General features: G+C 37.0%; 9 protein-coding genes, 1 long non-coding RNA gene and 7 other non-coding genes across 22 annotated transcripts; 7 read left to right on the top strand and 10 right to left on the bottom strand.

Moving 5' to 3' along the window:
* Positions 1–1,113: 1,113 nt before the first annotated feature.
* LOC105200262 lies at positions 1,114–10,711 on the bottom strand. The gene is made up of 8 exons (XM_026136744.2): positions 10,691–10,711; positions 8,259–10,452; positions 5,089–5,814; positions 4,782–5,015; positions 4,332–4,708; positions 3,773–4,024; positions 3,516–3,693; positions 1,114–3,200 (listed from the first exon to the last, which is right to left on the bottom strand). The coding sequence occupies exons 2-8, from the start codon at positions 10,440–10,442 to the stop codon at positions 3,177–3,179; spliced, it is 3,975 nt and encodes a 1,324-aa protein (XP_025992529.2). The 5' UTR covers positions 10,443–10,452; positions 10,691–10,711; the 3' UTR covers positions 1,114–3,176.
* Positions 10,712–12,824: 2,113 nt separating this feature from the next.
* LOC105200263 (histone-lysine N-methyltransferase, H3 lysine-79 specific) lies at positions 12,825–21,123 on the top strand. Its single transcript, XM_026136725.2, has 2 exons — positions 12,825–13,606; positions 16,047–21,123. The coding sequence occupies exon 2, from the start codon at positions 16,115–16,117 to the stop codon at positions 16,631–16,633; it is 519 nt and encodes a 172-aa protein (XP_025992510.2). The 5' UTR covers positions 12,825–13,606; positions 16,047–16,114; the 3' UTR covers positions 16,634–21,123.
* A 9,822-nt stretch (positions 21,124–30,945) lies between these two features.
* Positions 30,946–34,431, bottom strand: LOC105200264 (cytoplasmic dynein 2 intermediate chain 2). Its single transcript, XM_011167740.3, has 9 exons — positions 34,065–34,431; positions 33,880–33,964; positions 33,427–33,642; positions 33,120–33,354; positions 32,832–33,033; positions 32,541–32,740; positions 32,323–32,465; positions 31,533–31,735; positions 30,946–31,145 (listed from the first exon to the last, which is right to left on the bottom strand). The coding sequence occupies exons 1-9, from the start codon at positions 34,121–34,123 to the stop codon at positions 31,076–31,078; spliced, it is 1,413 nt and encodes a 470-aa protein (XP_011166042.1). The 5' UTR covers positions 34,124–34,431; the 3' UTR covers positions 30,946–31,075.
* A 363-nt stretch (positions 34,432–34,794) lies between these two features.
* On the bottom strand, positions 34,795–37,628 carry LOC105200265 (astakine). 2 transcript variants are annotated; one of them, XM_039455062.1, is made up of 3 exons: positions 37,472–37,628; positions 36,246–36,403; positions 34,795–36,052 (listed from the first exon to the last, which is right to left on the bottom strand). In XM_039455062.1, the coding sequence occupies exons 2-3, from the start codon at positions 36,376–36,378 to the stop codon at positions 35,853–35,855; spliced, it is 333 nt and encodes a 110-aa protein (XP_039310996.1). In that variant the 5' UTR covers positions 36,379–36,403; positions 37,472–37,628; the 3' UTR covers positions 34,795–35,852. The 2 variants fall into 2 exon arrangements, with proteins under 2 accessions (XP_039310996.1, XP_039310997.1); XM_039455063.1 differs by having other exon boundaries at positions 36,246–36,410; positions 37,472–37,573.
* A 2,510-nt stretch (positions 37,629–40,138) lies between these two features.
* Positions 40,139–42,978, top strand: LOC105200266 (transmembrane protein 161B). The gene is made up of 11 exons (XM_011167742.3): positions 40,139–40,216; positions 40,379–40,482; positions 40,568–40,823; positions 40,967–41,046; positions 41,156–41,371; positions 41,515–41,631; positions 41,706–41,846; positions 41,924–42,098; positions 42,198–42,294; positions 42,381–42,544; positions 42,641–42,978. Exons 1-11 carry the CDS (start codon positions 40,214–40,216, stop codon positions 42,758–42,760), a joined length of 1,473 nt encoding a protein of 490 aa, XP_011166044.1. The 5' UTR covers positions 40,139–40,213; the 3' UTR covers positions 42,761–42,978.
* Positions 42,979–43,205: 227 nt separating this feature from the next.
* LOC105200267 lies at positions 43,206–45,487 on the top strand. Its single transcript, XM_011167743.3, has 4 exons — positions 43,206–43,686; positions 44,208–44,475; positions 44,558–44,820; positions 45,182–45,487. The coding sequence occupies exons 1-4, from the start codon at positions 43,681–43,683 to the stop codon at positions 45,320–45,322; spliced, it is 678 nt and encodes a 225-aa protein (XP_011166045.3). The 5' UTR covers positions 43,206–43,680; the 3' UTR covers positions 45,323–45,487.
* Positions 45,488–45,687: 200 nt separating this feature from the next.
* On the bottom strand, positions 45,688–45,761 carry Trnat-agu. The gene has a single exon. It is a non-coding gene; the product is annotated as a tRNA-Thr (tRNA).
* A 541-nt stretch (positions 45,762–46,302) lies between these two features.
* Positions 46,303–46,374, bottom strand: Trnad-guc. The gene has a single exon. It is a non-coding gene; the product is annotated as a tRNA-Asp (tRNA).
* Positions 46,375–46,685: 311 nt separating this feature from the next.
* On the bottom strand, positions 46,686–46,767 carry Trnas-aga. The gene has a single exon. It is a non-coding gene; the product is annotated as a tRNA-Ser (tRNA).
* An 805-nt stretch (positions 46,768–47,572) lies between these two features.
* Positions 47,573–47,644, bottom strand: Trnaw-cca. Its single transcript has one exon. It is a non-coding gene; the product is annotated as a tRNA-Trp (tRNA).
* A 5,825-nt stretch (positions 47,645–53,469) lies between these two features.
* On the bottom strand, positions 53,470–53,551 carry Trnal-aag. The gene has a single exon. It is a non-coding gene; the product is annotated as a tRNA-Leu (tRNA).
* Positions 53,552–54,309: 758 nt separating this feature from the next.
* LOC105200270 (muscle-specific protein 20) lies at positions 54,310–85,821 on the top strand. Its single transcript, XM_026136740.2, has 5 exons — positions 54,310–54,469; positions 67,319–67,400; positions 79,852–79,981; positions 84,895–85,015; positions 85,277–85,821. Exons 1-5 carry the CDS (start codon positions 54,446–54,448, stop codon positions 85,466–85,468), a joined length of 549 nt encoding a protein of 182 aa, XP_025992525.1. The 5' UTR covers positions 54,310–54,445; the 3' UTR covers positions 85,469–85,821.
* On the bottom strand, positions 57,814–63,119 carry LOC105200269 (muscle-specific protein 20). The gene is made up of 4 exons (XM_011167744.3): positions 62,968–63,119; positions 59,457–59,656; positions 59,250–59,370; positions 57,814–58,900 (listed from the first exon to the last, which is right to left on the bottom strand). Exons 1-4 carry the CDS (start codon positions 62,971–62,973, stop codon positions 58,721–58,723), a joined length of 507 nt encoding a protein of 168 aa, XP_011166046.1. The 5' UTR covers positions 62,974–63,119; the 3' UTR covers positions 57,814–58,720.
* On the top strand, positions 66,556–66,696 carry LOC113004180. The gene has a single exon (XR_003268902.1). It is a non-coding gene; the product is annotated as a U4 spliceosomal RNA (small nuclear RNA).
* On the top strand, positions 68,027–68,161 carry LOC113004181. Its single transcript, XR_003268903.1, has one exon. It is a non-coding gene; the product is annotated as a U4 spliceosomal RNA (small nuclear RNA).
* Positions 85,822–90,619: 4,798 nt separating the features above from the next.
* LOC105200271 lies at positions 90,620–96,666 on the bottom strand. 2 transcript variants are annotated; one of them, XR_005575909.1, is made up of 4 exons: positions 95,269–96,666; positions 94,569–94,693; positions 93,348–93,534; positions 90,620–93,206 (listed from the first exon to the last, which is right to left on the bottom strand). It is a non-coding gene; the product is annotated as an uncharacterized LOC105200271 (long non-coding RNA). The 2 variants fall into 2 exon arrangements; XR_850955.3 differs by having other exon boundaries at positions 90,620–93,534.
* Positions 96,667–97,188: 522 nt separating this feature from the next.
* Positions 97,189–109,263, top strand: LOC105200278 (mitogen-activated protein kinase kinase kinase 15). 4 transcript variants are annotated; one of them, XM_011167754.3, is made up of 24 exons: positions 97,189–97,640; positions 97,726–97,860; positions 97,966–98,186; positions 98,660–98,854; positions 100,082–100,254; positions 100,377–100,545; positions 100,660–100,959; positions 101,039–101,292; positions 101,409–101,568; positions 101,806–102,159; positions 102,256–102,517; positions 102,592–102,729; positions 102,850–103,016; positions 103,136–103,231; positions 103,315–103,454; positions 103,558–103,713; positions 104,168–104,263; positions 105,233–105,345; positions 105,557–105,726; positions 105,803–106,067; positions 106,514–106,841; positions 106,959–107,100; positions 107,215–107,291; positions 107,366–109,263. In XM_011167754.3, exons 2-24 carry the CDS (start codon positions 97,824–97,826, stop codon positions 107,427–107,429), a joined length of 4,077 nt encoding a protein of 1,358 aa, XP_011166056.2. In that variant the 5' UTR covers positions 97,189–97,640; positions 97,726–97,823; the 3' UTR covers positions 107,430–109,263. The 4 variants fall into 4 exon arrangements, with proteins under 4 accessions (XP_011166056.2, XP_039311100.1, XP_039311101.1 ...); XM_039455166.1 differs by having other exon boundaries at positions 97,951–98,186; XM_039455167.1 differs by lacking the exon at positions 104,168–104,263 and having other exon boundaries at positions 97,951–98,186.
* Positions 109,264–116,662: the final 7,399 nt, after the last annotated feature.

The following is a 116,662-nucleotide window of genomic DNA, read 5'->3' as shown; positions in this document are numbered from 1 at the left end:
TACACACACACATACGCACGCACGCGAGAGCGGCGCATTCGGAAAGACGAACGGTTATACATTTGTAAAGTTTAAATCAACATAAATGCGTTAAAATTTTATAATGCAACTTGTATATTAATCTACCTTTCCATTTATATTTTAAAATACGCACATGATTCTCATCCCTTTTCTTTTTTCGAATCCTAAACTCGACACAAATCCGTATTCTTCTAATATGCGAGCATCTCAGCGCTAGCGTACCGGTCCCGAAAATAAAACTTCAGTGCCTGGAAGATGTGCTGAGTGCTGCCTCCAAAAAGAGGTTTGGAAAAAAAAGAACGGAATACTTCGCATACTTTTTATAATAGATTGCTTGGATCACGCCCTGTCTGAACGTCCTCGAACGAAACGAGATATTCGATAAACAGCCACGCAATAAACGAGATGTTCGATAAACGACCACGCAATAAACAAGCGCATTCTTCGGCGAGCCACAATGAAAGTTTGGAAAATAATTGATACTTTCAAATTCGACGGCTTAGAACGTTCAATTATATCGCGTACGCAATATAAAAACCGGCTTTTCGTGTACCGATAAACGATAAATACGAAGGTCGTTTCTTTCCTTTTTCTTCTTCTTTTAAAGATTTTCGTATTTCAAGATTATTCAGGTTTCTCTCCTCTTCCTCCTTCTCTTTCTCTTGTTTTTCTTCTCCTCTTCTTTAAAGGTATATTTTATATTGCTATATTTATTATATCCACGTGTGCATGTAACATATTATAATGTATGCAAAAACAAAATGTCAAATTGCGTTTTAATATTTTTCTCGTCAATAAAACGTCTCTGAATTATTATTTGACGTCATCTTGTTTGCTGAGGTCAGTCTAGTTTGGAAGTGCGTTGCACTCTTACGTATCAGAATTTCATTACAATGATATGTGAAGAATTGTCATACATGAACAATATTAAAATATCTAAAAATTCTACTAGATGTAAATACAATTATGTTGGACCAAAAATATCTCAATCTAAATAATTATATTGGACATTCAAGTCTGTTGCTAGAATGTCAAAACTTTTTTGCGGTATGACAATGTTACTCACTTAGTTATTCTGATGATACAACATAATTATTTTCAGATCTGGCTTTATTTTTATACACTTTAGGCAAAAGCATTTTCTCTATGTATCATTGATTTAGTAACAATAATAGTACGCAAATATATCCGCACTAATTTCGTATCCATTCTAATAGATGATTTTTTTATTACAGCAAAGTATCGTCGTTCTCTTTTCAAATAAATTTACACAGAAGTAACAACCTCAACAGTCCGTAATAAAATACTTTTTTCTTTCAGTTTGGTTTTGCCTCCGGATGCGGTCCACCTAGCGCTGCGCACATTTCAAATCGGGAGACAAAGAAAAGCTGTAACGCTAAGCATTCGTAGCACAAAAAAAAAAAAAGACTATAATTTCTCATAACACAATAATCACAAAACTTCACTCGAAATTTCTTATAACTGATACGGAATCATGGGAACTCGCAAGACCTCGAGAGTTCGTTATCCGCCCTTGCTCTTTCATCGTTTACGCTTCGAGTCAAGCAACGATACAAAGACGCCGTTATATCGCCAAATTGCATTTTTGCGTCTACTTCCAGTTTTTATCTCGTTTTTATCACTGAGTTGCAAGAAATGACCTTGACACAAGATACGAAGTTTATTTGCTTTTACTTCATTTTCTGATTCTCACTTTTCCAGGAATTAAATATTTATAGGCACAATAACGCGTAACTGTGCAAAAGTTTTTCTCGCATGTCAAACATCGGCTTAAACGTCAAAAGCTGCTGCAGAGATTACTTATTGCTAGTAGCAGAAATTTTAACGAAACTTGTCGAAAATCATTTGCATTGACATTATGGTTCATTATTATTTTTTTAAATTAATTTTTAATTAATGTTTCTTTTGTGATTTGATTTTATTCTAAAATCTACGTCATTCGGTATTATCAGTGTATAACAGACCAAATTTGCATAAAACTTGAGATAAGTAATAATCTAATCGTAAAATACTCGGAATCATTAAATTTTGCATTTAACATCTAAAGGAACTTCTACAGCAACATCTGTATATAAAATGTTACTTTCTTGCTAATTTGCTAATATTTGTTATTAATTTAATCAATAAAATAAAAAGATAAAATCTTTCATAAAAAATAATTTTACATGAAAAGTGATAATACTTCTTGCTATTAAATTCTGATTCTTGTAAATAGATCTTTATATAATATTCATCAAAAATATATTCTATTAAAAAATTAAGGAATTTGTGCATATAAAACATACAAACGCGTGTATATTTATATCATCATATACATATGCATCACAAACATGTAACATTTTATTATTCAACCAGTCTTCAATCGTTACTATGCACTTTTACGCTTTCTGCACATAAATTTGCGTTTTGAACAAAGAGAACGATAAAAAAACTTAGAAAGTATAAAAAACTAAAAACAGTAGCATTCCATAACAATTAATAATACTTTAATAATCTGTCAATATGAATTAAAAATGGAATTATAGCATTAGCTATTTCTACAAAATAGGTACAATATATCTTTCATAAGTGAACTCGTAAAAAGTATGTCGCAGGCTTATTAAAAAACATTAAATTATCCAAGTTAAAGTGTATCAACTGTTTACTGTTTGCAACGTTGTATAGCTATAAAATAAATTGAGGAATTGAAGGCGCAAGTATAAGTTGCTTTTTTCATATGCCACACTTGAATATTATGAAGACCCAAAAATTTAATGTTTATACACTCTTTTACTTCAATTTATTCCAATGGTTTTTCGCAATCAAATCTACACTTAAAAAAAAAAAAAAAAAGAGAGAGAGAGAGAACTCGTATTTTCATTCAATTCCTCAATTTATGAATCATATATCTGTTTCTAACCTTTGTACTTTTTCATTCTTATAATCATATATGACTGAACATACTTGAACAAGACTAGCAACTGTTGACTCATAAAATATTGTCTTAACTTGTTACTAGTATCAAGAATAGATTTATATAGATGTATATATAAAAAAAATATTTTAATAATAAACGGTCTTGAAATACTAAATTAAGTTTTAGAACAAATTATTTGAAAAATGTTTTTTTAACAATTAATAATAACGCAATGTTGTCATGGCCTCGCAATCCTGGGTATCTGAAAATAGTTCTCAAATTTTAGTGTACAATTAAATAAAGAAAGTATCTTTAAAATATGAAATTTTAATATAAAATATGATGTATTAAAATATCTTGTTAAGACGGTTTAGAACATAAATATCTTATGTATTATATACTTATAACCAGTTTCAAATACATTTTTTAGATTGTAGTGTAATAAATTTAGAAATAAATTGTGTTATTTACATCCGTTAATTTACTAAATAATATTTACAATTTTTTACACATTTAAAATTACATTTTTTACACATATATTTGTTTTTAACCATTAACATACAAATTGCATACGTACCACTGCATTAACAATATCTTCGTGAGGGCCTCTGCTCTTAGGCGGTAACTTTGGTAACAGTGCGTCAACATTTATATCAATTTCCGGATCTTTCTTCTTTATCTGCTGCACAGTTTCCTGACAAACTTTGATTACGGACTCCGCATTCATACGACGATCATCACTCCATAATGGACAGCTATGTAAAAACAAAACAATGTAAGAGAGAATATTTGACTCAATCGTATAATATTAAATTGCATATTATCTAAACTTACAGATTTGAACGCTCCGCCCCTTGTCCTTGAAAATGCGTATAATCGGTTACTGGTTTGTCACAAATGTAGCACATTTGGGCGCCGCAAATACATGTCATTTTATTACAGCCTTCTTCCTTGAAAAATATTCGACTACAACGGTAGCATTTCCGTACCAAAGCTTGGGTCATCTTCTCTTCCAAGTACAAACGTGCGGACTCAGATTTCTTTTCGTTGCATTTCAGTGGTATGTGATTCAGTTCCTTGCAAAATCTAATATCAAAACAATTTATTATATTGTGTAACTACATGCGTTTATCATTGAATATTTTTTTCCGAAGATAATTGCTAAACTATCAGTGCTTCAAAATGTAATATGTAATATTACATGAAAATCTGAACGTTTCTTTGCATAAATTTATATTAAATAAAAAAAATTTTTTTTTGTGAAATAAGATATTTTGTTCTAAAACTTACAATTTTTGTTAGTATTTTAAAAAATTTAATCATAGAATTTCATGACAATAAAATTCAAAGACAAAGACATCAACTTTGTAATAATAATCAAAATTACACTTACCTGCAAGATTCTTTCATACATTCTGGATTGAGGCATTTGAAAATTTTATCTTCAGGCGGTGGTATAGACGCAAAATGACAAAATGGACAGGATACTAAACCTTCGACTCCAGCAGCTATTACCTCAGCCTCTTGCCTTTTGCAAAGTAAAATACTAAATTTAGTTGGCGGTAGCACTCGCTGAAGTACAGACATAGGGAATTCACAGCCACAATGTAACAAGCAATCGACGCGCGTTTTGCCATCTCCTAATATCACATCTGTACTCCGTATAATACACGAATTGCAAAATACATGACCATCCTCGCACGTGGAACATTTTGATGGCATACATTCGTCGTCATAACAACACTGACATTCAAACAGTTCATTTTTTGCCTGAAAGAAATTAACAAAAAATAATGATTTATCTAAAAAGCAATTTCGGTTTCTATTTTAAAGCATTTCGTACCTTAAGCTCATTAAATTCTCGCTCTTCTTTTGCTTTTATTTCATCCAAATATTTTCTAATTTCTGTTTTGTGTAATACAAAGGCACACTCTTGAAGAAATGGTATATCTTCCGTTAAAATCATTTTATTACCATAGCGTTTAGTTTTCATATCAGGATTTAACACTTCCAGAGCTTTCGCAGTTAAAGTTAAGTTGTGATTATACTGAACATATGCCTTCATCAAAGTGTTTACCTGTAAAATATATAATTATATTAAACACATCATTATCGTTATATATTTAATGTCGATTAAATTAAATAGTTACCCTCAATTTACTGAAATAATATTTGAGGAAATCGACTGCATGCGGATTAAATTGGGATTTCCTCTTTTCATCTTCGAAGTGAGAAAATGGATCCGGAAAAATTTCCAAAAAATTTTCCACTTTAAAATCCGTGGTGTACTGTTTTTGCTGTTCTGTAATTTTCTTTTTAGCCAGATATTGCTCTCTCGTTGGAAAATCTGGATTTTCCAATTTTGATTGAACAAATTTATCAAATAATTCAGGATTATTATATATTTGTTCAACAATTGTTCTCAGATATACGGGATCTGCTTCAGGAAATATCATCAATAAATCTGCATATTTTTCATTCATATCATAAGCTGGATTCATATCATAAGCCGGTTCTTTCTTCGTTGGCTCAATTTTCTTTAAATTCTGTTGATCACAGTTAAGCAACATCTCAACTAAAGCTTCAAATAAAGCAGCGTCGCTTTGATTTTGTTCATCTTTAACATATAGATGGCACAATCTTTTAATGTAATAAGTTTTGACGCTCGGAAACATAGGTATTAGTTTAATATAGATACTAGCAGCTCTCTCACTTAATATTATTTCTTTCTGGTCACCATCTTTTACTATAAGTTTCGGCTTCTCTTTGCTCGTATTTATGTTTACGTTTTTATCGGTATCTTTTGTTGTATCTTGTTTCGATTGTATGTTATTTGCAACGGTTTCCACATTGGTTACTAATGGAAATTGTTTGTGCTGAAAATAAAATAATTGATTACTATCTATGTATACATGTTAATAATAAAACTGAGCTATATATTTGTTCACTTGAACTACAATCGTAAGAATCACAAAGTTATTATTGTTTATTACAAAATTCACAAGACTCTATAAATGTGAATTCGTGAAAGAAATTTACAAAAGCAAAAATAAATTGGAAATTCAAACCTGTGCAGCCTTACGAGCCTGAGAACGAGTTATCATTATGATACGATATGAATTATCATTATGATATATAATACGTGATTTTACAACTTTTCGAATGTAGAATTCAAACTGTGTAAGAGTATTGATCGAGACTAATGTATGTGCACGTAGAAAACACTTTCACGAAAATTCGGTTAAAATTTTAAGCACGACCTATTCACGATAAATACAATACATAAAGCTGTCGACAAGAATGCACGAAGAGAACTGCAGAAAAAAAAGGGGAATGTCCCGTTTGACCATGTTGCAATTGACCATTCACAGTGTCTGGTGCCTAGAATCTTTCCACTGTGCAAACACTGTGAGTGACTGGTCAATCGCAAAGTGATCAAAAGATTCCTACCCGCTGCAGAAAAGACGTGATACAAGATGGTACATATTATCCTCGCAAAAACCTTCGAGTATTTCAGCGGTTTATTCGAAAATGTAATACTAGATGTCCTTGGATGTCGATTCTGTATCACATAAGTTAAGTGAAAATTACAAAAGTGAGCAAATTCACTAGCTTTTGACCAATGAAATTACAAATATTCTAGTAAATTTACTCACTTTTGTAATTTTCACCAAGGTGAATAATATAGAATTGACCCTCTGCAGCTAAAGTAATCCAAAAAAAAAAAACTCCCAATATTCTCTTGTTTCTTGAAAATTGAGTGAAAATTAAACGCATGCACTATTCGGCCGGTGTTCTTAAATAAATTTAATTAATCTACGAAATATAGATATTTTTAACATATTTTTAACTCTATTTTTTTCTTTTAACCTCAGGTGTATCCATATCGTTTTATTTAACATTTTAAATGTAGGAACTGCGAGGGAGTACTAATCAAGACTAAAGCTGAATGCACAACGAAAAGCACAAGCAATAAGAACAAGGAATAACAACGGGCAATAGATTTTAACCAATCAAAAGCCGCGGAAAATATATTCGAATTAATCAGAAGTTGCAAAATCTATTGCCTGTTATTATTCACTGTGCTTTTCATTAGTTTTGCATTTAGCTTAATATATGCATACATAGAAAAACTTTCACAAAATCGGTTGAAATTGAAAACGTAATTCAATGATAAATACAATATGGTAGTACAGTCATCGATAAGAGTATATAAAGATTATGGAAGAGACATCCTAATACAAGAATGTAAATATTATCTTCTCTAGCATCTTCAGTTGAACAGCAAGATAAGTGTTCCAATAACAAGACATGTAACGATAAGATTGTCTATTTAAACGATATCTTAATATGACTGAAAAGTGCATAAACATATTTTAAAATAGCTATACCGGTCGAAAGCAGATCTTGGGGTTCAACAATAATTTCCTAAGTCAATTGACAAACATTTACGAGATCTCTCGTCTCTACGCGCCTCTATTTGCTGAATTTAAAATGCAACTTTTAAGTAGAATCCAAAAATGTAATTTCACAAAATTAAATTGCTAATCAATTTAATAATTTTGATGCTTACAAGCAACTTTATGCTTTCCCCTCCCCCTCCCCCCTCCCCTTGTCCTGAAAACTGTAGAGAAATTGTAAAAAATGTGTAAGATTATCAAATTTTTGTATGGATTTATGATATAAAATGATCTAATTGTATAATTAACTGAAATATGCAATATAAAATGTTTATTTTATTTTTATTAAATTATTAACATATAAAATTTTATAAAAAAATTTTTATTGTTCTGAAAATAATAAAAACATGTAAATGGGACATCCAACAATCAAAGATACTTGTCTTTAATATTCCAAATGCTTGTCCTTATAGCTGTAAATTTTTTGTTTCTAATGTTGTAATTGTTTACAAAATAAATACAAAAAAATATCTTGATAAATACATGTTTCTCAAAAAATTTCAAGATCATCACAATATAAACTTTAACATAGTTGTGACAAATTCATTTTTAGCATTAATTTTTTGTAATATTTAAAATAACCTACCTTACAAATATAAAGTATATTTAAAAATTATATAATTAAATTTTAAATACTTTAATAATCATTTAAAATATTACAATTAAAATAATAAGTTTCCATATAAGTGTCCGAGTATATTGTCATTGGGACATTTATCTTATGTCCGAAACAATAGATGCAGCCTACTATAACTGCAGCTAAAGTAATCCAAAAGATCCCTCAATATCTCTTGAAAATCAAATGAAAGTGAAAGGCAGATATAATTTGATTAACCTATACAAAATACAAATATTTTTACCTGTGTCGCATCTCCTCCATCACAAACCTGAGAGATACTCATTTTGCCTTCCTCCTGCTTAATTATATAATTTGATTTGCTGCAGCTCGCTTTCTGATGATCCGAAGTGCTCGGACTGGAACTCGCTTTCTGATGATTCGAGGTGCTCGGACTGGAACTCGCTTTTTGATAATTCGAGGTGCTCGGACTGGCATCCGTTGAAGATGATTGATCGCGATTTACATTTTTTACCGTATAGACATTAATTAATTTAGCGTCTTCGGTAGAAATATCATTCGATAAATCTGATAATTTTTGTGAAATAGCCTGTCCAAGAGCTTGCCAATCCGCTCTCGAGAGTTCCGAGCTCGACTGAGGCTTGTCGCAAATGTTAGATGCTTCTTTGTCATTTAATGGCGTGCTTGGTAACCTTGCTGCAGCCGAATTTGCACGTGATAGATCGGGCGCGCTGGGTCGACTCGGTCGTTCCAGTCGATCTAGTACCACGACCTGGCCACTCTGCTTCATTCGAGGTTCCTCTTCCGGAATATTCGGCATGTTAGGCATATTGGACATATTAGGCATATTATGCATAGATATGTTGGACATATTAGGAGATAAAGTAGCTATAGGCAGAGCAGACATTGCGGGTATGCCGGGTATACCTCTAGGTGCAGTTATTCTAGGAGGTATTCCTATTGGATCTTTTCCAACTTCTCTTGTCACTACTCGTAGTTTTGGTGGTGCTAAGATAGGAGCTGCTGGTCTGTAAAATAACTTTCCAACTTTCCCCCCCAAGGATGACGCAAAACCCTGGGATGCGACAGTTAATTTTGCCGGTTGCAACAATCTCGAGGGTATTAATCTCGGAGCTCTGTTATCAGGAACAGATTCATGCTTTCTTTCAACTTCCGAGTTGTTGACTGATGGCAATTCCTTGGCCCTTGAATCCACTTCAAATGGTACATTCCTTAGAATCTGCATTTCCATAATGTCGCCGATTTCTTGTCGTATATGAGCTTGTTGTAAATGATGAAGTTCATCGGACGTACGATCAAATTTTATTTTTTTTATTGGTATCGCGCTCTGTTGATTAACGTCGTTATTCGAAACTGTTGCTGATACATTCCTTTCCGTTCCATCAACTTCACCTGACACAAATAATTTATTTTCTGGTTTTTTGCTATTGGCAACTATTACCTCGGTTTTCACATTTGTCTGTTCCTTCTCTTCTAAGGGTGCATTAGCGCCTGCCTGATCTTTATGTACAAAAGTATTAACATTTTTTTTATGCTCTACGACATTAATCTCATTTGAACCTTTGCGCTTGTGTGAAATTTGAGGCAATGGTCTGTCTACTGGCAACAAGTCCCACAATGTAAGCTCAATACGATTTCTCGCAAACTGATTGTTACACAATGTTTTATAGATCAAACGTTGATTGAATCTAGGCAAAAGAGCATGTATCAATTTCGCATCTTTCAATAATTCATCCCATATGGAGGAACCGTAGAAACCTTCCAGTTTTGGAGATGAATTGTCAGAATCACGACTACATCCTGGTTTAGGCGACGGTCTCTTCTCTAAGACATTCTTCATATATAAGAAATTATTGTTATTTTCTTCAGCGACTGTTGCTTCGGATCCATCTTGGATCTTATTATTTACAACTGTAGCTTTTTTATCACCACTAATGGCTGCAGCTAGATTCGGCAATAATTTGTTATTGGTTGAATGTGAAGAGCACGATGGAGTAGGATCGTTAGCTACAACCTCAACAGTATCGATAATTGAAATGTCATTGAAATCAGAATCACAATAATAATAATCCCTGTCGTCATCAGAATCTGATGGAACATCAATTATCTCGGCGCTTTTGGAATCCATAGCAGAATCCGGTGTTTCAGGCTCTTTAAAAACCTTATCGTCGCTCTGACACATCTCCGTGCCTTGAACTTCCTTGATGAATGATTCTGGGTTGTCCAAGGAATTTTGAGTATTATCGCTCCATTCATCCATAATCTCATCCGGAATCGCATCCAGAATTGCATCCATATCACAATCTATATCCGTTACAGAATTGGAACTGGCACCCTCCGTCTCATTTATCGCACTTTCAAGGGTACCCTGTATTCTCATCAAATGGTTGTGTATCTCTTGGAAAAGAGACTTGGCCAAAACATCTTTGTGCATAAATCTCACCATCCACGATTTGCTGTAAAATTGATGGACAAAAATTATGAAATTGGAGCAATATTTTCAGATTAAGGTTAGGTTCCAAAACGTTCTTTCCGAGGAAAATTTTACTCGAAATATATAGTACATATAACGTATACTATATCAAGTCAAATTTTCCTCGTAGAGGTTGTTTTGGAAAGTAGCCTAGAGATCTTATAGAGAATAAACATGCAATACATGGTAATACGGATGAAAAAGTAGCGTGAGAAGCATACTTTTCGTAAACACGTGGGAAATAAAGCTTTCAACGAGATACAAAGTTTATGTAGAAAAATGCAAAAAAACGTGACGTGCAGAACGTTACCTAACGGTTTGTTGACGTGCGCATTGACGTTTATGTTAATGCCTGCGACAGAATTTGTTTAGAAATTTATTTCGATTACAAGCCAAGTTCAGGGTGTACGACGAACGGAACAACGCTAACGGCTGACCATGCTTTTGGCCTTCCTGACGCTTCTTTCTCAACAAGACAATAAACACCTATTATGGTACAGGCAGATACAGGGATTATTCATGTTTCCGATCTTTTGTCAGCAAATCAGGGAGTGAAAAAATTATTCCGGGAGGCATGTGATGAACAAAGCATTCCGATTGGCTGCGCCATGTTGAAATTATTTTTTTGAATGAAACGCGGCAAGATATCCGCCAGAGGTCTGTTCCTTTTAGCTTAATTTCATACACAGTTTATCTTTCCTCTTTATTCCTACAACGGAAAAAAATCGTGTAAGAAATTCAATTAAAAAGTACAGATTTAAATTAAGGTCTGTATTCATAGGTCAGTATTCATAATTCGTTCTTATATTTAAGATCATCTTAAGTATCATCTTAAGACGCCAGTAACCAATCAAAAAGCCGTATCAGTATCTTAAGACATTACTTAAGATAATCTTAAAATAAGAATCGACTATGAATACCGGCCATAGTCGATTTTTTGTATCAATATATTGTCTTAAGTAATGTCTTAAGATGCTAATACAGCTTTCTGACTGATTGATATCATTTTAAGATGATCCTTAAGACGGTTTTAAATATAAGAATTGGCTATAAATACCGGTCTAAAACTGCACTCTGCGAAACTCTAGGAGCCACATCATCAATTGGTTAATTTATTATAATATAAAATTTTCTAATTGGTGGATCCAATGGAAAAATTCCAAGCACCGATTACTGTAAATGACTGTGATCACCGAAAAGAATATTTATGTTAAATATTTATGAATATTACTATTTATTTTTTTATATATTATATAAATATTTTATATATATAAAGAAATTGTAAAATTTTTATTCAAGATGTTATTAAAATATAGAGTACATATTTTATATAACATTTGTAGTAAGTAAAAAAATTAGTAATTGTAATAAAATATCTTACAAATATTTTTATATGATATTTATAATAAATCTTTATAATCTATTCAATCTAAAATCACAAAAACGTTTATGAAATATTTTAGTAAATATTCAATATTTCAAATATTTTATTAAATTATTCAAATAATTATTATAAATATTTTATAAATATTGTGTGCTGATACAAAAAAATAAAATAAAATGATGTTTGTGTCAACTTTTGTATCATTAAATAGAGTGTACACGTAATTTCCATAAAATAAAAAAATTGTTTCCTCTTGTAAAATATTAAATATTAAAATTTAATTATAATTAAGAGCTAATCTCACACTCTCCAATAAGCTTGATTGGTCGATTAAATTTAACATGACTAAAACTTGAAATTAATCGTATTGTTTTCCAAATTGTGATTAGTCATTACTTTTATTTAATGCAGACACGTTAAATTTATTCTTTTTAGCTAAATGTCTTGCACGATTCATCTCTTTTCTTTTTCTCTCCAATATAAAAAAAAGAAAAAAGAAAAACTATGCAAAAGCTATTTCTACAGCTAAAAGGAACAGATCTGTAGCTTTGTTTCGTCTGATCTTCGCATTGGTGCAGCCAGGTGCAGCCATCTCCTCCTTAGTACTGCGCATGCGCATTAGAAATTCATGATATCGAAAAAAAGTGATGTTTCGTAACTGCGGCTTGATGTTATACTTTACGAAGGATGCTTTCTATTAATACTGCACGTCGACACAAGCATTATTCTATTCTTCTTTGATATTCACTGAGTAACCAAAATAAAACGACTCTTGTATAATTAAATGGAAAACAACCGAAATTGCGCTGGGGGAAGGGAAGTGACGCGCACGCGGATTGGTGGACGAACAACGGCGTAGCGCAGGAAGGGGTGATGGGAATAGCGATTCTCCCCGAGACCCGAGATAGGCTCTGCGCAAGTGAGGGGATAGCAACGAACCTATAAGAGTTTAAACGGAATTTCCCCATCAGTGTTTGAGGAGTGTCGCAGACATGCAGGAGGGAACGCGGACCTGAGTTCCGACTGCGGAGTGACTGTTATTTGTGCGGTTGGACTGAAGAAAGAGGAATTGGGTCAGCAGAAAACGAGGAAAAAGATCACGGAGCACGGCGTGTTCGACGACCGAGGTAGCGAGAGAGCGGCAACTGCGGCAAGAGCGAAGGAAGTCGCGAGAGCATACGGACGAGGAAGACACGTAACGGTGCGCGTTCGTTTCACGGACGGACCTCGCCCACGACGAGAGGGATCGATTTCCCCTCTCTCGAGAGTTTCGGCGTGGAGGCGTGCGGGAAACGCGACGGCGAGGCCAACCCAGGTCAGGGCGAACCGATTATCAATCTGGTAGCCCCCGTGTGGATTGAGGCAAACAAACACAACGACCCGTCCGCCATTTTGGATAGGAGTCGTTATTGTCGCGTCCGAGCGAGCGAGACGCCGCGCCGCTTTTCCGTATCGGCGGAGTAGAAGGCAGGAGGAAGGATACGAGCTAAGGGTGGCTAACGGTCACCGGATGTGGTCGAATTTGCGGGGAACGCGCACTGGGAGGACCGCGAGAGAAGAGGAGCTTGAGGCGAGGTAGCATCGCGCTAACAGGTCCCTGGAATACCCCACCGCACTTATCCCACCGCGTCGTCACCGTCGCCGTCCCCACCATCGCTCTGCCCTGGATACCGTGATTATTGCGCAGTTGGAAAAATTGTTCAACGGGGACGCGGGACGTCGTTCACGAGAGGCGATCCGCCAATATTTACCGGTAAGCGAGCTTTTTCTTCTCTTCTTTTGAATTTTCCCCCTTCGAGATCGTCCGAGAACGTGCGTCTGTCTCTGTTTCCCCCCTACGAAAAAGCGCGTCTTCCGTATCTAACAGGACGCCGAGGGGATAACAAAGGAACCAGAACGGGAAGTCGGTTAGAAAAGATGAAAAGAGCAAGGAATATTGCTTGTGAAATCTCATAAATGCGCAAATACATTTTTCTTGCTTTACTTTGGACGCTATCCGACGCTATTGAGGTTTGAAAATTTCGAAAAAAGTTGGTGCATATCCTTTGTTCTGTTGTAAGAATGTCAAAAACTTTCAACCGTCCTTTTTTAATTATTATTATTATTAAAGTAATGGCCCTCACATCTTTGATGCGACGAGCGATGAATCCAATGACGAGGTTTCTGTATTTTCGTATAATTCGTCAAATTGGAAAACGCAGAACTTTCAATGGATGTCGTTCGTCGCGTTCAGTGTGCAAGAGCCATAAAGCCTCGCGTCAGTGATGCTAGAAATCAGCTCGAGCTCTCGTACAGAAGAGAGACTTGACCAGTCGAGTTAATCGGTTGATTGAATTATTCAAATAAAAGAAAGACACTGTTCTCAATTACTGAGAAAGGAAAATAAAGTTGCGTTACGTACATTATTTTTTTTTTTTTTAGAAGATTGGGAACTTAAGAAAAATCTAGAAGAGAAATCTAGAAGAGAAATCTAGAAAAGTCTGAATAGCTTTTTTCTTCTTAGACTTTGGTCTTTATATTTCTAATTATAATATAATTCTATTTTCTGTTATTTTTTTTGTAATCGTGGACACAATGCTTAACATTTTATAAAATAATAAAATTATACAGAATTAAACATTATATATAAACACATCAAAATTTCAAAAAAGAATCTAGATGGCTTCTGTCCTAGACTTTTATGTATTTATACCTCCAACTTAATGCAATTTTTTTTTTTTTTTTTGTAGTGTTAAGCACTGTGTCCACGATTGTAAAATAACAGAAAACAGAATTGCACTAAACAAGAAGTATAAATACACCAAAGTCTTGGAAGAAAGAACCATCCATTCTTCTACATGTCTCTTCCCTTTTCTTAACCTTTCTTTTCAAAAATAATGTACACAACGTCGCTTTATTTCTTTTCTCAATGGGCTGAGATCTAAATGGTATTTTTTTTCTATTATCTGACACACAAAGAATTGTCTTTGAGGAAAGATACTTATGGTGAAAGTGTATGCTAGTAAATGAACTCTTATTGAATGTCTAGTTATTGTGTGAAGCAAATTTATATTATAGTTAAAAGTTTTAAATTTTGTGAATGCATGCTTTTAAACTTCACTACAATTCTATTGTTATGCAATGTGATAAATTAGGGTTGCATTAATCACTGAACAAATAAAAACAATATAACTACATTTTCAAGTAAAAGATGATATTTCAAGCTTTGTATGAAAATTAGAATTCAAAAACATCAATTAATTTATAATTTATTGTTTTATGGGCTTATTTCAATGTTTTTTTTTTAACAATCATTTACTGGAGATTCAATATAAAGATGGAATTTTAGCATAAATTTTATCTTACGTTTGAGAGAAGGCATTCAGGTATAAAGCCAAAGTACAGGCTCTTCCATGACGCATAAGAGAACAGGTCAGAGTCCTTCACTTTTTTTTCTTTCCAGCATAGAAATGAAGGACTCTGATTGGTTCATTTTCTAAAACGTTATGCAAAAATCTGTGTTCCCGTCTTTATTTCCTCTCGCGACAAGATGAACAAAAGCTCATAGACTATCGAGAAATTTCGTATCTCTAGTTTGTTATGTAAATACGTATATCGCATATATAAGTTCAAATAGTTCTTTTGCACTATAATTGCTGCTGTGGAACTCGTTGCAATATAAGAATAAACGAAGTCGTAATATAACAAAAATATTTTTTTTATGCGATGCAGTATAAAATAATTGAATCGGTACGTTAGAAAGATTTTATTTTTTAATTATAATTTTTATTCATATCGATTTAATTTTTGGATTTTTTTTTAAATCTATGAGATATTGTAAATATAAATATACATGCGTGGCATTATGTTTAAATTGCAATGCTTATATGATTGTTATACAAGACGTATTTTAAAATCGAGTGATAATCTTATAATAATAATCTGTTTAAAGATTTTTTTATGAGGGTATCGAAGCGTTAATTTCAAGCGGAGTTTATTTCAAGAGAATTTTTTTGTTTTGTTTTTTAGGAATTCTAGTATATCTATTCTTTTATTCTTTTTCTCTTTATCGAGGCGACGGATACGGTTTTAGCTCGCGAGCGAAGTTTTGTTTTCTACTATAGATGCAAATTAATTTCAGAAATACGTTGATAGAAAAAGGGAGATAAATGTTGGGAATATTCAAATTCGAAGTCCTGTACTTTACATTGCAGGCCGACAAATTGGCTGACGAGGAGATATTGCAAACTGAAAGAGAAAAAAACAGACAAACATCCGAGCCATGACGAACTCCGCGCCCAAGTTAGACAACGCCAAGGTGGATCGGCAGGCCTCGCCGAAGGTCGGGTATCAGCCCCAGCACAACTTCTATCAGAATCGTTCCAACAGTAAATCATCGCCGTTTCTGTACAAAAACGGCCGCCACGCGGTCAGAAACGCTAAAGACGGACGGCAGAGCTGCAGCCCGTACAGCTCGTCGTCCAAGAGCGCAAGGAACTCGCCGCAACAGCAGCAGCAGCAGCAGCAGCAGCAGCAGCAATCACCACAACTGCAGCAATCGCCACAACAGCAGCAATCACCGCAACAGCAGCAGCAACGTTGCGAGCAGCGCAGTCCGAGCAGCAGCCCGACCAACAACTTCTACGCGGGCGCCAAGTTCTCGGAAACGCCGTCGCCCGCGAGCGTGCCTAAGCCGCCAAGTCGTTGGACGAGCAGCAGACTGATGAGCAGCTGCCGCCAGTCAGACAAAGCATGCGAGTACACGAGGCAACTGCGCATAGTGCTGAACGTCCAGGCCTGATGCCCGAAGACCAATGCATACACCAGCGACGCGCGAGGGGAGAGATGGCGACCGTCAGCAGCTCCTAGAGAATCAGGTATGATAGGGAGTCATCGTCGGTAAAAAAAAAATCATCGGCCAAGAAGATTACGAGAGTGAGAAGAGACGATGATACGGACGACGATGATGTGAATGAATGTGAAGATTATTATTATGACGATGGCGATGATGGTGATACCGTGTGCGGTCCACATACACACGGGTTTTCGATTTTATCGCGCGAGTGGATAACCCGTAATCCGTTCTTTACGCTATAAGATATACATCCAGCATACAAACTTTAAACCTTAACACAGAAAGACTATGCACCGCGGGGGATTTACGACGCGGTGCATCGGTGCATCGGTGCGTCCCGATGCCGCGATCGATGTGTGCACGCGAGAGATACATTATATATGTATATATATGCGTTCTGGAACTCCCATCACGCGCCATCATTGTGACAAAATGTAAGTAATACTGTATTTTAGATTATCGTATACCGCTAAACTTACAAAAGGAACACAAGGAGAGCCCCACGTACATATACATATATTATCTAATAACATCCGAACACACACAGAAAGAGAGAAAAGTACAGAGTACATTCTCAGTCTGACGAGACGACAAGCGCGGACGAGCGAAGCTGCGCTTCGCGATTTTTGTCAAACGATGGACTTCAATATCGTCGCGTTGAAGGAAAAAAAAAGAGGGACGAAAAAAGAAATTGAGCATCCGACGATTTTTCGCGGCCGCTCTTTCCAAAGCGACTTTCGGAGGCTAGCGCCGAGACAGCCGGGGTTTGAGTAACGCACGTTTTTATTATCCCCTCGTGCTCTCTAACCGTTGACATCAGAGATGAACGGCGACGCCGTACGGAGATGCTGGACAAACCGTTTGTTTAATAGCCACCCGACTAATCGTCAGTATGCTTCTTTATTAACAGTTTCTTTCGCGAGCTCTTTATCACTCTGGTGGTAGTTTGGATTGTGAAGAGACATGGACAGGAGATTTGTTTCACGCAACTCTTTTTTTTATTTCTGTTTACCTTTTTTTGTTGGAGATATTTTTATTTTCTTACTATTCTGCTACTCTCTGCTATTCATTAATTCTTTACGTGAGATAAGTATAAGAGATGTAAGTTTTGAGTTTTGTAGTGCGTGTTACACGAGTGGGTTAATTGAACGTGACCGACATGAGGGGAAGGAAGGAAGGAGATCGGGAGAAGAAAATCTGAATGAGAGGCGAGGATCGAATGAATGCTTTTGTTCGTGTGGATGCTTCGCGGATACGTTGTGATACTTTCATAACGTTTGCGGGAAACTCACATTTCGATCACACTTCTCATGCTCTCGGTTTTCGGCGGATATTTCAACAAAATCATTAAATGAATTGCATGTGACGTAAATTTAAGATTCATTTTTACGATATAGCAGGAAAAAGTAGAGACAGGTGGAGATTTGGCGGGTTTGTCCATTGCAAACGGAATGATCAAACGTCTTTCTCATTTATAAATACATCATAAATATCTCCCTCTCATTTCTAATCTCGATTCATAACAGTTGCAAGCATTGCTCATTGATTGTCGCGACGATTGTTATTGTACATTTGAAAAGTTCAATTATTAACGTACTCTGATGCTTTACTTAGACGCGAATATCAAGGAGAAAATTTTTAAGAGGGAAGAGAATATTAGCGTCGCGCAATTGGTCTGATTATCCTGATTAGCTAACGCGAGACTAGCGATTGTCTGTCCCTTCTTAGAACGCAGTCGTAACAGAGAGAAAGACAGGATAAGGACATTTGAAAGGGCAATACGCGGTTGCGTCCCTAATGGGGAGACCAACAAGTAGATTTAAAAGCAGGAATAATAGTTAACGGTAATGGATGTTAACTCGACCCGTCCTTAAAGAGTTGTCCTTCGTGCGAGTTTCTGGGTCTTTTTTTTATGCTGACAGGTATAGGAAGATGGGCGTTCGAAACTTTTTCGTTGTGTTACAATGCTTTACGGGCGCAATTGTCATATCAAACTCGCACTTCTATCTATATACTGGACACATAAATGGAATTACTCTATAGTATAATAACGATAATAATATTTAAGGGTAAATATATAAATAACAATGGTAGTAGTAAGCTAAGGCCTTAACAATATAATAGCGTGGAGAATACGATCGATTTGACGTTGCACAATCAAATCGATAGTGTGGTTTAGATTTTCAAAAAATTTGTGTGTTATCTTTGTGTTTTTTTTCTTTTTTTTTCTTCTAAGACAAAATTATTTCAAGCCATAGACTGAACAAAATTCTTTGACTTAGTGTTTTAATTAATGTTTAGTTTCTTTGTTTTTTTTTCTTTTTAAGTTTCTTGATACCTTGCAAATGATCCATTGCAATATCTATGTCCATTTTTCTCTTTTTACGTCAATTGCTTTCTTCGGTAGGTGATTAATCTTAGGTGAGAACAAGTTTTGCGAGTGTGATTGTGGGACGCGCGAATGAGTTAGAAAAGAACGCAAAATCGATAGAGAGTCTGATATCAAAACGCGCAATTTCGATTTTTTCGATTGCTCGCTCGGTATTTATAGTTTTGTAAGGTGAAATTCTCGAATCTATTGCAACATGCAACAGCCAATCTCGGCTGATTTGATCTACCACGTTTGAAAATTATCGAAGGAAAATTATTCTAATGGAGACAGTGTGGGTGTTTATCGTTAACTCAACGTGCGCGAGACATTTCTTTTTTTCCATCTATCGGCGTCGTGCGCGGCCAGGCTTAAAGAGAGAGAAAGAGGAAATCGATAATCCCGGGATAAATACGCGCGAAGGAGAGAGTTTGGTAACTCGTTTTCCGTTCGCCCTCGCAGTTCAACTTACGTGCGTAAGGATTACGAATGATTATCACAGCCCAGCGATTTTTGTTTGTTTTTTTTTATACGCTCGATGTTATACGCATTTTCACGTTTGAAACTTAATTTGCTCGCCGTTCGCGGTGATAACGAATGCGTATACGTGTCCTGACACGAGAATCGGTAAAGTATAACGGAACGATTGCGCCAGAGTCTCATTTTACGTGACGGTACAAGGAGCTGAAACGAATTAAATTGCAGAGTAGAGTGCAAATTGTTTTGCATCGTATATATTGCCTTTTCTTTTTTTTTTCTTTTTTTTATTTTTTTTTTTTATTTTTTGATCATTCTTCCGCGGGCTGGGCAACAACATACGGAACGATACCGACTAATATCTTGGGGGTCCAAGACATTATTCCAGTATTGCTCCACGTGTTGTTGACAAACTTGTGTTTGTATCTTGAGACCGCCTTTTGAGTAACGTGTGTCGTATTTGAACGTGGATCTTTAATAGAGGCGGTTTCAAAGAGACTGGTGTGTACTACGTTGCACCATCTCGCTCTGAATTGAATAAAAATTTGACGAGCCAATTTTTATCGAAGCTCTCTCAGCTAGGAACTTATTAATACGTAAGTTTTCAATCAGATTGGATCGATTCTAATACGTATTCACTTGCTTGCATAGAGCCTCCGGATTTGATTTGATTTGCGACAGACAAATCAGCTCCTTGTTACACAGAACCGTCAATATCGCATTTTATTTATAAATGCTTCTCGAATATTTTACATTGCTTTTCAATGAAGCATTCGTATTGCAATATTATTTTAAGCGCCATATATCGATGAATTCGTGCCCCCCTCCCTTTTTTTTAAGCATTTATTTTTTTTTATACGCTGATCGTTATTTTTCATAGGCGCATCTTCATTGCCGCTTTCCATACACGCGAATGGTAGCAGTTTTAACGGAGCCGGCGAGTCGGTTTAGCCCGATCGTTTCTGTGAACGACTTCGAAATGACGCAGCGACGTCTCGAGGCATCGCGAACCGTTCAATCGCAAGAGAGTCTTCGAAGCCAGTCACGATAGCTAGGTCCGAAAGCTTTCTGTCTCGACGGTGCACGGGTTCAGAGTCGGATAAATCCTGTCTCAGAACCTCGCGGTAGATCCCTGGGGCGAGAAGGAAACGAATTAAACACTGCCGTCCGGTGAGAGGGGGGAAGAGGGAGATGTGGAGCAAATTGAAAAACGTCGGGCGCATCAGTTGTCGCGAAGACGCGCGCGCCGATCAGCCACGCGATCCCGGAATTACGATGTTGTAAATATCAGCTGCGTGAACGAAACCTGTAGCTTCGATCGTAAAGGGGGAGGGAAAGGCAGTGTCCTTCTATCCCACGTTCGCGAATCGAACAGGGCACAAACGCAGGACTCGTCTCGTCCTTGCTCCCCCAGAGATTCCAGGAGCGCGTCGCTGGCGTGAACACGAACATTTCTTGTGTGAGAGAGAGAGAGAGTCATGTGTAAAAATCGCGATTTTTTTCGGAGGACGGTGATGGGCGCCAGGCTCGAAATTTTCCTCGTCGATCTTTTTTACGGCGCGAACGTACATACAACCGACAGAAAAAAAAATTTTTCGGAAGACCGGAACGAAAAAAATAAACGAGCGGGAGAGGGAGGGAGGGGGGATAAGACCATGAACGACGGAGAAGCAATCGTTTAACGAAAAGATGAGTCTATGCGAGAAATTAGCTGTGATGATGATAGTTAACTTTTAATTGATAATATTAATCGACATAAAGTACATATATCTATATACACATATATGTATGCCCACACGCGCGTGTACGCGCGCATGTATTATATATATTATATATAAGATTTTAAAAAAATCATAGAGAAAAACAACAAAGTAGTTTAGGTTAACGATAAGTACGAAGGTAACGACTTTATTAGTTGGGTAAAGAAATTGTCGCGATGTAGGTAGGTAGTGAAGAGGGTGGGAGAGGGGGAGAAACGCGTTTTCGCATCTTCTCTCTTTCTCTCGCTCTCCCACGAGAGAAAATGGGCAGGCGGAAGATACAGCATCCGTATTCTTCACGCTTTAATATTAAACGTAAATTTTTGATGGCGATGCAAATCAGTATAGGGACGCGCTCGGAGATTCAAGGATGAATGGTAGGCGCGAGAGGAAATGTTGACAAAAGAAAATTGTTGACTCGACTCAATTTTTCCATTTGATTAAATTTCTTCAAGTAGTCTTAGGTATTTGAGTTTATGGCTTTAAAATTCAAGGATTTATGTATTTAAGTTCACGGCTTTAAAATAAGTAAACGGACACGTATGCCATGTAATATCCGAACGCTCGCGCAAAAATCAAGATTTAATTGTAATCTTGAATATTTAAAGATTACAATTTTAATATCGTAACGAAAATATTTGAGATTAATATAATAATAAGAAATTGTGTGCAAGCGTCCGGATGTAGATACGTGTCCGGTCGATCTAGGGATTTCTACCTTACGATCCGTCGTATAGTGAAGTAAATACGTACATACACACATACAAATATAGCTGATAATAATCGTAACGTGCCGACGCGCGATTGGGTCGTCCCGAAAGGACGCGAATCGATTTCTGATCGATCTCGTGATCTCCGAAAAGAGCCCCCGGGGGGTTCGGGCGAAGCCGTAATTTTCTTTCGTACATGGAAAGATCGACGGAGACACGGGACGACCCGTTTATCGATCAACAATCAATTGTGATATTGTGACGTACAAAATCGCGATAGGCTCGGGCTTAATTAAGGGGAAGACGAGACCTTCCGACGATATCGCGAGGGCAAGCGATTTAGGTCGTTCTCATGACCGAGTTTGGCGCTACGCCTTTAGGCGACGCGAAGAAAATCGACGGGGTCCGGGTGATGTTTCGTCGACGGATCTTTGATAAGTGACTACGAGACATTTCTCTGACGATTGAAGTTCACCACGTTGTTATCACGAACCTTATGAGCAAAATCAGAGGCGCAAAGTCGAAGAGAGATCTACGCTTGGTCGCTTCGCAATTTTCCGATGAGCTCGCAATATTTTTTTCGTGGCAATACACGACGGTGAACTAAATAAGAAATCTTACGAGGATCAGATTCGGATTTCAAACGATTCGATGTATTTTATTTTAGCTAGTCATTTTTTTCTCAATATTTTATTTCGACAAAGAAATTATTGTCAATAACGGACTTATGAACTTTCCGAGAGTGGTGAATTTTCCATTCTGCTTCACGATGAATCCAAATCGCAGCACAATTTGTCGTTCAAGCATCACACGTAATAAGAAATAAATAGCTGTGCTTGTATGTGAGTATGCGTGTATGTGTGTGTGTATGCGTGCGCGTGCGTGTGTGTGCGTGCGTGCGTGCGTGCGTGCGTGCGTGCGTGTGCGTGCGTGCGTACGTGCGTGTGCGTGCGTGCGTGCGTGCGTGCGCGTGCGTGCGTGCGTGCGTGCGTGCGTGCGTGCGTGCGTGCGTGCGTGCGTGCGTGCGTGTGTGTGTGTGTGTGTGTGTGTGTGTGTGTGTACTGGTATAATATTTCGTTTATGCTTTCTACAAAGAATTACAGGTGGAAAAGATGATAGTAACGATAGGAAACGCTGTTGAAATTTCACGATGCTTAACAGACTTTCTGCAAAACTCTTTTTGTACAAGTACTTCTCACTACAAAAGGTCGCTATGCGGTTTTAAGATAAAGAGAGTCGCTTTGGAAACTTTTGCGGAGTAGTAGTACCCGTCGATACGAAGCTGATCGTTTTAATTTTAAATTAGGCCACTTCGTGGACCTCCCAAGAAGAACTTGTTTGGGATGAACGGGCTGTAAGCTCTCGATGACTGCGAATGGATTTAGGACGCATATTTATAGCTTTTTAGCAAATGATAACGTTTTTCACAAAGGAAAGAGTAAAACGTTTTTTTTTACGCATCTTTTATCTGTATTTAACGAAGATGGTGTAAAACACTTTTTAAGAAAAGAAAAATAACTTTTCACATACAAGGACGCACAGTTAGTACCGTGTAATTTTTTTTTCCAATTCATTTCGTGGTGTCAGCGGAAGAATTTTTTTTAATTACAAAAAGAATAAACAGATCGTTTGTCACAATGATATCGATTGATATCTATTCTCGTTTATCATCGAAAGCTTTCTGCACTCAGAAACCAAGGATCGACGGTAACTTGAAAAAAGAAAGAAAAACTTCGCGAATCTCCACCGTCGAAAGGAGCGATGCGGACTAGCTTCGAGCGAAGAGATATTGAAGCTCGTCGTGAACGAAACCAGCGTGTTCCGTGAAAGAGTTGCCGCCGCGGGGTCTCGCGCTCACCATTCTCGTGGATCTTCCGTCTCTCGTTCAACCAGAGGAGGGAGATCGTAATCGAGTAGCGATCCGCGAGAGACCGGGCGGTCAACTCTTCCGTCACTGTACAAGACTCGCGTACACGCTCACGTCTTATCATACCGAGCACAGGGACACAAACACACAAACCACACGAAGAACACTGTGTCGATTAATTAAATAAGCCTTAAATTTAGGATTAAGTTGAGAGATTCGACAGGAAAGCGAAACGAAGGAGAAGAGGAAAGATAAAGAGAGAGAGGGAAAAGAGAGCGAGAGAAAGAATTGTTTATACATACCGAAGCGCTAATGGTTCAGCGTTACGAACGAGCCTGCGAAAAACGGCGCGAAATTCCCGTTTTTCCTTCACTCCGCGATTTTTACTCGATCGATTGTCAATTCACCTCCTTGGCGATGACACAGCAGATTTTGGCACAGCACTTTATACATACGCTCCTCCGACCTTTTCTTTTTCTTCTCTCCACAAATTGTTGCCGATCTCGCGTTCGCGACGCGACGCGCCAAATTATGCCCGTGCCTCTTTTTTTCGCATCGCTCACCGTCTTGCCCGGCATTAAAATCTCCTTTCCTTCGTTTTTCATTAGTTTCTAAGGCTTCGTTGTTACGGAGAAAAAGACAATTCGAGATATGTACTAATTTCGATCTCAATCATGTTCGCGAGCCTTTCGCGGACGCGATTCTTCAGGGTCGCGTAAAGCGAACGTGGACGCGGCGCATCATCCACGTGGCATCCACCATCCGAGGTCGGCTCCGGAAAGGAGCCGTACGTCGCCGAGACGTACGCGGGGGAGGAGAGCGAGCCTAAAAAAGAAGAACGTCAAAAACGGGACGTCGAGTTGCGAATGAATGTTTTTTCTCCTCCGCGTCCTCGCGCCACGTGGAGGCGCCGTTTCCGGTCCGGTTTACGCGCGCCCAGTGCGTCAAGCCGGTGAATTAGAAATCGCTCGATTAATTAAGACATCTCAAGGGGCTAGGGTAGGTAGGTTCGTTTACGAGTGGCCGGTGGCACGCGTCCGTGACGGGAGGGAGGAGTTGTTCGCCGGAGCGTATTTTGCGCGCGCGCGCGCGTCCCCCGCGGACCCGGGGGATCGACGGGGATGATGTGACCCGTCGACGTGACAATATACATATATATATTATACATATTCTTTTTAGCCTTTCTCCCGCCACCGTGTGCGAACGGCGGTGTACAGAACGTGGCTGCGCGCGACGCGACGATGCGAGGGACACGCCGGAGGGGAGAATCAATTTAAATGCGATACGCGCATCTCTTCGAAAACGTGGAAAAGATACTCCCCCGTCGCTCGCACCGTGGCGAGCGCGCGCGCGCCGTCGCCGGAAGCGAGAAGAAGAATTGTCCGCCAGCGCGCGGCAAGAGAACGCACTTGACTATTTGAGCGAATCGAGACCATGTACCTTGATATATACCTACATATATATCTATATACATACACTTATAAATAATTTAGTATATTTCCGGGAGATGAATGTGCGTGAGTGCGACAGAATGCGTGTGTGCCAAAATAAGCGGGAGTGATCGAGAGCGAAATAAAAAACATTTCTATATATATATTTATACATATATAGAAATGTGTATAGATGCATACACGGGGAGAGAAAGTGTGTCGAGTGTGTACGAGCAAAAGAGCTTCCTCTTCCAGGGACACGTTTTTCCTCGCTGATCCGTCGGCATTTTTAATATTGATATTGATTATTCAAAAAACGGAGGCCAACGCGTGCGTTGTCAAATGTAATTCTTCGCGCGTCACCATCCGCGTTCAGGGTCGTGTCGGCCTTTGTTATGTCTCTCGACAGAGAGGAGACGAAGTTTCCGGCTTTACGGAAGTTCGTCACGGGTACGTGAACGCAGTTGGATGGTGGCGTGACGTTTGTACGAAAACTGCGCCAATCGGAGGATCGGACCGTCGGAAAAACGTGTTGCTTTGGAGTCAGAATTGCTTTCGCACGCGCGCTCGCAAATCCATGATTCAGAACGTCGTTTCGGTCGTTGTCGCGAAGTAGCGCGAAGAGCAAAACGGCGCGCGTGTGAAAGCAACTTTCCCTATTTGGTAAATAAGCGAGTAAGATTCCCCTTTACCTCTTGTAACTTCTCGATGCAGGGGGGGAAGATGTCTGCGTGCGGGATCAGAATTTTGATAAAGGAAGATTCTGCTGCGCGATTGATCGCGTATCGACGTTGTCTCGATTGTACAAGAAAAGGAAAAGAAAAAAGAGAAACGTCCACGATTAACCTGGATGTGTTCACGCTTAAAAAAAAAAAACAAATTATATACACGAAACACGTCGATTATAACACCGAGACTTGAACAGTATACATATATATATACATACGTAACTTTCAAGTCAGATTTAAAGACTCTCAAAAAATTTAGCTTTAAAAAGAAACTTTGTAAAGAGGTTGACAAATTCGAATCAAATTCCTACAATTCACGGCAAGTCCTTTAATCTTTTGACGACGTAATATTACAATCGGCTGAAGATTTTCCTTTGTCATTATGTTACGTCTGCAAGACAATGCGCCGGTAAATCGTTTCTTGTCACTTGCTGAGGATTGGCTGATCGTTTATTGCGATTATTCTTAAAAAGATGTACCTTCAAACGTGTGAGAGAAAAATGTTGGATTACGAGAATAACTTTTATGAAAAATTTATATTTATTTATGAAGATTTATATTTATTTACACAATATATTTTATATATTATCTATAAAACGACGTTAAACGTTCGTATCGTACGTATTTATCGTACATAAATTTTCAAAAAAAATATATAAATTATTTTTAAAAGTTTTTTTTTATTTTTTTTTTATGCAAACACATGGCGTATTTCTTTTGACTGTTTGAACGCCGAATTCGCGCATTTTGTTTCCAAATTAAACTGTCAATGCCGCATTACGACGAGGTGGAATTTTACAACGAGACGGAAAAGATTATCTAACTTTTCTGCGCGCGTGTTTTGTGCCCCCCCCATTCGAGCATATAAACCCCCCTCCAAGTTTTTTCGCGTTTAACTTTTCTTATACGTTTGTCCGTAAATTTACACTTTGTACTGAGCATTGTTTCTCGAAACTCTGGTCTGCTTTAATGGAACAATGATGTAGATACGTTATCGCGAGAAAGAAAGAGAGAATCGGAGAAAAAGATAACGCGTGCGCAAGTATCAACGCGAGTCGTTTTTTTTTTGAGAACACGAGTGCAAGCTATATTGATAAGCTATATATGAATACACAAATGAGACGCGGGAACAAATCGAGACATGCCATGTATTTTACCTCTAAGAGCTCTCGATCGCTCTCGGGACAAACGACTCGTGTGTGTGCGACCGCGTTCACTTTGTATTCGCGAAAATATGAAAGGGCAAAAGTGCAACGACAATCCAGGCGTGCGATCTCGCGGAACAGTGTCGTACGATTGTTGCAGTACGGCGTATCGGCATGAGTATCGCGAGAGAAACTTTCGCGAAAAGAGATTCCTTCTATTTTCGTCGATACAATGTGTACCGCGCGTAGATTGCAAGGGATGGACAACGGTGGTATTGATTCCGTGTCGAGAATGCGTGTGTGTATGTATGTGTGTGTGAAAGAGAGAGAAGGAAGAGGGAATGAGTGAGAGGAAGAGAGAAAGCGAGAGAATTGAAGAACTGTGAATCTAATAGGGGAAGCTAATAATAGTTATAAGAATATCGAGTCGCGATCTCTGTGATGATGACAACAACGTTGAGAATGACAATGACGACGATTTTTCCTCCCTCCGTGTCCCTCTGACAGCTACTGTCACGGGCACGACGAGATGCAATTAACCGTCGAGTTTCTAGAGTACATAAGACATAGCTGATAATGACCGTAATCTATTATGTAGCATCGTAAAAGAAAAACAAAAAGCTTAATACTTAAGGTTCTGACTGGAGCGTTACTAGGCATTATATATTATATATATATGTCACGATTAAGAATTTAACTGTTTACAAGGAGGGAGCGCGTCGGTCGACGATGATGAAGATAGTAATATAAGCGAGGAGATACATTTAAATAATTGTAAATAAGCAAATAAAACGCGTAGGGGGGCGAGGGCAGATGCCCCCTTGAAAACTGGCAGAAAGGGAGAGAGAGTTATTTTGCTACGCGAGAAGGAGGGGAAGACTTCCGAGAGCTCTGTGTGCGGTTCACATTGGCGACCCGTTCGAGCGATTCGTCGTCGTAATTTACACGTCAATAAGCGGCCGATTCTGCAAACGTGAGAATTGGAGGCAGACGAGGAAGAAGAAGAAGAAGAAGAAGGACGAAAGAACGTTGAACGTGCAAAGAAGAAAGGAAGACTCGTCGTTACGCGCAGAAACGAGATCTATCGATCGTCTTAATCATCCAATGATGATCCAGTGTCAGATGTTCGCATCCCCGATGAGTTTTTGCGGGGAGTTCACTTTGGAGGAGAAGGGCAATACACCGAGAGCTGCAAGAATCGTCTTCAAGCAAGAACGAGGAAGTACCGTCGAGAGGAGGAGTATCTCAGGCAGTTATCTGCAAGATAAGCAACTCGGTCGAGAAAGAAAGCCGAGTAGCCTTTTATCTGTTATTGAAACGGAACGATTCGAGGAAAGGAAGAAGGAAGAGGATGCGAGTATGCTGACGTCGCGGCGAGAGACGAGGAAGAGGAAGGAGTGACACGTGGATGATCAGCGAACGACCACCTTTCGACGCGCATCCCGTTGTTTTCGCCGCGAAACAATCGTCTCGTGCTTGCGCGTCCGACGAGAAGATATTCCGGAGAAAAGTAGTCGGCGAGAGGAGGAGAGCGGGTTAGATCGTAGAACTGATGGCTAACGCCATCATCGCAGCGCTTTTTCTTCGTCTCTCTCTATAGCCGCAGAAGAAAAAAAGAGGATCGATCGGGAGATGGAGACGTCGAATAATCAAGAACGAAGACCACGACGCTCGGGGGAAGACAATGTAATGAACAAGGTGAAGTTGGAGGCTTCCCGGCAACTATTCGCTTAAATACCCTTGGCATTTTTGTCGAGAGGAAGAGAAAGAAAGAGAGAAGAATCATACCTAATGGTGTTAGAACGTAACTGTTTGTATCGTACTTTGCTTTGCACATTTATAACGCCGATGAGTTTCTCGAAGAACGACCTGTGAAGCAAAACGGAAGAGGTTTAAAGAAGAGAAAGAGAGAGACGAGACGCAGTGGTACGGAAAAAAGGAAGTGAGAGAGGAGAAAGACTAGGAAAACGCAAGTTTCTTGGGTGCGAGTGATCGGAGCAAGATACGGAGCGAAGAGCGGAGCAGCAAGTATATATGAAAAAAGCTCTCCGCTCGTTAGCAGAGCGATATCTTGAATCTGAATGACTGAAGCGGACCTCAGGATTTCTAAGAAGAAAAAGAAATGGACCAGAAAATGTCTTTTTGAATACAAAAGGCGCCAAAAAAAAAAAAATTATGAGTGTGCAGATGAAACCAGTGAGAGAAAGGAAGCGTACGTGTACGTATGAAAGAGGTGAAAGAAAAGAGAGTGTAGAGAAGAAACATGCGAGGGAGAAAGAAAGAGAGAGAGAGAGAACTTGACAGATGGAAGAGAAGGAGTTGAAAGATTTGGCGTGCAATAATGTGCCCGATCGATTTCGGGGGAAATAGAAAACCAGGAGAACATAAAGCAGGTGGAGTTTCGGTCCCTCGATCAAGTCGCGGAGAAACCCAAGCGGAGTTTTTACGCAAGAGCTGGGAAGCTTTACCGGAACTTGCCATCCTCGTGACTTCCAGAGTATATTTCAGCGCAACGCAATTATACAGCCACTTACACACGGGGATGGAGTTCATATTATTTCAAAATGTCTATGTGAGTCACTTATTACGAGAGACGCACATATTCATATCATTGTTGACCGAAGAAAGGAAGGGGGGAAGAGAGACAGGTAGAGGTGAAGAAGACGAAATACAAGAGAGAAAAAGGAATTCTTCATTTCCGATAACGGAGCTAAGATAAAAGCAGAAGAAGATGAAGCTGCGGGACTCGCCTGACGAGTTTCGAGTAAAAAGGTGCTGCCGCTTTGAGAAGAAGAAGAAGATACTGAAGAATCCTTTGGAGTCCGTATGTGTTCGAGAGGAGGACGGAATCAACATCTTACCGTTCACATTTCAGAGTGTGATGGAGGAAATCAGAATGGAGCAGAACTTTTCAATTATCCTATACCCTATTTTGTTCCCTTCCTTAAAAAAAAAAAATTCTTTGAATCGACTTACAAATCCCAACACGCGGTCTTTGGCCGTCTTCAAAATTTGCAAGATATTCTACGAGAGAATCACTTTTAGTTTTGTTTACTCCATTTTATATATACATCCCGTCATGTCCTATTTAAATCAGATTCTCCCGCATAATCCCCATTATTAAGGGTCCCTTTCGGGACCCGCAAATGCATCACGATGTTGGTTCATCTCAGTTAAAGCAATATACGCGTACGCGCAAGCGTGCGATGCAGACTGTCCTTACTAGGACGAAGATTCAAAACTGCCCTTTTAAGGGCAAGGAACATCACTGAACGAGCGCCAAGGCGTGCAAACTGTCCTTTTCAGGACAAATCTTCAACGTACCTCAAATATATAATAAATATATAAATATGATCCCTATTGTATCCCCTTTTCAGAATACGCTGTGATTGATGGCAGAAACAAAGGTAATGTAAAATTACTGCTTTTATTTATGATATTATGATATTTACGGACTATACAATAGTCTGTTTTAAAATAATAAAATCTGTCAATTTTTTTACTAGATTAAATATATATGATAAAGCTATTGTTTAAAAGTAAATATGTTTAGATTAATTTTTTAATTGTGTGACGTGCAAAAATGTTAAATATTTTTTAATTTTATATGCAACGTACGTAAAATATGTTAAGCTTTTGTTGATTTTTCAGAAATATTCTTTGAATTTGTTTTCAAAATCTTAAAATAACTTAGTTTAAATATCTTATCAAAAATTGCATCCTTATCTTTATTTGCAATGACAAAGGAAAATTGTGATATGACTCAAAAAAGGTTCAATGTTCCAAATAATTTATTTCAGTAAAAAAACAGTATATATGTATGTGCAATACGTGTCGAAAGCATACGTAGCGATGTGTCCATTCAGCAAATGGCGCAAGCAATTGCGTCAATCAGAACTACGTTCAAAACAAGTGACGTGGAAATTTCCATATTTCAACATTCGCACGAACATCTCCAATAGCCAGCATGTCTCTGCAACAAGTAAAATAAATATTGATCCTTTGTACGTAACTGTATAATTCTTTTCATTTAATTTTTATTAGTTCTATTATATCAGAACTATGAATCATATTTATACTTTTTAGCAGTAGCTTGTATGGAAAAGATGGTTCCAACGCAATATCACTTAAAAGACTGCTCAACCTTTAACAGTATTTGTGATGCAATTTTATTATCGCAAATTACAGTTTATTTACACAAAGCATGTAGATATAATTTGCTATTGATAAAAAATTGTTTCTTTTTATAGGAGAGAAAACGTATGTCGAGAAAACGAGCTCTGATGTAATTACGGTGCAAAAAAGAGAAAGGAAGTTTTGAGTGGGATGAATCACCCGTATTTAATTATCTTGCCCGTACCTCTTGGAATTTATGCGTAAGCTGCTGATACTTTCTTTGCCAGTCATTTCGACTTTCGCATACGTTACAGGTTTACCGTCCGTCACGTTGTAGAACTTGACACACGACCCTGCTCCGTAAGCTGCGAATACATCTTGATTGCCAATCATCCATGTCAATCCCACAACTGTATCATCCACGGAAATGGTTTGCTGATTGACATGCTACGTCCATGTAACACGATTACGTAGTTGCAGTTACGTAAAGAATGAAATTTAATATGCAATAAATAAATTGTAAAATTTTAGCTATATCAGTTTATATTTCTTTTTCCTTTGTTTGTTATCGGGATGTTTTATAAAACATTTTAAAACTCTGATCGTTTGAACAAGTGACCATTATTATCAGAAGAGCAAACAAGTCACGTTTTGCCAAGAATGACACGTTCTTGTATGATTGTTTTACTGATGTTATTTATTCAGATACAAAGAAAATGGAAATTTAATTATTATACCTACCTAAGCTTTACTCAAATTAATATTTATATATTTAAAGATAATATCCATAGCAAATAATTATAAAACATTTTAAGTAAAATTCTGCAACTTTAATTTTTTTAATTTTGTATTCCACGTGGATGCTATTTACATGCTAGAATCATTTTTAATATAAATATTACGTGACTGTGTTATTCGTTTTTAAGTTCAATGTTGCGACAGTTTATAAAAAAATTTAATGAAAATGATATCAAATAACGTTTTCATAGGGTCAAAGTCGCGATTATTAGAAAGACTGAAACATGGAGATTTACCTCGTCAAGATCGTATATTCGGATTTCCTTATCCGTGGCACTACTGACAAATAAATTGTGTAATAGCGAGCACTTTATGCAAGTAACGCTACCTCCGTGTCTCTCATATTCGTCGATCACCGGATCTACAAGCGTGTCGTCTCCTGAAATTAACGGAAAGTCTCTCGTTTACGATGTGAAAAGTATTGTTCTATTTTCTTATTATAATAGATGAAAACCTTCGACGGGAGTTACGCTGTCCAAGCTACATTTATAGATTCCACCGCACAGCGTTCCAACGACAAATATACTCGGGTGCCTCGGTGAAAAGTCGAAACTCGTGATGCACAGGCCCGCCTCCGCGGCGCGCTCGCGCGTGCTTCCAGCGCTGCGTGGTCTGGCACTTTCCACCGGATTACGTTCCTTGACTATCTTGAATCTGTAACACGATTGAGTCGTGCAAACGCGTTAACGCAGAATCGTACGTAATTGAAATAATCGAGCAAGCAAAGGAGCTAGTAGTCACGCACCGTTTGTGCGGTTGAACGGTCGTAAAGTTGGCCGTCAATTTGTGGATCAGTATGTACCCGTCTTTGCTGGAGCTCACCAAGAGGGTCACGTCGTTCACGGACCTTGGCCGCCAGCACACCTGGGACACGCAATCGCCGTGCGTGCACACGTGCATGGGCACGACGGAGTCGTCGCTCCTGAGATTCCAGATCATCACGTCCCCTTAAAAAAAAAAAATCACATTTGTCAAGTACAGAGATGTAAATTGCGCAAATATTGCTATTGATTGCAATTGAAAGAGTTCGCACAGTTAGACAACCCGGCCGCGAGAATGGAGGGTTCCGTTGGGTGATAACACAGCGTTGTGACGCATCCATTCGTCTCCAATGTTCTGGTAGGCGTATCCGCGACATTATCCTCCGTCGTGAGATTGTACAACTGAATTGTGGAAAGGTGGTCGCACCACGCTTCGTGGTAAGTGTGGCTGAGACCTACCGCTAACGTTCCGCCGACGGTACTCCATGACAAGTCGCTTATCTTAAGCTGTAAAACATTTGATAGCCATGTAATCTCGTGCGACGGTTATTGTTTTTATTGAAAGGGATGTTTGCTTACCTGTGCGTCTACACCTTTCGACGTGCTGACTTTCTTTATTAATTCTACAGTGGCGGACGAGGTCTCGGTGACATTTGGATTGTAGTCGTTGAAAGCGTTGGTGGCGTAAGCTTCATCCAGGGCCTCCAAAATTCCTGGTGTGACTTTTTTCAGAAAGCCTGCCAGCCTGTCATAATCCACTTCTGCGTCCGTTTTCTGTTCGTTCACTGTCTGGATCTGAAGTTATAAAAATTATCTCTATATCGAAAAAAAAAGAAGATTGAAATTTATAGTAGGCTGTGTTAATTTTAAACGCTCATAAGAATTGAATGCAAAATTATGGGGAAATTGTTACGGTATTTGTTGTGCGTTTTGCATGTTTTCAAGAAGACACTTTGCTTCGCTGGGCTCACAAATAAAATCTTCCAGAAACTCCGAAATCCAAAGAAAACATAGAAACCTTAACCAACGCACCCCAATACTTCTCGTCTCTGCGGTCTGCGTGTCATCAGCGGCGTAGACTATCTCCGTTGTTTGCACGTTCGCGGACGTTTCCAATCTGGAGGAGAACGATGCGATTTCATTATCAATTGGAATAAAGGACTACTTGCATGTATACGTACATTTCGCAACGATAATTCGAATTAATGACGGCTCACCTGGCAGCGGACAGCTCCGAGTTGAAACTCACAACGTCGAAGGACTTGGTGTTAAACATTTTCCTTGATAAAATAAATTTCTCCGCGATTTTGATTTATGCGCTTTGATTTATATACAGTTAATATGTAATTAAATGAAAACGTTTTACATTACGACGCTTGTGGACACCTTAGTTGTCACTGACGCTACCAAGTGCGGTATATTTATGCTCTTGATTGCTCATATAAAATGCATCAGCTGGCAGACTGCTCTTGCCATCTAGATTGTATTACAGTGACTTTGTAAAACTGTACAAGATGAGGCTGTTTCAGCAGGTAACACAGATTAAGTGCTAGCAGATATTTGCGCGTCATTATTTGCAAGAATATATTTTAAAAATCAAGTATAAAAATTTGTGCATCATTGAATAATTTTTTTATTGATCCGCCATATGTTTCAAGTGAATTACGAAGGTATCTGTATTTTGTTATTTATTTTATAAATGTATTCATTATAAAAAATATGTGTAAATATTCTTGAATTATTAAATTATTGAAATTATTGAATTATTGAATTAAATTAACTTTTAAATTAATAAATTACATTGATACCCCAAATTGACTTGAGATGTTTAAAAAGCGTATCATAATTAGCCTAAATCAGGAAAGGCAGATTGAAGGCAGATGAATGTTTTTTATTCGAAAATAACATTGATATACAGTCTGCCAAATTAACTACACATATCTATTGCTGTTTTAAACATTTTGTTTTTAATTATTCATTCAGTACCGTGATTTCCAGATTAAAATACATATAATAATGTTTACATATAGTAAGCTAAAAGAGTACAAATCGATTTAAAGTCAGTACTATTCTAAACTTTAATATAAGTGGCACAAAGTTCATTAAAAATTTTTTTCAAGTTAAAATATATAAATATTGGACCAGTGCAAAAGTTTTGGCATTATTACATTGTTACTTTTTCAATATATATAATTTATATATAATTTACTGTAATATCTGCTAATGTCACACAACACTAGTAAATATTACGACGATAAAATTAAGTATTGAAAAGATGATATCAAGAGCAGTCAAAAAGTTAATGCCATTTGAATTATTTACAATGCTACTTTGTGTCAGTAAAAACAAGTCTAAAACGAGATTGCTGGTATTATAATATACAAGTATTATATGGTATTATAATATGATTGGTACTATAATAAACATATAAGTTACGGAAAGGAACATATAAGTTTTGTTTCAAATTATTCTACCATTGTAATTCTCTTAAAAATGATTGCCATAAACATATTTTTTTAAAATATTGCGTACAATTAAACAGTTTTTATAAATAAATATTAATTGTGCATTTTGAATCTGTTCTTAATTTATTTCAATTAATTATTTACTAGATTTATACAAAAAGAATCATTTTATTGCAATATCTAAAAGTTTAGCTAAATACAAATCTGAAAATAATTTGATGTTGAACTATTAATTAAAATATAATTACGTATGAGAACACGATGATTGATCTAAAAAAATTTTGACATACTAAAAATCATTTTAAATGTCCAATATAATTATTTAATAGTCCAGCATAATTTTACATCTGTATTTCGGCACAATCGTTCTCTTCGTGTAATTAACATTTCTGGTAATAAAAATAAGAAAATAATAACGCGCTAAAATAATATAACAGAATAATGATAATTAACAATACTTTAATTTTTCGTGAACATATTCCGACTAGGTTCCACATAATCCTGATGTTTCCCGATTGCTTCAATTGACAAATAATTCTTCTAAGCATCTTCTTCGCAGATGCCGAAATCGCAGGATAATCCGTCGGCGCAGGGACACAAAATCAAGTGAATATCTTTAACTTCTATTTGCGAATTGTCCGGATAAGACAGGTTGGTCGTGATAGTGTCAGCGTTCATTCGGCATTGCTCACCTTTTTGTTGGTACGGCATGCAAGACGGTAACGCGTACCTTGAAGGCCCTGAAAAGGACATCATGCAGTAATGCTCAACGCACTTGTCAGTAGCTCGCGACCGAAGCGGTTCCTCAATCGAAACCATCTTGTGTATAAATCGATTGTACAATTAATGTTAAAATCTGTTTCTTGATACTATAAAACACTCTCTTAAGGTGTTTAAATTTTTAACGCAAAAAATGAAAAAAAAGAGACAAACCTAGCAAGCAACAGGAACTTGATTTGCAGTCCTCATTAGTATTACATTTTTGATAGGACGGAACAACGGAACTGATACTCGATGTAGCCATAATGGAAATGACGAGTATCAGTATACCAGATATCGGCGTCATAATTGCTGTTTGGGTTTGATAATCTCTGGAAAATGAAAAATTCGATAGAGAGGAAAATATCGAATTGATTTTCAATTTAATTTCGTGACGTTACAGTTGTTCAATTTAAGAGCTGTGTTTGAAAGTAAGTAAGTAACAATTCATACATACAATTTCTAATTTTCTCAGTTCGAAAAAATTAGAAATTGAAAGGAAATTCACACAAGAAACGTTATTATTTCAGCGCATTAGCTATGACCGTTTAGACTTGTCAATTATTAGTGAAAAATTGGAGATTGTGTATGGCAAAATTAGCTTTGCAAAATCAACCTCCCGTATAGCGCAAAATATTCCAGCAATGCTGGAGCAATATTTTCAATGTTTTTGCAATATTGCTGAAGTGTTTTGTGCTAAACAGTGAGAGAAAAAATTCCCAAATTTCAATAAATATTTATTCGAAGGGTACTAATACAATATTTACTTAGACTATATAAATATTTGTAAGAAAATATCTATAAGAAAAAATTAATTATACTTAAATTAAATTAATGGTTTTTGTACTAAATAAATATACATAGATTTATATTTAAAAAATATTTCATTAATTACTATTCGAATAAGTATTTATTAAAATTTAGTAATTTTTTCCTCAGTATATGGACAAGAAGCTCGTTATTCATTGCTCGTTAATTATATCATGATTTCCGATAATTATTTCTTATAAAACAAAGATAAGAAATTAATTATATAAAATGTATGAGAAATAAAAAATTGTTTTGTGTACAAATAATAGAACGGAACGGTATTCTTTGTTTAAAGACCTTGGTCGAACTGCCGGCTCATTCGTGCGGCGAGTAAAACGTACTGTTGGAGAGTGTTATTGAATAAATAATGTTATGAGAGAGAGAGAGAGAGAGAGAGAAAGAATTACACTGGACCCGGCGTTAGACGAAATATTATTGTACTTCTCTCGCGGGACTTTCCCATGGAATTTTCACGATAGATCCGGCCGTGAGTTCCCGGTCGCGTCATCGCGCGTAAAAAGACACGTCGCGTCGCCGCCTACGAGTCTCTTCGCATGAGAAAACAACGGACACCAACGTGTGTTACGAACCTGTCGTTACGAATCCGCGGTCCACTGTTTGCCGCACACTGCTCGGCGTATGATCGCGCCAACTGATGAACGCATCGTTTTATACCGCCGCCGGTTCTCTCCGGCGCGTCCGGAGTGTCCGGACGGCGTAAAAGGTTCGCGTTTCCGCGTATGAGGTTGCCCGATTAGGAACAATCGCCGAATAAAACGGCGATTTTTTTTTTTTAGAGCGATCGCTGTTGTGGAAAAACTTGGTTGAAAAGTTGTCGCTGCTTTTGAAAATTTCATTTTCGATAATAGACACTTTTTAATTCGTCAATCAATCAAGCGCATTCGCAAAAGCTACATTTGCGCATAATGCGATTAATCAATCGATGAATTTAAAAAAAAAACTCGTCTATCTGTGAGAGATTTTTTTCTGAATGCAAAGAGACGCAAACGTGATGATAATTTTTTTATGACTGTATCAATAATATGCTGATAACATGTTGATAATGCAATAACTTCCCAGTTTGCTGAAAGGAAAGAAAGCAAATTACGAGAAATGATAAAACGAAGAAGGAAGTAATTATAACAAAATGATAATTATTTCCTTCTTCGCTTTATCATTTGATAATTCTTGTAAAACAAATATTCGTTATTTGAGCAATCGTTTCTTCTGGCTTTTCTATGATGTTCGAAATTGTTTGAAACTTCTCTCGGTTTTTCAACAAATTAGTGAAAATGTATTACGAAATATTGTTATTTAATGCTTTCATTTTTTTTGTTTTATACGGGCGTGAAACATTTTTCTAATGTGCAGCTTTCCCGCATTTGCCCGCATATGTATTTTATATTTAAATGAGGTTTGCATTCCACAACGGAAAGCTGCTTAGTAGGCTATCGAAAATGAGTTAAGTAATGTGCTTTTTCCTATGTTTTTCTCGCGATAACTTTGTAATTTTTAGAAACTGTCGGAAATTATATGTACGTCGTGCGATAGCTGTATCTTCTTATTAATAAATAAGAGAGATAAAATATTATATCTCTTTATTTTTTTACAGAATGGAATATTACATTATACCAAACAACACTCCATGATCGCGTGATTAAAATGCAGAAAATGATAATTTTATTTTCAATAATGTTACTGGTAATATATCTTTCTCCTTTTTTACTTCGCCTCTTTTTAAACCTTTTAAAATCATGTCACGGTTATTAATAATGATCATTTATAGGATGTGAGCTCCGATTATTTGATCATCGATTAAGACAGTAAATAATTTTCTCAACAGCTTCTATGCATGCTTCTATATATTTATATGCATGCGTGTAGGTGTGGGTGAGTCACTCTTAACGTATATGTATTCGACAATGAACAATATATTAGACTAATTGAAAGACATTGGAGCATCACGTGCTGATGATCACGATTTTGTTATGTAATTGAGGATTCGGAGTTCCCAGGAAACATGTAAATTCGCCATTGCGAGAAAAACGATTTCTGGGAAATTTCAAATAAACAATCTATGTATTTTTCTTCGAGACGGATTATCTCATATCTGAATTACATTACGACCTTCTAAAATCGATTTCTTAATCATGTAATACTTATACATCGTTAATATTTACTTTAACGTGCATGTATTTCTACATTCCTAAATTGTGCTGTCGTTTTATGATTTGCTATAACGAAAATTTATTTATCAAATTACAATTAAGTTGAGCACATTTCTAAAAGAGAGCCAACGGATGTTTCTTCGTTTTCTATTTCTTTATAGTCTACACTCTGAGCATTATCGAGAGACCAATTATGTGCAACGACGCAATCATTTGCTACTATTGTCTATACCTGTAGGCAATAATAATTACAGAGAAAGACTATAGCCTCAGGGCACATGTGCATATTTGACATTGCAACACGTTTACACGAGCTTCAGTTTATCACAGCCTGCGTAATCACGACATGCAGAATTGTTGTAGCTACGCGCATATTTATTGTATGTACATACCCCACGGTGTTAAACCTCACACTTATACAATACAATGTGTAAGAACGTGATGAAATTTAATTATACACATCATATGTCGTATTATACGTAATAAATTAATAATTATTGATATATATTAAATATAACATATATTTATTATAAATGTTATATAATATTAATAATCTATTATATCTATAAAATATTATTTAAATAATATTTAATTCTCAGATTCCTATGAATTATTACATTAAATTGGAACTTTGAATTTAATTATAAAAATTATATAATTTTGTTAATTAAGTATAATAGTAACGTAATTTATTATGAATTTATTATTATATGTATATTATTAAATAGAATAATATTATTAACGTAGAAAATCTATAATCTTTGAATAATCGTGTCAAGCAGGTAATCGACGCACGGTTACACCGCGTTTTATCGCGATACTAGCTAGCTTGATGCTAGATGTAGACACACGGTTGTCGTCGCGGCGGCGGCGTCGTTCCTCGCTGCAGCGATGACGATAACTGGAAATAACCTCGTGCTATCCCATGCGAGGCGGCTCCGTGTGCTCGGTATATTATGCGGTCGCCAGGTTATAACTATTTATAAAACCAGCTCGCGACCGGCGTGCGTTCTTTACGATGGTAGAGCAAACATTACTCGCGGCAAATCGGACGTGTCTCGCCGTTGCGTCTTTCAGGATTAATTGAAATTGGAGAACCCCGTTGCCTCCGATGGAGCGATCCCGCTTGTGAGACTTCCAGCCGTCGATACTCCACGTCAAAGCATGGTAAATTTAACGACGACGAGAACAATGTTTCTTCTGCGGATATCACGTGTTTCAAAGTTGTAGTAATCGTTATAAACTTGGCTTACTTCTTTAAATGTATTTTTTTTTATCTTCTCCCTATGTTTGTCTTGTATTTAATCCCTTTAACGACATTCTTTCCAGGCTCTTCTAGGAGCGCAATTGGTCATTACCCTTGTAATGGTCAGTGTCATACAAAAGCTGAGTCCACATTTCTCCTTTGCGAGATGGATCCTATGTTCCACTGGGTATGTATTTTTATGTACAGTTATAGAAACGATGACTAGCAATAGAATGATAAGATCTGTCATCTCTGTTTTTCTGTCCGCACAGATTGACACGATATCTGTATCCAACAGATCAGCAGCTCAGAGCGTTAGCTGGCGTGCCAAAGGAAAAACCAAAGAGGGGAAAATACAGTGAGAATGGCAAAGTAGGAGATGTGTTTCACGTCCCTAGAAATCTGGATATCACGCTTGAAAGTGCAAAAATAACTACTCTCGATGTAGTGCACTTGAAATATTACACTGAATATCAGTGGCTATTGGACTTCTCCGTATATGCTATCATTGTTTATGTACTGACAGAGGTTGGTGCTTTTTTAGTTGTTGCTCTTTAATCAATACAAGTTTCTACTTGTCTCTACGAATGAAAATTTTACATTGCAGTATTTTAACTAGTATTAATATTCCATGTACTATCTAAAATCTTTTTTTCTTTGTCATTTAACAGGCGTACAATTATTTATATCCAATCAAAGATGAGATTAATCTCAGTATACTATGGTGTGTGGTGGTTTTGGGCTTTGCATTGTATCCTTTGGATTAGAAGTTTCGTCAAAATCTTGTAGAACATATTGTTTTCTGAGAGACGATTGAAAATAATGTTACAGCAGCTTTACTTTCCTTATATAATTTACAGCAAAGTACTGCTTTCTCTCTGGGTACAATATTTCAAGGGTGAAGAAAGTGTTGGTGAAAGGTCTACATGTATCGTTACTGGATTTGCATATCTTCTTATTGCTATGATGGTACTCATAGTTGATGAAAATAAATTGGAAATTGGGTTGGAAAAGGCGTATACAAGTTTCAATCATAGCGCTTCTCGTTTTTTAGATACTCAAGGACTTTCTTCGACGTAAGACGATTATATTTTTCTTTTATTTTTACATTTAATTGAATAATCATCTTAAAGCTGTTGCACGATTTGATATTAAAGATTAAAGATAATAATTATTTGTGAGGCTACAATAATATTACTGATAAATGTATTGAATACAGGGGACCAGCTTCAAAAATTGTTTTGAAGTTTTTCCTTGCTATATGGTGTGGTCTATTGGGATCTTTGTTTACTTTCCCAGGATTGAGAGTGTCAAAAATGCATTGGGATACGTTAAAGTATAATAAATGTGATTTATAAATTTAGCTTAATTTAGTTGAATGCTGATTAGTAAATACAGAAATAATTGCAGGTATTACAAAGATCATAAGTTATTATTGCTAATAGCAAATATTAGCTATGCCTCGCCACTTTTGTTGGTGAGCCTTTGGATTACACCTATAAGTAGGGATTATTTAACAGTACGGATATTCAGTGGCATGACTGCTCCATTGTAAGTTCATATTTTAGAATATGACAAATTAGTATTGAGAAAAATATTGGACAAAAATTGAAAAATTTCTCTTACAGAATGACAGTAGCAAGGTTTGAGAGTTTGAGGTTGATCATTATTGTTGTTGCCGGATTATTAAAAATTGTACTCATGCCAATATATCTGCAATCTTATTTAAATCTCGCCATTCAAAGATTAGAAATTCAAAAGAAAGAAGCTGGTAGAATAACTAATGTTGATTTACAGAAAAAGGTTTGTATATACGTGAAATTATACACTTGATTATAGCTTAACTAAAAGTTGTGCTCTTTGCAAGTATTTAATGAGAGACATTTGATTTATATGTTGCAGATTGCAGCTGTATATTATTACCTATGTGTAGTGGCGCTACAATTTGTTGTTCCCATAATTATATGTTTATTTTTTACATTTTTGTACAAAACATTGGGTACGAAGAAATATCTTATTCTGAAATATATATAGTATACTTATACAATGAAATATAATATGCATACACATACATTTCTTGTGTAGGTGGTTTTACTTGGGAAGGCATTATAAAGGGAACACTGGAGGAAGAATGTCCAGCGGATGAGTTACCGAAGTCACTATCATCTACAATTAGTACTGATAATATCGACAAGACTGTTATACAAACTGCTGAAGAAGTTCAACTTGCGCTAGGTTCATTGAAACAGGTAACATCTTAATGTTCATAAAACAGATACTTCATTGATTTCTTTTATCATAGAAATCTTTCGGACAGTAGTATAAGAAAAACATGTTTGTTATAGATATTTACCACGGATGTGTACAGAGGTGTCTTAGGACTGGCGACGTGGTGGAGTTGCTTCGCGTTATTTGCGACTAGCGCCATGGGCATGTTTTATCAGTCATATTTCTCGAACACATAAAATGATAAAAGAAAAAATTCAGGCGTTGCATAAAATTTTCATTATTCACAAATCAGTCATTATTATTACAATCAACGTTTTCCATTGAGAGACATATTTTCAGATTATCTATTTTAACGCCTATCGCCAAATAATTAGGATAACGGATAATGTAAGATTTTGTAATGCAGTATCACAATTGTATTGTAAATAAAGACATTCTGGGACTTAAATCAAAATAACGACCGAGTTAAAAATGTAATTACGATATGCGTATTTTAACGTGCTATTGACCTAATGCATAAATAAAATTATTATTTGCAATTGTTTGCTTTCCTTTTCATCAAATATCTAGTTGAAGATTATAATCGCGAAAGTATAATATATTATTAAAGAAGCTTTGTGTATCTATAAATATTCGTTGCAATAGAAACAAAATCGCTACCGATCAAATACTTAAAATTCCATAATCGTCAACCACATCGCAATTAATAATCACTGTACGACACTATTGTCGCATTAAGTATTTCGAAAGTGACTTTCTCCGTTATCAGCGATCAGCGATTTGATCCCGGAAAGAAATAGTTTTACTCGTGGTCACAATTCTAAAAGCTCTCGTTTTCCTTTATCGTTAAAAATGAGAGTCACTCGGATTACATGAATATCGTCACTCCACGGCTTTCGTCCGTCATATTTTGGGGAAACTATTACGCGTCGTCCAATTGCGATTCACGGATTGTTCGACATTTTATATCCCGGAGAAAGTGTCTTGCTGAAACAATTCCGATCGGATGCGACTCACGTTTCGCGCCAACTGTTTCCGTAGTATATAGCTCCCCACGGGGTTTTATCGCGCTGTAATACCGTCGTGATTTTCGCCAGCGATAAACCGTACTTTTTTTATTGTACGTTACAAGATAGACCGCACGATTTTTTTCATCATGTTGGTGAGTGAATAGTGGATAGTCTTTACAAAAAATATTTTGTGCCTCATTTTTCAAATACTTATAAGAAGGTTTCTGAAAAATCCAAGCTTGAGAACGTGCTCTACTGAGAATAAAAGAAATTACATGGACATATGAGGGTAAAATAATATGTCCGGAAAAGTTTTTAAGATACAAGCTTCTCAATATATCGCTAACGAATTTCTGAGAATTTATCTTTCTTTAAAAAATAATCGTAAATCGTAGATTTAATGTAAGCTACTAAATCTTTCAGAAACATCTAAAATATTGATTTTGTAAATATCTTTGTTTGTTAACATACTTTCATGATCAATTTAATATTTAGCTTATTAAGCATTATAGTTTTTGATGATTAATAATAATTACTTTCAATGATTGTTATAATTATTAAATATTATTATCAGATGTAATTATTAAATAATAAAATAATAATTCAATTATTAATTTACTGCTAATCAAATGTCACGTTTGTTTCGACTGATCTCGGAAATTGCGACTTGCAGAAGCACGCAATTATCTTAGGTGCGATGTGTTGCCTCGTCACAGCTGAGGCACCGATTCAAACCGGTGTGAAGCCGACCAACGTGATAGGTAGTTCGGAACAGCACACCTCCTTCAGCTTTATCCGACCAGGACTAACGCAAACATCGTTCGCATTCGCCGGACCGAGCTCCCATCAATCATTCGCCGCCAGCATTGGCAATCCTCAGCTAGTACAAAAGGTCCAGCCGAGTATCGCGCAAGCCCTCGCTCAGAGAAACCCTGGCCTAGGTTCGTACTCAAACGAGCACAGCTTTGATTTTTTCCTGAAGCCCAACAAAAGTGACAATGCGATCTTTTAATCGTTGCGTAGGATATTATACGTTCAGTCCTGCTGCGAATGGAGTCTTTCCAAATTATGCGACCGGACCATTGGCGTATCAGACTCAGACCGTGGATCCCGCAGTTGCGCTAACGTATGCGCAGCAACTGCAGCAGCCGCAGCAAGCATACCTGCAGCCGTACGCGTATCAGCCGGGCGCTGAAGCTTATCAATCGCAATTGGCGCAATTGCTCGCCCTTCGGCAGGCACAGTTGGCGCAACAAGGACAGGTGCACACGTTTCCATCAGAACAGGTAGGTTTCATCGAGCGGAAATAAAAGTAAAAATGCATACAATGCATTATTCACGATATGCTCGCCACCTTCACGTAATCATATTTGATCGGTAACGATTGTTGGGTAAGTTATACTTTTTAAATTAAATTATGTTAAAATTAATGGCATATGAAATTAATTTTAAAAAATTAATGAATTAAAGTTCACGTGTTTCAAAAATAACTAGTTAAAAATTAACTAAGTTAAGTTGAAAGTTATTAACTTTTTAACTTTATTATTTGACTTTTAATTTTTTAACTATTACCCAATCGTGGAAATAATCCTCTATGTGATCGCGTAACTATTAAATTTGATTTTTTTTAATAGTAACTGTGCGCAGGTGTCTGAGGCTCAGGCTCAGTTGCAGCATGGACAGCAAGCTGCACAACAATCGCAGAACTTGCTGGGTGTCGCTTATTCGTCCGCCCCGACGGTCGCACGCGTAAAGGTCTCTGGAAATGGATACAAGTTCAACTTCTGAATATTATGGCACTTACTATAACGAAAATAATGCCTTGTTCGTAATTACGAAGATATATTTTATGTAAAACACGTGCACACTCATATTTATTTATTACAAAAAGATATCGTAGATAAGTTGGCTTCTACATCTAATCAAATGTTGTATATTAATCAAACATATTATTTAATATTGTATAGTTAAGTCGTAATAAAGTTATTTTGTAGATATAAATAAAATTTAATCAGTTCGTGTAAAATTTATGTAGATATCTCATCCAACAAAATTTTAGTAAACCTAAGATATACATTTTAAAGCACACAGTAACTTATTTGAACGTATACGCGCGTTGTTGTTAGCTTGAGACGAAAAAAATTTATCTCACAAGGCCCCGGGGGGATTCGAACCCCCGATCTCCTGTTTACTAGACAGGCGCTTTAACCAACTAAGCCACGGCGCCTACGGGTTCTCTTTTGACATATTAATTCCATAAGTAGTCTATCATTTAAACTTTATAACTGTCATTAGCTTGACTCAAATTACAAATTGCCTATTGCAATATTATTTATGTAATGTAAATAATTTATGTTTAACAAATATAATACATATTGACTGTTAACTAAGAGATATCAACAAGGAAAATTAAAAAGAATTAAAAAGAATTGCAATTATAAATGAAGTCTTACAATTAGATTAAAAATTTTACACAACAATAAGCGTACGTAATCTGGACTTAAAGTTTCAAAATAATATTTATTTTCTTCTATATTTTCTTCCATATGTTTTTAATCATGTTTAAATTATTATTTACATTATTCTTACATTAGATACATTAGCACGAGATATTTCTTTCTCTGCAACACTTTCTCATAAAAAAGATAAAGTATATAAATATGAAACAAGCTCAATTTTGAGACACATATGAACGCAAATCTAATTATTTAAACCGAGAAAGGTTTTTAAACGCACATTATTAAAAATAACAAAAAATAAAAAAAGATCTCCCCGACGGGGAATCGAACCCCGGTCTCCCGCGTGACAGGCGGGGATACTGACCACTATACTATCGAGGAATTTTTAACTTGACTTTCAAAATAGATAACATATATTAAATTATAATTAAGAACTATATAATGATAACAAGTATGCATTTCAAATTCTACACCATTGCACAAAACGTTAAAAAAATAATTTTTAATTTTTATTCAATTATGTTATCATAATTTAATTTATGTACTAATTACGATGTTATAGATAGTAATAATTTAATTATGTAATTTTGAATTAATAATTGTCAGGTAACGTAAAAAAAAATCAAATATAAACTCCGTCTTCTGCGTTGAAAAAAAAAATTCAGTATCAAAATTAAAAAATCCACAATTCACGCAGTCGGTAGGACTCGAACCTACGCTCCCAGAGGGAATCTGATTTCTAGTCAGACGCCTTAACCACTCGGCCACGACTGCTACGGGAAAGTACCTGCTAGAAATAGAATACATTGTAATAAAAGTTTTTGTATGCATGTATTAAGTATATTTCTATTATTATTGTTATTATTATATATTACTATTAGAATTAGATAAGTTAATATTTTTTTTAACTAAATTAATTTAAATTAATGGTTCATAAAATTAATTTAGTTACATTAAAGTTACGTTAAGATTAAATTAGATTAAAAGTTAATTTTAAAAGCATTATATAAAATTAAAAATTTGTAAGTTTTTACAATTAAATCACTCAAAACAATTATAATATAAATTTAATATTTTATTTGTAAAGTAAATTAAGTTTATATGACAAAGAAATATTGTTTTCTGTAGGAATGTATTTTGTTTTATAAATTTTTTTTTACATAGATAAATTTTTAATTTAGAAAAAACGTTATAAAGTTAATAAAGTTTGTGTTTCAAAAATAACTAGTTAGAAATTTAAAATTAAAATCATTTAACATTAACTAAGTTAAGTTGTAAGTTATTAACTTTTTAATTTTATTATTTAACTTTATAACTATAGTTACTATCCAACCCTGATTACTATTATTATTATTGTTTATATTATATATGCGTGATAAAATATATTACGGTAAATGATTCAACATATAAATTTTATTTTAAGATTGAAAATATTTAACATTATTCAATCATCCGTTATTTGTGATATGAGCGTAGGGATGTGCTGCTTTGCCTCATTGAACGGCGTCATTATAAGAAAGGCAATAAAAATGGCTGTCCTATAAAAAAATCTAGAAGATGTTGACAAAAAAACAAGAGTTGACCCCGACGTGATTTGAACACGCAACCTTCTGATCTGGAGTCAGACGCGCTACCGTTGCGCCACGGAGTCTTTGCGCTAACTCGCTCTCGAGTAAGAAATACATTCGTATCTTGACAGATCAAGCGTTACGAATGATCTCATTTCACTTACGCGCCAGATACTTTAGTCTTATCTATATTTAGTTTTATTATCGAGCGACAATAAACGCTCCTGTTTAATTCTGGTATTAAAATTTTTAAATAAAAAACACATGGTCAAGTATTGCTCTCGCATTCGAGGTCCGATCTATCGAATTCCGATATTATGGACTCCGTTAGGAGATGACCTCCCTTCATTCCGAAAAATTTTTTATTGTCCTATTTAAATTATTTATTTTATTTTCTTTTGATATATATACCATGTAGGAGAAAATAAAAAAATAATACATTTGGCGGCATATTTCTTAAACTTTTTTGTTTGTAGCGACACACGCAAGATCGTATTTTATAGAGTCTAAAACATTTGTGTTTCACAAATTTGAGATTGCAACTCGATATCCTTGCCGGACATAATTCGGAACGAGTTTGGGACCGCGGCACCGCTGGCCTGACACGAGTACTTAACGGATTGTATGATCGATACGTCGACGTGCGCTGCGTCGAAGAGCTTCCTCCCCCCTCCCCCCCGCCGCGAGAAATGCTCGCGTGTGTGCGCACCGCGGATTACGAGAAGCCGAGCGCGCTGCGCGACGAGGAGGCGGCGGCGAGGCGACGAGGCGCGACGAGGCGAGACGAGACGAGGGCGAGGCGATTGCGAGGAATCGGCGCGGCTGATCGCCCCGATCGTCGTTACCCCAGCGCGCCGGCCCAGCCCGGTGACGAGCACGTGGTGCGTGCTCACATCCCGCATGCGAGCACCGCGTTACCCGGGTGGCCGCAACGGCAGGAGCTTGTACGGCGCGCACGTTCTCCCTACGTTGAACAGAGTTTCGCGCGGGTTGTCTCGCCGAGCCCCTCCTGCTGCCAGGGAAGCACGTGGCGCGAGGAGGCGATTCCGCGCTCTCTCTCTCTCTCTCTCTCTTGCGCGCGCGCGCGTGCCGGGCCGGTCGGCTGGTCGGCGTACTACGGCGATGTTCCGTCATACCTTGACTTTCGCCCGTGAGGAATTTTTTCAACAGGAACGCATGCAGCCGTCCGTAATCTCGCGACGCCGCCGATAGAAGCGCTGGTGTCAACAACACGCCGGCCTACGTACGTGCATACGTATGTACGTGTGCACGCATGAGATTATGTACTGGGTGTATCGCGGAGTCGCGGGCGAGGACGATTGATTCCCCGGAGAACGTTAGAGGAGCGGGTGAAATCGGCACAGCTGATTTCATGGTAACGCGGTGTGCGAATATAGAATTGCACGTGTGTGTGTGTGTGTGTATCCATTCCGTACGCGGTAGAAATTCTATTAAACGTATTTATACATATATTTTACGTGTGATCTATGTAAACAATAATCCATGGATCATAAAAGATTTACATTTGATCAGAAATAATGAAAATTATATTGTTTTCTTTTTGTCAATACTAAAGTCAGATAAACATTGTCAAAAATGTCACGAAATTTAATGTACTTTTTAAGTTAAATTTAAAGTACATTAAACATTAATAACTTTTATAATTGAAAAGTATTTGCATGAAATTTAATACACTTTCGACAACATTAAATAATTTTAATGTACTTGATTCCGTTACATTATATTAAATGCTGCTGCCTATTTTTTAACAATGTATTAATAACTTGATTCTTTTCTTTCCATTCAATTTATAATAATGTACACTGCTGTCAACATGAAAAAATGTCGTGCAAACAACGCAAACAATACGTAAATAATTCATATAGACGTAATCTTGAAACGTACGATATATTCCTGGTATATTAAGTATAACGTAAGGATTAATATGCATTCAATTTATCTTGCGATTCGTAGATGAACTTGAATTTTCTATCGCGTCGTCGTCACTCGCGCGAACGTGTCAGCGAGATGTCATCGACTACTCCAATGTGTCGCGTGAGCCACCCTGTATATATACGTACACACCGCCCCGTTGCTGGTAATAGTCCCCACTCCTGCGCGTAGCGACTTTAATTTTAGGGGAAAACGTAATAACGTTCGATCCGTTTGGGAGCCGCTCTTGTGGCGCGGAGGTAACGTGATGCGCGTATCGCACAGTTCGACGTAGACACCCGAGATTCAAGCAACACCCGCGTGGAAACCCGCGGTCAAAGTCGGCATCCGCGTACGTCGTTCTAGTCGGCAACAGTGGCGACGACGACGGCGACGGTGGCGGCGGCGGTGGCGGCGGCGGCGGCAGCGGCGGCGGGGAATCGCGCGTTATTAATGCCGATTTTGGGGAAAAACGGTGTCACTGTCCCCGCGGACGACGGGCCGCCGACTCCCGCGAGGCGTGCTCTGGACGACCGCGCGTCGGTTGCAGCCGCGCGTCGCCGCTGTGCGAGAATCTCCGGCGCGGGCGGGCGCGGCCCGGCGTGATTCGCGCCGTACCGGCGCGGCGGCTCGGCCGGGCCCGGTAGCCCTGCCGAAATTATTCGTCCACGCCGGAGTCAATGAACCAATAAGCGGTGGAAAGAGATCGCCGTGGACCAATAGGGTATGGCTGCGCCGTGACGATGCTAGAGGCCCGCGCGCTCTTCCTCAAAATTGTGTCTTTCCGATCCACGGCGAACAGAAGCGGCCAGGAGGCGCGAGCGTGGCGCGGCCGCCGCGCCGACCGCGGCCACGCTCCTACTCGACTCTCCTGTGTTCCTGCTCGCCGCTCGTTAAATTGTTGATTATGTCCATTCTGCCCGTTGACTGCAGATTACCCTCGCGGGCCGCGTGTAAATTAGCGCGTGGAGACCGGGCGGGGGCAACCGAGGCGGCAGGCCGGCCGGCCGCGTGTATCGGCCACTCGATCGAATGCTGCAGCCGGCTGCTTCGTCATGCTTTCGAGGGGAGTGGCTTGTCGGTTTGACATTACGACCTTGCAACGCGTTGCGTAAGGATGGACAACGATGACACGACCGGATATAAAGTACCGGTGCAGCGAGTTTAAAGAACCGTCATCTATGTCGTCCGAAAAGAATCTTATTTGATCTATCAATCATAATTAAATACATTAATATAATCAAGTTGACGATACTCTGATGTTTATGCATTTACTGCATCTTATACATTCTGTTAATGGTCATAATTACTTTTCTTTACATAATTTCAAGACTTGATCGCTAAAACTCTGTATGACCTTAAAATAAAACTCTGAGAATTTATCTTGCGATAAAAAAAAAGCACAGGCTGATATTGATACTACGACGAACGAAATTGGGAGTTGTCATAATAATAATTATATGGAATATCGAATACATCGACTGATAGCCAGTCGCTCGGCACGCACCGTTCCGCAGCCGGTGACTGGTGAGTGGCGGAAATCATTTCGAACGAAAGTAGGTGCCATAGGTAATATACAAGAACGCGCGCACCCCGACGGCGACTTCCTCGCTCCGCGTGCTGCTCTGGTACGAGGAGGGGCCAAATGAGACAACCCGCGCGAATGACGCTCAACTGTACGAGAGAGGAGAAAGGCTGATCGTTCATGCTGCCCTGATAATGCCCGGCCTACGTGCGGGATGTGAGCACGCACCGCGCTTCATTGCGGTCAAAAAAAACACGTAGGCGCGTATAGATGCAGCGTACGTACGCGACGCCAGGATCGTCACCCGAGACAATGCGTTTCTCCTCGGCCACACCGTGTGTGTGTCTACGCGCGAACGTCGTCGGTTTGAACGATGAATCTCTCGCTGCGCCCGCGAGCGTCTTGACGCGGCCTTTCTCTCATCCATGGCGAAATTAAAGCCTTGGCTGCAGTTGCCACAAAGCCCCAGGCAAAAAATACATTTTACAATTAATAATATTTCGTAATTTTATGTGTACCGATGTTTAATAAATAAATACATTATTGATAAATAATCGTTAATAATGTAACATTAAGAATAATGTGTATGTTCTAACAATATAACAATAATAAGACGGAAAACATACATGCCGAATATATTCTGTTAAGTGCAATCTGCATTAATGTTAAGATATTTGTAATCCCATGCATATACATTGTTTTATTTTATTTTTTTCTTAATTTACTTGTTAGCAATATTTTATATTATTATCCACATGGTTACACGCATGTGGATAACAATACTTATATTCATTGATTACAATTTGTACTGCAATAAAAATAAAAATAATAAAGTTATGAAAAGCATTGTTTAACGTTCACTTATTACGTATCGACGATCTCTCTCTCTGCAAAGAACGTGTTAATTGGGCGTGGTCCGTAGTAGCATCTTTTGAATGAAACCTGTATCAGGATACCACGTGGCCTCGGAGCCACACTTCCGTTCTCCTTTTTTTCCGCGATACGCCATTATTATTATTGTGTTACTGTATCAGCTGCGCGTACCGTTCTCCCCTTCGCCGTTTCATAAGCGTTCAATAACGATCCCTTTTAACCGAAACGGCCAGGAATGGCGAGCCCCCGACGACAACAACATCAACAGGATCCCATCTGCTTGCAAGAGCATGGGAACTCCGCGAACGAGCTTCCGTAAGGAACATACGTTCCTTTGCTGCGTACGTATCTTGTGCTTTGGAGTTCCGTCTTGTTCTCCTCTCAAAGGCGATTGTCTGATCGCCTTTGAGAGGTATAGCATTCCTGTACCGCGTTACACGGAAAAACGAGCGTATTCCAACAAAAAGGAGGAACAAAACGGAGTTATAAAAGCCTTAATCGAGATTTGCATACTTTATATAAATCCGCTTGCATTAGCTCGGCAATGAAAACATCTTGTTTCATCAACGGGTGCACGTGTTCTTTGCTTGGTACATAATTTCCTATCGCAAATTCTGCACTCTTCAGTAGAGATGTGCGATCTAAAATTATGCATCGTGACATACTCGATTACAAGTACGATTTTGAAGTACCATTTTAAATCGCATGCGATTTTAGGTAAAAAATTCAATTGTGTATGTAATTGTATGCGTTACAATTCAAGAAAAAAAATCATTAGCGATAAATCGCAAAATGACGAGATGCACGTCCAAGAAATTTATAAGTTTGTAACTTATTGTTTACAAAAGGGAATAAACAAATATAATTTATACTACGTTTAATTTCAAGGTTGCGTAAAAACAAAATATAAATAATCTACATTACATGCGTACAATGTAAACTATGTTTCATTTGTAAATAATAATCAGATCATAGAAAATTGAGATTTCAGCAGAAATAGTGAAAATTATGTTCCACTTAAAAAAAAAGAAAAAACGTTTAATATTATGTTTTTATTTTTTCAACAGTAAAGTCAAATTGTATTAACAATTTAACAACTAAATTATTTTTCCTATATTGTACTATTTAATTTAAAATAATTTACATCGCTCGTATTGTCTACCTGAAAGAGATTCCTGTAAACGTAACGTAAACAATACGTAAACATAATCCATGCAGACGCACTTTAGGCATGATTGTTTAATTATTTTATCAGACATTTGTACAAAAAGATCAACCGTTCCCTAGCGAACAGTTTCCTGCTCGTTCGACGAGTGAAGCTCGTTAAAGTGGCCCGTTCCCTTCGCAGATGTCGCCCGCACGAGGCGGTCGGAGACGTAAACCTCCTCGTCGCGCATGTACGCCTGATAGGTGTGAACCACGGCGCCGCGTGCCGACGCAACCCATTGGACCTTCGAAGGAGACGCTACCATTGCGTCTCGTTAATCGCACGCTGCGCGGTCGCCGCGCGCGAGGCCGCGGCCACGGCGCGACGCGGCGCGGCGCCGTCCGCGGTCGCGCGGGCGAGAGGAAAAAAAATGGCAGCGGTGGGATTCGAACCCACGCCTCCGAAGAGACTGGTGCCTTAAACCAGCGCCTTAGACCGCTCGGCCACGCTACCGTCGACGAGATCGATCTGTTTTTCGGCTGTTCCAGCACGAGAGAAGCGTTCTCGGCGGGGAGGAAGGGAAAAGAGGGAGAGGATGAATCGGAACGCGTCCTTGATCTCGTTCGATGCGATTGCCGTAAGACGGGAAGTGGAGGGGAGCGCGATAGAACACGGAAATTTTGTACTTCTCGAGAAATAATATCCGGTGTGCGCACAGGCCGTTGTTTCGGCGTGCTACGTTGCAGGAAAAGCGATCCCTCCTTTTAACGTTTTTGAAATGGTAAGACGTTACTCGCGTGTGTAACCGCGACCTTCGCGGATCTCGTCGGATTCTTCGGTCGGCAACAAGAATGACAAGGGGAGGGAAGTGGACAAAGAGTGGAGGAATGAATAAGAAGGTAAACAATGTTCGCGTTGACGAATACGCGAGATATGCGTCGCGAAATGCGAAAGGGTGCCAACCGAGGCGAGACCAAGAGTCTTTCGTTCGTCGCGGCATTGAAATCTGAACCCAATAAGATCGTAATTTCGTAGTATCTATTACAAGTGCTCGCACAAACCTCTGGCAACGAGAGATTCAAATCCCGATGGAGCGCAGGGAAACTAGGCGTGATTCCGATCGTCGTCGTCGTCATCATCCGCGATACTCGCTCCCCCCTCGCGGACACCCCCGATGGATCGCGTTCCGATCTGGAGTAAGTGGTGAGTAAGTGATCCATATATAGAAGCGCCCCCACGTTCCACCAACACGTACGAGCACCTGTCACGCATATATACGCAGCGCGGCCGCAGTGGAGCGCACTTTTTGTGTTTGAGCTTGAGCTGCGGTGGAGAGGCTCTGCGCACGGCGTGCGGAAAATAATTTTCTGAAGAGGAGGCCCCCGACGAGAGTTACGCGGATCCGCCATGCCTGGACGCCCACTTTGGCAGGTAAGCGACGCGCCATATCTCGAAATCGGAGCACGACGAGCGGGCCATCGTGTCTCGTTGCGTCGCGTCGTGTCGTGTCGCTGCATCCCCTTTCTTTTTTAATCATATTCATTTTGCACCTCGATTCGCGATTATTTTGTTATATCGTAAAAATATGAAATGTAAATAATAAATATTTACGTGTGTTGCATTTATTTTCTATTTATTGAAGACACATATGCTTTGTCTCGTAATTTGTGTATTGTAAATCTGAAATATCAATTTACAATTGTTATATTTTAATATTTTATATTCATATATACAGTTTGGTACCGAGCACAATGGAGGAATATTAGGAATAGAATTTTGAAACTTTAAAATCAGTTACTTTTCAATAAACACTGTAGATAAATAAGTTATGTGGTTTCGTGTAACAAATTGATATGTTATATTTTATTAACATCCATTATGTATTACATTCAATATTTAATAAAGAAATTTTTTAAATTTTAATTTTTATTTCTAATATATTTAATATTCTTCCACTATGTGCACGGCACTTTTTAAATTAACGACAGTTCTGCTCACGGATTAAAACGTTAAACGCTATTTAATTAAAATGTATATTCTGAAAGTATCATTTTATATATCCGCGCTAATTGTGATAACTTGCATTAAATTATGATGAATGACGCGAAATTAATTAATTTCACGTTAAATTATTATATTGCGATTTTTATATGTTAATTTTATATTACATTACATTCTCAATTTTGCTTAAAAGTGCGTGATCGTATATTTCGCATGACAGTGTCGAATGACAACAAAGTATTTCTGAGTCAAATAATGGTACAAATATAAAGTTAGATGAATAATATTATTTATTATAATTAATAAAATTAATAAGATTTTAGTTAAATTAATATGACTAAAGTCATAAGAAAATCGCGAAGAAATATTAAGAAAACTTAGAAGAAATTATTATATATTATTTAGTTTCTCAAGTGTGAACATATGCGTGCGTAATGCAAATCAAGACGTAGGAAAACGCATGTCGAAACTAACATAATTAATAATTGTAAAAATTAAAAGTTATTATTCATTAATAATTGTAAAAATTAAAAGTTATTATTCAGCACGAAGAAGCTGTGACTGACATGGGCCTGTTAATCTTATGTGCGACATTTTCGTCGGTCCGGATTTAGCTTAATTATTATTGTTTAATATAATTAATTTCGTTTTATTCCATCTTGCGATAGAAATTTCATAAAACCGCGCATTGCGTACACGAAATCGTTCGATACACCGTTCTTATGTATATTTAACAGCTGCTGAAAATTTAAAGCAACGATGACTTTTCTATTTCAAAGCTCTGACTCACAGTACGTCAATCTGAGAGACTTTCGCCGATCCGCGCATCAAGGCGATCCTAATTCAGGAAACGCTTTTAACGTTATGAATCACCAACCAAAATTTATCAACGTTTATGCTACCCTTAAGCAAGCAAAAGATCCTTGACAAAAATGTCGAACACAAGAAAATTAAAATATACGCAAATAACCATCTTCAGATATTAAATTTCAAGAGTAAATAAATCTTTATGCAATACTAATGCAAATTGTTTTAATAGATCAGTAATTAGTAATAATAATAATGATAATAATAATAATATAGTAAAAGCGTATTAATAATAATAATAGCATATAATAAACAATTACTCAAAAAAATAGTCTTACAAGTACAATCACACTTTTTTGATAGAGAAAAATTAGCTGACAATAAAATAAATAAATGATTAGCAAATATCACGTATGTTTAATACTTAATAAATATAAATGAACAGATTTTATATCTAAACTGTTTGTAAAATTTAGAAAGAAAATTTTTCTCCTGTCTATTCATGTTCAGGCCAATTAGGTATACTTGTATAAAAATTTGACTGTATAATTGATACGAGACCTAAATATTCTAGAATCTATTCATAACATGTTGCTGCTATAAACTCTATGTATAATAAACAGTATTTTAGCAAGTACGAAAAATAACGGTAAATTTTTGTTGCGACACCTAGAAATCCATCTACGTCAGCAAAATGTTTTTTTAAGTGTTAACAATCGATAATGAGGAACCGAAAGACACGTAAGAACTCTTTTCTCGCGGTAAGACGACTTTGTTTCGCAATCAAGTGATATTCCATGACCCGGGTCCAGCAACGGTCGCCATGTGTATCACGGCGATCCAGAAATAAACCGAAAGGCACTCGGATTTGCCAAGGAAAGCAAAAGTTATAGGAATTAAATTTTACCGCGCCAGAAACGCGCGCGTTGGCGCTCGCGCACTTATTAGAGCAACGAAAAACCCAGAAAAGCGTGTCGCGGATGACGTGGTCGCGAGTTTCCGATTTATTTACAAACAGTGGTGGATATTTTTACATCTACGTGGGTGCGAAGATAAGCATGACGGCGCGATGGAAGAGATAAATCGCATCGTGACGCAAGAAAATCCTCCGTTCGTTCGACACACGCTGCCCAACTAATATATTTCTCTCTGGTAATTGACATTTTTGTCGTAAAATAAAAATGTGCATAAGAGACTTGAGATACGTCGGCTAATATAAATTCGAAACTCTTCGTATCGAGGGTACTTTTTATTTGTGACTTAATGTATTTGCGTTGCAACTTTTATCGATGACGATATCAGTTTGAAATTGTGTTTTACAATAAACTTTATATAATAATATCGTAGAGTTACCAACGTATGAGCGAAAGGATTGTCGTGAATATTGCACGAAATTGGCTTAGTCCCAAATTGCAATGTTGGTATTTCCAAGACAGTTTCCTCGTTACATTTATTTGCCTTAATCGCTCGCACCATTAGCATAAATTTCAAAAACTTATTTATAGCCTCCACGTTTCCATAATGCACTTTAGAGCAGCTAAATTTCATTTCTACTGTTCCGTAATGCATTTTAGAACAGATAAATTTTATTTTTATGGTAAATTGATAAACTCTCTTTCTCTCTCTCTGCACGAATTAATTAGAATTACCTAGAAAATGACAGTATAAAAATTACAATAATCATTAACATGACTTTTGAAAGATATATCCATTCATTTATTGATATATTTCATACATATAAATTATACAGTTAAGTAACGGTACAAATTTTTAAAGTCTTGCTTATTTAATTTTTATCAACTTATCGGAGAAAAAGTATAAGAGATATATAAAACAATTACTTAATTTACATAATAGATACGGATTTATAATATAATTTTAAATCAACTAACGTAAAATAGGAAGGGTTATCATATTGTAAAATTTGAAAGTTATTTCTAAATATTCTAAATTTATACATTGGATCTCTTGTCTATTGGTACAATGTCATTAATGTTGTGTGTATGTGTCATGTGTACGTATACATCATGTAGTTTGCGTGCATATGTGTACATTTTATTTTGTATGTGAACTATACATGTTTCAGTTTTCAGTTCAATTTTATTTAACACACATTGTACGTAATTTTATTTTTAAATCGACAACGAACGCGCATGTATTATATAAAATTGCTCATGTGTATTTAATATAAAAAGTGTAATTGCATAAAAGTTGTTCGTATAGATGATAATGTATTGTGTGTATATGTAGAGAAAAGTATACTTTTTAAATATAAATCGCATCATTACGATATCATAAATGACAAAAAGAGTTCGTACTTACATTTACATGCAAACTACAACTGTTATGAATTCATATAAAAAATATATATTCTTTCGTGACTAGATAGAAGGTTAATAACTAATATTTCTACTTTATTCATATTTGTAGAAAAAAAAAGAATGAAATAATTAAAAATTAACTGTTGAACATTAATATTTAAAGAAAAAAATAATAAAATAAATATAATAATGTATAATAATATTAATAAATACTACAGAGATGCAAATTTGTGACGAAGTGGAAGGAAAGATTACTCTTATAAAAGAGAAAAGTGTATACAACATAAATTATTCTTATTTATGTCAATAATAATTTTACCAAGAAAAAAATGAATAGACGTTATTTGAGATTTTTTTTTTAGAAACTAGTGAATTTGAAAAATACTTGAAAAGAGACATTTTTATTCTCTCACATACACATTACGCGTGGTTAAAAAATGCGGCTTACTTCAACGTTTTTATTGTATCATACACTCCGTGTTTGATAGTTTAACCAGTTATTGTAGACGTATATGATACAGTTGTGTGTTAATTAATTTCTATAAAAAAAAATTTACATATGTCGAGTATTTCCAAAGCCACCGTGACCAGCCTGGCTGGCACCCTTATTGTATCCCATCTGAAGACCCAGGTGACCCTCGCTAGCACGAAGCTGATCTTCGCTGAAGCTTCTCTTGTTCTCCTCCGCCATTTTCGGCCCTAAACTTGGCCCGGTCCAGCCATGTTTCTGCGTCTACAGAAACATTTACCCCAATTAAACTTCACAAGTACTTAACGATCAAAGCTGTAGCAAATGTGGCAAATATATGCGCCTATGCTGTACTGACTTGTATCTGTCAAAGTTTTGGAAGTTTTCAATTTTTTTCCTTGTACATAAAGACTATTATTTTTTGTATTTCAGAGAAAAGTATCCTCTAGTATTATAAATTTTAAAAACGGCAATAATATTTTCTAAAAATTTAGATCCAATCTGCTCCATCAAAAAAGTTCTTTCCTTATCATTGGGAACAAAATGTCTGATCGTAATCTCTAATTATGATTTTATAAATCATTGATCAGTCGCATTATTGTCGTAAACTCACCAATCTGCCTAGGGCATACAGGCAGAGGGTGACTTGCGGGATATTACGCCTCTCAAAGAGATCCGCAGTCTGGAAAATTTCTTCTTGCGGGACACCGTAGTTTTTGATCGCCGCCTGGAATCTATTGACAGCAGTAATATAATATAGATCTATATAAAAATCGTTGTGTAAAGTGAGATGAGAGAAAATAATTCGCTTTCGCTTCACCTTTGAATGTTTTCCATAAGCTGGAAATTGGTGCCCTTAGATTGAATTTTCTTGACCGAACCGGGCGCAAGTTTGTTGATTAGATTACAAAGGATTACACCGTCTCTCAAAATGTCCTCGTAATTTCCTGGTGGAAGTTTCTCGCCCACCACGGCTTCGATCCAGGCGAGGACCTCGGCTTCCTGTTCCTTGTTGCGGGCCTAATTTAACGCAATTTAAGTGTAGATATAAATTGGCTTTCTCACACAGGCGCGATCATTTTTAACGTCGTCTTTTCTCTCATTGTAACAATTTTCTTTAGAATGCATTCCCACGCAGACCGCGTGCACGTGAGCATCGTAAGCGTTTTCTGGATGTCTTAAAAATGGCTGTATCAGAAATAGATCGCGGTGAGTGGCGGTGTAGGATTACTCGCGTAAAGTCCAACATCGAAAATAAAATATGGCGAGTGATGTCTTGGCTTTTACGAAAACTGGCAAAGCGGTGTTAAATCGTCGAACATATGTTTCGTAGATTCGAACGAACTTAGAAAAAATCGTGTTCTTGAATCGCACAGCGAATTGCCCTTCGAACAGTTCAATGCTAAAGAAAGTCTTTGAGTAAACCCTTAAATACATAAGTGGATCTGAAAGACCTCATATGTCGTTTAAAATGCCGTACTTGAAAGTCCTTAACAGTTTTTTTATTGATAATGATTTTTTAAAGGAAAAGTGGATTTTTGAACAATTTCTAATTTTTGCTTAATGGTTTTTCTTTCTCACAACTAAACAATAAGTCATTTTTCGGCAATATCGATTATGCAGTCAAATTTCTGAGATTCTGAACTTTCATATGAAAAAAAAGATTGTTGAAAAATGTTGATTAGAATTAGTGTTATAACTTCTCAAAGTTGAAAAAGTCTCCCAGATCCGAAAATGTGTTTACGTATTCTATGGGATCGGTGTGTTTAAGGGTTAAAGAAAAACGTATTATATGTTATTTTCACAGGAATAATAGTACTCGTGTATTTGAAAACTGCGTAGAAGATAATGGTGACATATAGCCGTTTACGTAAATCTGTAATTAGTTGCACTTTAATCGGATGCATAAATTTCACAACAATTTCACGGTAAATGTTTCGTGAGAAACGGATAACGGGCATCTTAATGGCTCTCGCGCGTTCAGAATTTCTTAGACGTTCACACGGGACGATTTATGATAGGAACAGCTGTCTGACGCAAAACGGACTCTGGCATCCCTCGGTCGAAGCTATAAATCAGTATTTCTAGCAAAATTAAATGGCAACCCTGAAAAGCCGCGAATTCGAAGCCGCCGTGATTGTTTCGCGGTTCGCGACTCGCTCGACCGTGCGATATTTTGGGAGGCGACGGCGTTGTTTGGACATCACCGATATACAATGAACTTGTGCAATTTTGCAATAACATCGCAATCGCAGTTCTGAGAGCAGCACGGCCGTAACTATCTCGGTATCTATATCATCGCGGAATTCAGCCAAGATGCATACCTGCGAATGTAATAAAGGCGACATTTGGTCCTAATTGAACGTGCGTGATTCGCATAGCACGTTATATACGATTCGTTCCCGATAATGAGGTAAACGTGCGTTAGCACGATAGTAAAGTGATAATTTTGAAAAAAAATGACAAAGCTATATAGATTTGAATTATGAAATGAGATCTGTACATGGAAAAAACAATTCTGTCGAACCATTTGAAAAATTTATATCGAATGTTTAACTTAATTACTGGAATGTCGAAACTATTTGCAACAATATTATTATTTTCATCGCGTTGATGTCAGCCGTAATATCTTCGAATTCGTTACGCCGCCGTGAAAGTACGTCGACTTAGAATTTCCTCTTATCTGCAAAGTGTCAGACCGACGGTCGAGGCAACGTGTTCCTCGTCGCATCCACAGTCGGGGTGGTATTTTAGGATCCATTTTCAAGGGGAGCGGCTTCCGTTCGTACGAGAGTGCGGCCTCGCCGTTTCCGAGGACGTTTCGCGAACGTGACGCGCGACGCCGCGGCCGCTCACTAAATTTAAAGTTAAATTGGATGGGCCCCGCGTATACGACTCGCATCTCCAGCGAATTGGCTGGCGGCAAATCAAGTCGCGCACCTGTGCCGGAGGCGCATCACACGGCGTGTCGCCTCCGCGCATGAATTGGATATTACGATCGAGCGTGACGTAGCGTACGACATCCAGGAATTCAGTGCACGCAGGATTCCATAAATCCACAGCCACTTGTACAATAAATTGCGATACGAAACAAGGCTGTAGTCAATACGAAAACGAAGACAATGAATGTATTGACGAATAAACGATAGATATTTACAATGAGAGAAAATTTGTTTTGAATAAAAAAAAAACATTTTCTTAAAACTACAAATATTTTTATGCAAGCATTTGTTTGTTCTGTCCAAGTAAAAATATTTACTTTGAAATAAATAGACATGTTATACCTTAAGTGTATAATTTTGCATTTTTTACATAATGATTTTACAAATAAATTAATAATCTTATTAAATTTAATTAAATTGTTTCCTTAGATTAAAAAATCAATCCTGAAATTGTTTCGTTGTAAGATATTTTTTTCTCAGCGTGCATCTAATAAATGAAAAAAAAGAATGAAAAATTATGTACTTTTCTGCGGGTATTTTGATAAATTTACTATTTTAAATCGTAAATGCATTCAACAGCATTTTTTAATGTTTTGGATGAAGCACACAGATTGTCAGATAATTAATAATATTAATCTCGTAAGTTGATTTTATTTTTAACGACAACTTAGAATTACAAGAGATTAACATTGCAATTTTTCTTTTTGGTGTGAGAGAGGCAGAGATAGTTACTGAGTTTCTCTGCAGCAAAACCATCATCTGACAAGACCACACCCAGTAAACTGAAACTCATCGTTTTAGCTACCCGCCGATAATTCTCTAAAACTATTTTGATTCCATAGCTTCATAGGATAACGGCGGAAAGTCTGCGTTGCATAACGTTATTTATGTTAGGATATAAATACACCGGATGTAGAGGAGAAAGACATACATCAAGGAAGAACACTGACGTAAAACGATGTATCAGAAGTGATGGATTGAATCGTAGCTATAAATAGTCGTACGAGTCGTATGTTAAAAGCTTTCGAATGATCGATAGCATCGAACTGCTATAACTAAACAGCAAAAATTTTGATTCTTATAATTTATCATGTCCATTACAAGATATATTTGTAGATCATTCTTTCTGCAGACGTTACAGAATGTTACGTTAATTAATTTTTTTTTTTTATAAAAAACATAAAAGCTCTATCGCGATTTTCATACTTCGTCAAATCACATATTAATTATATTTTATTTGTATAAAAAAGAAAACAAACGTTATACAAACGTTAAAACGCATGGATTTTTTCTTATTGGAGATATCACACGCGAGAATTGGATCGCGATTAATTTGTCACTGGATCGTAAGAAAGGGGTAGCGTCTCACTAGCTCGGAAGAAAACATACCGGCATTCTGTTGCTGCGTTGTTTCCTCAACGACGACGACGACCTTTCCGGATTGCGTGTGACTTTGAAACTTCGATGATGTCGAGTAGAAACTAAATCGGACGGCGCGCGTCGCGACGCTATATGGCGTCATCCCCTCCGCTAATATTTAAGTGTTTTTGGCTTGTTGCCCGGTTTTCTGGTGGGTATTCCCACACCCCCGCTCGTAACCAGATCTTGACATCGCGGCCCTATTTACAGGACGCGGCGTGACCCTAAATTAAATTACGATTCGCGTTTAGGCAGATCCGCCGGGAAAGTCATCTTGGAATCGCACAGACGCATCGTATTTTATATCGTATATTTTATAACAGATGCTACAAAAGTGTGACGAAAACAAAATAATGTCGAACAAAAATTTCAAAGAATATAAAGAAGATATAAAATGTTAAAATGTTACGGATTAAATTATTTTATTTGTATCTACGAGATGATAAAAATTTCGTTTACGATTTGAAACAGTAAATTTATCAAAATACTCGCAGAGAAATATATAAATTTTTCTTTCCCTTTTTCATGTATTAGATGCATGTAAATATGTCATTTATTATAATTTGACAATCGTCATTTATTGTCCTTAGAATGTAGTAGTAATTAGTTGAAGTAGTAATAAGTTGAAAAGTTAAAAGTTATAACTTTTTATTTAACTTAACTAATTTAAAATGATTTAATTCTTAACATTAATTAATTATTTTTGAAACTCTAATATATTAACTTTAATATATTAACTCTTGTTCCAAGTTAAAAATTTATCTATGTGTCTTTGTAAAAAAAAAAAAATAAAAAAGTTCTTACATAAAAAATAATATTTCTTTTTAATTTAATATGAATACTTTTCAAATTTAATTTACATTAATTTAATCTTAACGCAACTTTTAATTAAATTAGTTTCTCGTTCATGTAATTTTTAATGTAATTAAATTAATTTTGTAAGTCATTAATTTTAAACTTATTGTAATGTGGTTAAAAAAATAAATTAAAATAAATTAAAAATATATTAACTTATACCCAACCCTGGTTGTCTCCGTGAATTAATTACAGCTTTACTTTGTATCGCAATATGTTAAATTAAAAATATAAATAAGTCAACAAATTAAACACAAAAATGCACTTGAAGTATGAGTAAATTTATTTAGTGCATAAAATAATTTAGAAAGTAATATGTGTATCTCTTTCTTTTGTTTAGGAGGCTACTTTTAAATTTCATGATTTGAAAAATCAGTGAGAAAATTTTGTGACTGACAGCTGCGTGGCATCTGATGTTGTGCTCTATTTTTAGTGTACATACGCGGTGCGTTCTATGAACGCCTGTGAATGTTAAATATTCGACTGTAGCGTTTGAGACTTAATTGATAAACAGTTTAACACGTATAAAGGATCAATTCAACGATCCATTCGAATTGTATTATCGTCCCCGATCTAAGTTGCACATTTACAGTGAAGCTTGTTCTTGACATCACATATGTATAAAGTGCGACAGAACGAAAGATGTATTTTCAGAAAGATTTGAGCATCACTTAAAAAAGCAACACGTTTCTTCGCGGACATTCGCGACATTTCGTCGTTTAATGTTGAAATAGATAAAATATAATAGAACGCTTATTTAATTTTCTTCAATCAGTTTGCTCCATTTAAATAGCGAGTAACAACGGGAATTAAATCCGGAGATGCGCGTTACGAAATGTCGCTTGCGACTTCTGACGAATTCTCCATTATAGAATATTTCAGTGAAGCGGAATAATTCGAACAAGTGGGTGCAATTTGCCGCGCGCCTTTAAGATACATGGGACATTCGCCAGACGGAAACGCCGATACATAAACGTCGTAATTTCTGGACTCCGGCCACTTCGAAGGGGTGATGCCACCGCCGAGTTTAGATTTCGTCAATCGTCGCTGTTTCCAAGTTTATCGTAACGGATCTGCGTAGACGTCTGGAGCAACTGATCTGCATCCGTATATACGAAAACGTTACGTAACGAAACGCAATAACAAATGGCAAGTCGCCGATAATCCTTTCAGTACAAATGACCCGTTTCGTTGGGACATCTTAAATATCCTTGGACATTGACGCGATAATAAATGTACAAAACGATAGAAAAACTAGATATAAGTAGAATTATTTTTTACTTTTATCACGGATTATTATTAAATCAATCAACATTTATCGATTCAATTTATTATTGTAATTTTTAATTTACGCGAGCGACTATGCGATTTTATAATTATGCTTATAAGTTTGATTTGTTATTAAAATTTTTTATCATTAAATCATTCCGCGATTATTGAAGCGGCGCATTAGATTTATACTTCGTTCGTGCAATGTGTATTTATTCAAAGTGTTTTTAAATCAAAGTTTATTAAAATTCGCGATAACTCAAAAGTGCAAATAACTGTCAGCGTTAAACTCTTAATTAATTATTTATTAATTCAATAAGTTTTAATACTTTACAAGCGTTAAAATTATTAAAATTGCAAAAAGTTTGAGAATTTAAAAGCATAATTTTATTAGTATCTATTATTCATATTATTACAATTTTGATTTAACTTACAAGGAAAGGCTCAACTCGGATATTCGAAAAATTATGAAACTTTGACAGTATATAGAATATATCTAAACATATAGTAAAATAATTTTTTTAAGATTAACCCATTTTTCATTTTTATTTTATTATTCACCAATGAAAGAAGAATAAAATTTTAATGAGAAAATTTATTTCTCTTTTATTAAGAGAGAGATTTATCTATTAGGAAACTTATCAATTGTTTCAAAAATTATTTTAAACAATTGATGCTTTGTTTATGTTTTGCATAATTTTTTAAACAACTGATAAATTTTCTGATCAATAAATCTTATTAAAATAAATATTCCATCTAGAATTTTATTCTATTTCTTTTTATTGGTAAATAAAAATAAAAAGTAAGCTAATCTTCAGAGATTAATTTTAGTCTTTCAAGATGAATTCAAACAGTAAAAAAATTGTTTATTATACCTGTCAAGATATCTCCTGTATATAAAGTTTTATAATTTTTTAATTTCCGAGTACAAGACTTTTCCTTATTATCCTTATTAGTATCCTGTAAAATATTAAACAAATCTCTGCATAAGACAATAAAGAAATTATATTTATAAAAATATCTCACAATAACGTGATGCTAAAGAGGTAAAGAGAGAGAGAGAGAGAGAGAAAGAGAGCACACCATGACGAAAGATACAACAATATCGAACCTCAGGCGGCATCGCGCCGTTCGAATACGCGCGCGCCTCGGCCGCGTAACCTCCTGCCGTCATGCGATCCTGTTCGGATATATTTTCTTGCAAATACCCGGCTAGTCTGACATTTAAATTATCCGTTAACAATGAAATTTTATATGCACAGAACGGACGTGGGCAAGTTCAGTGCGCCGTGGTGCGCCGTCCGCTGCTCATTTTACTCACCAGTCCTTTAGTTCGAAAAACAGTCGCTATGTGGCGCATGACACGTATAACTTTCTCCGTGTTAGAATTACTCTACCTACACTATGAATACGAGGCTGGCAGAAGCTTTCGTCAGCTTTGCGCAGTGGCGATATCGTAACCAATGAAGTTCTACTGAGGTGCGATTATTGCTAGTTGAAAACTTTTACCAATACCCCGCCATGACGATGTGAAATACCATCGGCTACGGCAATTTTTGAAAGTTTCTGCGGAAACTGATAAGTCTAATTCAAACATAAAAAAACTACATCTTAAAATAAGAATCTTCGTCTACTTATTTCTTTTCAAGTAAATAAGAAAAGATGAAAAAGTGTTTCTAGTTTGTAAAGATTTTTCGACACATTCATTCGTTATCTAGTCATACTTCTTTTAAATATGTACATATGTTATCTATTTTTTTAGATATTTGTCACATAAAATAAAATATATACAATTTCCATTATTGTCTCATATCATATCTTAATAAATAATATTTAATGTTTAAAGATAATATACAACATAGTTGTAACGTGTTATAATGCTAAATTAATATTAAATAATTAATAATGAAATTATTAAATAATTTAATAATAGATTAATATTAACTAATCAATAATAAATTTGATTATAATTTTATCGTAATATTTAGAGAAGAATTTATCTAGAAAAACATTCCTAAGATAATAAAATATCGGAATATTATCTTATAATTGTTTTTCTAGATAAATTCTTTTAAATTTAAAAGACATTGGGTGGTATGTATCATTTTTTAACCGATATTAGAGAATAGCTTTCAACATGTTTGTTTTCTTTTTTACTAGATCGCAACTTCCTGTTCTAATTGTAAATTTCTTGCAGGTTGCTGGCAAGCGTGAAGCAAGCCAAGAAGCTGAAGCCCAGCAATGGATGGAGACTGTACTTGGTCGAAGATTTCCACCGGGTGAGTTTTTAAAATAATTTTATTAATATAATGTTTTGTCTTAGTTTAGATAAATGCTTTTCTGATATGCACGTATTTATACATGCAAAAGTATTTATACATTTTTAAGAACCAAATGACTTCTGTAGTGAAGTATTACTCATATTTCACAAAATAACGATAATGATTCTTAAGATTTATTATACTAAGAAAATTATTTGTTAAAATAAAAAATATATTTCTTTGAATGCGTTTTTCTTAAAGGAAATATTTGTTACATTTAAGAAAATATTTATACATTCGAAGTAATATTTTTTTTAATATATAAAATGTTTTGTTTTTTATTTGAAATTTTTTATTTGAAATCAAATAAAAAGAGATAAACAATATTTTTAAAAGAAGAAAATGGATTTCTTTTTTTAGATATGTAAAAAATGTTAAAAATTTGTTTACGAAATAAGCAAAATTTGAATAAATTGTTTTGCAAATATGTACAAATTATTTATTTACAAAGAAAGATTATATTTTTGTTTTAACACAAACAGTCGCTATATGGCGCACGACACACACATATGACTTTCTCTGTGTTAGAAACTCTACTCTACTCTACCTATATTATGAATACGTGTCTGATAGAGCTTGTTGTCAGCTTTACACAATGGCGTAACTAATAAAGTTCTACTGAGGTACGATTATTGCTAGTTGAAAATTTTTACCAATATTCCGCCATAACGATGTGAAATATCATTAGTTACGGCCAATTTTTGAAAGTTTCTACGAAAACTGCTAAGTCTAATTCAAATATAAAAAATACATCTAACACATTAAATAAATTTTTTGTTTTAAATAAAAAGTTCTTTTATTCAAACAAACACTTTGTAATGAACGAGTAGTACGCGGCATTGTCGACAAATAGATAGATAGATGTGTGGCAAAGATTTATTTCTCGTACTTAAAGTACTAATTATAATAGAATCATTATTTTTTAATCGAGTAAAATATTTTTTTTATTTTAATAAATAATTTTCTTAGTGTATGACTCTGACATAGTATAATTTTACAATTATATTTATATGAAGAAACAAGCCATTGAATAATCAATCATTTGTTACTTTTTTCGGAACAAAAAGTACCGCCCTTATGGGAAGTAATTTCTTTAAATGTTATTCCAGCGCGCCTTTTTTCATTGAAAATGTATGAAGTCGACTTTCTTACATAAGGGCCATTTAATGGCTCTACCAACGCATATGAACTCCTGTTCCATGGAGCTGATGTGAATCCGAAAGCGTTTCGACGTTTTCATCCCCATCGGGGCGACGCTCAGTCAAAGGGGTGGAAGCGCATGCCGTTATCTAACTAGAATCACATAATTGCCGGATACAAATGTCAGGTCGCGTGACGTCGCAAAGGTTAAGCTTCGTCGCGAGGTCAGTTCCCCCGTATAGTACATACACCCGCCATGTAATCGAAAATGCAACGGCGGCGACGAGGTGCGGAATGCGATGCAGAACGGATATTGATCTCAAACGTCTGCGGCACCACGTGCCGTAATGTATGAACGTTCCAACTGCTCGCACGTTATGTATCACTGTCGTAAATAAAATGATCAGAGCCGTTTAAAGGAGCGGAGGTAAACTTCTAAACGTATACGTAAAAATCAATTGTATTTTATTGATTTTTATTCGCGTACAAAGAAAAAAATGTTTATACTTCGCGACAATTGCGATTTTCCGTCTTATTAATAACGTGCAAGACTCGTTTGAACGGATTGCGCGGCTGCAACGAGCCTGTATGCGATTGAATAAAAGCTGAGCGCAATTAGCGGCCTACGTCGAAATCGTATCAACGATTTTTTCGAGATTACTAAACTCCACCCGAACCCACCCGGAGGGGTAGTTCCACCCTCCTGTCGCGTTATACTCGCCTGGCAAAACGCGCGCTTTGTTACGTCATTGCGAGCCACCCTATCGAGCATGCCCCGGCGGACAACCCTCGATTCGACATACACCCCTGTTGCGACAAACACGCCAGGCGTCGACGCAATCGACATTACTTCACGTACGTTTGCGCGCTTCCGTTTACTCTTTCCACTAGTTTCTCTTATTTATAAGTACTCCACTTGAGATGGGCGCAGTTTGATGAGCGGATCGAAAACGTATATGATAAAATCTTGTGCGACATCGATAATACATCGTCCTTCGTGACGCCGATGGCTATAAATAACAATTCCCGCATGCAATGTTATTCTCGAAACGTAATTAGTAAAATAAAATTGTCATGAGAAAAAGAGAGAGAGAGATATGAGAAAGCTCTTTATTCTGTCGTTTGCTTAAAAAAGTTCGTTTCTTAAGTAATCGGCTATTTTATGAGTATATAAACAATACAAAATTTTATTTATTTTTTTTTTCACATTTTTATCATATACGTATACTAAAAATATCACTTTGTAGGAAAATTCGTGTTTCTGTAACAGAGTTACAATAATCATTTTCTCTCTTCATTAAAATTAAGCATTACCGAAGAGTCATTGTATGTATATGTATCATATATAATTAACTTAATATTACGTTGCCAATGGAATTAAATAAACGCGAATCGAAAAAAGTTATTTTCCGTGAGATCAATAAGATAAGATCAATAAATTTTAAACGGAGCTTGACGAGTTTCTCCCTGCTTTCTGAACTACCGTGAGAACTCATCGCGGATGTTCCTCGACCGGTCTCCGCAAATGCGGATCTCGTTTTCGCCGCGTTTGCCAGGACCTTGGGGCCTGGACCGCATAGGCAGGAACTTGAGATGCACCCGATAATGCTGATTATGTCGAGTGTTTAGATTTAACGAGCCTCCACCTACGACTGTCATCCTGGTTGTGCTGAGGACGCGGTGGAGGTGGCCAAACGACGAAACCACCCCCACTCGGGCACATGATTAATCCCCACTAGGAACCTTCGGTACCTACGGCTATCTAAGTGGGGGTCTCCTCGGCCCCACAAGAAAGCTCTCTTGAACGAGTGGCAGCCTGGTGTTCGCGAACCTTGAGCGTACCTGTCGGAAACCTGTCGCGGAATTGAATGTTCGTAAAAAAAAAAAGTTCAATCCGGTTATCAGATTGGCGCCGTTCGCGATAGAGAAAATTTTTTATTTTCACGATTAACACTCGATTAACTTTCCTTTTCTACTCTCTAAATCGGAATCAGCGTGTTACTCACAGTGAAAGACAGTGAACAGCCTGATTTCAGGGTATATACTTATAACTATATCAATCAGCGATATATGCACTGTCTTTCAGTGATACATTCGAATATTCTGATCAGTGAGAGTACCACCTCCCTCTTAAGCAGAATCATTGAAGGATAGCGAACAATTACTGATGATCACAGTTATAAATATAGCATTCAGTAAATCAATAAGATTTTATTGATTCAGATTTAGAGAGTAAACAAGCTCCTCATCAAATCTTATCAATTTACATATATTTCTCAAGCAGTAACGACGTTGATCTTGTTATTTGTATTTATCTCTTTCTTTTATTTTTGTATTAGATATTATTTATAAGTCTACTTGTCCAATAAGTTGCCTCGTACAATAATCGTAATTTATTTCAATATGAATTAACAGAAGAGAAAACGATAATAATACCACAAATTAAGAGATAAAGTCTTATTTATCGGGCACGAAGATATAAAACGACGATTGATGTTATTATTATATATCTAATATCCTTAAATATCATTTCCATTCACCGCTGAAGAAGTAACATGTCCCTTTCTTTTCTCCGCTCTCTCTCTCTCTCTCTCTCTCTGGTGATTTAAGAACGTGTATTCAGTATTCATTGGACCCCCATCTTCGACGAAACGTGTCTAGGGATGATCCGGATCACAATGGACGATATATACGTTACGTAGAGCTCTACGCGAGGATGCGAGCCGGATAGTCGAAGCTTTTGATGTTATTGACTCGTTTAAAATTGAACTTAAACGGTCACAGTGCAATCACGCCCCTCCTGCCGCGCTCCGGGCGTTCCTGACCTGCCCTAGACACTGGAATCCTGATGCACGCGCAGCGGGAGTTTGATGGGAATTTCAAGGTATCCCACGGGACTTCCAAATACGGATAGTAGCCTGCTCCCGGAAGCTCGCAAGGCATGCTTGGCACGATCCTTGTCTGATGGGTCTCGATCGTGAAATATCATATTAACGACTTCGTTGCGACTTGTCTTGAATATTAATAATCGATTCGTATCCCCAGAAGAATCAAGTTATATTCAAAAGCAGCCAGTTCGCAAACTTTGCTAAATAGCAGTTCACGTCACGAATTTTATTAAAGAACAGTAATTTTAAAGCGTTTTGCATTTCTACATTTATTGTATTTAATATATTTTTTTTATGTGTTGATCGCGGGTAAAACTGGGTATCCTCGCAAGAATTGAGTTATATAAAAAAAAAAGTCAGTCCGCAAACCTTGCTAAACAGCAGTTCACACGTCGCAAATTTTATTAAAGGAAAAAAATTTTTTAATATTTTGTATTTATACATTTATTGTACTTAATATTGTTTTTTTTTTTTATATATATCGATTGCGAGTAAAATAATACAATCTTAACATCGATGTTCTTTCATACAAGCGGCAAAGGTGCAAAAGTTAAAAATAAGCGAATGATTAAACGTTGATGAAGAAAGGGATTTGCGTTAATCAAATTAATTTTAGGGTGCAGGTGGAAGCGCTCCTGTTTCCACGTTATCAAAATTATTCGTTGCACGTAACAAAGCTTTCCGTTCTATTTCAGATTGAGTTACGTCAAACATATCGTGAAACACACGCTCAGAATTCACTTGTCACTGCACACATGTTGACAGCGCTTATTTCGTGAACACGTGTTTTCCGATCGCGCCGATCTCCATGTCATCGACAAACATTATATTATTTTTCTCGTGTCACCGTTCTCGAACGTTAGAGCCGATAGTCGACGATGCGTATTGATTTACCGTCATCTGTACATCATGTTACGTCGTAGGGACGCTGGTGTACCAGGGCCGCATACGGCACTCCGGATGGTCGTACCTTGCGCTACTAGTTTATGTGTCACCTCTCTTTCTTTCACCTCTTACCCCTCTTACTTCTTTCGCGCGCAATTACCACCTGCGTCTGCGGGCGGTATTTCATTCGAAAGGCGTTCACAATAAACGATCGACAATTCTGATCACCAATCCGCTCTTCTTCCGAGGCATACGAACGTAGAATTTCATTTTGCAGAATTTTGTTCATATAAACAAGACTCGTCTTTCGCGTACAGAGAAAATTACAATATAATTTAAAATTACATTGATAATATATCGGTATATCTTTGCAGTTACATATATCACTACGATTTCGTGCAGAATTGAGTTACGCGTGTAACTGGGTAGCACGGGGGCGCCGTTGAAATTTGATTTGCTCGGAATTGCTAACCGAAATGAGATAACTCGTTCGCGCACAAAGCGCTTCAACGTAACAGCTGCCTTCCCTCTGTTCCGGAATAATCTCAGAGCGATTTGTATCGATGTGAATGCCGCTTAACGGCGCGCATAATACGTGCGACGCTTCCAAAACAGAAGAAACGTCAGTCATCCGTCCGTCACGGTGGCGTAAGTCGCTCGGGTGCACCAGGGCACCAGCAGACGTTTGAGGGATTTATAGGGTGTCCCGCCAACACCCGTCGCCGACGACGGGTCGATTCGCTAAATTACGACCCTACGGCTGCGTTTCAGCCCTCCCGCTTCCTCTCGTCTCCGCCATTCATCTCCTCGACCCCGAGCGTGATTGCGCTCCGGGTTTTGCGCGATCATTGAGCATCATCATCAGGTGCGTTCTCGTCATATGACGCGGCGTGACGTCACGGAAGCTCGCGCCTACTAGGGAAGTAACGGTGAGCAGTAGATGAATTTATGGGGATGGGATACGTTGTTCCATTCCGCGCGGAGGACCCTGGTAAGCTCCTCTCGCGCGCGTCGCGAGGACCACCGGCGCGTGGTTGGGGGGATAGGAGAAGGGGTGTAAGGAGGACTCCTTCGATACGGAAAGAAATCCGGGCGACGAGCAACGGGGGTCGGCCGATCACTCGAGGATGGGCCGCGAGTGTCAGTTGTCCGTCAAGAGATCGTCAATGACGTCATTCCGAGACGAGCCTACCAGGATTACAGCCCCGAGCTAGATTTACGAGCGTCGCGCAATCAACAGGTGGTTCGCCGCGAGTTATAGGTAATACTGGCGCACGCGCGCGTTGGGGGAGGATGAGGAGGAGGAAGCGAACGCATTACGCGACCACGGGGACGTGCATTGCCACCTGCGGTGGCTTCTTTCGTGTCGACGTAATACAGTGACGATTAACGTGAAACAGTAACGCGACCGGTAACGTGGCAGGAAGAACGAAACTAGGTGGTCGAGCATCTCCAGCGTTTTGATTTATTTTCATTCCCTTCACCGAGAGAAGCGTTTGGTATTTGTGACTGTAATTGCACGCATGATTGAGAACTCCCCAGCCAGGAATGGTTGGTCGAATTGATGTCGATCGACGTTGACGGCACTGATCGAGCGACGTCTATTCGACTAATTATTTCTAGCGGGGTCTATTTTTTATAGTTATTACTGCTAGGATAGTAGTAATAATAATCTTATATTTATTATAATTCTATCAACTGAAAAAAATTCATTATAAGTTATCATAATTTTAAATATTAATATAGTAAAATATCAAGATATGCTTGGGATAATTAACACTGAAAATGGCTATGAATTGTAATTAAATTACGATAATTGCAATTACATTTTTTTTTCTCTCAGCGTTTACAGCTTATTAATATTTCTAGTCGCTGGAAAAAAATTGTACGTTTCGGCGTGTAATTATTATATCCTATTTAAAATTTGAATAATTTATATATTTGTTAAATCTATTTTATATATTCACTGATACTTTTTTATTTGATTTTTATATGCTCATTCATTTCTCTAATCTTTAGAAAACGCTCTAGAAATGATTGATGTTGCAGTTGAGGTTTTAGTGTTCAGTTGAGAAACGAATTTAAATTTTAAATGAACCGAACGGATGAGAAACAGACGGACGGAAGATGGAGACTGTAATAATGATGAATTCTTGCTCCGGGATTTATTAGCGTGAGAAACGTGAGGAAAGCGGAGCGGGAGTGTCTCGGATTCTGCGTACAACGGCGTCGAGTTCCCGCGAGACCTGTTGCCACGTTGGCGGTCGTAAATTCAAGCGCAGGATGTTGTCCTGGTGAAAACCGTGCCTGTGACGTCTTTATGACATGAGTCTGACATTTAATCGATACGACGGTGACGCAAGCGCGCTCGTCGCGTCTTTTTCTCTCCGACGACTCTTCCTTCCGGAATAAACTGTCCCATCTAATTTGCCCATCTAATTTGCGATATAATCACGAACGAGGAAACGTCGCGAAATGCAATTTAAATGCAACACAACAGAGAGATTCGAAAGATAGAATCATTATTAGATAGAGAATATACCTATATATGTACGATAGAAATTAAACTAGATTCTCGCAAGTATTAATTTTTTTTTCCTCAATTGCCGACAATTGAGCATGACAAAGAACTAAGTAGTAATTAAAGTAATTGTCGGGCATTTAAAGCGCAGAGAGCAAGATTCTAAGAACCAGACGATAATGACCAGACTAGCGTCGTCGACATCTGGAAGTCATCGCCACCCTAACACTACGCATTGTAGAAATCGACGACCACCCCATTAGCTTATCCGTAATTCAGCGTGGTCTCCCTAATGCAAGAGCTCTTTCGGATATTCGTATTCCGGAAACTTTAATTCCTCATCGGCGGCATTAAAAAATCGTAACAGAGTCGCGAGGGAGGTAACGCAGGGAGAGGGACGCATCGGAGGCGTGCCACGATCGATTTCACGTCAAATCCTCCCAACATGACGACCGTGACGTGTCAACGTAGCAGGATAGTATCACCCGCGGGAATAGTCCCGATCCGCCGATACATATTTGTTGCGTTCCGGGATTTTTTCCCGAAGACAGCAGGAAGACGCACGGCGTCTGAAAACGACCAGGCCAGCATCACGCGCGGACCGTCCGCGGGAAGAAAAACTGGCGAAGACGGCGTCGATGTCGCGACGACGGGCGGCCCACGAAGGCGACTCGCTATCGATTTTCTGTCATCTTCTCGGGTTTACGACATCTCACCGCGTTTCGACACTACCAGGAACCTATCAGCATGTCACGCTTGTTTATCCCCCGGCGCGGCGGGACAGCCGGCCCGCCGCGCGCACCGCCGCGTATTTGTTTGTCGAAGAGGACGCCGGCCGGATGCTGCCTGGATATCGTGGAAAAGCGGACGTGTCGTACAGCGTGAAATTCGCCCCGCCTCCTATAGATAAAAATGTATTGCCCCTGCTGATACGTTGAAACACTCTGCGCGTCTCCTTGTGCCTTGAGATTACTTGAATTCGATCTGTAATTCTCGAGGACGATTGAAGATTGTTCTAGAAGATACATTTATTTAAAGAATCTCTGAATAAAAAAAAAAAAATTACTTGCTTTTGTACAAAACGTTTATCTTTATTTTTAGTACACTGAGAAAGAAAGTTGTTAACTCGACTAAATTTTTTAACTTGATTGAATTCTTCAGTTAAAGTATTTACGTATTTAAGTTAAATATATATGTAGGTAAGTTAAATATATAAACACCGAGGGGAAATTCACAGCCGGCATTGGTGTACAAAATTTCGGCAGTGGACTGCCGAAAAAAGTAAGCAGTGATCTATAATATTGACGGCATTGTCGTCAGTGGTTGGGGAGTGGTGAGCTCACTTCAGAGTCGGTTTTTCGATCATGGGGTTGAGCACAAAAATTTTTGAATACTTCGGGAAAGCTTTAAAATTCTTGTGCAGGCATTGGCGTATGATAATGGGCACGCGGTAGTGTTCATAATTGCATGGCATTGCCTTAATTTTAATATAGGATTGACGGCATTGTAGGCATTGACTAACAATAAGCATTGTCGGCAGTGTACAAAAATGTCGGCAGTGACGGCATTGTAGGCATTGACTAACAATAAGCATTGTCGGCAGTGTACAAAATTTTGGGTTGTGAATTCCCCCTCGATAAACACTTAAACTAAAGTTCAAATATTTTAGGTATTTTAAGTCAAATACATAAATAGTTGAGCTAAAAAAATTTAATCAAGATGACAAATTTAATCACGTTAATAACTTTTTTCTCGGAGTAGGAATGTTACCCCAGAGATTAAAATTCATCTTCGAATAATTAATTGATCGTGCTTGTGACATTCATGGAAGACAAAGCCTCACGCGTTGGATAATAATAAAATTATATATAAGCAATATCAATAAAATTTTACATCTAGTTATCGTAAAACGTAATATTTCATTAGACACACGTATTTGCGAAAAAAAAATCTACAAAAAAAGTGCATTTTATTCCCTCGATAACCAGCTGTTATAAACTACTAGTTTTGTTCGTATTATATCGAATTATTCTCTCGCTATTTAGCCTTCGCTTCGTGCGTGTTTGTGCCAGGGGGAGGAGACCAGAGGAGACTGCGGTCTCTAGGGATAAGGTTCCTGAAGAACGTGAGACTCGAGTGGAGAAGCGAAACGGGAGGTTCGGGGAAAGCGGAAACGCGAACGTGACGGAAGCGCGTAATACGTCCCTGATACCAACCGAACCGTCCGCGCTACACAAAACGAGCAACAGGTCTTGTTCTTCGCTCCGATCAATTCTTTCCTTGAACTGTGCCACGTCCCGAAAAAGCGAGTTTTAATTAAGTCGAGACAACGGGGAGACATTCCGGGAAGAGGAAAAAAATGGCACGCGCGTCTTCGGAAAAACTTCAAATTGGACATTATCGAAAATTAACAGCGGCGATTTTTCGTCGCCGCGCTTCCAGCCGTCATGGTATAATTAGCTCCGATCGGGATTGCGATGGGCCATCCAGAACCAATCGCCTGTCGATGGCTCGTCAATCGAGAATTCAAGTATACGACCAGCCGCGTACTAGGCGAGCAGATTTCGGGGTAGGCGTTTTAGCGCGATCCCCACCAACCCAAAACCACGTGACGCGTCGTCCTTGCAGGATCAGGCTAGTAGTCTTTTAGACAGTTGGCACGTGTCCTCCCGCCCGAAATGTCCTCTAAAATTTCGTAATTAACGAGAAATTTCTTTTTTATCAAATCGTAACGGCAAACACATTGTTTTGCATGTTGTTGAGAAAGTCCTTGTTTTTTTTATCCTCGAGATTTACTTAAATACACATTCCTGTGAATCTTCCGTACTGATATCACCGTGCTCGCGGAATCTAGCATAAAAGCCACAGAAGACTCTCATTGTCAAAAATAATTTCTCTGTTATTATACGTGCAGCGTTACTTTCCGTCGGATTAGAAATAAAGAGATTTTGTTTTAAATTCTAAAAAGTTTTTACCAGAACGTGCTTCGATGTGTGAACGCTAAATTAAAAACTATAATATATAGAAAATACATAACATCAAGAGGAAACCATAGATGCGAGAAACTATGTTGATATTCTCGCACAAATGTGTACACTGCGGCAGTCTCACGCACCCAGAGGATTGAAGCGAAACTATGTACAAGCTTTCTCATTATGCTTTCTCACTGCTTTCGCAATTTTACACACGCAGACTTAATGAAATTTTTATTCTAGTCCTCGTACTCTTATCGGATCAAGACGAAATACTGTTATTTTAAATGCTGAAACAAATTAAACGGGAAGAGCCAAAGTTAGCTGCGAAGCTTCGTTATCGCGTCTTATCTGAATCACTGCGACGAACGCGACGATGCACTTCTGCATCCGAACTCGATAAGAGCCAGATCTCGCATGTGCATATTAACTCCACGTGTAAGGCTAGCTCGGTAGTAGACGAGACAAGACGCGATACTCGGAGAACGAAGAGGCGATTAACGCCAATACGTTCTCGTGGTTATTGGAAAATTCGTACGAGGACGAGGGAGGGGGGAGAGGGGGGAGTTATGCCAACTGTTGCTTCGGGATGCCGCGCGTCGATACAATTTGCCACGGCGGTGGGAGCAACGACGGCGACGGCGGTGGCGGCGGCGGCGGCGGCGCGCGGTGGTGGCGGCGGTCAGCGGCAGCGTCGCGCGCCGATAGATTGGATACATCGATACACCGGTTGTATCGCTGACGTGGGGGAGAGGTAGTGGGCGGAGGGAGGCAGCGACAAAAAACGCAATGACAGCGCGACGCGGTACGCACAGCTCTTGCGGCGGGCTGCGCCCCTAGGAGCCCGAGACGCGTCGTGTCTTTCGAATGGCGACGGGCTGCGCATCGCGTCGCGGCGAGACGCCCGAGCGCGCCGCGGGCTGCCGGCTACCGACGGGGAAGACGCCGACGGCGGCTGCGGCGGCGGCGGTGAGCGCCGGTCAAAGCGTGCGCCGATCAAAGCGAGCAAAAAGTGCGCGCACCGGCAAGACGCGGCCGGCCTTTCCTGATTCTTCGTCCAACGTGACAAAAAATGCCATGCCCCCTTGGCTCGCCTCTTGGCATAATGGGGCGCCATGAGCGAGCGCTGGTTGCACATCCGACCCGGTCGTTCGCGGTTATTATTTCGCGGTGAATCCGTTCGATCCCCCCGACGCTGGGCGGATCGCGACGGGGAAGGGGCGACTGACGGGTGGAAGGGGAGAGGTGGTATCCACTCAGCGCGCGGTGTATCGAGCGAAAAAATGGCCGATGGCAGGGTAACCCACGTGGCGAGTTCGACGTTGATAAAACGCCGCCGCCGCCGCCGCGGATTCACCGCTCACCACGCGCGCCAAAGTCAAAGCTCCCGTCGATCGCTCCGCGGCTCTCTATCGCGCAAGCCCCTGGCCCTCCCGCGTCCGTAACCGCGCGCGGTTTTCGGCGACGTACGTCGGGAAGGAAGGACGTCGCTTCTGCGATCCTGGTGCCGTCGTGGTCATCAACATTCTTTTCGCCATCGGGCGAAATCGCTCTCCTTTTCTCTCAAAGCTTTCTCCATGTAAATGCGCCCGATGTACGCGATGGCGCTCTTCGATGGGCAAAATGCAAATGAAGCACCCTGTAGTTTCGGATTTTCCTCTAGTATCTTTATTAGAGATTTGTTCAGGTTTTGAGAAAAAATATCTCGCGCAATCCCTGTAATTATTATTAATCGGACGACATTTATCATGCATTTCTTAGATTTTATTATGACATAGTTAAATGTTGAAATGTTGTATTGCGTGTTGTATAAATCACTCGTTTATAATTTAATGTTTGTATATTTAATAAGACAAGGTCTCCGAATTGTCAGTCTAATAATTTTTATTGGATTTCAATCGTAGAGCTTATTGCTTATGATATATGCATGTACTTCTCTTTGTAAAGATCATACTTATTTTAAGCGATAAAATATAATGTACATGATCATGTGTTTTTTATAGGCGTTAGTTACGAAGATGCTCTGAGGGATGGCGTTCTGCTCTGCATGTTGATGAATAAATTGCAGCCCGGCTTGATTTCCAAGATCAATACATCCGGTGGAGATTACAAGATGATGGACAATCTTAATCAGTGAGTATCATTACAATGGATTTAAGACAGTGAGCATACTCAAATAAATATGAGAAATTATTTAAAGAGTAAGTGAACGACACAGAGCAGTAATATATTAATAATAACAAAATAAGACTGTATTATTCGCTAAATATATTCCCCAAAAATAATTGACATTTATTTTAGTTTAAGACACTGGCTGAAGAAATATTATTTTCTATATAAACATCTTTATCAATAACATGTTTCTAAGAAATATTCTATAATACAACATTCTTAAATTGATTATTTATAATTTGTACTATTTATAGGGTTGGATAGTAGCTAGTTAAAAAGTTAAAAATGAAATAATAAAATTAAAAAGTCAATAACTTTAATTAATTTTAAATAATTTGATTTTTAACTTTAACTAATCGTTTTTAAAACTTTAATTTATTAACTTTTTTTTAAATTAAAAATTTATCTATGTAAAAGAGAAAAATTATAAAAGGAAAAACACATTTCCACACAAAAAAATATTTTTTTGTTATTTCATATAAATTTAGTTTCTAAATAAAATATTAAATTTGTTTAGAGTAATCAAACTTTAAAAATTTACAAATTTCTAATACAATATAAATAATGGTTTATAAAATTAACTTTCAATTTAAATTAATTTAATCTCAACGTAACTTTTAACTAGTTAGTTTTTTGTTTCATGTAACTTTTAGTTAACGTAACTAAATTAATTTTATACGTTATTAACTTTAATTAAACTTGGTTAAAAAAATATATATTAATTTACCCACCCCTGTTATTTACTTTCTAAGTTTCAACATCTTTTTTTAACACAAAACGTTATCCGCGATAGCGCGAGCGACACAGATAATTTCCTAGCACGGCGGGCTGTCCCGCTTCTCCGTCGGCGACGCGCCTTCTGTGCGTTCATGGTTCCCTAATCCGCCGTCGACTTTACGCAATCGACAGTGTTTTGCGTCAATTCCTCGACTGCGGAGTATCGACAACGCCGATCAACGACCGTCTCGTAGCGAGTCGAGAGATTGTTGACCCTCGCGCGGGGCTCGGGCGAGTTTCGAGAGTCGCGCAATATCGCCGGTACCGAGAGCGATTGGGCGCGAAACGCTCCTGTGCGGTGGCGGTGGCTTGCCGGATCCCACGCGACTCCCTGGTGCATCCTGTACGCCTGGCAGCCGAGAACCGACAAAGTCTGAGGTCGGGACCATCGACTATACATTGGAGCGCGATGAAAGTGAAAACGCTGATAGATATATGTAGAGCCGTAGCGCGTGACCGAACGCGCGGCAGACAGAGAGCCGTGAATAACTCTATAATGTCGTTATATCACGCTGCGCGCACTCTTCTCCGACGTATCAATTATCCTTTGAATTATATAAATATATATATGCCCAAATTCAGCGCAACACATTGCAAATTAATTGAGTGACGATTAGTTCGATTGAACTTTCACCGACAGCTCGTTCGAGGGAATTTTTAATGGTTGTCAGTCGCAGTTTCCCATAAACTCAATAAACTCTATGTGCACAATATTTCCTCCTTCTCGGGATTCTTTTATTCTTGTTTTCTTTTTTTTTGAGTTTTCGCAATCGTTTTTGCAGTCGTCTGTCTATATTTATTTATGACGTGGTCGCAACCCGAAAATAGGGTATCCGAGTCGAACGCCTGTAGCACACTGCTACAATCCTGATGAAGCATTTGCCTGCGAGGAGGTGATTTTAGGACAGCGCAAAAGAAGCGCACCCTCGAGCAGCGCTTTTCCGAACCATTCTCCCCCTTTTGTTTCGCTCGAGATGAACGGGATCGCACCCTTCGCTCATGTCGGGTAGAGGAGAGCGCCGTGCCGCGCCGCCGCGGGTGGATTTCTCGCAGATGTGACGGTCTTCTCCCTTCCGGCCGAGAGACACGACTCGACCCCTCGATCGCCTCCTTCCGCGGGAGGAGGAACGCGGCGCCGCGCGTTCCCGCTGTCTCGCGCGTCGTCGGGCGCATTGCGGCCGTGCGCATGTCGCGCTTCTTCGGCGTTTGGCGCGTTTTGAATGTTTAAGAGCGCGTCCCCGAGGTAGTGGGGCGAACGATGCGCAGCGCGGCCACTCCGCGTTACTCCCTTTCTACGCGAGTAGTATGATCCCGGCGAAGGTGGATATGCCGCCACCGCCGCCGCCACCGCCATCGTCGCCGCCGCCGCCACCGCCGCCGCTGGCGGACGCGATTCCACCTACCTAACCACCTACCGCGCGTCTCGTCTCTCGTCTCGTCTTCGCGCGGTCTCCCCGCGTAAGATCACGCGAATATGCTGCACTGGTGTGGAAGGATTCGCTCTCTCCCGCGTGCCGCGCGGCGAGCGCGAACTCGGAGACCCTTTATGTGGCTCTGATAGACGGACCGCTCGTGAGCACTGACCTGCCTCACGCTCTTCGCTCGACCAGCGGAGCGCAACAGGTTGCGAATCATACCGTGGTCGCGTGATCGATACAGAGTCTGGCGAAGTAGTCTGTGGCAGTGACAACAATGTCTATTCTTAAAATTTCTTTTTCCGTCGTGCCTCTTTTACCCTTTTTCTATTCTTAAAAGCTTTGCTCCCTTCGCGTCTGACCTGAATCTTATCACAGATATACGAGAAACCTTGTCAGTTTTATATTATATCAGTTATATCTAATAATTATGTAATACATAATTTTTTAAATATATATATAATTTATGTCTCTCTCGATGAATTATTATATTATATATAAATATACAAAGAGAAATATCAAATATTCAATAATTAATAAATAACAATAAAAATGAAACTGGCTTGAATTTATTTTTGTAACTGACGTTCTTATTCATAGCAAATACTAGTTTTACTAGTTTTATCACCTATCAATCTTACGTTAATATCATTTTTTAATAGTGAAATTTGCAATGGTTTGAATTAGGTAAATTGATGGCGTTTATAAAAATATCAATTTAATTTTTATAATAATTTTAAATGTGTGAATGCAACAAATATTATACAACTTCTTTTATGAAAATATAACAATTCAAAATAAAATTGCATACTTACGCTGTTGCCAGTTATATAAGTTCATAAAAAATTTACAACAGATGTACCTGATTTTCCAAAATGCTGATAACATGCACAAAACAAAATGAAACTTGTTAAATTTATGCCTTTGTTACTTATTTCTTATTTACTTTTTATTTTTCTAAGTAAATGTTGCTTATTTGAAGTAAAAATGTAAAATATTGAATTCTTTCTTTTCTTTAGGAAACTGATACGCATTTCGAAACTTTCTCTTATATAAGTATTCATATATTATCCGATAGATAAATATATATTATATATTTTTAAATGTATAATTAAAGAAAGATAATTATGAAATATATTTAGACTCATTACACAAAGTCCTACATTATTCACTCTATTACACTTAACTTCTTATTATAAAACCATCTATAGAGCAACACAAAGACGCATCTGAAATTTTGCACTCTTCAGTAAAGTCTAGTTTGAAGAATGGCACAGGTTCACTCTTCTCTGAATTGATTTAATACATGACATTATCGCGCGCGATAAATCGTTTCATTATTCAGTACCTCATATGCGGTAGACGCGTCGAGCGTCAGGAACACATCAAAATGAGCAGGCTGTAATATGTAATAGTATGTTTGACGCGCGTATGCCAAATATTCCTCACATGTCAGACACTTTCTCCCGCGATGCTACAAAATTCGCGTTTACATCTCACATTTATCTATAATTTCATTCGGCGCGAAGAGAATATTAAATTTCTCACGCTGGTAATCAGAGTCTTTGTTCTACAAGTGCGTAAACTGATATAGGTTGAAAAAGATCGAAATTATCTTCGGTAAAAAATCAGATCTAGGTATTAGTGGCGATTTGTAAATTGTACGAATTTTTATATCTATGTACTGTAAGTCATCAATTTGTAACAATGGTATATTTGCGGTAAGCGTGCACCCAGAGAAAAGTTATGTTTAAATTGATGAAATCTTTTCTTTAACTTAGTTTTTCTAAACTGAAGTGAAAATATCTTTGAGGAAAATAAAAATTTATTTGATTTTAAGAAATGACGAGAAGATAGTCTTTTTTAAAGCAAATAAATTATTTGTTTAATTCAAATAAATAATTTTTTAATTGCAAGAAGATATTGACAAAAGTATAAGAAATAATTTACTTGTTCTGGCTTTAAAAATATATTTCTTTTGTTTAAAAAAAGACTTGTGTAGCAAACTATTTCTTTAATTCTAATAAAAAGAACAGTAAAAAAAATTTCTTCAAAATCAAAGAAACTTTTCCTTAACCGTATAGCCATGCACAAATTTCTTTGATTCAAACAAATATTTTTGACTCGAAGAAACTCTTCTCTAGGTGTGATTGACGGGATGGGCGTTAATCGTCTTCGACGTTGGAAACGGAGCGTGATTCTGCTATCCTGTTAAACGGGCACACGCGACACGTCATTTCTGCGACGCGGAGAACAAAGGCCACCACCCTGCCGTCTTCGCCATCGGTTGCGTATCGCACGTCCCGTTAATTAGCGAGCAGCGATAATTAGCGACCGAACAATAGAAGCGCGTCACTAGCTGAAGGCGACGCCCAGGCGAACAGCCGTATAAAGGAGTTGCACGTATAGCCTGTGCTTCTCTTTTGTTTCTCCCCCGCCTTTGTCTTCCCTCCGACTTGCCGCACGTCCTCGACACGATGTGTCCCACGCGACTCTTTCTCGTCGTGAGGATTCTCCGGTGTCTCTTTAGCGTTTATTTTTCGAAACATCGTTCATTAAATTGAACGTGCAAAATTATGCGAATTTTTTTCATTTCCTTCTCGAGTTTATAACACGTACATGGCTGTATATTATTGATAAAAGTGTGTACGATTGAAAATGTGTATTATTTTTTTTTTTCAGGTTCCAAAAAGCTTGCGTGAAATACGGGGTACCTGACGTTGATCTTTTCCAAGCTGTCGACTTGATTGAACGTAAAAATATCGCTCAAGTGACGAATACCATTTTCGCCATCGGACGAACGGTAATTACCAATTATTTTATTACTTTTACATTAAATTAAGATTTCATAGTATTTAGTATCCAGAAGAGCTAAAGACTCCTTTAAGGAAGCTTTTTCAAATAAATATAATATATGACAGGATTTTTCAAGATTTTGTTTTGCGAATCTCAGGAGTAAATAACATTTGCGTGAATTGAGCATATATTGCACACTTTTGATTGCGTTATTTATATTTAGGGAGAAGAATATATATCTATATATTTTTAAAATTCTAATTTACAGACGTATAAGCATCCGGAATGGCGCGGTCCCTGGTTGGGACCGAGACCAGCGGAGGAGAACAAAAGGGCCTTCACGGAGGAACAGCTAAGGGCTGGGGAGGGACTCATTGGTCTGCAAGCTGGTACCAATAAGGGAGCTACACAAGCCGGGCAAAGCTTCGGGGCTACGAGAAAAATACTTCTTGGAAAATAATTCCTAGAATTCACTCTCGTTTCTTTTTTAATCGCTCGTTAAAAATATTATATTAACGCGATCTCTAAATGGATATACCCGCCCCATTGCAACGTGAAAATATTAGGAACGTTTAGTTACATCGTACATTCAGCGCTTTTGTGAAAGAACATACGAAATGTATACAGAAACAATTGAGTTTTATAATTCTTTTACGATTAGAAGCCGCAGTATATCTGTCGCGCGAGAAAAGAATAAACGCATAAATGTTAGATACATCACAATTATTGGGCTTTTCGGCGCGTTCACTTCTAGCACGAGTGTATCCAACGAAATGTATTTTATGAAGTAATAAAAATATATACGACAGTGCATCTCGAGAGAAGTGAAGCTTCAATTCTGACTCGGTGCAGCTCAAGCGTCGATGCATCGAGCCAAACTATTCTCTCCCGCCGCGAAATTCTTAGAGCGAGTCTTGTCGCTCTTGCTAGTTTCCTGGCAGCTCGCTCGGCTTCCGACAATCGTCTTCAGCCGCGTGCTCCGTGTCGGTGCACGCGGAAATGCACGTGCACGTCTTCGGTTCGCGCGCGCTCCGTCTCGTCGCTCCGCCCCGAATATACGCTCCAGATACGCGCCTCGTGCCGCGCGTATGTACGTGCGTGCCGACACGCGCAGAGCGGAGCGCGTATGCGAGCGCCGTCGAGCCTCGTACGTGACGGGGACGACGAGTGGGCGTGACGTGTACGTACACGCGCTACACGCATTCCTTGACCGGTTTCTACACCGCGAGGCTCCCCGAGGATCAGGCGAGCATCCTAAGGCGGAACACGCCGGTTACCGCCGATCCGAAATCACATCGCTCCGTTTTTTTCCCCCTCTCCTCGCTCATGCACGGAATCCATAGCCGCTAAAAATTAAAATAATTGAAGACTCACCGGCACCGATGCGCAGCAGCGGAGTTGCAATATTAATCTGTAAAATATAAATTATATTCAAACGTTAAGAGCATATTCCAAAAAAATATTTTTTAAAATATTAAAAGTTTCCTTAACATTTTTATTTTTAATGTTAAATATATCTTTATTATATATTAAAATCAGATATATTAACAATTGTAAAACTTAATTACTTTTTTCCGTATGCTGTGCTCCGCATTATCTGATTTATAATAATTTATATATTTTAGATGTTTGTATTGTCTACATGCAAAAGGTTCGTGTAATCATTGCGTATTGTTTGCGTAAAAAACGCTTATAGACATAACCTTGAAACACACAGCGCGACTCTGATGATATGGGCAGTACGCGTTGCGCGACAAATTTTGCAGAGACAGTAGGTTCAGTAGGTAATGATGGAGTATCATACTTTACTAATTATGAATCGGTAAAAATGCGCGCGATTAACTCGACCGATCGATAAGTAATGGCGTTACGATCGATAAGTTATGTCGTTATTACCCATTGAGCCACACCTGTCCTAGCGAAGATCGCCGCTCACCCCGCCATGCCACCCACTATGTTAATATGCATTCTGCACAGATAACCAAGCGTTCAAAACCCAAGCAAAACAATGAGTCACAATAATGACTTTTTGCTCCACTTGGATATGGCATTCGCGAGTCTGAGCTCGGAAATCACATCGGAAATCTAACCCTAAATCAGAAAGAGAGAGAGAGAGAGAGAGAGAGAGAGAGAGAAACAGAGAAAGAGAGAGTGGGAGACAGAGAGAGAGAGAGAGAGAGAGAGAGAAAGAGAGAAAAAGAGAGAGAGAGAGACACTCACCCACGGTTGCTCCGCCGTTGCCTGACACCAATCCCTGGGTCTCCTCCTCCTCTCAGTCATCTCTTGCTCCAGGGCGGCGGGTTGCTCCCTCGCAGAATGCTGCACACACACACACTCACACACATACACTTCACACGGCAGGATTATAATAGCCGTTATCACTCACCAAATTAATATCACTCGCGACGTTCCCCACGACACTGCACCACCGCGACGTTGACCGTGCACGACCGCTACGATCGCGATTAACAGACATCTCGTTGAACCGCGAAAACAAAAAGCTCGCTGCCGTCAACACCCGCGACCATTGTGACCAGTAACAACGTAACGAATAATTCGAAATGGCGGAGATGGCATCTCGCGGATCGCGCGGCCAACTTCATGGCGATGCCGCACCTGTTGCTCCCGCTTGTCTACTTACGCCCATCTGTGCACTCCGAACGCGATTGTCGTTGGCGAAACGCACGGTCGAGACGAGATGACGATACAAGGAGAACGCGCGAGGTCGAACTAAAGGTCGTGCATTAGAAAATTGCGGAAATTTCCGAGGTACACCGACGTCCGGTGGGGATAGAAAGAGGGGTACGGCCGGCGTCTTGTCGCCGCTCGCGCGACAGACATTCGGCTCGCGATGGAGGGAATCTCGTGTCCGTGCGCGACCCACAATGTCGCCGATTCGCGAATTTGCGTCACACTGTTGACGAGCGTCGAAATACGGGGCTAATCGCGACGATATTACACTTCCGAGCGGAAGGCACCCGCGGAGTCGATCCACTCCGTGTCCGCGGCGTCCGTTTCAGCGGCTGACGTCACGTCCAACACTTCCCCCTCGTACCTATAAACATAGGATATGTCCTATGTCTATGCTCGTACCACGTGAGTCAATTTAACGGCTAGTGATAAAGGGTCCACTTAAAAACGACGATCGGAATTTGGCTTCGCACGCACGACGAATTCTGTGAGAAGGGGCAAGGAATTATTAACGAACCATCAATGTATTTTTTGGATATTAATCAGTCGGTCCGACGACTCACGTATTAGCGCGCTCTCAGATGGCGGGCAAACGAAATTTGAAAAGCGCGACGCGCGAAATGAGCGTTCGAGTGAAAATTTTTTCACTGAAAAAATATGTTCTAGTAATGCATAAATCGAAGGAAAATTTTAATTGGATATGGCAACATTGAAGGTAGAAGGTTGTAAAGCAAGGTGTAGTATTTGTGGTTGCACTTATAACGTAATAGGGGGAAAAAATTGCTTTAGTACACCCTTGATCAAATTTTATACGTTCAAAAATTGATAAAAATACCGAATGGAGTGACAAAATAAATAGTAACTGAGGAAGACGCAGCAGATATAAATTTCCATCAAATCGTCTTACATTTGAATACTAAAAAAAATAAAGAAGAAAATTAAGAGTGAATTTTATAAAGATTATTTTCTCTTTTTTTTGTTTGAATCTTTCATATAATTTTATACAATAAGTTTATTTTACAATAAGTATTATTCAAGTAAAATATTATATTTATATTTTAGAAATATTCGAATATAAATAGCTTCCTTTAATTAAATTTATATAAAAATTTGATAATTTGAATTGATCGTTTATTTAATAAAATTGTGATTTTATAATATTAATTATTCTTGTACATTTTCTGTTTCATTAATTACTTTATATATAATTACAGATTATTGAATAATTCCAGTTCAACGAATAACAATGTTTCAGGGATTTTGGCAAACAGATTCTGCCATTAGAAGGAGATAAAACTTTGATGTAATAATTAAATAGTGTTTCTGATTAAAATGATTTTTAATATTCATTATTTCAATTTATAATATTTATTATTTTCTTCTTTATTAATCACTTAATATATAACTATAGTTTATTGGATAATTCAATAAATAGCTGTGACATAGATTTCGGTGAACAGATTCTGAAAGTAGAATAGAAGAAGATAAAGTTTCCATGTAATAAATAAATAATATTTTTAATTAAAATATAATTTTATAATACTATTTTCTCTCTCTCGTTTCTGCTTTACTAATTATTAAATTTATAATTGCAGGTTATTGAACAGTTTCAATTCAACGAACAGCAATGTGATTATAGATTATAGATAGAAGATCTGTCGGCGGATTTTGAAAATAGAAGGAAATAAAATGTATACCGTACTCTAATAATTTAAATGAGATTTGAATAAGTAGGAAAATTGGTTGTATTAACGAATTCGCTTTGTACTTCTTACGTAGAAACTCGAGCAGTTTTACAGATTAAACGTGGACTTCCTTACACAAGTATTTATATTAGGTATTTACTCATATATTATATCCACATTAAATTATAATTTTATTATTTATTTTGTGAACTCTTTTAATATAGTCAATTATAAAGAAGTATTTAAGTCTCTTTTCAAGTTTTATATTTATTATTTTATCTTTTATTCAACATTGATCTGGTCTTAGATAAGACTAATTTATTATATGCCCTTTGTAAGAATAATTTTGTACTGCAATAATACTTTTCAACACTGTATTAATATAAAAATATATAAATTAATTTTTGTTACATATTTGAGAGCTTATATAACGCATTGACAGTAATACTAATGAATTGACAAAAACTGTAATATAATTCACAGTGCGGTATTTATCATAAAATTATTGATCATTCTAAAACATATGTATGTGTCAATTTTAAAAGCGCTTTAATTTCGTTATTTAAATTTTAGGGACATAAAATAACGAGATTAAAGTGATTATAGGACAATCACGTGGCTGGATATGTCAATATTTCACTGACAATATAATGTAACATTTTCTTAATAAAATATTATGTTCAAATTATAAGAGCTAAATTTTTAGAGGGAATTAAGAAAGTCTGGACTGGAAGAAGGAATACGCAGCTGGATGTCGCAGTACTATAACAATCTCATAAAACGACCATCATTACTTTCTTCTTTTTTTTCAGATTTTTATATCATTCTCCTCTTCGTAATTCGCAGCCAGTGCCTCGTCGCGTTGGCCCGATGTTCCTTGGTGCTCCTCTACCGCGCGCAATGACGTCGTCTGGAAGCGTCGATCGTGGAGCAGGCCAGTTCTCGGGGACCCCCCGGGACAGGATGGCATCATGCCGAGGAGCCGGTCCCGCGGCGCGTTTGCGGTCCGGACGCAGCCTCAGCCTGCCTCCCATCGTCTTATGCGCTCCTCTTGAAAGGGGAGCGCTGCGGAGTGGCCGCTCCGCGCATCACTGCGCCCCACTATCCTTCCACGCACTCGCACTCGCAAGCCGCGCGCGTACAAATGCGCCGCGGGCTGCGGATCTCTCAGCCGCAGATCATGGAGCGGTCAACCCGTTCTTTCTCTCTCTTTCCTCTCCATCTCTCTGTCTCTCTTTTTTTTTCCCCGATCAAAACCGTCATTAATGGAGAACGAAGGGTCACGGAGTGCACAAGTCGGAAACCCCAAGAGAGATCCTCAGCCCGATTATTTTATAATTTGAAACGAGAAAGTTAAGACATTGAGATAGATACCGAGGTTGGTATTCTAAGAGACGAGCCTTTACTTTCGTGCTCTGGAGAATCACTCGAGCGATCGAAGTTCGAAGGGCAGCGCTCGCCTCGCGATCGAGCGAGCGATAATTCGACGATAAGCGACGAATGGAGCTACATTATAATAGCTGTCTCCTTAACGCAGACGCACAGACAAGCGATTCGTCGATTGCACGTAAGCAATGCACGCAGCGTGCAGGGGACAGTCCGAATGGTTACGCGCATCCAACGAGATAGACGTACGACTCTTTCGTGCTCCTGACAACCTATTCGCGTGGAGTTCATTGGTACGTTTCCACGGTGCTCCGTGCTGTAGCACCCGGCTCGACCGAATGCGAATGACCCACAAACTCGCGTGCGTTATCCTCCTTTTCCCCCACAGTCGACTATCTCGGCGCTCATGATCTCCCGGTGGACGGTCGACTCTAGTCGATCGACAAAAGTATTTGGTTGTTGCCTTGGCGACACTCGCGGCGAAGACTTTTGTCGCGGGTAACGTAAAGTCGTCGGGTATATAAAGAAACCGGATAGAGAAATGGCATCGGCACTCTGACTATTTTGTTACCCATATTTCGCCCGATAGATGATTATCCGTGAGTCCTGATCTGCAAGGTGTAGCAAGCCTTTAGTCGCTCGCTCTAAACTATATACAGTTCTCTCGTTACAATTTGTTAGATTGACACGTCCTTAATGAATAGACAAACTTTTTTGTAAATATTGTTCTATATATTTATTTTTCGTTAATCATATATTGTACAATTTTATTGTATTAATAATATTTAATAATAAGTTGGATGTTAACAATGAGTTTGAAATTTGGACCGATAAAAATGTTAAACATATGAGACGGTTTATATCAGTCACAGCAAAGTGACTTAGTGCTAAATTATACTAATTTTTACGATCTTTGGTTTATGCAAATTGCGCGCCACATTTTCAACGGACTTGAAACAATAGTTATTGCAAGATACTGGAATAAATAATATTATTAAATTTACGAGCAATTTAATAATTTTGATGCTCTCAGAAATATATAGAACTTCCCCTTCCTGAAAAAGTGTAAAGAATTTTTTTATTAAAAAAAGATAACACTAGCTAGAAAAGATGACATTTAGCTAAGATTCGAACCCAGAAGTTAGATATTAGACCGAATAATACAAAAAAATAAGTGCCATTTTTTTGGTCGTAACGGATCTCGATGTGTTTGACAATATTTTTATATCAATTATTGAATAAATTTCTCTCAATTTGAATAGCAATCTTCATTTTATAACCATTACAACAATCATTGTATTGAAAAGACTTCGGCAAACTTATGCGTAGACCTAGTGAGTGTGTTCTGATTCTGACCTGCGCGCTGCAGCTTCGAATAAAATGCTACAACTTCTGTAATTTTTCAAATTTTTCGATAAAAATTCAAGGGTAAATTCTTGAAAATATGTATTTTCTAAAATGCAATTAAAAAAGTCGATGTTTTGATTTTTCAAAGGGACTTGCTTCCTTAAAGGAGTATTCTACTCTAGAACTTCAAAAAATCAGTTTTTAAACGTTTAAAACGTAAAATATTAGAAATGTGTTTCTGAAAGGTTAAAACATGAAATAATATTAAAGTAACAAGTATTTATAGATTGCGATGCATAGGCTGAAAATTGATTCGCTCAAAGGTAGTTGCGTGCAATACATAGTCTTCGGCACAATAATAGCTTTTCAGGTCTATCTAGAACATGAAAACTGTATATTACAATTATTATCATTCTTCTCCGATCGAAACCATTACGATCAGTCGTCTAAAAATTGCATCTGCATTTGTTGTCATCGACTTTAATCGATCCTAATAATATATTTTATACAAATATCGATAGTCAATGCATGATATATATCATCAGGATCGATTGAAGTGATATCATTTGAAGTTTCCGTTATAGAAATCTGTATTCAAAGGATTCTTATTCTAAAATTTGTTCAAAACGTAATTGTAAAATTCTTCCACGTGGCAAAATGTTTCTTGAAGTTCGTTGTTATTTCTATAATGAGTAGGGTTGTAATGTACTGTTGGTCGCACAATTGATAATAACCGGCCACGTCACTTTTGGCGCAAGAATTGCAAACACCAAAGTGTTTGCTAGGGTAGGTTTCCTCCACTGGTTTTTCCATAACGAGAACGGGAGAGTCCGCTCGTGCGGAAGGTCTATTAGTAATGATGCAAAAATTATACTCAGGACAATCACAATTTTCCTGAGACGTTGTTGTCGTTTGTTGCGCTCGTTTGTACTCAGGAAACCTTAGAAACATCTCTTAGTTTTTGTTCTCAGTACTAGGCAATCAAATTGAGGATCATTGTTGGACACAGGCCGAATAATGTGACTTATTCGGCCTGTATCCAAAAATCATCCCCATGGGTTAGGGATTGACGGTTCTCCACATGCTTATCTGTAATTGAGCAGTTTATATTGATAACGAAATCATTAATACCGACACATTGATTCATTTGTACACGTACTTTTCATAAGCAGAACGTTAGATTATCTCGGGAAGATGTCAAACATTATTTTTATTCTTTACAATATTTACCGTTTAGTTTCGGCTGGCTCATGTTCTAGAGGTAAAGAGTCATTAGTTGTAGGGTGCTCGGCGTCAGTTAAAAGCGACTTCGCGGCTACGTCATTGTCATAGGCAACGTTATTGTCATCTCAGATTTGCTGGATTCGGTGCTCGTAGAATCGGATGTGAGCAATCTTCTGTACCGATGGTGTACTACCTGGGGAAATGTTCTTCTTAAAAAAGTTCGATAAGTTATAGGATCGATTTCCGTATAAGAAACACGATAAATATCACATATTCGCGTTAATAACTTAATTAATAACTTAAAATAACTTTCTAGCAATAACATAGTGGCATATTGCATAAGCTAAATTGATATAGATGTTAGATGTACTTTAAATTAAATATTATATTTAAAATCTCAAATTAAACGAAATGTAAGATAGAAATAAAATAATGATACAATTTTACGAAACTAAATTAATGTAACAGCTGTTGTTAATCAGATCAAGTAAAAACACGTTGAGTGCTTACCAAGGGTAATTACGTAGGAATAAATTTTGACCTTTATTAGAGTGATAAATCACTCGAAAAATTGCACAAGTTCAATTTTCAATTTTCACTCTTTTAGAGATTTAGAGAGAATATTTATAATTGTTCAGTCAGAAGGAGAAAGTATATTTATACTGTATCTTGTGTTGCGGAACAAATTTTATTGTTTTATTGTTCCGCAAAATAAGATAGAATATAATCCACATTGCTGCCAGATTGTTGTCCATAACCGGGTTGAACGTGAACGTCCAGTTCTTAGCAGTGACAATCTCATTGACAAGTATCTTGTCCAAGTACGATACTTGTCAACGAAATTATCACCATTAAGAACTGGAATGAGATTAAGAAAACTTCATCTAGATTGTTCTCAAACAGATTACTTCAAACGACAAAAATTTATTCCCTAAATTATTTGTTTATTAAGCAATTTAAAATTATACAGAGAGAGATTACACACATCTATGGCTTTACTGTGGAATATTAATTTTTTTAATATAAAAATTGAATTAAAAAAAAGTAAAATACAAAAGAGAAGTAAATCTTTTATTATATATTGATGTCTACAAAAATTCTGCCTCATGCTGATGGTATATGGCTTAATTATTCAAAATTTTTAATTGTAGAAGATAAGAGCATAACAAAATGTTAAGCATTAAAATGTTAAAGAAGTATAAAATATATATCAGAAAATTTACTTACTAGTTCTTGTTGCAAAAACATCATAGATTCTTATTGCTTTTACTCCAGTTTGCCCAGGACTGATGATTCTTGGATCCGTTATCAGGAATAAATAACCCACGTTGACGTAACAAATTTTGCATATTCTGAAATTTGTTTAAAAATAATTTTCAAAATTCTCTTTCTGTAATATTAATTTTAAAATATTCTTTTAAGTAATTATTCAATATATTTTAAATAACTCAGTAAGTTTTTTATATTTAAAAAAAACCAATTTGGATAATCCATCTTCTAATAAAAGAAAAAAACGATATTAATTCTAAAAATTTTCAATATTTGGAGCACGATTTTTATTGATAGTATTATAATTACTTACTCAACAATATGTTTTGGAAAAATTCCTTATATAATTTTAATAATAAAAAGTAAATAAAATACTTATACTAGTAGTAAATTTATTCGTATTTAAGCGCGTATTGCCAAAAATTATATTTAATAAAAAAATTTTATTTTGAAACAAAACCTAACGTTACAAATAATTATTGTCAAATAGACACGAAGGAAAAAGAACACTGATAAGTTCATAAACATATTAATATAATTTTTTTCCCTGTACCCATATAATAATATTATTTTTAATTTAACATTACATTTTTTTTAAATCCTGTAATAAATTTGTTTACGATCGAATTGAATTCTTTGATCGTTTGGATGAACTCACTTGTTAATTCCGCTCTGTGTTCGTTCAGGCGCGACAATACAATCACTTTATTTAAATGTGACAGTTTATTAAACGTTATTCTTATTGTAGCTGATAGAACTGCACTGGCGATTAAAGCGTGGTAGAAGCGTCGCGCGAGGTGAACGCAATAAGCTGACTTAGCAAAAACAGAGACTGGCTACCTCGTTATGCTTACAGGCGAATTTTGAAGAGACAGCGTTCCGAACGAGAAGTTTCTGACGATATTTTCATTTGCGTTAACCATCGTAAAGAATTTAGATTTCACACTCGATAATAAATTGAAAGTTACTAATTACGTGAATTGCAGAATTAAAATGTCATTGGAGATTACACAGACTTTGAGACAGAGAAATTGCATGGTACGATGCGTTTAAATAAATGAAATCAACGAAATAGCATAATGACTTGAATAAATACTAAAAAAAACCAACGTTTCAAAAAAATTTTTCTATTCCAACTCAAGTGGCAGTATCTTTCATTCTTCTACACAACTCAATTGGTATTATTTTTAATTTTTATATAAAACTTAAATGGTACTATCTCTATATTGTCATTGAAAAATCTTCTTATTTCAACCCAAATGGTTAGTACCTTTCATTTTTTCATAAAACGCGAGTAGTACTATCCTTTTATATCCTTGTTGAAAAATCTTATGCCAACCCAAGTAGCATTTACTTAAAAATAAATAATATTTTAAAATTGAGTAATCTAATTCAACCTAAATAATATTTATTTTCTTAAAAAAAAAAGTATGAAATCTTTAAATTGCGCCAATTATAAAGAGAATATATTGCTTTTTGAAATTATATACCTGACGTTTTTTTTCTGGTAAAAAAATAAAAATGAAGTTGATCTCTTCTGCTTTCTCTTTTTCTACATTTAGCGCCAGCTAAAAATAGTGCGTGTTTCCGAAATGAGTGAGACTGAAAGTACAATCTTCTTTTTTGAAAGGTCGAATGCTGAACGGTTCCATACATGTAATTGAGCTGATAGAACGGATTTATAATAACGTGCCGCGTGCGGTATATCTCATGTCTCTCAATTACGCTTGCAAATGCATATGCCAAGGACTTTCGATTGACCCGGATGATTGCGCTAATAAAACAATCGACAGTGGCTTCAATGGAATGTGAGGAATTTAACACGTGCGATAATTACTAAAATAAGTCGGTTTTTTTTTTTTATTTAAATCACGTTTAAACATGATAACTCAGATCGACCAGTGATCACGACCTCTTTCTGTCGCAAAGTATTTTTAATCTCTAAAAATATCTCTTTTCTTCGGAATAGCACACTACTATTCGATATATATAGCCAGGATATATAAAGCCTGATTAATATAATCAATATAATATACACAATGAAACTGTAAAGTTTAATTGCCCAGAGTTGATCCCATACAGCACAAAACTTGCAACAATATTGTTGCAACGTTGCAGCAATGTTACAACGTTGTAGCAATGTTGCAACAATATTTCTACAGCCTTCTGTGTTGTATGGGATAATTATAACTTAATTATTTTTTTTGTTTTTGTATCATTTAATAAATTAAAATAATTTACAGTGTTTGTATATTGTCTACATGAAAAAGATTCGTGTACACACAAAACGTAAACAATACAAAATAATTCATGTAGAGTACGTAGACGTAATCTTGAAATTTACGGCCTGTTGTAAACACTCCGTGTGAGTATAAACTGTCCATGTAACATGATTTATATTAATATTTTCGCCAAGATGAAGCATTGCCTTTCTCGACACGCGTATCCAAATGATTTACTGTTCAGACGTTACTTCCGCCGAGTTTCGTACGGTCAGAGTTTCGCGCTATCTTGAGAACGTCTATTTTTATACCGGCGGAGTGGCTCTGATCTCGCCGCCATCTATGAAGCGGCACGAAACGCTTCTTCGCGGAGCGGAGAGCTTACGCACCTCCTCGACCTCGGTCCTCCGGGTTAGGCCTTGCTTCGGAAGGAGTGGACCAAGTGGACCAGTGGACGAGTCGCGGTTTCTACGATGTGCGCGACAAGAAGTGCCCTTCGCTGTACGCGTTCGCTACGTCACGCTGATCATTAATCGCCCCGGGTGCCGAACCAGTTCCGCGCACCGTCAGACGACGTACAGTTTATCGCCACCAGTGGACACTGACACTGGGATGCTGTTGCGTGTCCTCGCTGGAACGCTCCGCAGTCTTTATCCTTGCGCGATGGTCCTATCGAGGGACAAAGAGCGATGACTTCTACGAGGAGTGACATTCGTCGCACGTTCGATCCCGAGCTTAGCTTCGGCACGAGAGACCGTTGTCCCGCGAGGAAATGACATTACGCGCCTCTGTTTTCTCATCCGTGGAGGTGAATCTCGACCGCGAGCGAGTTTTCAGTGGCATGCCAGTTTCAGAACGTAGCGTTTTTGACTGATTCTGTCTTTATTGAGCAGGTACACGCTTCTAAGCTCAGTCCTTGGGGTGTTCTACGAGAGAGGAGTACGGGAGGAACGCCGGTCGAGTGTCTGGTGTATGTGGAGTACGAAACAACATGCCTTCTGTTTGCGGCGATATGATCGATACGACTGGTAAGTCATACGTTTCCACGTATTCTGTTGCACGCGCGCGATATTATTTTTCTCAATGTAACAGCTGTACAAATACTTTTGGTATATAAGAACGATCTCGTGCAGCTGCCTCGCAATTGGGCGTCATGGAAGGTATCTCTAGTACAGACAGCGTGGGAACGCAGAGCGACATATCGGGACACACGACGGTGCCAGGTAGGCCTAGAATGGATGTGGCCTGCGTCCTTGATTTGCAACAGTCGGAGCACCTTACTCAACGAAAGAAAGCCCTGGACGAAGTTAGACAGGCCTGTAACTTGGTCAATGCCAACATACATCATATTCAGGTATAGTTTTTGCATACATTGGCTGTGTTTGAATAACAACATGGCAAAATACATATTTTTCTTCATCAAAGTAAAAATAGAAAACAGACTGTTGCAGCACATTAATATTCATCATTAGTTTTAAAACAAATTTTCTATATACCAAAAGTTGAATATTACATAATCTTAATATTACTATGTTCTTAGATCCGTTTACATAAATGTAGTTTAATTTTACACTTGATTTCTATCTTTCTAATTTTAAGAAACATTTCTAAAGAGAATTCTTAGAAACAGGTCTTAAAAGCTATATGTAAAAGTTATATATAAATAAAGCTATATTTTATATATAAATGTGACTTTATATTATATATAAAAATTTTTATATAAAGCTAATTGTAAGCTTTAGATAAAGATATAATATTCACAAAAAAATGTAAAGTGATAACTGAATTTTAGTCTCTTTTTAATTTTCTATATATTATCTTTTGCAGTTTGAGAAGCTTGATTTTGGTGAAACTAATGTGCTGGACACATTTTATAATGCTGATGTGGCAGTTGTGGATTTAAGTATACAATTACAACAATCTGCGCTGTTTTATCATCTCGGTGTTAGAGAAAGCTTTGGAATGAAGGAGAACATTTTGCTGTATAATGACATAGACACAGAAGCTACAATTAGACTTAAGGTACGTATATATGTACAATTTACACTACATATATGTTCCTCATTTCTGTAGAATATGTACATGTATGTGAATAAGTTATATTGCACACTCATTGCGAAACATAGAGTAGCAAGGCATAAGTGACCTTGGTAGTTTGTTAGACTTAGGATGCACTTTATAGCTCAATTAATGCTCTCGTAAATAGATTGCTCGCGGCGCAAGTGATCTATACTGTACTGCACTGTCAAGCATATCAAACAGTTCTAGTATTCTTCTAGTTTTGATATTGAGAAGACATCTAGTTTCCTCTCACAAGAAAGAATTATATAGTATTTATAACACTTTTAGTTTAATATATATCTGCTTGTGAAAACTGTATTATATTTAATTTATATAAGAAAATTAGGGAAAATGAAAATAATAAAAAAGTAATTGTTTTTATGTAATGCATTTTACCTGTTATGATGTATTTCTCACAATTTGATTATTTCAATGATTTATGCACTTTATAACAACTATTTGAATTTTTAATTATCAGATGGTTTAATTTTCTGCGAGACTTTTGTCGTTTCGAGAGCTTCAAAAAGGCTTCGCATTTTTATTGTGGTCGACGATGAGAACGGTGTTGCGTGCGGAACGGTACTCGACGTCAGACTGCCGCGGGTTAAACATAATCGGTATCATTAGATGAAACGATGTCTCTGTCTGTTGGGCAAGCACCAAATATGTAATTCCGCTAAATATGGAGTAGAAAAACGTGAGCTCATACTCTCAATATAGCTGTTACTCAATGCAGCAGTTGGTGCTAGCCGATGAGGCGCACAACAGTGCACAATTTCTCTGTACGATTTATTAGTGACTTGCTGTACGTGTGTTTTATTTCTGTATTGCGTTCGGATTATCAGTTCAGTTAGAAATTATCGTATTGAACAATTTATAACGATTTGTAAAAACTCGGGGAAAAAGTTGATGTTGAAGTGCATGTGCTAAAAAATATATGACAAATAAAATCATGAAATAATGGATTAAATAATTAAAAATTGAAATTGTTAAATTCAGTTATTATTTAAGGAAATTGTAGATAACGTAATACATAAAATATGTTGTAAAGAAATACAAATAATCTTTGCATGTGATTTATAATCTGCTATTATTTCTTTGATAATGTTTACAAGAACATTTTTTTAATCACAGAAAAATTTAATATTTTTATCAAACCAGGTTACATAAAAATATTTTTTTACACAGTTATCCTGTGGCAGCTACACATTTGTTTCATATCGCGTTGTGGAATCGTGTGGCTCGTGTGTAGCTACTAATCCAGCTACCAGCAGAATTACAGGGGAAGAAACAATAGACCCCAAACAGCATCTCACTTTGAAACTCAAGAAATTGTTTCAGGATGTAGAAATACAATCCAAGTAAGCAAATCTTTTAATATAAACTGAACTTTTATATTTATATTTTTAATTGCTGTCCAAAAATGCAGAAAACAGACATTTAAAATAATACATTAATATGAGAAATATTTTAAAATTTATAGAGCCCATATGAAGGAAAAATTTCTGGCAGATCTACGCAAGGCGCGTGAGACATATTCTGGAGAAGAACTCTCCAGAGCTCTGAATAACATGCGCAAACGTTTGGATGATCCAAATGTTCTGTCGGGAGAGGTTGTTTTAAATGTTCTCATTTCATTCCGGGAAATACAGGTAAAATAATGATAAATTAATATTACATCATCTATTATATTAGATTAATATTTCAAATGCGAATTGTACTGTTAAAAACTGTATACATTTATATTCGTTCTAAAATTATATTAGGGTTATGATGCAATGGTACAATTGGTTGACGATTTGAGAACTATACCGACTCACAAGAATTACATTAACACTCCAGCTATAAGACATTTATACGCATTTGCGCTAAATCGACGAAATAAAGAGGGTGATCGAGAAAGAGCGGTAAAGGTTATCGAGAAAGCGTTGGAAAAAAAGGAAAATCATGTTCCTGACATGTTGTGTTTATGTGGAAGAATATATAAAGACACATTTGTAGAGAGCAGACATACAGATCAAGAGAGTTTGAAGAATGCGATCCACTGGTACAGAAAAGGTTTTGAGGTATTGTATTCGTTTATCGTTCTCTATTATTGGAAGCATCTTTGTCGACATATGTATTGTTATTGTTATATTTATATAGGTTCAGCCTAATGAATATGCTGGCATAAATCTTGCCACTTTATTGGTCATAGCTGGAAATGAGTTCTCTAAAAGTGAGGAGTTACAGCATATAGGAATGGTATTAAACAACTTGATTGGCAAGAAAGGCAGTTTATCGAGTTTAAAAGATTATTGGGATGTAGCGACGTTTTTTGAAATTAGCGTATTAGCGGAGGATTATTCGAAGGCTATACAAGCAGCTGAATGTATGTTTAAATTAAAGCCTCCAAATTGGTAAGTATACAAGAAATGAAATTTAAATGTTTATTTAGTAAGAGACAGTATATTCAAAATTACAATTTAGAAAGAAACATAGTAGATATTTAGAATTTAATTATTTTAATTTTTAGGTACCTGAAATCAACAATCGGCAACATATCACTGATAGATCGGTTTCGTAAAAAAAATGAGGAAGCTGAAATTGCGCCAGAGGAACAGATATTTAGTTTCTGGATGGACTACTTTGTCGAAGCTACAAAGTCGGAGGTTGGCGATAGTATACGGTTTCCAGTAAGTTGATAAATGGAATCGTTCTACTGAGGATCCGATCCAGTTTCCAATTCGAGAGATTATGGCTTATAGTTATGTGTTACGAATCCAGCTTGCTTCTGTACATTTTGGGTCAAAGTAAGAATAATATAAAACTGCTCTTAGTGCAGGTTTATGGAGCCACTCTTAAAAACCAACTTCCCAACTTTAATAATTTTCCTAGTAAAAACGCTTAACACATTACATTATTTTTATTAGATTTTAGTGTTGGAGCCAACAAAGATTTTAATGCCGAGTTATGTAAACGTGAACCTCGGCGCGGAGGAGAAGTCCATACAAATATGGAATTTGTGTCTGGATAATATGAAAAACAATTGCAAGCAAGTTCATGATTGGTTATTCACCGCAAATATGATACGCAGCGTAAGCCTGTATAAAAGAGACGAGAGATGTCTTTTTCTGTACGTTCATCAAAACTCTGATGATTTTCAAATGTACCTACCGTCAGTACAATGTAGGCAAAGATTTTATGACTTGATCTTAGAGCTGACTAGGGATCAAGAAGGCATGGTTACAGATTTGGATACTTACATGACTGATGATCGCATGAAGGTCTTTATCAATTTTTAATATTGCTTTTATCATATAACATGTATACGTGAGTATTGTATATAATTTTTAATTTTTTATATTGGTGTATTTTTATAGTTCGAGTATGAATTGGATGATCAAAATAAGCGCATAATTCTCGGTAAAGGTACATATGGCGTGGTGTACGCAGCGCGCGATTTAAATACGCAAGTCAGGATTGCTGTAAAAGAAATTCGTGAACGAAACTTGGGCGATGTACAGCCTCTTCACGAAGAAATTAAATTGCATAGCCAATTGAGGCATAGGAATATTGTCCAGTATTTGGGCTCGGTAAGCGAGGATGGATATTTCAAAATCTTTATGGAGCAAGTACCTGGAGGTAGGAGCAAAATATAACATTTAAAACGGTATTTATAAATAATTTATAAATGTAATAATTTCTTATGATTTCAGGAAGTTTATCAGCTTTGCTACGATCAAAATGGGGTCCTTTGAAAGAAAACGAATCGACCATATCATATTATACTAAACAGATGTTGGAAGGCCTTAAATATCTCCATGATCAAAAAATAGTTCATAGAGATATAAAAGGTACATAATTCGTATAAAATTTACGCAAGAATTTACGCTTTATTTTTTAAAGCAAATAGTACTTTTATCTTTATAATTATTTTCGTACAAGTAAATTGAAACTTTAAACTTGTGCTTAAGGTGATAACGTGTTGGTAAATACATACAGCGGAGTTGTAAAGATTTCTGATTTTGGTATGTCCAAACGTTTGGCTGGCTTATGCCCGAGTACGGAAACATTTACTGGTACATTACAATACATGGCCCCAGAAGTTATTGATAAAGGTCAACGTGGTTATGGTGCTCCTGTGAGTTTATTAGTTAAATGCTTTATTTCGAAAGTTAAATGCTCTATATTGAAAATATTTATAAAATGAAGACACATTTTCCTTTGTATCTAATAATAATCGTTCAAATTCTTTTCTAGGCGGATATTTGGTCTTTAGGTTGCACAATAGTTGAAATGGCCACTGGAAAACCTCCTTTCATTGAACTAGGGTCTCCACAAGCAGCTGTTTTTAAAGTAACTATAAAATATGAAATACAACGTTTTTAAGTATTAAATTGCTAAACTTATCTACAATATGATATGTATTTTTTTTGTAGGTGGGATATTACAAAATACATCCTGAGATACCGTCAGAGTTATCTGAGAGAGCGAAAAGTTTTATATTACGTTGTTTTGAGCCGAACCCTGATACAAGAGCAACTGCTGCAGAGCTGTTGGAAGATCCATTTCTTAATGAGTATATAAATTTAAAACAATACTATAGAGTTTTATAAGTTCTTATAATCACGTAGTAAAACAACTATAAAATATTTGTAATACATGTAAAATATTTATGGTAGGAAAAAGAAGAGCAGCAGATTAGTCGCACCGCCAGATTTCAGTAGGAGTATATCAGTACCTGCAGATAGATTGGAACGTTTGGGAAAATGCGATAAGACAAATAATAATCACATTGTTACTGCCACACCTATGCTGATGTCTCAATCGGATGATAGGTATTATAAAATGTTTATTATAATGTGCCATTTTGTGAGCGTTTTGTAATTCGTGGCGATTTTGCCTTTGTTTTACTATGTTGTATTTTTATTTGATTTATTTTATCATATCAAGTAATTTTGTTGCCAATCTCTCATTTTTTATGTCGCTTGGTAATTGTCAGATCGACATCGAGACATTAGAAAATGCCATTTACGGAACTCGATTGCTTTCATATGACAATATTATTGAGGAATAACAAATGTAAATTGTGCGTTGTCATGTTATTGTAGCGTTTATTATGTACACTTTTATATTTTGTTTTTGAGTTTTAAAAATCCTTTAAAATCCTTTAATACATTTAAAATGCTTTATCTAAATTGCAACAGTCAACAAATATGATATAAGAGTATATAATACTCTCTTTTGTGTGAATGCACGTTGCGAATTGTAACTGTAAAATGTTAAATTTAGTGGAGGGTTAACGAAGTCGAGCCCATTGAGGGAACGCAGTCCGGCCCACCTATTGTCCCCCATCAGCATGCCTACTGCAACCCTCTCTTTTTGCAGGTATGGTTGTAACTTGGTAAATTGTTTATGCAAGCAAAATATAAGTAAAGGTACAATTTGTTTTGTTGGTTACTCTTATTTGTAATCTCTAAATTATATAATATGATTTTTTATATATTTATTCTATGTAATTACTTATCATCAATATTAAATGTGCAAAATGCTTAATTATTATCTTCTAATTGCTTATGCATTTTGTGTAAAAAATATTTCATTATGCTCATCCGCACTTTTTTGTTATTAAATGTTTATGCTGCGTAATATCTCGATATATAATCCAGTAGCTTTGTATACGTATAAATCAAGATTCCTTTATGTTTTGTGCAAGCAATGGTATATTATTAATTATAGATATAACATTAATTTACATTTTTTTATCTTAAGTTTTAAATTTACTCTCTTCAATATTGACATATTAACACAATTGCTTTGCTAAATATAAATGATTATTAGATACATAACAAGTACATCACAGTTTATGTGATTGTAATATAATAAAAGATATAATAATTTGAATAAAATAGCCACTTAACATTTGATTTATCCTACAGTCACAGCTTTTTACATAATTATATCCAAATAACAATTTATATCCTTAAAATAGGTGGACCATTACAATTGATTTGATATATGTTCATATTAAATTATATATAATTATAAAAATTGTGTATACATATTTGTATCTATTGTTTTTAGTAAATCTTTTTGTTAAAAGTTCTCCATGTTATATAATACAAAAATAACTAAATTTTTAATGTGTGTGTATAAATTATTAAATAAAAAAATAATACTACAATATTAAAATATTTTAGTGACAAAGTTATTACTCTTATAATTAAATGCAAGATACGCTAATAATTTCCTGGATATATATAATATTAATACAATTTTATTTTATTTTGATAGATTCAAAAGTATAATGTAAAAAGAAACATAAGATATTAATATGTACTATTTTCATTTTTCTAGTACAATAGGGAACACGCCATCGATAGAAACTAGTGAAACTGATACAGCCGGTACCTCAATAACTAGAAGAAGTTCGTCTGGTGGACTGTTATCACCAGAAGTTGAATTAGGGGGTAAATATATGCACCACTTTTTTGATACTTTAGAAGATTAGTATCGGAAATTATTTATGAGAAAATATCAGAAAAGGAATTTATTAAGATTACAAATAAAGAATATCGCGATCTAAGTGGGCAGATGGATAAATTAAATTGTCCATTTGTCCAGAATTTACTATGATATAATACTATTTATTTATATTTATGGGAAATTGGGATAAAACAGGACAACCAGGACAAAAATCTGGAGAGGAGCAAGAGGGCTTTTATCTGTTAAAGAAAGATAGCCAAAGACGTATGACTTTAACAAGGGTTCTCAACCAAGATGAAGCAAAAATTTGTGAAGTTTGGATGAGAGGTATACATCAGGCGGAGGGACAAACAATGTTGCAAATGGTATTAATACATTGAAGCATTATATTGCGTTACAAATAATCGTTGATATGTACTAAATTCTTTATTATAATTTTAGAGTCACTTAGTGTTGCTTATGCGCGGCTTGAGAGATTATATCGCAGAGCAAAATCAGGACGTAATAGTAACCGCTATTCGAACGTTGAAAGAGGAATTGGATTTTGATACGACTGCTATTAATCACTTACATTTGGCTATTTATTTATTTCAAACGGCGGTAAATGAAGTCCTCAGAATGCACAGCATAAAACCTCATTGGATGTTTGCTTTAGATAATTTAGTAAGAAATGCTGTTCAGGCTGCTATCACCGTCTTATCTCCCGGTAAGTTTCATATTTTCTCTCAGTGAAATGAAAACGAGAGCGATATAATAAATTGTCACATATTAGAGAGACGTCGATGAAAACGCATACTCTTATGAATGAAAAAAAAAAATGTTCCGTGGAACTAGCTAGATTCTCACACTTGTTATTTGGTACACATGAACCAGATGTGTAACGCACGCATGTATCTTAAGTGTAAGTTAATACACGTGAAGAGATCGAGTATGTTATCATGTCAACTCTAAAAATATCTCGAGGGAAAGTCATCACCAATAATATGGGATCTCTTGTGAACGTCGCGTTCAGTAAGAAGATTACCGCATTCTACTTGAGTTCACACATCTGGTTTAGATTAATTTTATTGAAAATAAAAAAATTAGATTAAAAAAGAATATATAAATTGGTATTATATGAAATGTGTTTTGTGTTACAAATCATATATTTAGAATTGGGTGCTAACTTACTTGGGCAAGAACGAGTGCAACCTGGTGGTCAAGGCCCCGAAGAAGGATCAACGTCTGGAGTATCTACGGTTAACTCTGTGAAATCTCAAAAGACCGCTGACTCAGTTGATAATAAGTATTGGAAAGAATATAGAGATCAAATGGTAGCACTAAAGATGGAAAATATGAAGCTACTTCAGGAATTGATAGAAAGCCAGAAATCATATCAAACGTTACTTCAACAAGCTCTCGAGGAGCAGAGAGCCCAAGTTAATACATTGACACGCCTGTGTGAAAATATCAATAAAAGAGTAGTAAGCCAGGAATCAGGGTACGAAAAATTATCATTTTATAAATTATTACTTAATTGTTGCAAAATTATTTTACTGTTGCAATGCATGAAAAATCTGATTAGAATTATATGAAAGTACATTTTAAATATTCACAGTTACAACTCTTCCATTTTTGGAATATCTCAACAAGCAGCGTCCTTAATAACTACTGATACGCACAGTACTGCTTCACATCCGGATACGGCTCTTATCGATTGGTTACAGAATCTTCAAGTAGATGATACTTCGATTGATAGGGTAAGCATTTCGCTGTATATCTGAATAAGTAAGAATAAAAGTAAGTTGTTATTTATTTATGTTATTTATTTTACATATGATTTTTATAAACGATTTTTTTAAATATTCTCTTAGTTTCTATATGAGGAATATACACTAGAAGACATTTTGTGGCATGTTACACGGGATGATCTTCGCAGATTAAACTTAAGGTAAAAAATGCCTTTTAATATATAATAATAATAGCACATGTAGAGATAAATATCTTATACAATTATTATTTTAGAGGAGGAATTGAACTCAGGATTTGGCAAGCCATATTGAAACATCGAGAGAATAATGGAAATTAAATTCTTAAGACTAATGCAATTATATATTTTCCCATTATTTTTAGTGATAAAGTGTTACTAATAACTGGAGATTAAAGCAGGGTAAAATATTTGTTCTGATATTAGATTGCCAAATGATAAAAATATGTGATGATCTAAATCTCAGTCGCACATTATATTATGTTAGATACAAACCAAATCAATCGTTTCCGTAGACAGGGAGAGACAGAGAGAGTTTCCTCCGTAACACAATGTTATAATGATATTATGTACTGGTTTATTTCGTAGTTCCTAATATAGAGTGCTATTATTCGTTACAGATCAGTTGTGTAACAAATCCATACATGCGATGATTTATGTTAACAAAACATATTATGTCTTAGCGTTTTTATCAGATTTTAATTACGTTGCCAAAGTTGAATCAGAATGTAAGAAACCAGTGTTTGTGATTGCATGGAATGTATTTCATATATTACATTTTTTTTATTATAGGGAATTTTGTAGCTTTGATTTTTAAATTTGGCATTTAAATATTAGGTCATATTTAGAAGAAATGTTCTTATACGTCAAATGATTAAATCCAAGAAGGCAAAACAGTAACAAAAAGTGACAAAGAGATCATGAATATGAATTATCAATAATATATTTCATATTATATTTTATTTTAAAGTTTGCTGATATCTCCTGTTATAACAAATAACAGACACTTCCAACGATTATTAATAAAACTAATACAATTTATATACATACATAAACCAGATTTTACAAAACACAGATATATTCGTTGTTCAAAGCAAATATATTGCCACTAGAAAATCGTAATTAACGATTTGTATGTTCGAAAAGTAATAACTTTATGTAACGTTTGTATATTATTACAAATATGTATGATAGTTTATAATGTTTCGCCTAACAGATCTTCCCAATATCTTTACAAATGGGAACGCAATTATTTATAGTGCCTTATAAAACTCGTTCTCTCTCTAGTACAAGGAAAGATATTTATTATATAGAATAAATACATATAGTCGTAGATCATTCACATGAGATAATGTGAAACGTTCACTGTTGAGATCTTAGGTTCTCAAAGAGCAAAATATTATTTTATTTGCGCAAAACATAAATCTTACCAGTATCAAAATATCAATTGAGTGTTTTTGTGTCGATTTCGTTATGTAAATAGAATACTTTTCGTATAATTTGTAAGAATTTTACGTTGATTCGTGCTTCATAAACTCGATTAGATTCAAACTTTCAAGTGCAAGTTTTGTAGATACGGGTTTTTATATGAATGGAAAAATCTCGATTTTTCTTTTATGCAATATTGTAAAGAAAGAAATTTGTGCTCTGTGCGATGCACAATATATTTTGTACAGAGATTTTTTAACATACAATAGTCGAGTTGAATTTACGCAGGTACAATTTTAACAAAAAAAGAGAGAGAGAGAGATCGCTTTCTCTCGAAAACCCGGTGCCTAATTGTTTCAATGATATATTGTTGGATTTACAGCTTATTTATACATACACTGATGTTGCAATACATGATCTAATGACTGACAAAATTAATATTAATGCGATATTTTTGTGTAATGTACTAATATATTAAAAATTGTAGAGCGATATTCGTGTTGGTGCTTGTTTGCTGGTGCAAGTTTTTTGACCCAAATAATTTTTGCGTTCAATATAAGCATTTAATTGAATTAAATGTCGCACAATTGCAGCAAAATCGAAAGAAATAAACTTCGAAACAAGTACCAATATATTGTTAACTATTACCATTTTCACTTACAAAATAGGATTAATTATAATTGTTGCTCGCATGTGCGACCGTTTGTAATAAAGGAATGAACACATATCCAAATCATTTATTAGCTATCCCTAGACAAAGTTTTCTACAATTCAGAACGTATATGAACTGAGATGCGTGAAAGTTGTTTTACACAAATCTTTCACAAACAACTCGATTTCACATAAAATATTCATAAAAAGTATTTAACTAAAGTATGTAATTATATTCGAGTTTTTTCGGATGACATTTATATAAATTCTTAATTGCGTCATCCTTAATTGAAACTGAAGGGTAACGGGATGGAAAGACAACATTTTCGAGGAGAAAAGCAATACGGGAAGATGAGTACGTGATCGGCTTCGAGCGTGATATTCCTTTCTGTAGATAACTACCTTATAGAAAACCTGTCATTGATATGGACGAAGCGTTCTCTGCGTCTCCCGCGATATCCCGTATCGTTGAAAAGATACGATCTGTCACGTAAAAACGTATGTGGACAATTATTTTTCGTTGCCTTAAAATAAAAAAGCTTTTAAGCATAAAATAAAAGTTAAAATAAAATATAAAAAGTTAAAGAGTTTTCATCTTAACAATTTTCGATTTATTTTCCAAAACTATTAGCTGCTATTACTTCATATAAATTTCAATCTTCTTTGTTATTAATTATTGTCTGGCAGCGTTTCGATGAATCATGAATAGTCTTTGTGTTCTGAAATGTACTTTCTTTTCAACTAAAGATTCCAACTTCTACGTAGATTTTACATTAAGTTATGAGGAATGATAGAACACATTTTTAAATCTCTTCTTTCCCCTTTAGATGTAAAGGGAATCGAACACATTTGATCAGATACTGTGAGTAAGTCAAATAGATTCACAATTCTTGTTGGAGGGATACTGCTTTTCACTCAGCTTGCTAGGTTTCTTTGTTATGCCAATCGATATCTCAGGAAGTCAATCTTCATAGCCAAGATAGCGTTTATCGCTACCTTTAACCTTTCACGCTAAACTGAAAAAATATCTATACTCGCTCTATTATCATTATTTAAAAATTGTATTTTCTTACTTTTGCTCGTGCCCTGACAGACAAATAATATTGAAGATTTTTAAATTAGAAGTATTTAAAAAATGATTTCTTTTATACACAGAGATTAACATATTTTATTATTAATTCAATAGATTATAATGATTAGACTACATAAATATATAACTTAGAAAAAAGTATTATTAGATACAAGATTCCGATTGATTATCGAAAATATCAATATTTATTTGTTCTATTATATATTAAAAAAAAAGATAATTCGTATTACTTCGTATCGAAAAATATTAAAAAAATTTTTTCCAACTTTCGCTTAAATTCTTTACTTTATTATTAATTTTTTCGGAAAGAAAGATAAATTCATATAAATACAGATTTCAAAATAAAAGTTTGAAATAAAAATAATACAATTGCAATACGTTAAACGCATTAAATATAATGATGAAATGTGATAATAGGATCTCATCAGCGTTATTTCACAACAAACGAATTAATGGTCATTTAAATTCGTCTGGAGAAAAAATGGCTGGGACGGTGCGCTTTATTCCAAGAAGAAGGAAGCGTCGAGCAGCTGCAGTCGATATTGCAAAAGTTTTCAATCTGCCAACATCCGACGAGCGTTGAAGCGCTGGTCAAAGCCCCGGCCGTACGAGACAAAAGGTCTCTATCGGCATTTGTGCGGAGGTGTGCGCACACAAAGACGTCTCCGCGTTAAAAAAAAAAAAAAGCCATTGCCTCGCCTTTGTTGCGTTTGCACTTCGCGTGCGTGCAATCTACGCACGGTCACGGCCGCGTATGAAATATTCAGAGTGGCTCGAACGTTAACTGGTGACCAGTCTTTTGGTCTGCCACCTTTGTGTCGCTCGCGAGGGGTGCATCTGCATGCAGATCGATCCTCTGCATCTAGGGAAACCGGCTTATCCGCTCTCCGGCATAGAGAAAGAGAGATAATACCGCACGCCCCCGTTCGTTTGGTATTCTAAAAAGCGCGCGTCTCTTCTCCTTGCCATGCAATATTCAAAATTTCGTAAGAGCGATGACGAACGGAGGACGTGGAATGTGCAAGCTGGATTTTCGCACTAGAAGTCGATCAATTAAAAAGCGACGTGTTAAAAAATTATAAATTATAATTATTTATATGAATTATTATAATACACGATGGTACTATGTGAACCATTAGTCTTTCAATTATGAAGGATGTTTTGGTTATACAATACGAGCCAAAGTTATCGACATTTTAAAAACTAAAGACTTCTCTACATTTATTTATTTATTTTTTTTTCCTAATCAACCACGAAAAGTTTTGAATGCCCGAATGCCCGAATTTTGGCCCTGAAACTAATTGCAAAGAAGAAAACGTATTCATATACATCCTTAAGCTGATTCGAAATGTATTCATGACTATTTCATTATGTAGCTATCTATCAAACGTTTTTCAATTTTATTTCATCCGATTCATAAATTCCGAAGAATATTTAATGACAAGTCGCGTTCTCAAAATTTATGTACAATCTATTCGGGCTTCAAGAAATTAATGATTTCTGAATGTACGATATTAGCATCTTAAACTGCCGACTTTATGCGAGCCGTGGAACTCAGATGATATCATCGACGTTCTATATTTTGTCGGCATACCATAGATCGATTTTCTAGATTCGAGAACATACAAACATACCTCGTAAATTGCAACCGTGCCTGGAATCGAATTTTTTCGTTCCACTTCTTGTCCTCGCCCGCGGGCGAGTCATCGATGGGATAATTAAATGACCTTGCGAAAGGATCCGGCGAAATACGATTATGTAAATGCGTTAGCGAAGCAGTCGGCAACCTCTCAGCGATTGCTCATAATCGATTCTGCGGATAACGCGTATCCTTTTTTTTTTCTTGTTTAGAATTAATGAAGTTTTCTTATCATCCTCGCTAACACGATCCCACGAGTGTCTATCGACCCATTCATAAAACCACCCTGTTAAGTGGACGTACAATATTATATAGTCGGGCAGGAGAGATATCAGAATATAAAAAAGAACTATTATTTTTCTTTTATCACAAAGCCCGAGTGAGTGACGCGCGTTTTATCGCTGAATATTTTTCCGCGTTATCTATCGAGCGCCAGCATCCGGCGGCTGTTATTACAGCCGCTTCTAACGTTGCCCCATCGTCATTAGGAATTCCGTAACAGGCGGCTGCGATGAAAAGGGCATTACGACGTATTGATGATCGATCCTATCTTTATTCGTCGTAGGAGATATGTACGCGGCGTCACGATATTATCCGTAGAGCAAACTCAGAAGAATTACGCTTGTCGAGGAAAAATTGTAATTTAAAATAAAATCGGCATCTCGTTATTTTTTTAACGCGACAACAGCGGTGTGCACGTCGTGTATTTTGCGACATTTATTTCACCAAGGAGAGAAGATATATTTCTTCTTCGAGAGAAAACATCGCGTTATTTCGCTTCTCTAAAATTATTAAATCTTCTGTACCGTGCAGAGCTTGAAACGCTTAAGGGAAAGTTATTTTTTTATTGTAACGGGATAATCGGATGGTTGAGTATCCATGGGGATGGCGGGAATACCGGTGCACCCCTTTCCGGATGGGAGAGGCGGGGGTGGCGCAAAATGTACAATGTTTCACGGTTAAACGGTTCGATTGTGCTTTCAGGAAAGGGGCGCAATATTCGCCTCGGTGAATTATTAAATCCACCCCGCTGATTTATATTTTCTTACTTCCCGCCTTCCCGTTCGATCTTATGGGGCGGAGAGATCTGCAGGCGAGATCTGATTGCGAGACGGCGTTTGATTGGATTACCTGCTCCGCGAAGTACGACTGGAATTCCGCGCTTTCTTTCTCGTTGCGGAATTATATATAGCCTCGTCTCCGAGATTGAATATTTAAAATAGGACGGTGTCATGTTCCCGACCGTGCGCTTTTAAAAATGCATACAGGTGATCGCCGGAAGATACCATAAATCACACCGAATTCAATATTTTGCAATGTACCTGCGTCATAGCATTGGTAATGATTTCATTCGCTCAATGAAAATGATTGAATAAGTGACTCGGGAAAAACATATAACGATAAAAGGAAGAAAGGTAAGTGATTTTACGTCTACGTCGTTGGTAAAGCGGTCTAAATGTTTACCCGATCGGACGCAACCCTAAAGCATTCTTAGCGAAGCAAGAAAGGGTTGTTCTCTCTGATGAAGGAGAGAAGACAAATCCCAGTGTCTTCCATCATTTTCTCTCTTTCTGTCCCCTCTTTTCTGTCTTTTATTTTGTATCTATCTTTCTCTTCCTTTCGATATACATCATCATCTTTCCCTACCTTTTAATTAATTAAATGTGCTTATGTAGTAACTAAAGAGTAACGAAATGTCCAACTTTGGAGATTTTCACGAACGATCGAATAATCTAGCTTGTCGTGATAGATTAAGTAAGATTATCGAATCATTCCGGCGATGGGATTGCTAAAAGATTACGTCTGCTAAATCCTTTCAAATTCGATAGGCAATTCGATGCAATTGGTCGATTTACGAGCAGATCTTCAATGTGCCAAAAGATAATATTATTTATAACATAAACTGTAAAGATAAAAAATTGCGATAGGTAATTGTAAATATCGCCTATTGCGAAAAATAATTATCGTAATATCTGTATAAAAGATGTCTATAGAAATGTGTTCGAAATTTAAGAAACATTTATTGTTCTCCGTGATATTGCACCTATATCATTGTTACGTATTTTAAAACTTGAAGGACGGGAAAAAGTTACGACTGCCTGTCTTAGATAAACTCCAAACTTTAAATCCCGTTTCCTCGAAACGATATTTTTCCGGAATTGTGGCCAAGATAAATCACCGGCGCGGAGACTCGGAGAAGATTACAATTTGGACAGAATGACAAAACTCAATTTCTTATTGTGTGCAAATCGGCGATGTTAATGAGAAAAACACATAACAAAGTAAGATTATTATTCTTTCAAGTAAAAGCAATTACATGTGTAAATACAATTTAATTCTTATTTGTTGCTGTCCCTGCAATTTCCTCGAGTTTCCTGTTACAATTATTACGCCTTAAAAATGTGTTTGTAATAAACCCGTGGATTATTCTTAAGATCGCTTAAAAATTCGTAAATTACTCGTTCTGGAATTTGTGCCAGAAGCTTTTAACGTGACGAGACGGTGAGTCAAAAACTTATGAACGTCCCCGAAGGATTAATGCCGAGGACAATGAAGACTGACTCTCTGTCTCCCCGCTTTCATAAAGTGACACCTCGTCCGTCCGAACTAATTACTTTCGGCTTAAAATCCTTAATTTGTTGCTGAAAGATCCGTTGTCGCGAAAGACCCTCTCCCTCCACGATGAAGTCTTTCTTTGTCCGGTGTGCGCAGTGAATGCTGCTCAAGACGATAATTGGTTCCCAGATCCATTAAGAACCGCAAGAAGAAAAGAATATATGTATAAGAATTGAAGTTTCAAAAATCTGAATGTAAGCACATTACGCTGGGACCAGACAAACCAAACATGCTTCAAGTTCAAGCACTGTGTAGTAAGACGTAATTACTCACACTGATACCATCTACTGAATTTAATATATAAAGCTAGAGGGTCCTAAGAAGAAAGAGAGAAAACCAGTTTCTGAAATTGATTCTGAGCGTTGCATAATTCCGATTAGTAATCAGTCATTATTTATTCAAATGAACTGACTTCGATTGTTTTACATTTTTCGAAAATATCCTCTTCGAATATATAATTTTTTTTAAGAAGAAAGAGAGAGAGAGAGAGAAATAGAATATCTTCACCAGCTGCTTCAACAACCGCTTGAACGAGTCGATTTGACCGCGCTAAATATAAGGCAGAGGAGAGTAGCATTCGACTCTGCGGCTGACATGAATCTTGATAAAATTCTCCGGTATCTCTGACAGCCTGGAAATTAGCCTCGCACCCCGCGACTGCCGGTACGTCGCGAAGAAGGAACCCAGGCCTGATATTGAATTGTTTCTGCACCCTTTTCCGGGCCCCCGGTAACACCGGGGGTTACGAGGCAACAGATGTACCTGATACATATTCATATCTGCTTTCCGCACGAGGCTGCTGCGTTATTGTTACCGTTATTATTGCACGGGCGCGCGCAGAATTCGTCCGTAACCGTTTTGAAGGAAGAGAACGCAACGCTAAATTCACCAAGGTGATGCCTTCGAAAAAAGATGCGTCGAAACTTTCGCGATTTTTATCTTCCTCGTCGTTACAATTTTTTTAATGCGATCGCCCGTCATATAGTCGACTCGACCTAGTCGGTTCGCTATAAAAATTCGAGTAGAAGTGCACGACGACAGAAAGTAGAAGTTATCTCTCTCTTGGTCTCTCTTCCTCGTTGGCTTTATGCCGGCGATAAATTTTTATTTTTATTGCCGTTGCAATTTTCACAACGTTGTAGTTTCATCGCTCTTGTCATCATTGTGTCGATGTACCCGCGCAAAAAAAAAAAAAATAGAGCACTTCTCTTAGTTTAGAAGAATGGCAAAAATATAAATACACAGAAAAAAAATTAGTATCAAATCAACAATCAATCTTCTTGAAAGAATTTATAATCTTAAACAGACATCATTTGCTTACATAAAGAAACAAAATTTCTTTCAAACATAATGAATTTAAATATTTTTGGAAATATTACTTTCACTGAATTTTAATATTATACTCTATCAATTTATTAAAATTAAGCTTTTTCCAAAAAATTCAATTTTGTCTGAAGGGTAAAATTTATTTTACCGACATTTGCAGCTGGGAAAAGCGAAAATTTGTGAGAGAGCAAAAATAGAAAGCAATCGCGCACGTGTCGGGAAAATAATCGCAATGAATAATAAAATAAAAATAATTGCGTACGCAATAATAAAAATAAAAAAATCGTACCCGAGAAGATCAATGGAAAATTATCTTATTCACCCTCTTTCTGTCTTTAAATCTCAGCTTCCCTGATGTGAGACGTCAAGCGCAGATTACGCTTCTGCCAGCGACAATGAGGCACTGATTACATATTCTATTGCCAGGATTCAGATCGTTAAGTCATTTAACACTAAACTTCCGACGATTCCTTTATGCCGAAATCGATGTTCGCACGGTCCACGGGAAACTTTGGGTCAGTGTATTATATGGGATATCTATTAACTCTCTTCGACAATCGCTTCTCTCTCTCTCTCTTCTCGGACGCGCTTTCCGCGAGCGCAACGCTTAAGATGAGTTATTGCCATGGCTCTTTATTAAAGACTAATACGAGAGCAGCGGCCCGGACCAGGGTCTGACTCCGTAGTCCGGGAATCCCTTAATCTGCGCGATCTATTATCCCACGCCGTGGGTACACCAGGGCGAGAATTAGCCCTCCCCCGTTGCCCTCGTACGAGCGCGTAGTTGAATTATTACCCTGGCGT

Source organism: Solenopsis invicta, chromosome 11 (genome assembly GCF_016802725.1).
Source record: "Solenopsis invicta isolate M01_SB chromosome 11, UNIL_Sinv_3.0, whole genome shotgun sequence".
Classification (NCBI taxonomy): domain Eukaryota; kingdom Metazoa; phylum Arthropoda; class Insecta; order Hymenoptera; family Formicidae; genus Solenopsis; species Solenopsis invicta.
This window is presented reverse-complemented; position numbering and strand designations above follow the sequence as displayed.

Excerpts from the sequence above, each read along its gene's own strand:
- LOC105200264 (XM_011167740.3), bottom strand. The coding sequence starts at position 34,123 with ATGTTTAACACCAAGTCCTTCGACGTTGTGAGTTTCAACTCGGAGCTG. Across the intron at positions 33,965-34,064 it reads TCGGAGCTGTCCGCTGCCAG|ATTGGAAACGTCCGCGAACG; the intron begins GTGAGCCGTCAT and ends GTTCTCCTCCAG. Across the intron at positions 33,355-33,426 it reads CGAAAGGTGTAGACGCACAG|CTTAAGATAAGCGACTTGTC; the intron begins GTAAGCAAACAT and ends AATGTTTTACAG.
- LOC105200267 (XM_011167743.3), top strand. Across the intron at positions 44,476-44,557 it reads TCAGAGAAACCCTGGCCTAG|GATATTATACGTTCAGTCCT; the intron begins GTTCGTACTCAA and ends ATCGTTGCGTAG. Across the intron at positions 44,821-45,181 it reads ACACGTTTCCATCAGAACAG|GTGTCTGAGGCTCAGGCTCA; the intron begins GTAGGTTTCATC and ends AACTGTGCGCAG.
- LOC105200270 (XM_026136740.2), top strand. The coding sequence starts at position 54,446 with ATGCCTGGACGCCCACTTTGGCAG. Across the intron at positions 54,470-67,318 it reads CTGGACGCCCACTTTGGCAG|GTTGCTGGCAAGCGTGAAGC; the intron begins GTAAGCGACGCG and ends AATTTCTTGCAG. Across the intron at positions 79,982-84,894 it reads ATGATGGACAATCTTAATCA|GTTCCAAAAAGCTTGCGTGA; the intron begins GTGAGTATCATT and ends TTTTTTTTTCAG.
- LOC105200269 (XM_011167744.3), bottom strand. Across the intron at positions 59,371-59,456 it reads CTTATGGAAAACATTCAAAG|ATTCCAGGCGGCGATCAAAA; the intron begins GTGAAGCGAAAG and ends TGCTGTCAATAG. Across the intron at positions 58,901-59,249 it reads TGTATGCCCTAGGCAGATTG|ACGCAGAAACATGGCTGGAC; the intron begins GTGAGTTTACGA and ends ATGTTTCTGTAG.
- LOC105200262 (XM_026136744.2), bottom strand. The coding sequence starts at position 10,442 with ATGGTGAGATTTATGCACAAAGATGTTTTGGCCAAGTCTCTTTTCCAA. Across the intron at positions 3,694-3,772 it reads GGGGCGGAGCGTTCAAATCT|CTGTCCATTATGGAGTGATG; the intron begins GTAAGTTTAGAT and ends GTTTTTACATAG. Across the intron at positions 3,201-3,515 it reads AAGATATTGTTAATGCAGTG|ATACCCAGGATTGCGAGGCC; the intron begins GTACGTATGCAA and ends AACTATTTTCAG.
- LOC105200278 (XM_039455166.1), top strand. The coding sequence starts at position 97,824 with ATGCCTTCTGTTTGCGGCGATATGATCGATACGACTG. Across the intron at positions 102,518-102,591 it reads TATGGAGCAAGTACCTGGAG|GAAGTTTATCAGCTTTGCTA; the intron begins GTAGGAGCAAAA and ends TTATGATTTCAG. Across the intron at positions 105,727-105,802 it reads GACAAACAATGTTGCAAATG|AGTCACTTAGTGTTGCTTAT; the intron begins GTATTAATACAT and ends TTATAATTTTAG.
- LOC105200263 (XM_026136725.2), top strand. The coding sequence starts at position 16,115 with ATGACGAACTCCGCGCCCAAGTTAGACAACGCCAAGGTGGATCGGCAG.
- LOC105200265 (XM_039455062.1), bottom strand. The coding sequence starts at position 36,378 with ATGACGCCGATATCTGGTATACTGATACTCGTCATTTCCATTATGGCT. Across the intron at positions 36,053-36,245 it reads AAGTTCCTGTTGCTTGCTAG|GGCCTTCAAGGTACGCGTTA; the intron begins GTTTGTCTCTTT and ends TGTCCTTTTCAG.
- LOC105200266 (XM_011167742.3), top strand. Across the intron at positions 41,372-41,514 it reads ACTCAAGGACTTTCTTCGAC|GGGACCAGCTTCAAAAATTG; the intron begins GTAAGACGATTA and ends TATTGAATACAG. Across the intron at positions 42,099-42,197 it reads ATGTTGATTTACAGAAAAAG|ATTGCAGCTGTATATTATTA; the intron begins GTTTGTATATAC and ends TATATGTTGCAG.